This window comes from Ictidomys tridecemlineatus, chromosome 5 (genome assembly GCF_052094955.1).
Source record: "Ictidomys tridecemlineatus isolate mIctTri1 chromosome 5, mIctTri1.hap1, whole genome shotgun sequence".
Taxonomy (NCBI): domain Eukaryota; kingdom Metazoa; phylum Chordata; class Mammalia; order Rodentia; family Sciuridae; genus Ictidomys; species Ictidomys tridecemlineatus.
In genome coordinates this window covers 24,450,104-24,571,999 of record NC_135481.1, presented here as the reverse complement: position 1 = coordinate 24,571,999, position 121,896 = coordinate 24,450,104, and the positions used below count along the sequence as shown (strand labels likewise).

General features: G+C 40.4%; 2 protein-coding genes across 3 annotated transcripts in view; both read left to right on the top strand.

Annotated features, from left to right (window-relative positions):
* The first annotated feature begins 3,475 nt into the window (after nucleotides 1-3,475).
* Myzap (myocardial zonula adherens protein) lies at nucleotides 3,476-90,037 on the top strand. Of its 2 annotated transcripts, XM_078049557.1 has the most exons (13): nucleotides 3,476-3,678; nucleotides 15,984-16,070; nucleotides 29,721-29,876; nucleotides 33,423-33,515; nucleotides 35,800-35,913; nucleotides 38,901-39,053; nucleotides 40,470-40,595; nucleotides 41,567-41,695; nucleotides 45,567-45,646; nucleotides 47,229-47,334; nucleotides 68,980-69,063; nucleotides 80,380-80,480; nucleotides 89,084-90,037. In XM_078049557.1, exons 1-13 carry the CDS (start codon nucleotides 3,604-3,606, stop codon nucleotides 89,178-89,180), a joined length of 1,401 nt encoding a protein of 466 aa, XP_077905683.1. In that variant the 5' UTR covers nucleotides 3,476-3,603; the 3' UTR covers nucleotides 89,181-90,037. The 2 variants fall into 2 exon arrangements, with proteins under 2 accessions (XP_077905683.1, XP_077905684.1); XM_078049558.1 differs by lacking the exons at nucleotides 68,980-69,063; nucleotides 80,380-80,480; nucleotides 89,084-90,037 and adding an exon at nucleotides 53,158-57,256.
* A 28,594-nt stretch (nucleotides 90,038-118,631) lies between these two features.
* The window catches only part of Polr2m (RNA polymerase II subunit M), an 8,546-nt gene continuing 5,281 nt past the window's right edge, over nucleotides 118,632-121,896 (top strand). The window contains exons 1-2 of the mRNA XM_078049559.1: nucleotides 118,632-118,901; nucleotides 120,921-121,568. Coding sequence (XP_077905685.1) covers nucleotides 118,789-118,901; nucleotides 120,921-121,568 — 761 coding nt within the window. The 5' untranslated portion in view covers nucleotides 118,632-118,788. The remainder of the gene's footprint in view (nucleotides 118,902-120,920; nucleotides 121,569-121,896) is intronic.

Sequence of the window (121,896 nt, the reverse complement as noted above, 5' to 3'; positions counted from 1 at the left end):
AAAAGCTCCTCAGCTAAAGACACAGAGTTTGCACAAGAATTAGCAGAAAGCAACAGAGACAATTCAGAAAGCAGATGCCTAGAGGATATGAAATAGAATTCTAGAAACTGAGATGAGAGCAGGTATAATTCAATAACTGATTTCAAGAAAAAACTGGACATTTATACAGGTATCTGGAATTTTCTATATACCTGTATATCAGCAGAAATATTTAGGGCAGCTCTCAGGCATATGTGACTATTCCAATAGATGGTAAGGGAGAGCAGCTAAGATAGTTTTGTCACATCTCCTATTCCCTGGAGCCCAAATAGTGGCAACCCTCTACCACGAATGCTCAGGGAGGGCCTGGAGAGAACCAGATCATGTTGAGAGGGACCACAATGACCTTCCCCTCCAGAGCCCTGTCCCGCTTCTCTCACTCTGCCCTCTTTCCTACTCTATAATCTATAGACTCTAAGGACTTTTTCTTCTTCTTTTTTTTTGCACCAGGGATGACTGAACCCAGGGATACTTAACCATTGAGACACATACCTGCCCCCCTTTATATATATATATATATATATATATATATATAAAAAGGGGGGCAGGTATGTGTGTGTATATATATATAATTTAGAGACAGGGTCTGAGTTGCTTAGGGTCTTGCTGAGTTGCTTAGGCCCTTGCTGGGTTGCTGAGGCTGGCTTTGAACTTTCTACCCTCCTGCCTCAGCCTCCTGAGCCTCTGGGATTACAGGCATTCCTGGCTAATTCTAAGGACTTCTGACTTGAGCAGGAGTTTTCAGTCTTTCACTTAATCCCTCATTTGTATTATCATCTTCTCAAATTATTCATGGAAACTTGTGACTATGGCTTTATTATCGTTTCCTCTCCATTCTAGAGCTACTTTCCATTGATTTATTTTCCCTACTTTTCTTACCAGTTTCTTTCCTCTCCTTTCCCACTTCCTGGGGCTCCTTACTCTCTTCTTTCCTGCAATTCCTTGTGAACTTTGCTACCATTGAGTCTACCAGACCTAGTGTTGGCCTGGTAGGAAGGGGCTGAGGCATAAGCCAGAGCTTGGCTTTTGCCCACAATCCTTGGTGGCAGCCATTGTTGGGAAACTGCCCTCACTGGGACAATCCCAGGGCTTTTGTTGCTTCAGTTGGAAAAGTTCTTGGAGACCCTGGTCCACCCTAGGAGCTTGGTTGGCAAGGACCTTAGTTTCTGTTTCGCTCAGTGATAGGCCAGTTGCAGTTTTGCTCTGTAATATCATTTCTTCACTCATTCAACACTTAGTGAGCACTTACCATGTGCCAATGAATATGTTCCAGGTATTAAGCAGGTATCAAGCAGGCAGAGATGTAAATAAGTTCCTATGTGGCTCCCAAGATGGTAAGCAGTCTGCTACTTTTGCAATGGATTATAATGCAAAGTATTATTTATATTAACAATATGAAAGACATCAGTGGATGGAAGAAAAATGGATCCATGGACTACTCTTTCTCTCAAAGGTTGACTCCATCTTGGGTAGTCATTGGGTGACTACCATAATATAAATAAACATTGCTGATGGCAGGTTATTTTGACTTTATTCGACAAATAGCCCATTTCCATTTATCCCAGGGCAAAACAACAAAGCAACACTAATCATTAGTTACTTTCCACTGAAATGACCATGCAGATGTCTCTACTCCTGGTAGTTTTCAACAGCCATATGTTGACCACTATTTATTGAAAGGCAGACCCAGCTTTCAGTCTTATAAAACTCTACCAAGTGTAGAGGGCTGTGTTGAATGAGGATGGAAAGAAACTTCTCATGAACCTTTCTTGGAAAAGGTAGGTAGATGGGAGGATGAAGGAAGGAGTGTAGTCAAAAAGCAATAGATTTGGAGTTAGAAGAGTAGATATCTAGTCTCAGCTATGCACCAAGTGACCTAATGTGTCTGGCTTTAGTTTCCTTATCTGAAAAATGGGAATGATAACAATATCTACCTCGTGGGTCACTATGAGAACTAGATGAGAAAGTAAGTAAGTATAAAGCACTTAGAACACAGGCACATCTATGGTGAGGATAATAAAGAGCAGGCTGTGTGGCTTCAGGAAAATCACTTAAATACACTGGCCACAGCTTCCTTATCTGCAAAATAAATGAATTTTGCAAGATCATGTGAAATTCTGTTCAGTAACATTCTTTGAGCATCTTCCCTGTTGGTGCCATACTGGGCATTCAGAGAGGGTTGAGCCTGTCTCCTCCTTCAGAAGGATGGGGGGAAACATACAAATAGATGACTATGACAGAGAATATGATCCCAAAGAGTTGCTGGGTTCAGGAGTGTGAGTGTTCAAGGGCATGAGGTCCTGGAGAGCTTGGTGGGAGGCAGAGTTTGACCTGGGCTTTAAAGAATGGGTGGAGATATCATGTCTTCTTTGATTTTGAGAGTGTTTTGCCTTTTGAATAAGACTATATAAGACTTTGGACTGGAGGACCCAGGGATCTGAATAAGACTATGCAGGGCTATACTAGGCATACTGGTACTTGTTTTGGAAAGAGGATATCAAAAAGTTCTAGTGTTCTCCATATCTTTATCATTTCCAAACTGAGCTCATCATGACCTGGCCTCAGATCCCTTTTAGCTGCATCTCTACCATTTATCCATTTCGTTGTGATATTTACAGTTTTAAAAATATGCTTTCCCTTTCCTCCCTTCTATCTTGAAAATGCTCCTTCTTTTGGCCTGGAGCTGGCCCCTTTCGTGTTAGGGGGCAGCAGAGTGCACAAGCAAGACACTAGGGTCAGATTGAGAGGATTCATACCCTAGCTTTGCCCTTCAGCAGCCAGTGGGGCCCCTGTTAAGTTACTCAATCCATTGGTTAGTCAATGTCCTCATCTGCAAAATGAAGATACAGGATAATAGTGGTGCCTAACGCAAAGCGTGGTTGTAAAAATTAACTGACGTAATGCAAAGTACTTGTCAGCTGGTTGCACAGTAATCATTGAATAAATATGAGCAGTTGTGATGGACACTATGTCTGGCTTACTCCTACTTGCTTTCTAGCTTAGTCACTTCCTCTGGGAGGCTTTTCCTGGCTCCTAAGACTGGTTGGGTACTCTCATAGTTCCCCGTGTACCCTCTTCTACCTTAGCACCCACACCTGTCATCTCTTTATCTTTCTGGGGACCCCACCAGATTGCAAACTCCACGAGGTCAGTCGATTGTGCTGGCTGCTATGAGTCCTGAGGTTGAAAGTGCAGGCGGAGGTCGTCTCCTCAGAAGACAGAGAGTCTAGGCCTCCCAAATATCGAGGGCTCTTACTCCCCGGGTCAGAATAAAGCGACACGGGAAAGGACAGCGCTCAACTTTGGCAGGGTCTGAGCACTAGGGAGAAAATGCAGCAGGACCTGTTGGGCAAGCGCGCTAGGGCCCCGCCCCGCGGCCTGGCCCGGCCCCTGCCCCGCCCCTGCCCCGCCCCCAGCCCAGGCCCCGCCCCCTCCGTCTCCCGCCGAGCCGAAGCTGGAGCAGCAAGTGGCCCAGGAGCCACCCCCGCGAAGGGCGCGCCCAGCACACTTATTCTGCCCCGGAGCAGCTCGGGTGCCCAGCCCAACGCCGGCAACCGCTGCAGGATGCTGCGTTCCACGTCCACCGTCACCCTGCTCTCAGGCGGCAGCTCCAGAGCGCCCGGGACGCCCAGCAGGAGGGTGAGTAGCTGGGGAAGTGGCCCCGGTGGTCTCATTCCCCTGCCACTTCTGCGTTTGAGGTCGCACGGGAGCCAGCCCTTGGCTTTGACGCCCACCCTGGGCTCAACTTTCCCGTCAGTCCCAGCGCTGGTTGTGACCTTCCCACTTGACGCCCAAAGGATGCCTCACCAGCTGGAAAAGAGGTCTTGGGAGACTTTCTGGAATTCCCAGAGTTTTCCTCTCCTTCCTGTCTCTTCTGTCAAGCCAAACTTATTGGTGGCACCAGTTTAAAAAAGCAAGGGAGACATTTCTGTAGTATCTCTACCCTGAGGCCCACAAGTAAGATGGATGGTATTTTAAACCCAAACTTTCCTTCTTCCATTGATTAGAAGTAAGTAGGTGTCACTTGTGTTCAGTGTGACAGAATAATACTGATTCTGGAGTGGGTTTAGCCAAAGTGGGTGCCTCTTTGCAAATCAGGGGTTAGCAGCTGGCTGCCCAGGAGCCCAGTTGTATGGGAGGTTAGTTTATGCAAGCCACTTTTTTCTTTCTAGCTTAAATACTAACACAGTGGCAGCAGAGGTGGTCCTTGGTCAACATCCTCAGGGAGGGTTTTATTTAGAAGCCTGTTTCTCTGCAATCTTTTTTATATCCTTTCCCACCTCTGTAGATGCTCTTTGAAGAATGGCTAGGCATATGCATCTTTCACATTCTGCATTTCTTCCAAAATCAGGATCTCAGAGCAAATTGTTAGAGGTTTGGTTTGTGGCTTATTCTTTCATCATGATATTCATTGCTTATTACTTGACATCTCTTCACTGTGATTGAAACTTGCTGAATAATGTTTCCCCAAGTTTATCTGAATGAGTGCTTAAGTCCAAACTAGAAGCCACTTTGGTACCTCTGTTTGCTAGTCTTGTAGACATGCTTATCTACTTTTATATACCTCAACCAATTGGTGGTGGTTATATCACCTTATGAGTTGTCTTTCATTAGCTGTAGAAGATGGGTGTGTGTTACAATTGGGTTGGGCCAAGTGATGAGTTTTGAGTGTGTGTGTGTGTGTTTATGTTTGTGTTCATATAGGTTGACAGAACTCTAGTTGTCCAATCATTAACTTCAATAGTCATATTAGATCCTAAGGGGTTTCCAGCCACAGGCCTGGCCTTACTTCAAGGTAGGTATTTGCCATATTTCTTTGGAAATATTTGTCAATTTGGAACAAAATTTTGATTGGGAGAGAATAGAAATCACTGAAAAGATACTCCTGAGCCCAGCTGAGGTCCATTTCCCCTCCAGGGATAGGGACTGGTTGGGGTAGCTAAAATGATATTGTAGGTAGATACATAAATGTGATTAGTTTGTATACTGTATACCCAATGACATTTTTTCTCCAATATTTTCTTTTGAGTATCTCTTTAGTTATAAGTGCTTTGGTATCTGGTACATTGTGAACATTTTTGAGAGTGCTTTGCCTTTTGAATAAGACTGTATAAGACTTTGGACTGGAGGTCTCAGGGATCTGAATCAGACTATGCAGGGCTATACTAGGCATCCTGGTACTTGTTTTGGAAAGAGGATATCAAAAAGCTCTAGTGTTCTCCATATCTTTATCATTTCCAACTCTGCCATTGGTTTTGCAAATTTCACAAGTGCTGGGTTTGTGTGTGTGTGTGTGGGGGGGGGGAACTGTGGTACAGTGCTGATCAATGGGGTCCATTCTACCTATGGAGGCAGACTTTGTCATAAACTGCTATCATGAAATTATCAAAGCATTAATTGTGTAGTGTGGTGAAGTATTTTCAAAGTTCTGTGAAGCTAAAAGGCACAGTTCCTCCTGAGGCACCTGAGGGAGGCCTCTTACTGCAGGTGATGTCTGAGTTTAGTCTTGCTGTGTGAGTAGGAATTTGTAGGGCAACTGACAATATTGAGATACTGCATGGAGGAATGGTAGCATTTGTCTAAATGGAATATTTGACTTATGGTGTACAACAATGGCATATTGGACCTGCCTTGGGACAAAAACATTTATTTTTAATTTCTTTTTAGGGAAACAAAAACAGGATGTCTTGAAAATAAAATTGCAGGCTAAACAAATAATTATGAAAAGTATTTCCGAAGTTGAAAATTTTTGGTAAAGCCTATATCATTCTTTCATTTCACCCAATGGTACCTAAGTGATGGTCTTTGGCAGGAACATATTAGCCATTAAAATAAATCTTCTGTTTCATCCAAAGAGCTTATCGAGTTAGTGTCTGTGGGGAACCAGGCTATGTTGGTCCAGTCATTCCAGCCAACCGTGGTGACAGCTGACACTGAGCAGGAGTTCAGTTCTCTGAGTCAGCTGCCAGGGGCAGTGTGGGAGACTAGCCTGTCACCAGTTATCCTTTGTTCAGTGACTGCCACCTGCAATTGCACTTCCTTCCTAAGATCATCTCTCATGGGAGGGCGCGGGGGAAGGTGGGAAGACTAATTTCTGTTAGCTGATAAACAAAATTCTGAGAAGCATTTATGGATGCCAAACAACAGGAGTTGTGAAATTTAAAAAAAAAAAAAAAGCCTTCAAACCAGTTGTGCTCTAAAAATAGTTTTATCTATGGCAACAGCAGGGAGATAAATTGTTTGGAGAATAACCACAGCTAGAATAATGACCTTGGGGAGTGGGGGAAACATTTTTTAATATATTGACATTACTAAATGATTTTGAAAGGAATTTTGTAAATGAAAGTTAATCTTGCTGTGTGAGCCTTTGAAATGAAAGGTCAGTTGCGTGGCCAGGTTGTGAGCTTGGGGTGGAAAGTACTTGTTGTTTTATGTACCCCAGTACTTTTGGCTAAGCTATTTGGCTAGGGTGGTGTGAGATGCTAGACCTGTCAAGGGTTTTATGTGGCACTGTGTTCTGCTGATAATAAGAGACTGTTGGCTGGTTTTGCTGGTATCATGGCTCCTCAATGGCACATAAAATTCAAGCCGAAACAAACCCCAACAAGGCCATAGGAGAGGATTGTTTCCTAGCCTGCCTCTGCCTTGGCAGAGGCTTCCTAGGTTTAAAACCAGAATGGGCTGATAGTCTTTACTCCCTGGCTAATGCACTAGTCTCTAATGTCCCATTTCTGTTTGATAGCTCAAAAGGAAGAATTCCCTTGGGTCAGACAGGTGTTACCTCACTTCTTTTTCCCAGTCCACAAAAACATCTACGCATGTAAGCTCTGTATCCTTCTGTGGGCTCTGAGGAAGGAACACTGGATGTTGTGGAATCTCAGCAACTGGTGGAAGGAAGCTGTCTGCAGCATCCACAGGGAGAAGAGAGGTGGGTCCTGCTGTACAGAAAACATGCTGGCTTCTCACCCCAGACCTTCTGAGTCAGCTCCTCACAGACCAAGTTGTATAGTTTTGATAGATAGCATCCTTAGGATTATCCCCAAAGCCTTAGTCACTAAAAAAAAAAAATGATAGTTGTAGGTTCAGAAAAATAAAAAATAAAAACCAACCAACTTCTGTGCTTTTGTTTTTCCATCTTGCTGTGTTTAGTGTAGGATGAACAAATTTGAGATTCTCTCTTTTTTTTTTTTTTTTTTTTGGCGGGGTGGGGGGTACTAGGAATTGAATCAAGGACACTTATCACTGATCCTCCTGCCTCAACCTCCCAAGGCCCTGGGATTATCGGTGTGTGCCAGCCAGCATGCTAGGCCAGACTTGAAATTCTTAAGGAAACTTGATTTATAGAGATGCCACGGTTGCTCTGTAAAGATTATGGGGGATTCTGACCTGTGTTTCTTATCTCCAAAGTACTGCAGAAGGGTTGCATGTGAGGTCCCTGTTGTTTTTATACTGTGCATCCATATCTGAGCAGGGGACCTGGAGGCTGGTGTCACTACCATGCTTCTAGTCACTTGGGAAACTCTTTCAAGTCAGTAAGCCCCAACAATTGTTATCCAGTTCCATTCAAGGAGCTGCGGATCTAGGGCTGATTAGAGAAATGTATTGAAACACTTCAACCCAAATACTTCCAGTGATTAACCACATTATGATCTTAAAATGGCTGCAGTGTTTTTCCAACACAGAGTAGACTACTATATCAGGGTTTACCCCTTTTCCCACTTCAGATGAGTGGTATTTCCTAAGTGTCAATCACACTGCTACTGACTTTTGTTCATTCTTTATGGTCAGAGTAATCTTTCAAAAATTCATAATCCAGTCACCTGATTCCTCTGCTTCAAGAATCTCCTTGGTACTACCAGGGAAAAGTTTCAACTTCTTAGTGTAGCATCTGGGCCCTCCAACCTGGCCGTTGGCTGTTTTTTTCTATACTCCCATGCTTGGCCCACGTAGTCCCAGGCATTCCAGATTAATTGTCATTCTCTGAGCTTCAGTGCTGTTCCTTGCCTCTGTGTTTTTCCTCATGCTTTCCTCTGATGAGGATCATCCCCTCCAGGAAGTCTGCCCTGATTCTTCCTTCCCATGGCTTATGTACCTCACCATTGCTTATTTCCCCTGTGGTTAACTACTTGAAGACAAGTCTTAGGGACTCTCCCTCCTCAGGCCTGATGGAATAGGTGCTTATAGAGAGGAAGTCCCCAGGGTCCTAAAGAAGCCACACTTAGTGTCCAGTTGGCAAATGGAAACACAGGAAGAGAAGCCTTGGGATAAAGCCAGTCCACCTGGGCAGGAAACAGGTGACTGGGTGGATGGGAATGCTAGTCCAGGTGAGGATTTGACAGTTCTGGGAAAGCCTCCAAATATTCTAGTTGTTTCATCCTGTAGCACAGTTGGAGTTTCATTCTTTGGTTAAGTCAGTGGTTCTCAACCCTGGTTCTGTGTGGAATCACCAGGAAACTTAAGAGAGCTCTGTCCTGGCCTCACCCTAAGCCAATTCAGGGGAACCTCTGAAAGTAGAGAAGAACATTTGCATTTTTAAGGAGGTTTCCTTGAGCCTGGGATAAGACTACTTCTATAAGAATCTTTCTATTTCTATAAGAATCACTCCTCCCTGAAAGCTTTCCTGGTTCATTCTTGGGACAGTGTTCTAGAAAGGTCCCTTGGGCTTTGTAAAATGGAGGACAAGGTGATGGGGGCAGGGACAGGGAGTCAAAGCACTCCAAGACACACTGGTATTTTTTGTGTCTTTATCTCACCTGTGCTTTCTCTCTGGATTTTGACATTTTGGGTACATTGTGTGCCTGGTACAGAAGGAGCCAGAGAGAGTGGGGAGGAGAGGTTACTGTCCTCCTATTGATGAAATTTTCTCTGACATGGGAAAGAGGGGCTCTAGGACACCATACCACCTGGAAAAGTGTCCCAGGAAGTAGAAGGGGGAGATCCTCTACTGTTCTGTATGCCTCTGAATTAGGAATGGTTTTTACAGTGGCCTGAAAAACCTGAATATTTCTTATCTGGCACTTTGCAGAGAAAGTTTGCCCCACCCTGAGGCAGATAATCAAGCTACAAGTTCAGGGACACAGCAGACCTGAGAGGCCTAATCTAGATGGGGCATGCTCCAGGCCCCACACAGCTTGGCCTGCAGGTGCCAAAGATTGGATAAATTGTGCTGAGCAGAGTGTGGGGTGGGTTCCCCATCCACAGAGGCCACACCTTCTGTTGTCAGGGGAAGTTGGGCAGAGACTCAGTCAGAGTGGACCAGGCCTGAGAGAAACGCAAATGCATTTGGCTAACTTCCTTAGGGAAATCCATCTCTGTAAACTGATTAGCAAGTCCCCGTCAATTCCCTGGGTCATCTTCTCTACCCCCTCTTATTTGAGATAGATTTTTCCCCTCTTGGGTGAGCCCAGGTACCAGAGACTGAGAGCATCATGATATGGGGATCCCCAGAATACCCTTAAGTGAGGAATTTCTGCCTCCATAAAGGGCATGAGAAGAAGATTAACATTAAACAGGGATGAGAGGTGGGAGGGAAAGGAAGAGAGAAGGGAAATTGCATGGAAATGGAAGGAGACCCTCATTGTTATACAAAATTATATTCAAGAGGAAGTGAGGGGAAAGGGAAAAAAAACAAGGGGGAGAAATGAATTACAGTAGATGGGGTAGACAGAGAAGATGGGAGGGGAGGGGTGGGGAGGGGGCATAGTAGAGGATAGGAATGGCAGCAGAATACAACAGACACTAGTATGGCAATATGAAAATCAGTGGATGTGTAACTGATGTGATACTGCAATCTGTATATGGGGTAAAAATGGGAGTTCATAACCCACTTGAATCAAATGTATGAAATATATATGTCAAGAACTATGTAATGTTTTGAACAACTAATAATAAAAAATTTTAAAAAGGGGGGTGAGAAACAAGGCTCCAGGGGCCCACTGAGCTCCCTAGGTGCCTGGAGTTGTGAACAAGGGCTTGGTTGTATCTTTTCTTCTACAGGAGGCCTGGATGCTATCTGCCCCTCTCCTGCTGTCCCTCCCAGGAGAGTGGCTTGGAATTAAGTAGAAGAATCCCCAGGGAGTTTCAGGTGTAGCTAGCTTTCTTTGTTTTAGTTCAACCAAAGCAAAGCAAAGCAAAATAATAATAACAAAATCCCCCCCCCAACAAACAAAACATTCATTGAACAAACACCCATTATGTATTGATACTTTGCTAAGTACTATAGGGGCTCAAAAAACCATTATGGTACAAAGTTTGCTTGATATCTCCCCCTACATTTTCCTTTCCTTCCATTTCATAGTGCAGGGAATGTAGGAGGTACTCAGTGACTATTGGTTTAATTATTGAAATGAACCCAGATTTGAATGTTAGTTTCTTCCTCCAAAGATTTCAGTGACTCTATTGTCTTCTAACCGGGGCCTGATTGTCAGAGTTTGGCCCCTATGTATTTGTTCATTTTTCTTTCCTATCTAGCTCAGGTTGAAGGTCTCATTATCATCTTTGGAACATGCCAACAGCTATGTATATCTTCAGCCAGTCTGGAACACCTTGCCTGCCTGATAGTTGTCTCTCATGATGATGATGGATTCTTCAAACCTCACTGATCTGCAAAGTTCTTTTTGGCCTTCTATACCCAGTTCAAGTGTCATTTCTAGGCACTTTTATTTCCATAATCCTACCTCCACTTAAGATCAGGGTTGTCCTCTATTCCCATGATAATCAAGAACACTTAGAGAGCCCTTAATATGTACCAGAAACTATTCTAAGCTCTTTACCCATATTCGTTAATTTAATCTTCACAACAATCTTAAAAGAGTACAATATTGTTTATTATATTGTACAATCAGGTATCAGAAGCCCTGAAGATTAAGTAGCTTTCCAGAGGTTTTATCACTGGTAGGTGTCAGAACCCAGAAGAAACCCAGGAAGTGCAGTTTGACCATGCTTTAGCCATTAAGCTTGCAGTATTGGGCAGGACAACTGTTCTTTATTACCTTGTTGAGGGTGTTTCTAGATTATAAGCTCCTTGAGCACAGCAGTTTCTTTATCAACATGGTAACATGGTACCCTTATATCTCTTAAAAAGTATTTTACAATTAGTGGGTGCTCAGTGATTGAGTAATGAAATAGGCTGTGTCCAGTTTCCTGCTTTGATCCACTGGAATGGATGTTGGTTCCAGGGATGGTTAGTCCAATAGCAGTGGTATTCAGAATAAGTAAGAAGCAATTCTCTGCATTGTTCAGAACTCAAGGGTTGAGCCAGCTGCTGTGAGAACCTCTGCCTTTCAGGTATTGCTTAGCCTGGGTCGGCTCTGGGAGTTGTGTATCTGAGTTTCAGGAAAACATGGTAATCAGCATCATAAAATGCCCAGAGATAAGCTACAGGGCCTTGATCTTGATCAGGGGATTTTCCAGTGGGGAGATTGCTAGAGGTGAATGAGTAGAGGGAGGTGGACTGTGCCAGGTCAGCCTAGCAGGGAGGGGTTCAGGGTTCACTTTCCTTAGTGCTTCTGTTAGGCATTCAGAGTACCATCTAGACCTCTAGATTGTTATTTTTGCTGTCACTGAAACTATTCTGTGGATTTAGGGAGGATTGGTCTATCTGTCTTGGTCTCTTTGGCACATTCTCTTTCCATCTTTATTATTATTATTATTATTATTATTATATTACTACTACTACTACTGTTTAAAAACTTATAATTCAAACAGTTGTTTGAACAATACAGAAACCCCATTTTTGGAGAGATAAACAGCATCAACAGTTGGCTGTGTTTCCTTAAATATATTTTTTTCCTTTAAGTCTATACAAATCATCAGTGTATATATATATATATATAACAAAAATGAGGTTATTCTTAACATTTTGTTCTGCAGCTTTCTTTTTCCCTGTGACAATGTAGAAGGTGTGTATGTGATCCTGTTCCCAGCTGAGTTTAAATTGCTTCTGTACAGTCAGTGGGTCAGCATTTATTAAAGAATAGTTGTGCTCTTTAATGTTTCCATCAAAGCACCTCTATTGACAATAGTAACCTCCCCAGACAGGGCCCTGGGGTGCAGCTTCAAGCACCTGCTGCAACTGCCAGGTATCTTTGAAGCCAAATGTTTTATTTTACAGGTTCGTTTTGTTTTATGCATTGTGTTTTACCCTTTGGGTTTCCATACCCCAGCATACACATGGTTCAGTGTGAGAACTCAATTCACAAAAGGTACCTGCGCACTGTGTAGGAAGTATGTTGAGGAATATCAAAGCTCTGTGGTAGCAGATGAAGAATGAGCTCAACCAGGGGGAGGGGCTATCTCACTCTTGGGTGATTGGATTCATAAAGCGCCTTCCTGAAAATTATGGCCATCAGGGATTACCCCTCTAGGGTAATCAGGCAATCAAAAGGCATCACTTACAGTGCTAATGTCCCCAACCCACTGAATAAATTGTTATTTTCATGGAAAGCAGGGTAGTGAAGCCAAATGGGTCTATTTCATTTTGGAGGATATAGATTTCTAGGACAATGATAGTATTTAGATAATAATAAAAATATCTAACATTCATAGAGGTTTACTATATGCTAGCTAGTCCTAGTATATCTCATTTTACCTTTGAGATATGGAGATATAACTAACTTGTCCATAGTCACAGGACTAGTTCATGTTGGAATCTGTGTGTACTTGTTTGTACATGTATATGTGCAAGTACATATGTGTGTGCATGGGATGTGGTGCAGAGGGAAGTACCTAATTTCCTCTGCAGAATTATGCCATGGATTAGACCCAGCCTATCAGAGAAGATTGCTGAATATAGTGGATTTGGATTGCCACCCAGGGTGGGTTATACCTAATGTTTGTGCATGTGCCAGACTGGATTTAATGTGACCAAATGGCCTGGAGTGAGAGGGTTACCCTTCTCCAGAGGACCCAGATTTCCATCAGTGCCTTTGCATAGTTCTCTCAGGAAAGAGAAGGAGCTGGCGGAATGGCTTTGTTTCTTTTTGTCCATAGGTCTGGTAGTGAGCTCTGAAGGCTGGTTGCAAGGTTGGCCACATTAGAGCCATTGATAGCCCTGGTTGTCAGGCCATATCTCACCCTGAAGACATTGGGGGATGAAGAGAGTGAGGAGGAAAAGAGGTCTCAAAACCACATCTTAAAGAACTGGGGTTGTTTAGTCCATACAGAACAGGTGTCAGGGGATAGGGGAATTATCTAGAAAGGGCAACTTTGCTGTAGTTCAAGGAAAATCCCAGGCTGGTTAGGTAGAAATTCTGCAGAACATATAAACTCAGCATCAGAAATTTGAAAATGCCTGGTAGAAAGATGTGACATCTTGGAGAGAGGTTATTGGCATATGTGGAAGTACTAACTTGGGTCTCAAGCTCGGATTCTTTCACTTGCTCATGCAAAATGATTCCCACAGGCTGGGGCCCCACCTTTCAGGTACATTTCTGAATGTGGGATGCCTTCATAGGTGGGCAGGTTGGATCTGAAAGGTCTCTTGCAATCCCACCCAAACCCGAGCTTCCAGTCTGCAGGATGTTTTGCTCAGAGGCTGCCTGTTGAGCGGTGCAGATCTGTGACCCAGCTAATCAGGTTGGGCCAAGAAAGGGTAGAGGATGCTCTCCAGGGTTTCCATGAAAATCACTACAAACCCAGTGACTTAAACAGTATAAATTTTTTGTCTAACAGTCCTGGAGGCTAGAAGTCCAAAATCAGGATGCCAGTAGGGTAGATTCCTTCTGAGGGCCGTGAAGGAGTGATTTGTCCTAGGCCTATGTCCTTGGCTTGTAGATAACCATCTTAAGTTCACAAGCCATTTTCCCTGCAAGTGTATGTACCTCCACATTTCCCATTTTCATAAGGACACTAATCATTTTGATTTAGTGTAACCCTTGATCTCATTTTTTTACTTGAGTACCATTATAAAAACCCCATCTCTAAGTAGGTTCATATTCTTACATACTAGGATTAGGACTTAATGTATGAAGTTTGGGAGACACAGTTCAAACAGTATTGGGACAAGTGGCCCTCCCATGAGTTGAGCCCATGTGGCGTTTCAGGGATGTAGTAGGTGGTGAATCTGAGGACTAAGAGCACAGAAACTGCCTGGGTTCAAATCTCAGCTCTGTCATTTCCAGGCCATGAGGCCCCTCAGGGACTTGATTTCCTCACTGCAAAGTAGGGCTAGTGGGAGGACCTGTTGCCATGGGGTCATGGTGAGGATCACATGAATAAGTGGAGGGAAGACGCTTACAGGTGCTTGGCATGCAGTAAGTGGAGACTGTGGTTAGCTGTTATTATAGTTAATGCCTCATTCACACTACAGATTGTGGTTGTATATTTTCTGTCCTAGTAGGCAGAGAAATGACTTTGCTCAGTGGTTTGTCCTTATCAATAGAATATTGATAGATCACATGTGTTGTAATTTCTCTCCAGGAATGGTATAATGCTTTGTTTTATTTTAAGAGAAACAGTGCAATTTAGACTTGTTTTTTTTTTTTTCTTCAGTAATGAGGATTGAACCCAGGGCTTTGTGCATACTAAGCAAGTGATCTATCACTGAGCTACAGCCCAGCCTTAGACTTTTAAAAAATCACGTAGGAACCTTTATTCCAAGTTTCAGTGAACTCTGTTGGCAGCCTTTAATAAACTGAGAAGATGCTCAGTGATTAGGGACAAATATTCATGGTGGTATAGCCAATGAAGGAGTCAGGTGATTTATCAACTTATAATCTTATGTTTTAGTCTCCTATGCCTTTCCATCTAATGCTCTTTCTTTAGATCTGTATTCAGCAAACATGGGCAGCTTTGGTTTTATTAGTTTTTTTTTAATTGTAAAATACTCAAAGCATCACATTTGCTGTCTTAACCATTTCTAAGTGTATAGTCCAGTGACATTAAGTGCATTCGCAGTGTTGTATAAACATTACCACTATCTACCCACAGAATCCTTCTCATCTTCCCAAACTGAAACTCTACCCAATAAACACAACTCCTTAATTCCCCCATCACCTTACCACCTGGAAGATACCATGCTGCTTTCTTTTTTTTGGAGGGGTTGGGATGGGTACCAGGAATTGAACTCAGGGACACTCGACCACTGAGCCACACGTTGTGGCTCTATTTTGTATTTTATTTAGAGACAGGGTCTCACTCAGTTGCTTAGCACCTTGCTTTTGCTAATGCTGCTTTGAACTCCTGATCCTCCTGCCTCAGCCTCCCTAGCTCCTGGGATTACCGGCATGCACCGCTGTGCCCGGTATCATGCTGCTTTCTTTCTCTGTGACTTTGAACACTGAGTACTTCACATACGTAGAATCATGCAACATTTGCCCTTTTATAACTGACTTACTTACTTAGCATACTGTTGTAGCATGTGTCAGAATTTCCTTTCTTCCTAAGGCTGAATAATATTCCATTGTTTGTATGTACCTCATATTGTTTATCCATTTGATAAACAAAATCCTTTTGGCTCTTGTGAATAATACTACTATGAACATAGGTAAATAGACTTTAAAAAGATGTGATCAAGCATGTATATCTCTGTTGTAAAATAATTAAATATATAGTTGGTTAGAAAGCACCCTCCTACCCTGGTCACCTGAAATCTTCTAATTTAGAGAGAACCACTGTGTGTATTTTGTCTTCTCTTCCTCTAGCTGCATGTTGGCCTATACTTATGAACTGAGATCATTTTATACATATTGTTATGGAACCTGAGCTGTTTAAAAATGTTTGAAATTTCCGAAGACAATCAGTGGTTTCCTTGTTTTGAGCAGCAGGCTGCTGTGTGCCTGTGCCGGGCCAGACAAAGGCTGGCCTTCCCCTTTCAGTCTTCTGTGTGATTGGTACAGCAGCCCCCATTGCCAAGTGGAAACAGGCTGTGAGAAGCCCAAGGTCACCTTGCTCTTTCTGCCTCAAACGCTGGTCCCTAACTTGCCTCTCCTCTCCACCTCTTCCAGGCAAATGTCTGCAGACTGCGGTTAACCGTGCCACCCGAAAGTCCAGTTTCAGAGCAAACTGAAAAGAAGATTGAGAGAAGAGAGCAGGTGAGCCATCTTTGAGGCCAATCTTCAACAGTCCTGGACTTGTTCTGTTTAACCCACTCTCCTCCCGTCCCCAGGCATTTCTCAGAGCTGTGCATCTGCTACTCTGCTGATATAAAGTCCCCCCTTGACCTGCCCGCCTGCCTCCCAGAAGCCAGCCTGCTCTTGCTGGTGGCTCTGCCAGTGTTCTGCTCCTGCTCTGCCCCTGCTCTTGTTTCTTGGCGAACACTGTGGCCCTGTGTTGCCTTGGAACTATAGGGACACTGGCCTTAGTGACAGGTGCTGTGTCAGGGAACGTGGTTTTTCCTGAAACAGCCCAGTGCGGTTCAGTCAAAGGGTCCTTTGTGAGCTGCTGCCCAGCCAGAGACTTTCTCAGGAGCTGGGAGTAGCCAGCTGGGAACCCAATTCAGGCTCAGGCATGGAGGAAAAGCCCAGCAGGCTGCTCTGGTGGCAGAAGGGACACCTTGAGTAGATGCAGGAGGAGTCCTGCTCCAAATGGTAAACACTCACGTGCCAGCAACTCCTGTGCTAAGTGCTGGGACCGTGAAGATAAGTGTGACCTTGTCTTTGCCTTAGAGGAACTCACAGTTTCTCAGGTGAAACAGACATAAATAAACAATGATGTGATATTTCAAGTATTCAGATCCAGCAACATAGAAAGGGCTTTGGGAACACAGAGAAGGGAATAATTGAATACTTGGCAGGGACATTGAAGTGCAGGCTTAAAGACTAAATGAGAGGTTGTATTTAGCTTAGCCAGTGTTCCTGGCTGTTATAGTTCTCACGTGAGATTTCCAAAAGTTCCTGTGTTGATGTAGGAGGTGAAATGATTAGAGTATAAGTGTTTAGTAATGTAATCAGGGATTATCTCATTTGATAGATTCATAATTATATTTATTATTATACTGGGTCGTAATTGTAGTTAGGTGAGGTGTGGCTTGAAGAGGTGGGTCATTGGGAGCACCCTCTTGGGAATTATATCTTGCCCCCAGCTCTTCCCTCTGTCTCTGCTTTCCAGCCACCAGGAGGTGAGCAGCTCTCCTCTGCTTCCACCCTTCCTCCATGGTGTTCTGACAAAATTTTGAAATCTGAAATGCTCTGAAACCACGAGCCCAAAGTAAACTTTTCCTCCTTTACGTTGGTCTTGTCAGGTGTTTTGGTTGCAGCAACCAAAAGGCTGACTAACACATTGGCCAAGCTATTTTACTCATTCACAAGCAATTATGGGGCCCCTATTGAATTCCAGGCACTATTTATTCTATGCACTAGGAGTATAGTAGTAGACAGCAAAATAGACAAAAAAAAATATGTGTCATCCACAGAACTTATATACTAGTGAGACAAGAATGAAAATAAATAAATATATATAAGATATAGAGTTTATAAACTCTACATATATCTTACAGAGTTTAAGAAATAGCGAGTGCTAATGAAGACAAATAAAACAAAAGGAGGGGATAAAAGTGCCAGAGATTAGGTCGTCCTTGTGCATGTTTCATATAAATATAACAAAACAAAAATGATGTGAGTTTCCAAAATGGAATCATGAGATGGAAGCTTCTTGAAGTACAAGCCTTGCTGTGGCATTAACCAATAATGTCGTAAACCATAGAAATGAAGCTTCTCATTGATTGGTGAGTAGTTTGGTTAATAATGTCCTTAAGTTTACTGGAGGTCCCCGTATCCCCTTCCCTCCTCTGACATCCCTCTCCTCCCACTTCCTATGAAGGACAAAGTGCTTCCCATGCCAGTGCAGATGACGAAGGACTGGGAAAGGAAGTGGAGAGGAAAGAAAAGGTAGAGAAAAGTGAGAGAATATAAACTCGCTGATGTGCTCACAAAGAAGGGTCCCATTAGAAAGATCTAGAAAAATGGCTTCTCCAGGGAGAAGCAGGGAAAGGGCAAGGTAGGCCTGGGGCACCCAGTTAGAAAGCAGGGTAGCACTCAGAGATGAGTGAAGTCCTGGAAAAGGATGTAGGAGCTCTCTTGAAAGGGCCCTGTCTGATCAAATGGTAACAGATGGAGCATCACAAAGAATAATGACAGTACAGGTGGAATAGGTCTGATCTGAAAATCTGCACTCCCAAATGCTCCAAAATCTAGAACTTTTGGAACACTAACATGACAATCAAAATGCTTTGGATTTTGGAGCATTTCAGATTTCAAAATTTTGGAGTAGGGATGCTCAGCTGGTAAAGTCTTTGCAAATATCCCCAAATTTAAAAACTCCAAAATCTGAAACACTTTTGGTCCCAAGCATTTTGGATAAGGGTTATAACACAGTGAATAGATATAGTTTATAATGTATCAAAATATATAGGTACATTTTGATAATTAGAAAGAGAGAGTGTTGAGGAGAGGAAAGGGGCCTTTTTATAGAATGCTAGCTAATTAATTTAGAAAAATCTCCATTTTGTAACTAGCAGAGATGTTCATAAGTGGATGCAAAAACTAGTTGGTGAAAGATAATTGTGGAATAGGATATTCATGTGGTCTAAAAATGTTACCTTGAAAGATGACTTACTGATTCTACAGGGTCAGCGTACCTTACAGTGGAGCAACTGGGCAGTCAGCATTTCAACCGAGTGATCTAATAGGAGACAGGCCAGGTTATGTGCTTTCTGAGGAAGTACACTATTACCTGTGTACTAGTCTTGCCAAACTTGTCTAACTGAATTAAAACAAGGAAGCAAAATCCCAAATGTGAAACAGTTTACAAAACAAGTGGTTTGTGCCTCTCCATAGATTCAATGGTATTTTTTAAAAGATGAGACTTGGTAGTAGATAAGAGAGACTTAAAAGACCTAACGTGAAATGTAATTTGTGAACCTTGATTAGATCTTGGGTAAAAAAATTTATAAAAGACATATTGAGATAACTTAAATAATTTTTAATATAAATAATATCTAATATATTAGCTATCATTGAGTAAATGGTCATTTTCTTACTTGTGATAACGGTACTATGGTTATGTTGTTGAAGAATTCATTAAGCTTCTCTGAAAGTTCTTTGAACATTTACCATAAAAAACAGTTTTGGGTCACAAGGGAGGTTGGGGAGGGGAATAATAGAAATCCACTGGATTAGATAAAGGGAAACAAAGGGAAGGGATGGGGAGGGGAATAGGAAAGAATAGAATTAATCGGTCATAACTTTCCTAGCCTTGTATTTGTATACACAGCCAGGGTAACTCCACATCATGTACAACCACAAGAGTGGGATCCTAAATAGAATAAGTTATACTCTATGTATGTATAATTTGCCAAACTACGCTCTCTGTCATGTATAACTGAGAAGAACAAAAAAAAATTTTGGGATCAAAAAACTTAAAACCACAAAGAGAGTGGGAAGGGTCAGCTTGGCTACTGGTGCCTTGAGATGACCAGGATTGGATGGGACCCTCTGTTGCCGGGGGGACATTCCCTTCTGCCTCCACACTGCTCTTCTCCTTGTATGTCCCTTTTATAGCTGATGGTTTCAGGCACAATGACTGCTTAGAATACTTTTAAAAATTTTGTTTTAATCACTTATACTTGACAGTAGAATAAATTTATGCACTTTGATATATCATACATAGATGGGATATAATTTCTCATTTTTCTGAGTGTACATGATATAGAATCATATTGGTCATGCAGTCACATATATACATACAGTAATAATGTCTGTTTTGTTCTATCCTTCCTATCCCCACATCCCCTCCTCTCCCATTCCCTACCCTCTCCTTCCCTCCCTTCATTTCCTTCTATCTAATCTAAGGTAATGCTATTCTTCTCTAGTGGCCCCTGCCTTATTGTGAATTACCATCCACATATTAGAGAAAACATTTGGCTTTTGTTTTTTTGGGGACTGTATTATTTTTTTTAAATATTTACTTTTTAGGTGTAGATGAACACAACACAATGCCTTTATTTTTATGTGGTGCTGAGGATCAAACCCAGGTCTCGCCTGTGCTAGGCGAGCACTCTACCACTGAGACACAATCCCAGCCCCGGGACTGGCTTATTTTGCTTAGCATGATATTCTCCAACTCCATCTATTTACTGGCAAATGCCATAATTTTATTCTTCTTTAAAACTGAGTAATATTCCATTGAATATATATATACATATACATTTTCTTTATCCATTCATCTATTGAAGGACACCTAGCATGGTTCCATAGTTTAATATTATGAATTGAGCTTCTATCAGCATTAATATGGCTGCATTACTGTAGTATGCTAATTTTAAATCCTTTGGGTATAAACTGAGGAGTGGATAGCTGGGTCAAATGGTGTTCCATTCCCAGTTTTTGAGGAATCTCCATATTGTTGTCTGTATTTTGATGATTGCCATTCTGACAGGAGTGAGATGAAATCTTAATGTAGTTTTGATTTGCATTTCTCTAATTTGTAGAGATGTTGAACACTTTTTCATATATTTGTTGATTTATTGTATTACTTCTTCTGTGAAGTATCTGTTTAGTTCCTTAGGCCATTTATTGATGATTAGGTTATTTGTATTTTTTGGGGGGTGTTAAGTTTTTTAAGTTCTTTATATACCCTGAGATTAATGCTTTATTGGAGGTTCAAGTGATAAAGATTTTCTCCCAATCTGGAGGCTCTGTTTTCACATTATTGGTTGTTTCCTTTGCTGAAAAGAAGCTTTTTAATTTGAATCCATCTAATTTATTGATTCTTGATTTTACTTCTTGCACTTTAGGAGTCTTGTTAAGGAATTTAGATCCTAGGCCGACATGGTGAAGATTTGAGCCTACTTTTTTTTTTTTTTTTCTGTTAGGCTTAGGGTTTCTGTCCTAGTGCCTAGGTCTTTGATCCACTTTGAGTTGATTTTGTTCAGGGTGAGAGATAAAGGTTTAATTTCATTTTGCTACATATGAATTTCCAGTTTTCCCAGCACCATTTGTTGAATAGGCTATTTTTTTTCTCCAGTGAATATTTATGGCATATTTGTCTAGTATGACATAACCATATTTATATGGGTTTAAATGAGAGGCCCAAGTGGGCCGAGTGACAGGATAAGGGCCTTGGTGGCTACACCTGTATGCGTGGTAAAAGAGTTGAGAATTTGGTCTGTTGTCTTTGGACCCAAGCTGCATGCCTGGGGAGATGTTCATAAAGGGTCTCTGAGTGCTGAAACTGGGGTGGTAGATGTCCTGGAGGGGCTGTCACTACTGAAGACAAATCAGGTGATCCCAAGGAAGGAGGCATGTGTTTAGCCATGTCAAGTGGTATTGATAATCGGGCTGTGTACCCATTTGCTTATTTGTCTTGAGTAATGCTTTTTAAATTTGTTAAAGCAGTAGACTTTTTTTTAAAATAAATATGTTATATATTGAACCCTCATATATAAACCAGGCAAAAGTGGCTTTGGTGGGGGTCAGAGTCCTCCTAGTCTCCCTTCCTCTTCCGTTCCCAGATCCTACTGTGGGTGCTTAGGAGCTCCAAGGTGCAGAGGAGCTCAGGACAGAAATCACTGGGGCAGTATATGCACCACGATGCCTCTTATATTAGGGAGACCGAGTGTGCAGTCTGAGTACCTGTCACACACTGGTGACTCATTGTAGAAGAACTGGGATAGAGAGGAGGAGGGTGGGGCTGGAGGTTTCTCTAGGACTGAAGTCCTTGGGTGGTGGCAGCACCTGAAGGTTCTGTTGGGGCTGTTTTGAGTGGTTTCATCATCATGTGCTGGACAGGTTCCTGAGCTTGAATCATTGAGAGCCAGAGTCCACACACCCACAAGGGTACTCTGGAGGGGCCACTTCTTCTGATGTGGTTCTAATATGACTGCCCTTCCCTGGAACCCACAAAATTGCAAAGTACCCAAAACCCTGGATGACCCTCCCTGATCAGATAACTTGGTTCCTTTGAAAGGGGAACTGTGGTTGTCAAAGGCCAGGAGATTGGTGCTAGCTTGGATATGGAAGTGGGAAGAGGTCAGTAGCCTGATTGACTCCTAATAACCTAAAGCTTCACAAAGGATTTCCAGTGCCTGTTAGAGCTACAGCTGGCTGAGGGTGGGCTGAGCTTTATTCTTCAACACCATCCTGGAAAACACTTAGTGTATTTAGAGTAACTGGGATGCCGTGGGGTGGTTGGTCAGGCATAGATGCCACTGCCTGCTGGGTATTCTTCTGTCCCTGTTCTCCAGTCATCGGAAGAGGAATTACTCAAAATGCAGGTGTGTTGCAGATGGTACATTTTGCCCAGCTGTGTGAAGGTGTGTTCGGAGCCTGCTGGAGGCAATTACAATAGAGTCAATGCCTTTTTATGGATTTGTGGGATCATGAGATATACTGGAAGGATTCCTATCCCTAAGGCCGATGCCTGGCTGCCTGCTCCTTTCAGTCCTTCTCTTCAGAGACTTCAACTGCTGGAGCCTGCTTTCTGCTGGTCACAGGTGCACATCCACACACAGAGCTTCCTTATCTTCAGAGCAGGAGTGACAACACCTGGCTCCACAGTCAATGAGTTAATATAAGTAAAGTAGCCACCACAGTGTCTGGCTTGTAAGGTGGATTGGAGAGGCAGTGATAACATGTCAGATCTCTTCCCTTGAAGGCCAAACCCAGTGGCCTTGGCCTTTGCTGTCCTCCTTGTTACCCCCTGGAGTCATCCTCCCGCCCCCTCACCCCCATGCTGCTTCCCTGCCTCTCCTCCTTCCTTGGGGGCCATGTGGCTCATGCCTTCAGCAGGCTTGTGGCTGCATCACTGTACTCTTCATGTGGCACATGGAGTTCTCCCTGTGTACACATCTGTCCCTGTGTGTAAAATTTGCCCTTTTAGTAATGATAGCAGTAAAAATGGGTTAGGACCCACTGTAAGGACTCACTTGACTCTGTCTCCTGTTTTTTTTTTTTTTTTTTTTTTTTGCGCTGGGAATTGAACCCAGAGCCTTGAGCATATGAGGCAAGCACTCTACCAACTGAGCTATATCCCCAGCCGGACCCTGTTTCCAAATAAAGTCAAATTTTAAGGGCATTGAGCCCTAGAACATCAACTTTTCTTTTTTGAGGACTCTGTTCAACCTCTAACAAATTTCTTTGTATGATACAATTACCTTAAATTGTATGAACAGCTTAGATGAATTAGCTGTGGGCTCTTAATTGTATATTAAGAATCACTGGTCACTTTGTTCCGGCTTGCTCAAGATGGCAGCTCCCACGGCAGCAGCGTGAAAGTTGTTGTGGGCAGTCGCTGCCCGGAGGTGCTAGAATCAGAACAGAGGAACCTGGTGCCATGTTGCAACTGATTGTGAAGAACCTCCCAAATGGGGAATTAAAACTCCTGGCTACTGATGATACCTCCAGTCGAGACCTATGCCGAATGGACTGACATCATCATGGGTCTGTGATGGCAAGGAACCTTCCTTGATCTGGTTCTTGAAGTTATACCAGTCCTCTCTGCCCTCCTGGGGCGGGGGCTCCTTACTTCCCTCCTCTCTGATTCTCCGACACTACCCCATCTCAGCAGGAAACAGCCAGAATGAGTCAATGCCCACTCTCATTTAATAACAAAGAGGGGGAAATGTTGGGAGTTGCCCTGGCTCCAAAGAACTTCCCTATCCCCTAAGAAGAGCTGTCCAATAGTAAGCCCTGCTGGCTCACATGATCCTTACCCACCAATCAGACTAGCCCTGCTGGCTCACATAATCCTTACCCACCAATTAGAAAGCACCCCATGCCAACTGTCAAACCCTTCAACCTTTTAAACTGTCATATCTGTCTAACCACCCCCGGCTCTATAAATATGCAGAACTGTTCCTCAATAAACAGGCATTTTCTTCGAAAAAAAAAAAAAAAGAATCATTGGTAATGTGGGAGAAGGGATGCTAATTAGTTTGCAAGTACAAATTTCATGTTGAAAAAGTGATAAATATGGAATTATTTATAAAATTGTTGAACAATAGAATTAAAATGGATAGTAGATAATTTGAAGCTATAAAATCTATAATTTTCTAAGAAATTTGAGAATGTCTGTTTCCACATTACTATCCAGATCCATTGGCACGGTGTTTCCATGTTTGCACAGGTATCCCCATTCCCCCACCCCGCCCTCGCACACACAGACACACAGACACACACACACACACACATAATTAAATAAGAGACAGAACCTATGCCAACACAGATGTGTTGAATCAGGATCTAATGCATAGCTGAATTTCAGAGAATCTTATTTGAACTGATTGTGTACTTGTCATGAAGGCTTTTGCAAATTGATAGAATAGCTTGAAGCAGACAATATTTTAAATAGTTATTAATATCCAGCATTTAAGTGTCCTTCAGTGACCTGATGTTTTTAAAGAAGCCCTTTCCAGACCTTAGAAAACCGAATGAGGGAGAGCAGATGTGTGCATATGGACATAGAGTGGGGAATTTTGTAGCCAGTAAAATGTTTCACAGGAAGAAACCCTGGCTATCAGGTTTTATAGTCCCTTTCCTTTAAAAGCCCTGGATGAATAAGCTCTCTGGTTCTTATCCTTGGCGTGACTGTTTATACAACATCCACACTGTTGCCAGGTGAGGGAGTGTGCTGCCATGATTCAGGGCTGCAGATGGGGGCTGGGGCTGCCCTCTGTGACAGTGTGCAGGGACTCTGGTTCCTCTCAGCGATAACAGCCCTGGAGGATGGGACAAGGCCTGGGATTCTAGTCCTGGTTTCCTCACCACCACTGCAGAGCTCTGGCAGGTCATGCCATCTCTAGGGGCCTCAGTTTCCTCTGGGAGCAAATGGAAATATTAGCTGAGACTCATTGTTTTTCCAAATTATTTTAGCTGTGGAACTCTTTCTTCAAATAATATGTTTGTAAAGCCATAATGCATCCCACAAGTGCAGGGCCTTGATTTCAAATCAGATCAGGGCTATGTTGGCTGCCCCCAGTGGCCCCCACCCCCATTCAGCCTTCCACCCACACTCCCATGAACATTGAAAAGGAGCTGGGAATATTGTGTGTAAACTGTCTCGACTACACAACTCTTTTTCAATTTTTCTGAAGTTCAGAGAAGTAACTAATGTTGCACAGAGCCACCCAGCTGGTACAGAGTGAATTTGCCATCCTAAGGCAGGTCTGTAACTCTGCCATGTAGCCCTGGGAACATCAACTTGCATACTCTGTCTTATCAGGCTAAAGCTGCTTAGGAGATATATTTACATTTTATCAGTCAGGGTTACCTAAGGCATGTCCTATATACCCTTAGGTTCCAGAAAAGCAGTTCCTGATTTTTTTTTTCCCCCAGATATTCTTTCCTTTTACTCTGGGGCTGTTGATTAGAGAGTGGTCTCTATTTAATCTGTGAGACTGTCAGAAAATTAAAAAAATAATAATAACTTTTCTCGTAAGTCAAAGGCTTCCATTTCTCTGGGGATGCAGAGCTGGCAGCCTTTTCTTCCCTATTCTTGTCCAGGCTGTGGAAGGGCCTTTGGGCTCAGCTGTTACGTTCATTTTTGTTATAAGAAGGCAAAACAATGTCAAATATGAGTAATGACCTGGGATGAAAAATTTGCTAAGATGGACACACAGGTCAGACAGGCCAGTGCAGATTCCTGAAAGTACCAGCTCTGCTTACAAGATGGATAGGTTGCCCTCTGCCTCAGCACTCGGCACCCCAGGGCACCCGCTATCCTCTGGTCAGGGAAAAGAGGTCCACTGCAAGAAGTGTTGGAAGTAACTTGACTTCTACTTTTCAAATCATTCATGACATGATCCTAAGTTATATTGGCAGACTGGAAATGTGACCAGCTGCTGGTTCTGGCCTCTGGGGCCATGGCTGGCTGTGGCAGTCTACTGCCATTGGTTCCAATGAGTTAAGCTGTTTCTGTGTTATTTATTCCTCAAGATCCCTTATTGACAAAAGGATTTTCTTTCTTTCTTTTTTTTTTTTTTTTTTTTGTACAGATTGACTGTCTCTCTCTCTGATGCCAAATACCCCAGTCCCAATTTCAAAAATTTGATCTGTCTGCCTTCCTTCAACATATGCAGATTGAATATCTATCTATGCTTAGTATCGAGACACAGCTGTGAAGATGGCAGCTAAGTCCCTGCCTTTGTGAAACTTGTTGTATTGTAAGATTCAGGAGCTGGAAAATATGGTGACCTTTCACTGGCCTCACTGGCCAAACTTTTCAATGGCCAGTGAATCCCATATTGCAGCAATTTAGACTGAATACTTTCCTTTAGTTTCTCCTTTTAAGTTTCTAAAGTACTCGCTGCTAACACAGTGTGAGCCTGGAGATAAAACTTAAGCTCAAAGTACTCATTAGACATACCCTAGTGAGGGAGCTCTGCATTCTGACCACACTTGCTGTTAATTCTAATGCATTTCACTCAGGGCCAATGGAGGGCCTCTTCAGTTGGAACAACTTTCTTTTCCTTCCAGGTCGTATTAGGGCTTTTGTCTTCAAGGAGATTTTTGCCTGCTACTGTTTTACCCCAGGACGCTGGTAATAGGTCTATTTATTTATTTATTTATTTGGGTGGGAGGTTCTTTTTCTTTTCTTTTTTTTTCTTTCTTTCTTTCTTTCTTTTTTTTGTCTTTTCTTTTTTGGGACTAGGGATCCAACCTAGAACTTTGCAAGCATGAGGCAAGTGCTTTGCCGCTGAGCTACATCCCAGCCCTAGTATATCCTTTTTTAAATTTGACTTTTTAATATTCAAAAACACTATCAGGAGGCCTTAAGAAATCTTTCAATTATGGAGAAATTTATACAAAAGGGGACTGAACTGTATGATGAATCACTAACCCTTCATCCAGTTCCAGTTGCCCTCAAGCATGGCCAGTTCTCCTTGTCTATACTCCCATCCACTCCCTCTGCCCTGTGTAAAGAAATAAATATGTCATAAATATTTCAACATATTTCTCTCAAGATAGACTGTTTCTTAATATTATCACAATACTTTTATCTGCATCAGTTATTATTTGTCTTACAGAGAGATATTTTAAAGGCTGTAAGAGGAGAAACATTCAGGTATAATGTTGCCAAACATTAGCTCTTTTAATTTTTTCCTGTGTTCCCCAGTTTTTGACCACAAGCATACTGATGTTTTGTAAAACTGATGGATTGCCGTCTCTGCTTTTTTGGCACTTTTTTGGGTATACATTTTGTGATTGGGGCAAATGTCAACTATCCATCCCTCCAACTAAGAGGAACAAAAGTGTTCCCTTCAGCTGTACCGTATTTATATACTGAGGACGATTCCCCAGAACCTCTTCTATCTTTTAAAGCTTCCTACTTATTCAGAAAATATTGAAAATTGAAATAAAAATCATCAATTCAAAAATAACACTTTGATTTTTTGCCCCCCTTTCCCTACCCGCCAAAATTTGGATTACAAAAGAGTGTAAAGGAAAAGTGATGTTCTGAATTAAGAGGAAATTGTCATTGAAGGTTTGTATTGCATCTTTCTAGATGTTTTACACATAAGAGCACATATTCCTAAAACAAACAGCAGGAATGTGCCATTTACTATTTTTCGCTAAATGCGTCTTCAGTATCATTCCGCGCACACAACTTTAGATCCAGGCCCTCTCAGGCAGAGTTCCATGGATCTGTTGTTACTGGTATTGTGTTTCCTGTCTTGGTGGTGACTCCCATGTCCCCTCCTGGAAGACAGAATCCAGCTACCTGAGTTTTCCTGCATGCTGGTCCACCTCTGAGCACCTCTGCTTTGTGCGACTGTATCTCACCAAAGCCTCAGGTTCTCATGAGCTTGTTTTTCAGGAACTGGGTGGAGCCTTTGACTGAAAGAACATGTTTTTATTTCCTGGTATGTGGGGATTTTCAGTAGAGCTTTTCCTCTTCCTAATTACGTGCCTAGTACATTGGGGATCTTAATGCTGACTCGCCATCCCACGGAGAACCATTAAACAGCTGCTCACCTGAATTTATGAACAAATTTTGGGGCAGCAGCAGTACCTGCAGGATCTAGGAGCCAGGGACACGTGTGCATTTACAAGGAGCAAGGACAGAGTGTACCAGACTCTCAGATCTTCTCCTAAGAATGTGCAGAGGTTGGGAAGTAGTGAATGTGTTTTCTCTCTTTTTATAAAACTTATTGTTAAAAAAAGAGAGAGAAATTATACAAATAATATGGAAGTATATAAAGAAGAAAAAAACAAAAGTAATCCTGCTCTCCAGTGTCCCTGTCCAGCCCCACTGTCCCCTCATCAGAGGTCAATAGTATTAATAATTTGTCATGTATCTTTCTTAGGCTTTTAAAAAATTTTACAAACTTTGAATGGGATCATAAAATCCTCATTGTTCTGACACAATAAATGATATTAAGTGCAAATTTTGGTTTTGTATGTCAAAAAATACATTGTGAAGATATGGAAAGAATCTATGCAAAGGTGGTTGAGGAGCTAGTGGGAGAGTGGGGTTGCCCTGATAGGTTTCCTGCCTCTGCTGGTGGTAAGAGGATCAGCCCAGGAAAAATGAGGAGGAAGCTGTTTTTTTTTTTTTTTTTTGTACTGGGAATTGGATCCAGGGGTGCTTAACCACTGAGCCACATCCCTCCCCCCTTTTTTTTTTCTTTGAGAGACAGAGTCTAGCTAAGTTACTTAGGGCCTCACTAAGTTGCTGAGGCTGCCTTTAAACTTGTGATCCTCCTGCCTCAGCTCCTGAGTCATTGGGATTACAGGTGTGCACCACCATGCTTGGTGAGGGGGCTATCTTATCAATGTAGTCCCAGTCCTTGGTCTGGGTTTCTTTCTTGTCTCTGTCCCTTCCATGTTGTAGAGGCCCCCACTCTGTCTCTCTAGATCTAGCAAATCCTACAGTACAAAGGGATGTACTTAATGTCAGACAAGATAGGCTTGAATTTACTTTTAAAGAACATAAGTTATTTGATCTCTCTCAATACCAGTTTTCTCAGCTAGGAATAAGAGGAAAATTGCTGTGACAGAGTGCTTATGAACGTTAATCTAGCAGATGGTCGGTACTCAGCCAACCTTAATTCTCCTTTTTCTTGCTTCCTGAGTCTTCTTCCATAAAGGTGTATTAAGACTTGGACATGTTATCCTTTCTTAAAGGAATTTGCATTTCAACAGTGATCAAAACTTTAACTGAAGGAATTAAGGATCCATCAGCAGGAGTAGGAAGATTCTTTTGGACTGGAGTCACATGGCCTGTGCTTGCCTTTTCAGAAATATTTCATGAATGATCACAGCAGGTTGTGTACTAACCCCACCTTTTTTTCTCAGAAGTTGGCTCCAAGGGTAAGCCCTACCCTCGGAAGACAATTTGGCTGACTGATGACTGCTAACCTCAACCTCCTGCATTTTAGGCCATGTATTTAGTGACGCACCTAAGTCATAAAAGGAACTAGTGTCATAAGCGTGAGGTTTCAAACACTTGTTTGTGTCATGATCCGAGTTCTTCTGGCACCTTGTGAGAATTGAAAAAGGGCGCCCCCCCTCTGGGAAGGCAGGGCTGTGCAGATGCACTCTGAGGTCAGTGGACAAGGGCCTCTATAGAAGTTAGCCAAAGGAATTCTTCCTCTAGGGTAGAGGGAGGCCCAGCCCAAGCTGGGAGCCCCACCCACTCCTCCTGCCAGGCAGCCTTGTGCACAATCTGCATTATCATACAGTGGGCCCATTATTATAGCCATTTTCATGAGTTGTTATTGTTTTTTTCTGTTTTCCTACTTTTAGCCTCCTGAAGTAAGCAATGGAGAACCTACCAGAAAACTTCCTCAGGGTGTTGTTTATGGTGTGGTGCGAAGATCCGATCCGAATCAGCAGAAAGAAATGGTGGTGTATGGGTGGTCCACCAATCAGCTGAAAGAAGAGATGAACTACATCAAAGATGTGAGCCACTGAAGGCTTTTTTGTTTTTCTGGTCTATTTTCCTTTTATAACATGTAAGAGGGCATTGGAAACATTGATGTGAATATAATAAGGCATTTTTAAAAAATTCATAGTGTTATTTTGAATGGAAATGTTTCTACATATCTTTGTGGTAATGTTAAAAGCACAGATGTCATTCTGCATGGGATAGATGTTACTAAATGAGGATCCTAGGAGACCCATCCATGGCTTCCTTTTTCCATATATGGTATGAAGACTCTTAAGAGCTTTTGTTTTTTACGTTGGACATGCCTAATGTATAAGTTTGGACAACTCCATGACTTTGGGTGTTTTAGAATATAAGTAAGAGAAAAGTCAACTCAGAAAGAAAATTGATCTCACATGGCAATGAGTCTGGAAGTAGCTGGACTCCGGGCTGGGCATGGCCAGGTGCTGGTTCTCCTTTTCTGTGTTCCATTGTTGTTTTCCTCTTCAGCCTTAGGCTTGGGACATCTTCTGAAAATATGACAGTATCCGGAGAAAGGAAAGAGGCCACTCACCTGGGATACCTTTTGTATCCCCCCCACCTCTCCACCTCCAGCCATTAGATTTCCCCTTTGTCTCATTCACTAGGGCTGGTCACATGCCTGATCCCAAAGCAATCCTGGCAAATGGACTAAGAGGACGTGGTGGGTTCAGACCAGTTATTTGAGTGAAATGAATGCTGGCAAATAAAGCATGGTAGACCATTGCCCAAACCAAGACAATCAATGCCATTTCTTTGAATGCTTTATTTCTTATCTTTTTTTAAGTTACAAATTCTTTCGAGAAAATTTGGGATATATGAAAATATATGAAGAAGAAAACAAAATCACTCATAATATTGCCAATTTAACCCACATAGTTGTAACATTTTGGAGCATTCTCTCATATTTTAATGTCTATCTCTGTTTCTTTTAGCCCCACCCAGTATCCCCCTAGATTGACTCGTGCTCCTATTGCCCAAACCACACTGATCAGATGAAAGAGGAAATGAGCTGCTCTAACACTGATGGGTCCCAAGCCCTGACCTGTGTGTGGCATGGAAAGTACTTGTGAGCAGCAAGGGCAACAGAGTGCAGGGGAGGCTCCTATGCCTGTGAATTCAGAGACCCTGCTTCCAGGTGGCCCAGCACATCACCTCTGCCTCTTTAGTCTTCTGTTTTCTCATGTGAAGGTTGTGAGGCTGTCCTTATTTCATTTAGTGGGTTTGCAGATGACATGCAAAGCCACTGTTTAAAAATTTTTTTCTTTTAGTTGTAGATGAACACCATGCATTTTATTTATTTATTTATGTTTATGCAGTGCTGAGAATCAAACACAGTACCTCATACATGCTAGACAAGTGCTCTACTACTGAGCTACAACCCTCACACAAGAACATGTATTATTGAATTTAAAAAATAATAAGTGCTTAGCAGAAAATGTGAGGAAAATCTAGAAAAGCAACACACACACACACACACACACACACACACACTGTGTGTGTGTGTGTGTGTCAACCACCTGCCTCAAATTCCCAGTTATTCTACCCACCAAAGACAATTTTTAGCCATGTGGATTATTTCATTCCTATCTGTTGTTCTCCTCCTCCTCCTCCTCCTCCTCCTTTTTGTAGTGGTAGATGGACAGAATGCCTTTATTTTTTTTGTTTTTATGTGGTGCTAAGGATTGGACCCATTGCCTCACACATGTTAGGCAAGTGTTCTGCAACTGAGCTATAGCCTCTGCCCTCTTATGTGTTCTTAACATCTTGGGCATTCTAAGCCTCCTGTATTTTCCTGAAGGAAACACTTAGGTCTTTCCCATTTATATGCTCCAAATAACATACTATTGCTTTAGAGGAAAGCCTTTTAAGCAAGGTTGCAAGTCTCAAATTGCCCAAGACAAAGACAGCAGGTTCAGGCTGATCCTTACCTGTGGGTGACACGTGCCAGAGTTGCAGGGCTGGCTCTGACCTGGAATTACCAGCCTCCACTGTGATCTGCAATGTAATGTTAATTTCCAGTCTCACATTCAAATCCATCTCTGGCCTTGTCACTCCTGTGTATGTTTATGGGTTTGTTTACTCTCTCCCTGGTGAGCATGCTGGCTGTGTTGGCTTCCTCTGGTATTCTTTAGTGACAGAGACACCCAGCTCAAGATTTCACCACTCACCACAAGTGACAGTACGCAAGGCAGCTCAGGGCCACAAATGACAGTTGTTCCATCTGCCCACAGTAGAAAGTCATGCTTTTGGCCTAATTTTCCCAAATTGTTTATAGTTAATAGCAAGAAAGTAGACCCTGTTATTAGCATTCATGGGGGAAGACTTGGGGTCTTTCCTCCTTTCTGCCCCTAACTCACCACCAACCTACAGTGTAATTAAAATGCTGTGCTTCCTATTGGTTTTCTGAGGAGCTGCACACTATTCTCCATGATGCCTGTGCTAACTTACTAACTACCTTCTCCAAAACAGTGTACACTAGTCCTTTTCTCCATGTCCTGTCCAGTATTTGTTGTTGTTTTTCATAACAATCATTCTACTAGGGGGAGTCTGGCTGTGGCTCTTAGCAGAGATGGAATATTATTATACTTTCTATGTGCGTTTCCCTGGTGGTTAATGATACTGAATAATCTTTCATAGCAAATGTGCTGCTATGCAAACCCACCTTCAAAATTAAGCCTCCCAATTCTGTCCCTACACATGCACATTCTAGTGAGACCTGTTGCCTGTGAATCCTTCCTATGGTAGATATTCTAGAGTGAGCCTGGAGGAAGATCCTTGAGACTTCCTGTCCTGTTTGAGGATTCCTGAGCACTTCGTCCATCTACAGGCATCAGAAGAAAGAAGGAAGCAGTGTCTGTTTGTGAGGTTTATTGTTTTGTTTAAAAATGTTTAAGGCCCTGGAACTCTTCTGACAGTCACTACCGAGAACCTCAAATAGTGTTTCTGTGAATAGTGTTTGGGGGCCCTCTTCAACCTCTCTTAGACCTGGTGCCTCATGGATTATTGGTGATTATTGAGGAACCTACTTTGGATTTTATGGACCATTCAGCTATGTTTTCCTGTCTTCCATCTTCCATTAATTGCTTTTTGGCAATCAGAGCAGAAATAGGGAAAAATAGAGGTTCATGTTTGCCTTTTGGTTCTTTGGTCCTCTTAGCTGTACATTTACAGAATAAACTGTTGCAAAAAAACAAAAAACTTTCTACTCATAAAAATATGTATGTGATGGGAAAAGTCAGACCTTGCCCAAATGTAGTAGGTAGGTGATTGGTGAATTTCTAAAAACCATGTTTTCTTTTAGATTATTATTTGGATATTAATATTTCTTAAGCATTATGTTATATATAAAATTTGGATTATTCTCTTATTTTCTAACCAGGTTTTGGATCATCCTCTCTAATTCACTAGATGTCCTGTACTTGAAATTATTATTATTATTATTATTATTTTAAATGGAGCCCTTTATTCATTAGTGAAGTTTTGGATATCTTGCATGAAAATGTAAAAATGCTTGATGTTTAACATTTTTTGGGCTGCAGGTAAGAGCCACTTTGGAAAAAGTAAGGAAGCGGATGTATGGAGACTATGATGAGATGAAACAGAAGATTCGCCAGCTCACCCAAGAGCTATCAGTAAGTCATGGCTGTTCTAAGGGATGGTGGAGGTTTCTCTCAGCAGCTGAACCCCAAAGATACTTGAGTATACAATGTTATTGTTTTTTTTTTTAATATTTGTTTATTTTTTTGTTTTCGGCAGACACAACATCTTTGTTTGTATGTGGTGCTGAGGATCGAACCCGGGCCGCACGCATGCCAGGCGAGCGCGCTACCGTTTGAGCCACATCCCCAGCCCCATGTTATTGGTTTTTAATGGAGCCACATTCTAAACAAACTGAGGGAATTTTATCACAACTTAGATTTTATTATTTAAAGGAAACTTTTGTGGCAAGGGTAATCTTTATATTTGAAGCATTCCCATTGAAGTCTATTCCTAATATTCCTAAAAATTTATTCCACAGATAAACTCTGATATGTGTGAGAAATGACTTACGGATGAGCTTATTTATTGCAACACTGCTGTAAAAGTAAATGATTGGAAACTTAAACATTCATTAAGAAGAGGAAAGTAGGGCTGGGGGATGTGGCTCAGTGGTAAAGTGCTTGCTTGGCATGCATGAGGCCCTGGGTTTAAATCCCCAAGTGCGCGCGAAATCCCCAAGTGTGTGTGTGCGTGTGCACACACACACACACAAATATTGTATAAGAAGAGGAAAGTAATATATTATCTATCTCCAACAGAAGACATATAGCTGTAAAAGAAAAAAAGGAGTAACTAAACCCTTTGAAAAGAGATAGGGAAGGCCTTCAAGGATGAAGGGTCCATGATGAAAAATGTAGAAAAAAATCTGCATAACAAAATATCCTGTTTTATATAAAACAAGATGGAAGAATACAAACATCAAGATTGTTTTCTATATGCACAAAAGTGACTAAAAGATAATCCAGAAAGTGATTATTCACAATGGCTGCTAACTGGAGGGCAGAGGAGGGCATGGGGGTAACCTGGCAGATGTGACAGGAGTGAAAGGGGGATTTGTTTCAGTGTGTGCCTTGTATACTTTTTGTGCACCGTGCTAATCTATTACCTACTCAAAAATTTAAGAAAATAAGCTTCCTCTAGTTAAACCAAGCTAATGCTTGTGGGATATAGAGTATTTGTTATTAATAATCCCAAAGATAGGAGTCTGTGTACACATGTGACATCCCTTCTGTGAGAGTCAACATCTGCAGGAAAGAGGACAGTTGCTACAGCTGTGCCTGAGTTTAGTTCCTGGCTGGGCTGTGGGGTTTCCTGCTCACGTAGGCCCTCTGGCCTTGATTATAGTCATAGGGCTATGTAAACATACCCACTGGCCCATTTTTACTGGCCTGGAGGAGGGGATGTGTGACATTCTCACCTAATTATGGAAATTCACTCTGTCATCCCCTGACAGACACTAATGACTATCCTCAAAGCCAAAGGATTGAATTTGCAATAGTAGTGTAAACAAGACCTGCCCATTGCTTCCCATCATCATTTCTTGCACATGCTCATTTTCTCACTATAGAATTGTCCCAGGAGCCCTACCTCCCTGCCCACAGTGTCTCTCCAACTACATCCTGCAGCCAGATTAGGATTGCTAAATTATTATCATACAAGCATGCCCCTGGACAAGAGCCTACCACATGCTCAAGTCCTGGCTTCCTGTTTCAGCTGTCTCTCTCCCACCCAGCAGGGTGCACCTGCTGTGCTAGGCTGTTTCCCGTGACCCCCCACATTCATACAAGGTCCACTCCTGAGCCTTGCTGAAAATGCCTGTCCCTAGTCCTACTGCCTGCTCGCCTCTCTGCCCAGCCCTTGGTGATGTCTAACTCGAGACTGGCCTATGATGAAACTTCCTCAAACTCATTAAACACACACACACCCAACAGAGACAGCAACAAAACAACCCTTGAGAATTGGGTGAACCCAAAATGTGTTCTGTCAGTGGTGAGGGGAGAGGGCAAGATGGCCAAAGTCATCCCAATTGGGTTCTCCTAGCTATGATGCTTTTTAGCTGTTTGACTCTAAGCAACTCATTAACGCCCATCTCCCATTCTGCTTCTTCCCGTAGTAAAGGGCAGTGACTGACTCCTGCACAGTGACCATGAGGTCTCAGTGAGGCGCTGTAGGTGGACCTGTACATACCACCCTAAGGAGAAGTCCTGCATTTCTACTCTCGGGGTCACACCAATGTTGACTTTTCATCTACAGCTTTACTGTAGATAACTGTTGAAGTGGATGTGGTTACTCTCAGAAGAAAGTTCCAGCCTCACTGAAGGTGGCTGTGGGTGTGTACGGATTGGTTTTGAGTGGTTGTTTCCTCCATCTCTCCAGGTTTCCCATGCTCAGCAGGACTATCTAGAGAGTCACATCCAGACCCAGTCGTCAGCCCTGGATAGTTTTAATGCTATGAACTCGGCTTTGGCATCGGACTCCATTGGCCTGCAGGTACTCATCGGCTTCTTGCTACATGGCTCCTCCTGTCATAGGGCAGCTGAGCTTAACTCAGGAGAGGGGCCTATTCTTTTGTAGTAAAGTCACAGAAAGCCCCAAGCTCATGATTCAGAGTCCTCTAAGCACAACTACAGCAAACACTTGTGCCAAGGAGTTGCTGAAGCAAGTGGAAGGAAACTTTTCCAAGCTGAGACCCTAACCCTTTGCTTTATCCTCTGTAAAATATGGCTTTGGTTTCTGAGTCCAGTGCTAGAGCTGTCATTTGCTCCAACAGATAACTCAGTAGTCCTCAGTGTCTGTGCCAGACCCAAAACATCAATGACCTTCCTCCCATAACCCTGATGGTTCAGGAAATTCCACCCAATCATAGAGAAGACAGACTTAACCAAAAACAGTCTATACTTTCATGACCAAAAGCTCCCAAAAGCTGCTAGACACTTTTTCTTAATTTAGAAATCATTTTGCAATAGAAAGAGTCTTGTGTATCGCAAAGAATGTCTTATGTAGAGATAGAGAAAGACCCAGTATCCGATATTTGTAAAACTGTGTGTGGTCTGTTCATTTCAAGGGATCATTCTCTTGATTAATTTGATTTCTTAAGAGCCAGCCATTCACTGCTTCCCATTCTTACTCTTCTAGCCATGTAGTCCCCTACCTAACATGGGGGTTATTTTAAAGATGTTCAAAACAAAGCACTATATTCGCTTGAAATAGCTTCCCTGGGCCAACTTTCCAAAGACATAAAATATTAGTTTTTGCTCTCCTCCAGTTTCACAGGACTATTTTTATGCTCTTCTTAAAAGTTCCATAGACTATTCCAAGTATCTTACTTTATAAATAATTTAGTGGATAAGCAAACAGATTTTTATGTTGGGCCTCTCTACTTCCCCCAGGACCTAGTGTTCTCTAATAACGGCTCTATCAGCATGTGGCAGTAGTGTCAGCAGCAGCTGGCCGCTGTCCCGCTGTGGCCCTGGGTGGGTCTTGTGTTTGGGTTTGTCTGGGATGCCCATTTCTGGCGGGGCCTTTGAGTTCCCTGCTTTTCCTGGCTCTCTTTTGTATATGCCAGTTTCCCCTGGCCCCAGGCCCAGTCCCAGTCCCACTTTGGCTCTGATTTATTCAGGAGCCTTTGTTTTCCCTTCCTCTTGTCACTAAGGGGTCTTGCCAAGGCTCCCTTTCCTTCCCTCCTGGATGCCACCTCACCCAGCCCACCATCTCACCCAGCCCACCAGGAAGAGTTTAGACTTTGTTGGTAGCTGTACTTTGTTTCTATTTTTTTGTTTTGTTTTATTTTTTTTTGCCAGAAAATATTTTTTTCCAGGTGATTTTCAAATGCTTCTGATGTGCCCCTTACCAGCCTTCCAGAAATGTATCCCCAGAGGTCAGCTGTTAGGACAAGTGCAGCCTTAACCCAGGGGTCCTGACTGACCCCTAGTTATTGTCCAGTCTCTTGGTCCTGAGCATTCAGAGAATTTTATAACTAATAGATTAAACCAGTATTTGAATCCTAAGGTTATTGGTTTCTTATTTATGCAAGATCTCAGCTTGTTCCACTTGAAGGTTCTACCCACATTCATTGTTATTGACAGGGAAACCAGACCCTTGGTTTGATTTCATAGACTATCAGTGCTGGAAAGAACTCTTGAGAGGATGTCCATTCCCTTTGTTTTATGGATGAACTGAGGCCAACAGAGAGAAATTATGTGAACAAGGTGTCTAGCTAGTGGCAGAATGAGAATTAGAAGAATCCTGGTCTTCTGATCTGGACTGTGAGTTTTATATGGACACAAGAATAGTATCTGTAGAGCCAGAGGGGTTTGGAGATGGGGGTTGGACTAGGTGCCTTCTAAAGCCCTTTAAAGCTCACATGTTCTGTGAGTCCCTGCTACTAAATGGCCGCAGTATTTCCTTTAATATCTAATTACCTCCATCAACAATTCTTTTTCCTGACTCAAGTAAGATTTGGATGAGATACTTTTTATTGTCCAAAGTGGAGGCTGAGGAAACTTCAGAAGATGATTTTACAAAGAGGACAGAGGTGTTAGGAACAGTCCAGCACCAATTTCTAAATCTCCTAAAGATGTGGATGACTGGGGGAGGTGGTAGAAGGTGCCCGGAACCCAGTGTTCAATGGTGGGGATTCTAGAGTGTATGGAAGCCATTTCTCTCTAAGGAGGGTTAGCCAAGAGAAACTGAAGCAATAAATAGTCACACTATTAATTTGAACATTTTTGCCCCAGTGGGTGGCCTAAAGCAATAATCATTAGGCTCTTGACACTTGCCAGGCACTTGTCTAAGTTAGTAACCTCTGTTCCTTCCTCTGTAGTTCTTTATCACCACCCTTCTCTGCCTAAGAGAGGAAGGTGATGCACTTGGGGGAGAGGTAGAAGCTGAGGGGGGAGCGGAGTAGGGGGAGGCATCAGAGTTGTGTCAGCCACGTTGTTAACATCCCTGTGGGCAGTGATGGGAGTACTGAAGTGAGGGCGCTTTTAAGAAAGAGGGCGATTTCTTTATTCTGTAAAGCCTATATTTTGTTTTCTCATTTCATTGTGTGAATATGGAAATTACAGAAAAAAAGAAGAAAATAGATATATGTACTTCTATCACAGTGAAAATTATTATTTGAGTTTGGATTTACTAATGGGATTTTACTATACTATTTTAAAGCCTGTTTTTTTTTTTTTTTCCATGAGAAGTGAGGTATTATGGACGTTTTTCCTTGGAAAAGACTCCATTGTAATCCACTTCTATCCATCCTAGGCGGTGGCAGGTGGTGTTGGCAATAGCTGTGGGAGGTTATGGGTGAGGCTAGCTGGTCCACCAGGCCACAGGATGGCAGACCATGTTACCACTGTGGGAGGCCCTTAGTCCCTCAAACAGCAGGTCCCAGGGTGGTCCGACAAAGGGATGTGGTAGCACAAGACCCTGGCTATGTTTTCTCACACCTAGATGTGGTTTTGTTTTTATTTTCATCCAAATAGAAAACCCTTGTGGATGTTACATTGGAAAACAGCAACATTAAGGATCAAATCAGAAATTTGCAGCAGACGTATGAAGCATCGATGGACAAGCTGCGGGAAAAACAGAGGCAGTTAGAGGTGGCGCAAGTGGAGAACCAGCTGCTGAAACTGAAGGTAAAGTCCATGATCCCCCATGTCCTACTAACCTTTCCCTTCTTCTCTCGCCTCCAGTCTTCAAGTCTTCCATTTCCTTTTCTCCTTTCTCTTTTTGGTTAAAATTTCTCCCCATTGTGGGCAATCCCTCAGGGTGAGGCTTGAACTAAAAAGATTTGTTGCTGAAAAAAAAGTCTGAAATAACTGAATGAAGCCTTTTCCTGAACACAGGATCTTTATCTGCCTATTTATTCTACAAATACTGACTGAGTGTTTACTATGCATGTTTGCTCTGTGTATTCCAGTTTGCTCTGGGTGGCATGTCACCAGACATGGAGGGATATCATTAGGCCGCTTGGCAGTCTTGTTGCTTCTGGAATCCAGGCCTCCAAGTCCAGGCCTGTTTCATAGACTGATGCTTATTTTTATGCTCACAAGGGGAGTTCAAGAGGGTTCTTTCCCCTACCCTTTCTCTTATTTTATCTCTCAAATAAAAAGAAAAAATGTTACAGGAACTCAGGGTTTTTCCGCACGACCTGAATGTGGAGTGATCTGACCTCTGGGACAGAGCCCTTTCTTGCAGTACGTGTGCTGTGGACCAAGACTCTCAGATAAATGATAACCTCTGCCTGGGAGTTTCCATTTGGTGGTTTCTTGGTGCCAACACTTGCTTAGTGATGAGACAGAGAATTAAAAGGTGTCAAAAGTCACACCTTTGGAGTAAACATCACTTAACCTATGGAGGTTGAAGGACTCCTCCCTTATCCTGAGGCTATGCATGTGGCAGTCTCAGCTCTCTTGGTTGAACATTTCTTCACTTGGAAGGAGCATGGGAGCAAGTCCCCATTGGCATGAGATCCACAGCACAGAGTTCACGTGTGAGAACGATGCTCGGTCAAAAAGGAAGCCCCAGCTCTCCCAATCTCAGCCCTGCCCACCCTCAGTGCTACTGCGTTGTCTCATCTACCAAACTGTGCCCATTCAGGCCAATTAAAGTGCCCAAATTAGTATCCCCACTAGGTCAAAGTGCTTCCAAATGTAACATTTGGGAAAGGACACAGGTAGGGAAGGGAGAGTCCATATTTCTTATTTGAACTTAAATAAAGTCTGACCTACAGACTGGCTTAGCCAACATAATTAATAGGATTGTGCAGAGAAGCTAAGTTTCTACCATTTGAAAAATTCATGCATGTGGACCACCTTTGTCCTGAACATCCTAAAAAAAAAAAATCAATGTACAGTGCCACTTTGGTTTGTGCCCATCTTCCTTGTTCCTTCCCTCCCTGTCCTGAGAGTTTCTGCTGCTTCCCTCTACTGAGAGCTTTGGGTGACTTGCTCCCTAACTCTGTGTGTCCATGCACCACATACCCACAGGGAAAGCTGCTGATCGCCCTGGGACCTGCAAAAGCTGCAGTTCTGAAATGAGTCTCTTTGCAGGTGGAATCTTCTCAAGAAGCCAATGCTGAGGTGATGAGAGAGATGACCAAGAAGCTGTACAGCCAGTATGAAGAGAGGCTGCACGAGGAGCAGCGGAAGCACAGCGCCGAGAAGGAGGCGCTCCTGGTGCGTAGGGGCAGTACCCACTGGAATCTGGAACACGAGGTGTAAGGGTCAGGTTTCTTACAGGGACAGCGGGCTGGAAGTGGTAGGGATCAGGGAATTTGTTGCTCATCCACTTCCCTCTTCTCTCCACTTCCTGCCTTCATTCATCCCCTTCCCTGCTAAGAGTAGCCCAAGTCTTGGTCTCTAAATGCATGCCTTTCTCAGCTAATCATGTGGCAGCATCTCCTTTCTACCTGGAATCTCTGCCTCCCCGTCCAAGAGTCTTCTTGGGCTTCCTAAATCCCCTGTAAGTGCCACCCTCTCCATGCCTGGGTCTCTTCCATTCATGCATCTAGAAATGTCCTCAGTCCTTGGGAAGCCACTCCATCTCTGCTCTCTGCTGTGGAATTTTTTTGTACCTGTCACAGTGTTGAGCTGTGTCTCACGTCTTGCTTTCATAGGACAGCGTACATTCTTTGCAGGCAGGGACTCCATGTCTGCCTTGTCTGCATCCTTAGAGGCTTAGTAAATGTGTCAGATGACTGAGTTGGGTTGTTTTTTTTTGTTTTGTTTTTTTGTGTTTTTTTCCCCTTAAGAGTGAGTTGGTGTATTGCAGTAAGGGATAAAGATCTGGGAATTCTGCATTCCAATCCAGATCTTACCCTAATTCCTTTTATTCTGTTGGCAAATACAATGACATTCTGAGCATCTGCTCAAGGTTACTTGAACGGTCACAGGTTCTTTATGCCTTTTGTATATACGTTTTCAAGGGGAAAAGGAGAAATAGATTTGAGGCACATTAGAAAACCACATGATAAGTCTTTATTCAGAAGTGAGAACCAGAATCACAGAAGTTGAGATCATCGTTTGTCAGAGAATTAGTTCCTGAGGTTTGGCTTTTACAGGTAAATCATGGTCTACCAAGGCCAGAGCTGTTTGTAGTAGCCTAGGTAGTCCATGCCTATACTGAGGACAGGATATTTCTTTTGCAGGAAGAAACCAACAGTTTTCTGAAAGCAATTGAAGAAGCCAATAAAAAAATGCAGGCAGCAGAGATCAGCCTGGAGGAGAAAGACCAGAGGATTGGGGAGCTGGACAGACTCATTGAACGCATGGAGAAGGTACCAGACACAGTTGCCCACTTTCCCAGCCTCTGCTGCATTTCTGCAGGTGCTTTGCAGGCCTATCTGAAAATACAGAAGCCCTCAACACTGATTCCTCTCAGCCCCCCAGTTTGCAATTTAAAAAACAAAAAAAAAACTATAAAATAAAATATGAGAATGTCCGATAGAATTCAAATTTTTCCCTTAGTAACTTTGATTACTTAATTTCCATGCCTTTAAAAATATTATACATGAAATTCTTTACAAAAACTCCTTTTTTAATTTAATTTAATTTAATTTTATTTTTAGCATCCATGCTTTGCTAATACTCCAGGCAGGCATGTAGTTTACTCATTGAGTAATCCAGCCCTATTTGGATGTTCAGCCAGCCAACACCCCAATCCTGTTGTTTATGGGGCGTGCGTCTGGGGCATGTTGACTTTTCCCTGACACGCCTGGGACTAGGGACTGGGAGGAGCTGGGAAAGCCACATTCTCTGTGGGAGTGGTACACAGGCTGAGGGGTGGGGATAGGGGCCTGGGAAGTAGGAGCACAGCTGAGATAATGAAACCCTCTAGAGAAAGGGAAGAGGCTGGAAACTAGACAGGAAGTAGAAAAACGGGGAGAGGGGTAGGAGAGGGGACAGAGGACAGGAAGGAAGAGGAAGAATGGGTGACATTTAGCACCTAACACTGACTTCCTGGGGATGGCCCAGGAGTTCAGGGCCAAAGCTGTGGCTGGTTTTAAGGAAAGCCCTGGCTCGCTAGGTGCCTACCAGGTTGCAGATAGAGGTGACCTGTCAAGACAGACATTATTAGCACCCTGTAACTCACTGTGCATGCTGAGAATCTTCCAACTGATGATGGAGACGGGGAAATGACAGTGAGCAAGGTCACGGCCCAGGCTTCCTTGTTTTTTAGAGGAAAGGTCCCTTTACATCCCCCTCGGTATCTGCCACATAACCCCTTTACAGCCCTCTCACAAGGTGAGTTCTAACCAGAGGGGAAACTGCATTAAATTCAGGGCTGTGGAGCTTCTGAGTTCACTGAAGGCTCCTTTTGAGCAAATATCCTAATTTGGGAGTTATGCTCTCACCTCTACCCCTGGGAAACAGAATCCCACCTGTACTTTGTTTTCTCATTTAGGAATAATATCAGTATTGACTGGAGGTGATCACAGTAGTGAAGACGCGACAATAGGGGCACTTTCTAGAACCTGGGTGAACGTTCCCCTGATCACCATTCTCCTACAAAGCAGAATATGCTGGTTAAGTCAAACACAGTGTCTAGATGGCAGTTTCTACTGCTGCATAAAAAAGCAGGCAGTATTGGAGAGGTGGCTTCGGCAGCAAAGAATCTTCCAGAAAGAGTATATGTGTGTGGTGAGAACACAGTGTTTAAAATCAGACAGACCCAGGGTTTGGACCTTGCCTGTCTTTCTAGTTGTGTTTTCTAAAACCCAGTTTCCTCTTCTGAAAATACTGATAATATTAGTTCTTATCCTAATGGCTTTTGTGAGATATAAATGACGGGGGAAAGTCCATGCCAAATGCTAACTGAGCATAGTACCTGGCACATGATAAAGGGCTTAATAATTTATGACCTCAATTTTTATTTTGCTACAGTTTTGCCTAAGTGTCTGCCCCAGGAGCTTTCACTTCGCAGGGCCCATCTTATAGGTGGTCTTCTTGGTACCCTTGGCTTTCTCCAAGTTTCTAGTTTGCTCCCACTGATTTCCACATGTAGCCCTTATGTGAGGCAAATGGGAGGGAAGTCCAGGAAGGGGGTGAGGCTAGCCTTCTTTGCCAGCACTTCAGGGAACACAAAAGGTTCCTCAAATCCTGTTGGCTTTTTCTTTAGTGACTGAAAATTTATTATCCTTTCTCTAAATCTTCCTGTCCATTTAGACTATAGAAATGCTTCCTTTATTTAGCTAAGATTAGATATACCCACTTACGCTCTTTCCCCTTCAGGGATAAATCTTTGCAAGCAGGCATCTGGCCAGATCTCTGTCCCACTCACTGCATGTGAGCAGTGTGTCCACAGGTGGGAATGGTGGCAGTGTTTGTGTCCTGCTCTCCTCTACTTTTGGATTTTGCTGGAGGACAAACTGTGTGCTTTTGAATGGCTTCTCTACTTCATACCACATTTCTGTTTCTCTCACTGAGTGTGATGTTGGAAGCATCTTTGTTTCTATTCAGTGAAAATCTAAGGAATGTGCTCCCCCAGGGCCTCTTCAGGAAAAGATAACCTTCACAAGTGTAGGCAAATGAAAGAAACTTTTGTGCAGTGTACACTGAAGGTTGGTTATATCTCACTGTTTAAAAAATAGAATTTTTATCACGTTCTGTAGTTAGATCTTGTCCTATTGTGTGACCCTCTACTTGTGTAGTGGAGAAATACCCATTTGTGAAAGGTTTGTCACCCTTCCTTCAGAGCTGATGGCGTAGTACAAAGATAGGGTGCACATTCTGCCCAAGCCAGGCTTTATGAATATGTGTCTGCTGTGGAGTCTTGAAAACAATAACAAAGCCCCAGCAAAAGCCAGCCTTCCCTCATTTTCCCAATGTGCCCTGGCCAGGCTGGAGACTTCTGGCCCCTCCTGCTTTCCCCTTGGGAACAGGAGTGGGAGGTAAAGTTTCAAAGATTCGCTTTTAATAACTTGGTGGAAAAGGGGTTTGATATCTATAGAATTTGTAGGAGTTTATTAGAGAAAATTCCTGAACATAAAGATGAGGCACAGTAGTTCTTGGAAGAGGATTGAAAGTAAAATACTTTCCTCCCACTGAGTGAGCAGGACTCGATAAACTTCCACTTTAAGGGAATGTATCACATTGACATTTATAATGAATTTCTAGTACAATTTCAGTGATGATGAGCACCACGCTTTAACATTTTTCTACTTTCTCCAAAGAAATAATTGTCCAAATTCTTACTTTTTAAAGGTCAACTTTAAAATTTACATATATATGATGAAGGATATGTTTCTCATTATGGTTGTAACAAATTACCACAAAGTTAGTGGCGTAAAACAACACCAATTTATTCTTTTTCCGTTCTGGAGATGAGAAGTCCTCAACTCAAGATGTTGGCAGGGCTGGATTCCTGTCGGAAGCTCTAGAACATCCATTTCCTTACCTCTTCTAACTTCTAAGGGCTCCTGTATTCCTTAGCTTATGTTCCCTTCCTCTAACTTCAGAGCCAGAACTGTAGTATCTTCCAACTTTTCTGAGTCTAATTAATGCTTCCTTCTAGTAAGGGCCCAGAGATCCTTCACCACATCTAGGGAACTTTGTAAGTTCCCTTTTATGTATAAGATGACATGCTTATAGGACATGGATATCTTTGAGAGGACCATTATTCTAACCACAGTACATTTTTTAAAAGTGATATCTGTGTAAACACTGCTAGGTTAGAACATAGGACATTACCAGAATCCCAGAACTACTAACTTGGAGCATTGATTACCACTATTTAGGGCTTGGGCTGATGGAATACTCTTTAAAAAATCTTGGAGCTGGGTTGTGGCTCAGCGGCAGAGCACTCGCCTAGCACGTGTGAGACCCTGGGTTCGATCCTCGCACCACATAAAAATAAATAAATAAAATAAAGGTATTGTGTCCAACTATGACTAAAAAAATAAATATTAAAAAAATCTTGAATGTGGTTTTATCCAGGGTACTTGTCACTAAATCCATAAATACAGCTGTAAATGCACATCAACAGATCTGGCACCTTTGAACTTTGGACTCTGTGCCAGTGGTGTGGAAAGCCCCCCGGGGGGTGGGGTGGTTGTACAGACCTGGAGTCACTAGAGCTGGAAATTCTTGACATGTGCATATCTGCTGTGCAGCTCCTAATCCATTGATTACAATTTGTATTGATTTTAGGAACGGCATCAACTGCAACTCCAACTCCTGGAGCATGAAACAGAAATGTCAGGGGAAATCAGTGATTCTGACAAGGAAAGGTAAGAGGAAATGCCCTTTGTCACGTTATGAATATCAAAGGGGGGTACGCCCTGTTCTTGTGGGCTCATTTGACCCTTGCGTTTTCACTCATGTGGTTTTCACTTACTAGAAACTTATGCAAGTGTGACATTGGATTGAGAGCTTCCAGGGTGGAGCAGGTTCTTTTAGGCACTTACAGCCACCTTTCCCCTGCACTAGTTGTTGGGCACACTGGAGCCCATCAAAGATGCCGAAAGTGCAAAAGTTCAATCTATAAATGTTCTCCCGAGCCTTGAACTCTGCAGGATGCACCTTGTTGATGAGAAAGCTCATCAACTGTGACTAATACTGTTTGTCCTGGAAATTAATTTTAAAATGTTTTTTTTTTAAACTTCCAAACCTTGGATTGCCCTTTGGCTATGGGCATATAAAACCCTGGATGGAAAATACGGTAGTCGTCCACTTTCCCTCTAGATATGGAAAGGCAGAGCAGTAGCCCTCCCATGGCTGACCCTTGAAGGAAAGGAGGCTGGAATATTGGAGCACTTTGGTTGAGTTACTTAACTTCCCTAAGGCTCTTTACTAGACTGTCAAATGAGAATTCTTTTTTTAAAGACGGAAAGGGTGATAATGTTGAAAGCATGGTCCCTCTTATTGGATCACATTAGGACGGAACTTTAGGCCATACTTCCCACCACTTAGTATACGCTGAAAAAATACCTGTTTTCCTTCCTCTTTTTTAATGCTTTAGTTGTAGATGAACATAATACCTTTATTTATTTATCTTTATGTGGTGCTGAGGATCGAACCCAGTGCCCCACCCTTGCTAGATGAGTGCTCTACCACTGAGCCCCAGCCCCAGCCCCTTCCTTCCTCTTATGTAACTTCAGAGTTGTCAAGGTTATAGAAGTGTTTTGTTTTTTTTTTAACTGTAGTATTGAGGAGGGACCTGGCAGAGCTGGGAGGTGCAGACTACCAAACCCTTCCTCTAATGCTCATGCTGGGGGCCCCCAAGGCTAGAGTCATCTGGGGCTCCTTTGGTTTCTTTGAACCAAACAAAGCCAGAGAATCATTTGTGCTGTTTCAAAACAAAAGGATGAAATGCTCGGTGACCTGAGCGACTCTGTTTTGATGTGGAGAAGGTCTTTCAACATGTTCTCTGTTTATCCCAAATAAATTATGTGTAGGCTAACTCTGACTCCAGCTTTTCTAGGACTCTTGCCCTGGATTTCACATATTTTATTGTGATGCTAGACTCTCCCTCTCTGTCTTCCTAATCATGGCAACTGGATGCTCCAATCCCATTAACCCTGACTACTGTCTTTTCTGTATTTCTGGATACATCTTTCTATACTGCATGTTATATTTCCTTTTCTGCTATCATACCTGTAAGTGGAAAAAAAAATTCTCTTTCCCCTGAAGGTGTAGCAATTGGCTTTACATAGGATAAAATTTGAAAGTGGGAGCTTGGCGAGTCCTGTCTTCCTTCTAGTCATCTAGGTTGTGCACTGTAAGAAGAACCTGTCTTGGAGTTTCTTTGGCAGTATTTCTACAAAGCGGTGACCTCCTGTGGACTCAGTTGCTTTTTTCTCCCTATGATAGGTATCAACAGCTGGAGGAGGCATCAGCCAGCCTGCGAGAACGGATCAGACACCTAGATGACATGGTGCATTGCCAGCAGAAGAAAGTCAAGCAGATGGTCGAAGAGGTAAGCAGCAGCGCAAAGCCTCAGGACCAGGAGTGCTTCCTGTGGTGGGGAGACTTCAGCCCTAGAATGGATGTGGCTCTCTCAGCAGTTTCCTCTGGCTCCCACATGAACTTACCCAGGCAGGGATTTCTTCATATGTCTGGTGTGGACTGGTGATTCTCCTTCTAAAAGAGGGCTTTCTCCACACAAAGTATTGCAGTTAGAAAGCTGTGAAGGCAAGTGGGTTCATAAACGCACCCAGTCTAGGAGGACAGAGATACCCTCGGTGGTGTGAACAGAGAGGTTGACTTGAGCTCAGGGAGCTGCAGCCTCCCAGACCCGCCTGCCTCTCCCTCCCAGCCGCCACTGATGTCCTTTCTCCATGTCTGAGTGCCTCTTCCTGTGCTGCTCCTCACACTCCCTTTCCGTGTCTGGTTCTCTCTTTTCTCCCAACTCCCGGTTTTCTCTCTCACTCCTGTTCTTCATGCTTTCTTTTTTCTGTAATCCTTTCTCTTTCATAACGGTCTCTATAACATGAAATGAAGTCACATATTTATTCTTCTGGGGATGTTTTACTTTTTTTTCTAAATGAGAAAAATCAGGTAAGTTGAACACTTTCCTCTCTCTAAGAGGAAAGAAGAGATCTTTGGGCTTGGTCAGGGTTGTCCATCTCTCTCCCTCTTGTGCTGACTTGATAGAGGAGAGTCCATGCTGTCGTAAAGCCTGTCACATATTATTGTAGTTTGATAGAAAAAGAACAGTCAGTGCTAATGGGGTTATAAGAAATCCCTTGGGTTAAATTCTCTAACTTGCAAAAGAGAAGAAAAGGCATTAATTCAATTCAACATTTGTTTGTCACTGGAGAACTGAAAAAAAAATTTTTTTTTGCCTAATACTAAGCACAACCCTAAAGAGATATCTGTTTTATTAGTGAATTATTAAAATTAAAAGTTTACTTCTGATAAATAATTCATACACATGATAGACAACATTCAAAGTTTATGTGTTTTATTAACCCATAAAATGTTGGGGATGTTAGTGTGGTGGAGTTAAAGTCAGTGAATTAGAAGGATGAGGAGGGACACTCTTTTTATTGGCTATAGGATATGCACACATGTCACCCAGATAGAATTTTGTCCCAGAAGAGAAGCCCAACCATATCGTGTGAATCATGTCTTTTATGAGCTTGCACAAAAGTCTCTGGGGAGAAGTGGAATCAGTTAAGGAGAAGCTAGGCCATACCTTTGTCTGATTTCTACCCCAGGCAGTGGCCACAGGGGTGGTTCTGGCCTGCCATCAGCACCAGGTAGATCTCAGAGGTATTTCCCAAGGGGAAGCATCACTTGTTACAGTTCCATCTCAGTGAACCTTGGCTTTCAGGGCATACTTTTTCTGCATTTGAATTTCACACACTGGAAGTCTGGGGCAAAGGTGATCTCTTGTTGTCTCCCATGGGACTCCTTACCTGTGAGAGCTGCATTTCTTCCTCCTCACTGCAGGAGACTATGCTGTTCTCATGTGATGTGTTGGAAACCATAAAACAAAACTTCACACTGATTGGCTTTTGATGCAGTTAAATCCTTATCTGTAAGGGTTTTAGAGTGGTAGCAAAATTAGATAGACTTTGTTATAAAGACACTTGAAAGGAAGTATAGACTTCTCTGCTTTGTAACCTGCCAGATTAGAAGGAAGGTACCAGTTTGAATGAAGTGGGGGAACGTGCATGTGCATACACACGATTATGTCTCAGTATCTGAGACTTTTGGCTCTAGGATTCCCCAAAGATACCAAAATCCTTGAATACTCAGATCCCTTGCATACAATTTATGTGATCCTTCCATGTACTTCAGATGATCTCTAGATTACTTATAATACCTAATGCAGTGTCAAGGCTATGTAAATAGTTTATGCAGTGTTGTTTAGGGACTAATGACAAGAAAAAAATCTGTACATGTTCAGTACAGATGCAGTTTTTATTTTTTTAAATATACTCAATCTGAGGTTGGTTAAATCCACAGGTGAGGAGACAAAAAGCCAACTGTGTATTTGTGTATGTGTAGGGGAGCATGTACATATCAATGTCCATGCTGTGTTCTCTCTGCATTCAGAAAGTCCACTCATAAGGATGGTGCCTTTAGAGTTGGCGCCACCTAGGGGCTGTCTGGGTTTTAACAGTGAATGGAGAATGCTTTTTTTTCCCCCTGAATTTAAATTACCTAAATCAAATAGTAAAAATGATTGTATTTTTCTAGTATACCATTTAACTTCTACAACAAAAGAATTGTTGAAAAATCTCAGCTCTGTATACATATATGGAAATACATATTTTTTTCTTAAAGTTAGAAACATGGAAAAGCGGCATTGACAAATGAGCACTTTCAGAAGAGCAGGACCAGGTTGGAAGGAGTTGAGGGTTCTGATAATGGGGGCATTGGTTGGAGAAGTTGGGGAGGACATAACCAAGGAGCACTGTGAGAGCTGTGCTCTTAGAAAGGAGCTCTTATAGAAGAAGAAGTATATTTTTTCTGTATTATGAGGCAGAGCCAGGCCAGAACCACTGGGTGGCACTTGCAAGAAAAAAAATTTCAGTGCTTCATTCAAAATATAGAAAATGTTTCTGATATTGGGAAGGTATGTAGCCCTTCACCAAGGGTGTCTTCCTCATGAAGTAAGAAGTCGAGTGAGGAGCTCTTCAGTGTTCCAACAGAATTCTGTGTTCTGTCATCTGAAAGGCTGTGTGGAGGAACTCCAGTACCTTTATATAAAGAATTTTTTGTTGTTTACTATGATGTGCCCCTTCTTATGATCTCAGCATTATTACTTTGCATAATGAGTGAAATCAGCTAAACCATAACTAAATCCCTCCAGATCACTTGGGCCAAGTTTTGAAAAATCTAGATGACTGAATTGGTCAGTGTGAATTCTTGAATTCTGGCTTTAGAAGAGAAGTGTATTTTTATCTGTAAACACCTGCTACTGAAAGAGAAAGAGAGAGGAAAGAGGCCAATTTGGCCTAGGATAGAGCCAGCCTTCAAGCAGATATTAGGGACAGTTTTCTTTCCTTCATGCTGAATCTGAAAGCGTGTATGTACCACAGCTCCACCTTTAGCAAGGATGGGAATCCAGTTTCCATCTACCTCTAGTGTCACTTTGGTCGTAATGTCTATGAAGAAACTTATTAATTTGATTGGCTTTTTTTTTCAGCACAAAATGTCCAGGTACTACTACTGAGGCTCTTGGGAACCTTAAATATTAAACAATCTATCTTTTCCACCCCTGTAGGATATCATCTCATAATAATAGTGGTAATGATAGTAATCTAAATAAAAAGTGACTGGCCCACATTTTATAGTCCTTAGCTCAGTAATGTCATAATTTCCATTGTGTGGGACAGTCAGGACTGTACTACATCAGAAGGGTTTAGGGTGGGGAGGGGACCTTTTGCAATATAGGATGAGAACATATTTTTTTCTTTTTTTATTTTAATTTGTTACATATAACAGCAGAATGCATTAAAATTTATATTACAAATATAGAGCACAATTTTTCATATCTCTGGTTGAACACAAACTAGAGGCACACCATTTGTGTCTTCATACATGTACTTAGGGTAATGATCTCCATCTCATTCCACCATCTTTCCTATCTCCATTCCCCCTCCATTCACCTTCCTTCCCTTTGCTCTATCTAGAGTTGAGTACATATTTGAAGGGGTCAATTCATTGGAAAAAAAAAAAAGCAAAAAGAACAGTGTCTTCTGAAAAGTGTAGGGTAAGTACCTGCACTAGTCTAGGTCTTTCTACAGGATTATGTCATTTGTCATGGAGGTCAAGCTTCTTCTTCCCATCACTAGCTCTCTTAGCTGATTCTGGGTCTGACAAAAATAGTATGCAAAACAACCATGACATCAACAAAAGCCCCACCTGTGCAGACTGGGTACTGTGGGCCTTTTAGGCTGCTTTTTTACTCTACAAGTGATTCCAGACTGCAGCCAAGGTTGAGACCCATGCCCCGGATTTTCATAGCAGTGGCCTGACTCCCCCTGTTGGGTTTCATGTTTTTCATGAATTCAGCCAGCCTCCCTGGGAAGCTCCTAGGCCTGAGGGGGAAAGCTGCTGGTGAACTTGGAGTAAGAAGGTCTCCATGGAAGAAAGCCCAGGGGACTAGTCACCAGGGATTGGAGCACTAAAGTGAGAAAGCTGGTCCAAGTCTGAAACTATCCAGGTCCTGTCAGGCAAGCTTTGTTTCTTGCCAACCCCTAAATCCTGGGTCCTGGGAGGATTCTATAAAAACTTGTTCTTAATGCTTTATTGGCCTGAGGGTATGCAGATCATAACATCTTTCTATAGTCATCCAGATCAATCCTGGAGGGGTGATATTACAAAAGGGACTGAGATGTCCTTGTTAAACAGAGAATAGAGACTGAAGTTTACAGAATCCAGTCTACATCATGTCTTTGGAGGCTGGGAACCTAACACTTAAAATAGAGACTGAGTGGTTCTCCTGGATCCTTTTCCCACTGTGCACATCTGGGTGTATCTGCTCTCCTCCTGGTTTAAACAATCTTTTTCTATTTATCAGAGGACCTTACACTTGGCTGTACTGTACCTCTTTAGAAAAGAGACACACAAGCTAGACTTGATGCACACCTGTAATGCCAGGGATTTAGGAGGTTAAGGCAGGAGGATTGCAAGTTTGAGGCAGCCTGAGCAACTTATCAAGACGCTGGTCTCAAAATAAAAAGTAAAAAGGACTGGGGATGTGACTTAGTGGTAGAGTGAGCCAGGTTCAATCCTAGTACCGCCAAACAAACAAAACAAACAGAATGCCTTGGTGAAATCATATTAACAATGACCATTTCTGAAGTGGAAGACACAGCAAAATGGTTTCTCAATTTCTATCCAATGTTTTTCAAAGTATTTGCTAACCATCTCTTAGACCCTTTTCAGAGTGATGATGCCCTCATCATAATGTGATGACAGTTCCTTGGGGAAACAAACGGAATGGGGGTGGGGAAGGGGGACGGACGACGTGTGGCTCTTCAGAGAGTAGCGACTTTGAGTTTCTGGTTCTTTGGCCAGTTGGCCAAACAGGGCTTCCCCTGTCTGTTCTGTGTGGAGCCCCCGAACTTATCTCCCCAGTCCATGAGTCACAAGTACCTCTTGTGGGCGGAGATTGGAGATTGTTAGGGATGATAATAAAAAGTAACCTGAAAAGTTATTCATTTCATTGTCTATAAAATGAGTTTAATATCATTATCTAGCTGAGAGGTTTTTGGGTAAGAGTTAAATGAGATGATGTCTAATAAAGCATTGTGTTAATTGGAACACAGGGAATGCCCAATAAATACTAGCTGCTGCTATTACTATTACTGCTGGTGAATGTCTTCCTGCTGTGTACACCTACAGTAAAGGGAAGTGACTGAAAGCAAGTGTAGCTGATTAAAGTACTGGCCAATACTCAGGGCTGCTGTTTTTTCCTTTTGGAGGCCATGTAGGCCAAATCAGATCTTTTGGTACTCCACTCTCTTTCCTTCTGGGCTCTGTGCTGATCTTTAGCTTAGCCATCAGACTATTGAGTAGAATATTTATATGCAATGCAATTTTTAAAATTTAAATTCTTCCCAAGAAACTTCCATTTTAATTGGCTCAACTATTTGCTGTCACAGTTCATTTCAAAGTTGTTGTGGTGCACTGGAGTGTGCCACACAGAAACACACTTTGGCCAAATGTCCTGTTTAGAGGATTCTGTTTCCCGTCTCTGATAATCAGCCAGGTTGGGGTAGGGGAAGGAGCTGTAGTACTAAGCCCTCATCCCTAATCCGCTCAATTCAACTGTCTCCAGATCATGTCGCACGAGCTCTTCTCCAGATTTAGTCTACGGCTCTTTGGAAGATGATACAGTGGTATTCTGCTCTGTGTGGAAGCGATTTCCTCTGCTGCTCCTGATTAGAAGAACCCTTGTACGCCCTCTGCAGGAAGAGGTGGTATTTACTGTGATGAGCCAAGGAACAAAAGAGGAAGGACTTTCTATTCAAAAGAAAATCGGATCCTGTGGGGGCTCTCATTTGTGAAAACACCCACATACTGTGACCTCAACTTGTACATCATAAAACTGCAGAGTCCAGAGAAATCCGAGATCCACAGAGCACTTTTTAGACATTTAGGTTCTCAGACATCAGGAAAGAACCACAATGAAAAAGACTACTCACCATAATTCAGGAAGTGTAGATTGACCTAGGATCTTGGAACATGAATCCTTTCTTATGGAAAAGCTGCGGTGGACACCAGATATAGGGATGGGAAGAGAACTTGAAGAACTTCAGTGCCCTGAGAAGGAAGTGTGCCCCACTGGATCACACCTCACAAAAGACAAGCAGTGCATGTCCCTGTAGTGTGATTGCATTTGGGAAGTGGCCCCCAGGTGTCCTTTCCGAATGAGTATCAACACTAGTAGGCTCTCTCTCCTTGTTTGTTTAAGAAAAGTTTATCCAACCTGGGCATGTTGCCGGATTGGACAGTTCAACAAACCTCGTGGAAAGAGAAGTATGTCTGATGAAACTATTTGGCTAAAATATACTGAAGTGAAATATAGCTCACGTATACTTTATTTTTATAGAGGTCTTTCTGGACATCCACAAGTGCTGGTTTTTCATCAAAACTTAACAGTGTTGCTGGGAACTAGTTGGTCGTAGCAGCAGCAGTCTTGTGAAGGGGGTATTAGCTTCTGTAAACCAGTGGACTGGGCAAATGGAGGTAGTTCATGGGGAGGCCCACCATGCCTCTGACACTGGATAGTTCTCTCCCCTCACATCTTTGTGGAAAAGCCAGGTAGGCAGATGTTTTCTTGTCTGCATTTGCCCTTAGTCTTTCATTTTGATATTTCTATCCGGTCCTTTTCCAGTCATTCCCTACTGGCTTCAGCCACTTCTAAAATTAACTGCTACTAAGTAGCTGCAACCAGTTTACCCTGTGCCTGGTGCTCCATTTAAACATGGATCCCACACACCCTCCTGAGCATCCAGAGTTCCGCAGGACCTGGAGTAAGCTTGAAGAACAGCTCACCTGGACGCTACACTATGGCGGTGACTTATACTGTTTTCAGGAATTCCTCTACTCGTCCCATGTTTTTCTAAGTCTCTGGTGGAAAAGTCTCTGGCATTTGTTCTAGTGGAATAGATTCATTACCCACTTTCAAAAGGTGTGATAATCGGAATGAAGGGAGTGCCATGACCTTCAGAGATAGTGGAGCACCAGCTGAGTGCCCCAGGAGGTGGGCTCCCCTGTTTCTTCTCTCTTTTGGATATGGACAGTACCTGGAGGCCAGACAGGCCTTGTTTTGTGGAGCAGATAGTAGAGATCCAAGTATTTCTATTAACCTTAGAGTACCTCCTAAATATTATGGCCTAGAGCCTCATTATACCTTCCTCTCATCCTGGCCGTGGTCCTGGGCTAATTCATGATCTTCTCAAGTCTGCGTTCCTTCCTCACACAACCGGTATTCAGCTGCTCTTCTCTGTCTTTTCTGGTGTCCCCCAGTTCACCTCTTTCTTGCCTGGGGATGTGGTAGGAATTTGAATTACTGCCTAGCAGAACCCGAGTTGTGTGTTAAAACGCACCCCACCCCCAGCCTCCCTCGCCCTGCCCTTAACTGCCCTTAACTGCATCTCTTCTCCTGTCTGGATGCTCCCACCCAAAGGAGGTGCTCCTTGATAGTTTGAGGCAGAATTTATTTATAGTATATGAAAATGTTAGAGTTTTGAAGTCTAATGTTAAATATGGTATTTAGTTTCATCCTTGTTTTAAAAACCTTAATACTTTATCCAAAATGCAAAACTATTAGAAGGAGCATAATTGTGTGAACCTTTGTTCTCTACGTATTCTTGCAAGAACTATCACAGTGCACTTGATGATAGAGCTTGATTAATGTTTTCATGGCACCAGTGTCTTCCCTAGGGAGAAGGTCTTTTCTTTGTAAATGTCACTGAATCCATGTTCTCTTTATTGAACTTGTTTCTCATTTGCTTTGAACTATTCTCAGAGACCTGGCTGACCAGTTTCTGTCCCTAGGAAGTTCATGAGGCTGAGTAGTTCATGTTCCGGGTCCCTACCAGCTGTTGAGCATGTCTCTTTTTTCAAGGCTGTGTATACAGACCTCACATTCCCACATTCACCCCCTCTGAGTGGTATCCATTACTCTATTTTGTAAGTCCAGGAAACTGAGGCTTACAGTCTTAGAAAATAAGTATAGAGAAGTCTCTCAACAAATAATGGTGGTGCTGGTTCCACTCCAAGGTCTTCGACTCCAAAGCTAGCTTCTTCTCAGTTTTTTGATTGGGAAAAAAAAAATCAAGCTAAAGAAAATTAGAGATAACAATACTCCACATACCATTTTCTAGAATTAAAAAATGCTGACATTTTGACATGTTTTTGTTTTTATTTTTTTAAATAAAAGGAAACATTGCAGATAAAGAACAGGTTCTTCTTTTTTTATTATTCCATCCAATTCTATCCCTTTTCCCACTTCTACCCTTCCTTCTCCTTTAGAGGCAATTTGGTGTCTATCCAGGCCATGAATCCATACTTTTAGTACAGAGATATGTGTTTATTATTAGTATATGGCTTATTTTGTGTTGAAAATTTTTGCATAGATTTTAATCTATACTGTAGAAAATAAATCATATTATACACATTTTGCAACTTACTGTGTGTGTGTGTGTGTGTGTGTGTGTGTGTGTGTGTGTGTGTGGTACTGAGGATTGAACCCTGGGGTGCTCTTCCATTGAGCTATATCTTCAGCCCTTTTAAAAATTTTGAGACAAGTTCTCACTAAGTTGTTGAGGTTTGCCTTGAAGTTGTGATCCTCCTGCCTTAGCCACCTGAGTTGCTGAGATTACAGGTGTGTGCATGGTGCCCAGCTGCAAATTACTCTTTTTTTCTTGTTTTGTTTTTGATGTTATTACATATACATTTAAATTATTTATTTCATTGGCTGCCTAATATGTTTTTATCTGAATGTATTGTAATTTGTCTAACCTGTTGATAGACATTTATTAGTTTCCCAGGCTTATTATTCAACAAACTGCATCAAACATTCCTCCATCTTCTCTAACTGGGAAATACCCTTGCAGGAGGAATGGCCAGGGCGTGGGGTTGATGCAGCTTAGCTTTACTGGATACTGCTCATGTGCTTTCCAAAGCATTCCTACGTTACGTCATATATGAGAGGGCAGAATTCTCCAAATGCTCAGCACCACCTGGCACTGTGTAGACTATAATTTTGTCCAGTTATGAAATAGCATCTCATTGTTTTAATTTTAATTTGCGTCAGCCTGACTTCTACCCATTCCAGATCTCTTGACTGAGCGACTTTTCATAAGCTCCTTGACCATTCAGGTGTCCTCCTTCATGTATATGGGTGACAATACATCCTCTGTTCATGTTTATATTAGGTTTTTATCTTTTCTCCTGCTGGTTTGTATATACTCTCCATATTATTAATATTAATCACTTATCAAAAACATTTGGGTGACCTAGTCAATGGTGCTTGTTTGTGGTGTCTCATATTGTATGACTTTTAAATCTTGGTAAAGTTATCAGTCCTTTTGTGCTATGTTGTGCATCTTGTTTGTTGTAAAGATATTTTCTATAACTGTTTTGAAGTTTTGTTTTTCTTCTTTAGGTCTTTAAATATGCCCCATGTGCCCATCCCTTCCGTCCTTTCCCTACTCCTTTTTTTCATGTAGCACTTATTGCCTTCTAATGCACTTTGTACTTCTCCTGTCAGTTTTACTTATTTATTTTGTTGTTGTCTCATTGCTAGAATGTAAGCTCTGTGCAGGCAGGGACTTTTGTCTGTTGTGCTCATGGCTGTATCCCTGATACTTGGCATGGTCACTGCCCTGTAGTAGGTGTTCAATAAATATTTATTTGATAAAGAATAATTCATGTGGGATTTATTTTTTTGTATATGGTATGACTAAGGCATCTTTTTTTTTCACTCATGAAAGCTTATTACTCAAAACCATTTTTTTTAATGTCACCTTTGTAAAAATTATACTTCTTTGCCCTGTGCCACTGTCTTTGAATACTTCTGTCCTCCTGCCCCTCTGCTGAAGTCTAAAGGACAACCCGGGCCTTTGCTTAGTGGGAGTGGGATTGAGGCAGAGCCAGGAATAGCACACAGGGAGCTCTCCTCTGGTGGGACAGTCAGTAAACACGGAAGAAGTACCTTTTGTGAACGGAGTCCAGAAATGGACGTGAGTTCCTGCTCTCAGAGGACTTTCTGGCTGACATTTCAACTCCTCAGGTCTGAGACAGAATAAGTGATACGCCCAGTTGTGAGCTTTGTGTACTGGGAACACAGAAGCAGGACTGCATAGTGGTTAAGTTTGAAGGCCCTGAGTAAATGAAATCTGGCTTTGCATCCTGCCTCTGCTCCTGATTGGGCTTTGTATCTTGAACAAATGACTTATCCTTTCCAAGATTCTGATGCCTAATCAATAAAATAAGAATAATCATCATAGGCCTTCCTCCACGGATGATTATAAGGTGGCTGTAAGGGCCACTGAGAGCATGCATGCCAAGTGCTAATAGCATAGTGCCTATAAATCAGTACTAAATTTGGTGTGGGCGGAGAGACTTCAGGGAGGAGGTGGTGTTGGACTGGGTCTTGCAGGATAGCTTGAATTTTTCGAGGCAGGAATTGAATGAGTGGGAAGGGTTATACCAGACAAGATATAGAATAAATAAAAACAAAAACATGGAGGCCAGAAAGCATAGGGTGCGTCCAGGGAACACTGATCTAGTTTGACTGGATTAGAGGAGAGATTGCTAAATGAAGAGGCTGGAAATGTAGGTGGAGAGTAGTTGTGGTAGGTGGTCAACACCAAGCCAAGAAAAATCGTCTTTATTACTTTGCTCATAATTCCTCAGTGGCTCCCTATTTCCCAATCATATCTGAGTCTCTGATTGAGGTTTTTGGCAGTGGGTGCTGGGCAAATAGGAGGGGAAAGGGCAGGAAGGACAGCTGGGAGGGAGGCTGGGCTAGTGCTGGGGAGGGCTGATGTCCAAGGGTCCTTGAACTTCATTCATGAACATTTTTGAAAATACCATTTTTTTTAGCACCAGGTGTGAATATATGTATATATTCATCACATTATTCTGAAATAGTTCTCTCCCTGGATATTGCTATGAAGCATCTGGTATTTTGTCTCTGAAACTGCATTCATCAGAGAAAGCACAGGGATAAATCAGCTGCTTCCCCACTTCTCCATTCCACCTGCCTCCTCTAAAGTCACAGCCTGAAGAATGAGGGTCCTTGCAGGTTTTCTGTCACAGAGCTCATACCAACCTTCTTCCCATCCTCTCCTCACTTTTAGGGCAGCAAAGCGGTGCTAGTTTGTTGCCCCAGGAAGGATGGGGGCAGATAAACCTCAGACCAGCAGGAAGGTGTGAATACAAGAGCCTGGGCCTCTCCCAGTGGATAGAGACTTTCTTGAGTTGAGGTCTTGGCCCCACCAACGTCTAGGTGCTTGTTGAGGGGATGAACAAATGGTGAATCTCTTGGATCCTCGTTGAGTGGGGATAACCACCTGTGTTCGTTTCTCAGCATCGAGGGCTAACCCTGCAAAGGCCAGGTACCCAGTGCCCATCCTTCCTGCCTTCTCAGTGAAAGCACACAGATTGGGAAGCCAGTTTATCCACCCTTACTTGACATTTTTATAGCCAAGTCATTTTTAGGCACCCTGGAGAATCAGTTGCTCTCCTTAAAGAGAAGTTAGGTTATCTTTAATAAAAGATAGAAATCATACCAAATTAGATTATTTTACCTCAGAAGGCAGTTTCAATGGATTCTTTTGAATAGCATAGTTCTATTATTATATATTACTTCAAACTTAATAGAAAAAAATTGATTAAAATATGTGCCTTGTTCATATGTAGCCTGGCTGAATGCCACAAGGCACATTAATTGAAAATGAATTTCCACAAACCCAATCAAGCATCATGAAGATGAAAAATGTACCTTTTCCCCTCCGTTCCTTCATTGATTTTTCATTTTGCCCACTCAGAGCTTCATTTAGCAATTCTTCAGCTGAATTTTGTTGTGGCCTTAATTCATTCCCTTCACTCCCTCCCCACAAATGAGATAATGTTCCATTTTCCTTCCCCTTATTAAACTGTTCTTTCATGCTGCATTAAGGCAGGGCAGATTCTGATCTTGTCATATTTCTCTATGTATTATTTTTTTAATAAAAGAGTCTAAGCTTTATTATTTTTATTCTTGAATTTTGTGATGGCTTTTATCAAGGAGAATGTACTTTAAAAATACAATAGCTATGAAATTACAGCATTAAAGACTTTCAAAATAGAATTAAAGGATGCTATAGCAAAAAAAATCATTTTCAGAGAAAGAATGTAAAATATCAATTTTTTTTCTCTCTCTCCCTCTTCTCTCTCTCTCTCTTCAATGCAATATATAGGGATCAAACATGATTCCTGTTTTGTTGAGGGAAATGGAGACAACTGTCTGCCAGAGTGATCAAGAGATTGGGTTAAAACAAGGCCCTGTCAGGACAAGAGAAAACCAAGGGAGAATCTGGTAGAAGCCTGGCTGAGCTCTAGAAAGTTCTTGCCTGTCCTGTTCCATCTCTGCCTAGTCAGATCACTGGTTTACTGGATCTATAGGGGTTTTGAAAATAGGAATGGGGAATTTTGAACTATTTCCTTGGGAAATTTTAAAAATTTCAAATAACATAGCAACATAACTTTCCCCAGAAAAGGCTATTGGAACTCAAGATAAAGCATCATTTTGCTTAATTATGACCTAGAATTCATAATCCAAATGATCTCATTTTGTTTAGTAACATTAATTGGTAGTTACACATCATTAATAAAGATTTCAATGAAAAAATTAATTATTTATTTATGAATGCAGTTCAAAGTAGGAAGTCTTTGTAAATGAAGGTCCATAGGAAGGAGTAACAAAGCAGGGGTGTTGGTGACAGAGGTTGGGACACTTTGTTCATTAATGTGTGGTGGAGTTTTGTGGTGTGGGTGCACATAATATGCACAAAGCCCCCAAACCCAGAAATGAATAAATAAATGTGCCTGTGGGCCTCAACTGGTTATTCCTAAAATTAAAGTGAACACATAATAAACTTAAAAGAAAATAATAATGTCATAAATGGTCTGGATTTAAAAAATCTAGTTCTCTTTCCCTTACAGGATCTTAAACAGTTGGATTAAATGTGACTCTCAGTTTTGTCTTGTTTTGTTTTAGTTTTAAGGAGTTTATGTGAGAAATCAGCAGATCATTAACCAGGCATCACCAGATGGAAAGTGACTGGGGCTTCAACCAAGGGGTGTGAGGAAAACGTTTGATTGGTTAAAGTAGAAAGCCCCTCATTGAAGTTAGTCTGCAGTTTCTGATGGGCAAAGTTCCTAGCTACAGATTAATTGGTGGCTTCTGATAGGTAGAGTTGTTAGTCTGAGGTTAGTTATCAGTTTCTGATAGGTTAAGCGTGAGCTTCATTTTCCTAACCTATGACGATGCATTCTGGTTGCGTTTGGTTTGCTTGGTAGGCACCTCCTGGTCCTCAGTCTCTCCTTTATGAGAGTTTGACCCAAACTTGGGTGTGATGCTCTTTGTCACCATCGTGGCTAGTTTGTGTCAGTGTGAAACTTGTGTGACTATCCATTTTAATGTGCCTTCTAGTATTAGTGAAGTAAGGAGTAGAGTTGCTACCCACTCTGCACTCCTAGTGTGTAACAATCTAATGTGCACCTCCCGCATGCTGTTTCAGCTGGTTTCCTATTTTACATGAGGCATTTCCCATGTATATTACTATTTCCCACCTGTGAAACACCTAAACAACAATATCTTGACAAACAATTGTTGTCTAGTATTTAATGATTATTTGTTACTGTATTTTTTCATTAACGTCTCTTCATAGTCCCCAAGTTCAACACTGAGTTATGTTTTTTGAGTCTTAACACTGTTGGACACTGGTCACATAATTCTAACTACACAACTTTATAATTTCCAACATCTAATAGAAGTGGCCCATGTTCTACCTGCTACTAATGGGGGAAAAAAAACTTCTCAGGAAGCTGAGAAATCTTACAACTTCCAGGGTTGAGCCGAATTCAAAACAGAACCTTCCTAATTTGTATACAATTTCATTTTGGTCTTGTTGACAGAAGCTGTTTTTTTGAAATGGATTGAGAGAAATTCTTTTACTCTAGCAGTCTCTGATTCCAAAGCAGTTTATAAAAAAGTGTAGGTTGATAAGGGTGATTTCATCTCCGAGCAGTGATCTTCTGTATAAGATAATTGATTCACCATTCATTTGTTCTCTGTGGGTTTGGGTCTTTGCAAGGCAGAGATGGAAACAAGGATAACAATAACATTGACATGTCCTAATGGGTTTGTTCAGAGGGTTTAAGCATCACAGAGGAGAGACATGGAGTTGGGATGTGCTGGCCTGGGAGATGACAAGTGAGTTGATCATGACAACAGGAATTATCCACCTGAGAAGTGATGGAGGGTGGTAGGGCATTACTGATGGAGGCACCAGCTTTGTGCAGAGGCTTGCAGGCAGGAGTGTAGTATGTTAACCAAGTGCTGAGGGGGTGCAGCAGCTTCCATGTAGGTTCATTGAGGGATGAGTTGGGCATGAAATGATACTGGGACAAGAATGGGATCCCAGCAGAAGGGCCTCATGTGTTGCACTAGGGATTTGGAACACTAGGAGCTTAGGAGGGCCTTTAAGGAAGAGACTGAGATATCCAGCTTCTCTGGGGCCAGGGCCTGGGTGTTTTATCAGTTCCCCATAAGTGGGTGGCAATGCTTAAAGGTGACCACTTAGCTCAAACCCCATAGGGAGATAACTCAATTATAGTTAAAAGGAGAAAAGCCTACATCAGTTTTAAGAAGCTAGAACTTTTACTTCCCCTTTCTTTTCAAATATCAAACCAGCCAGAAGTCTTAGAGATTCAGCATCCAGCCTGGTTGCATGAGGTTGCCAGTCATATTCAGTTTGAGTTACAAAGAAACATGATAATTGAGATGAAGGATTAGAAGAAATTTTGTTAACATCATTAAAAGATTCCATCAAGACGTATTTGCCCCTTGCTCTATTAAGGGAGTCTAATAATGGATTGTTTTTGATATTTAGGTTTAGTCATTGCAACAAGATAGGTGTCCTCATAGCAATGGTTTAGGCAAAGTCTGGAGATACATACTTCTGACTTCTCAGTTTTAACACTGACTTGAGCCTGATGACCTGGGTCCTTTGCCACCACCTGGTGACAGCTAACCCTAACTGCAGCTTTGTGAGGAGTCGGTAAACCTGAAGGTCAAATTGTAGACTGAAATGGATCAAGGAGTAGGAGCAGATATAACTAATAGATTTCTTTCGCATACTGACAGCATGGTACCCTGGGTTTTGGGGTAGTCTCTGATTTGGGGGGTGCTTTGGAAACATGTGGTTAGCAAGGCCATCTTAGTTCAACAGAGTCGATTCCAGACTATTTTGACCCTGAAGTTGGATTATTTGAGGATAGACAGGTGGGTTCATTGATTTATTCATTTCTTATCAGTGAATTTAAAAATTTTTAAGATCTTTACTTTTAGAAAGTCTAGTGAAGGAGAAAAACCAGTAATCATGGAGTAGTAGCTAACTATGAAGGCTTCTCATGTACAAAAATGCTATGAGACAGTATTTTAAGATTTTTTGAAAATGGTTAGAAATAGTACCATTTTCTATACCAACATGTGATTTAGAGATTCTGAAGAAAGAACCAAGGACTTTAAGGTCAGAGATTACTACCACACTATAAAACCCAGGAGCATGTGAGTGTGCTCTTTTAGAGAATGGGGCCTCACTTGGGATAAGGTATGGGATGTGCTCCAGGGCAGATTGCAGGGGAGTCCAAGGGGGGATGCAAAGTAGGTCCCCTCTCTAGGCATGTGGGGCTTGGCCAGCCCAAGCATCCTTTTTTTCCCCTCTAATCTGAACTAGTCATCCCTGGTCACAGAATATTCTGGACAGAGGTGCTGCTGTAAGGAATGCTTAAAGATGGAAGCAAATGTGTATGAACAGCCCTCACTTAGCACAATAGCAACGTTGCTTCATGAAACATTATTTGCTGAAAATCTGGAGTTCTGTTTTCAGAAGATTCTGTATTCCAATCCTTCTCATGGCCCTTTCCTTCTTCCAGGACCAGGTAACTTATCAGTGTAGCATTGGCCCTGTTTTCTCAGAAGAGCTCCCAGAATCTTTCCTGATAGCACTCTTTCCTGATGATATCTTTGCCTTTTATTTATTTAATTTTTTTATAGCTGTCCCTCAGTAACTATGGGGCACTGGTTCTAGGACATGCCCATGAAGACCAAAATCTAAGGGTGCTCAAGTCCCTTGTGTAAAATGGCACATTGTTGGTGTATAACCTCCACATGTCCTCCCATGGACTTCAAATCATCTCTAGATTACTTATAATACCTAATAAAATATCAGTTTGGTCTGACTAATTGTTATACTGTATTGTTTAGGGATTAAGGATAAGAAAATAAAGTCTGTACATGTTCAGTACAGATACAGTTGTTTGTTTTTTTTTTAAAAAAAGTAGTTTCAATATGCTGTTGGTTTGAATTTGAGGACACAGAATACATAAGTATGCAGGACTATTTTTTAAAGTAAAATCTACAGGGTCTCTTGGGATGTGCCTATAAACTGCTCACTCCTGTGTTTTTAAACTACATCTGCTGCTTTTCTTGACTCACATACCTCTCTGAGTCCTTCAGAGACAGCAAAGTAGTATATTTGAAACCATTTTTTTTTTATGTTGTTGGGTTAAATATCACCCTTCACCTTCTTAGAAAGTTTTAGTGAATTTCAGTGCCTATTATGGCTGTCATTTAGATTTCAAAAGGCAATTTAAAAAGAAAATCTTAATACTGTAGGAAAGAATGAAAAAGGAGCATGATAAGGTTACTTTTGAAAATTATTCTGATAAAAATTGAAGAAAATTTACACAGATTTAAATTTTTTTTGATGTTGTTCATAATCCTACATCAATCCCCAAACTACATCATTTATCTAACTTCTCTTCCAGCTTTTACTTTCACCATTGTAAACTTTTTTTTCTGTCCCTTGAGGCTTTTTGTAAACACTCTTCCATTTTGCAGTGTATTTGTTTTTAGCATCTGTGTAATACACTCCATCAAATTGATATTCCATAATTTACTGCCCATTCCTTTAGTGCTAGACATTAAGGTTATTTCCATTTTCTCTCTATTATAAATAATGGGAGCAAGAACATCTCTATATATACAGCTCTTTTCCTATATTTGAATTATATCCTCAGGATAAATTCCCAGGAGCGGGATTAGTGGGTCAAAGGGTCTGAACAGCTTTATGGCTCTTAATATTTATTGCTAAATTGCCTAAAGGGTCATTCTAATTTACAGTGCCACCTGCAACACATGAGAGTGGCTGTCCCTCCCAGCCCTGCCAACACCCGCCTCTTTAGTCACTAGTTTTGAGCAAATTTAATAGGTATTAAAGGGTAACTTGTTACAGTTTTTAATTGGTAATTTCTTTCATTATTATCAACACTAGACTTTCTTTTATTGTTTTTTAAATATTTTTTTTTAGTTGTAGGTAGACCCAATACCTTTATTTGTTTGTTTTTACTGATGTTTATTTATTTATTTATTTATTTTTATGTGTTGCCCCGAGTAAACCCAGTATATCACGTGTGCTAGGCAGGTGCTCTACCACTGAGCTACAACCCCAGCCCTGAACTTTTTTTTTTCTTAAGTGTGTTTCTTATATTCTATTTTGTGTAGTTTGCTTTTTATTTTCAGAGTATTATATTTTTTAAAACTGTGTGGAATTATAATGAAAATGCCAAATGCACTTAGAACGGAGAAAAAAAATCAATGAAGCCCACTAGACTCATTATCTAGGTTCAACAGATGCTATGATTTGGCCATATTTGCTCTAATCACCTCTTTCTTCATCTTGTGTAGTATTTTAAAAGCAAGGGCTAGCATTGTAGCTCACTGGTAGAGCACTTGCATAGCATGTATGAGGCACTGGGTTTGATTCTCAGCACCGAATATAAATAAATAAATTAAATAAAGGTCCATCAATAACTAAAACAAAAATTTGAAGGAAGAAAAGATAAAAAGCAAACCCCAGACATTCTGCATATGTTTTCTTTATACTTCACCATGCATTTCTAAAACATATGAACTTTTCCTTATATAATCATAAGGCTATTGTTGTACTTAACAAAATTAGTGGTAATTTTGTGGTATCATTTAACACCAATCTGTAATAAAAATTTGCAAAGTTTATTTTTACTGATGCTTTATCCCAATCAGCACCATTATCTTCACATTTAGTTGTTACATTTCTAAGATCTGTTAACCTAGAGCATGCTGCCCCTGTCTGATCCCACCTTCTGATTTTACCCTGTTGGCTGCTTATTGCAGGAACTGAGCCAGTTGTCCTATGAAAGTTTCCACTTTCTATATTTGACTTTTCTTTCTTTATTAGCTCTGGAAACTTGATCAGATTAAGTTTTAACTTTTATTTGTAAGAAGTCAAGAATACTTTGGGGTTGGTACTATATACTTCATTTTGTGTCACTTTTGAGGCCTAGACAGGCCAGTTGTCCTACTTTGGGTAGTGTGAAGGCTAATAATGGATTCAGGTGGTGATGGGCCAAAACATAACTATACAGTTCCTCCTCAGCTTTCATCCATTCTGTTTCATTCTCTGGTGATGGTTGTATTAAGTATTTCACAGAGATTGCAAGACTGTGATTTTTCTTATTCTGTCATTCCTACCATATTGATTAAGTAAAATTCTTCAGTAAAGTGAAAACGTTTTCCTCATAAACTAAGGCTTGTTACAGTCTCAAAAAGTAGTTTGTATAAAAGAGGCAAGAGAAATGCTTGATTTTTTTCTGTTTATATTGCCACATTTTCAGGTAAGGAGTTGGTGCCTTTATCACTTCCAGCGGAGCCCAAGAAGCTGTGATTGCTTTTTTTTTTTTTTGAAGACCTATGAAGTATTCATGTGTGTGTGTACATATATGTGTATATGTACATATACACATGAATATATATCTCCCATGTATGTGTTTTACTCAATTTCATAATTCTTTTTTTTTTTGGTACTGGGATTGAACCCAGGGGCACTTAACCACTGAGTCACATCCCCCTTCCTCACAACTAACTTACTTAGTTGCCTAGGGCCTCACTAAGTTGCTGAAGCTGGCTTTGAACTTATGAGCCTCCTGCCTCAGCATACTGATCCACTGGGATTACAGGCATGCACCACCTTGCCTGGCTTCATTATTCTTTTGATGTTCAAATTGTTCTTTCCTTGGCCCACTGAGGGACTTGTCCTGTTCTTGTTTTCAGGTATAATAAAGTATCTCACATTCATCTAATTTATTTTTTTGTCCCTGGAATGGGTCGTTCCTCTAACATATCTTATGGGTTTTTTGTTTGTTTGATTTTAATGGAGAATAGTAAATAGAGACCATGATCTGAAAGTATCATGTTGTTATTGTTTTGAAGTTTTCTCAGAGGAGTAATGCATCTTTTATGAAAAACAACAAAAGATTCTGGGTTTATACTGATATTGTTATTTCAAATTTAACAAAATAAAATTTTTTGCTTCTTAATTTCATGCTTGTATTGATTTTTATTATACTAAAAATCCTGTTCCCAAACATGATTATACTACAACATATATAAAATAGTTAAAAAATAACAATACCAGTGTTGCTACTCAAAATTTTCCTAGTGAAGGTGCTATTTTTTTGCAACAGTATTTATACTTAAAATGTATTTCTCCCTCTAAAATATCAAATTACCTGTGCTAACAACATTTGAATACTTTTCACCAATTTAATATTACAGATAAAATTGCTTCATTTCAGTTAGTCATCATGTTTTAGGGTTAGTTTTTTCTTTTTGGTTAAATTTTATTTTTTGAATCTATAAAGTATGCTCTCAAAGTTATCCAAAAAGTAACAAAATATCTAAAATGTCTTTCATCCAGTCTCTCTCTATATAAGTTCTTCCCTCTTTCTATTGATAAATTATTTCTTAATAATTAGAGTTCTAGCTGGGTGTGGTGACACATGCCTAAAATCCCATTCTGATGTTTGCAACATCAGAAATGTAGCAAGGCACTAAGCAACTTAGCAAGAACCCATCTCAAAATTTAAAGAAACAATAAAAAGGGCTGAGGATGTGGTTCAGTGGTTAAGCACTCCTGGGTTCAGTCTCTGGTACCAAAAATACAAAAAAAAAATAAACAAAAAATAATTAGGGCTTTATCTTTGTAGTATTTATTATACAAATATATATGCATTTGTTTGTCCCCAGCTGTTTTACACCAAAGCTAGCATACTATACATGCTTTATGCACATCATATCAGTGTTTTAGAGGTCTTCATGTTTTGGAAGGTTACATCTATTGTTATGATACATGGTTTATTAAACCAATCACTCATCATGGAGTTTTGCTTTATGTTTTCTTAAAAAAAAATCCTCTATCTAAGTCATTCTCTGTTTAACCATTATATCTTTGAAATCTATTCCTAGAAATGGGATTGCTGGGTCAAAGGGTAAATGCATATGTACTTTTTCTATTTTGCTATATTCCCTTCCATATAAATTATAACTTTTTGGGGAGGGGTACCAGGGATTGAACCCAGGGGGGCCCAATCCCAGCCCTTTTTATATTTTATTTGAAGACAGGGTGAAGCTAAGTTCCATATTGCCTTGATAAATTGCCAAGGCTGGCTTCAAACTCATAATCCTTTTGCCTCAGTCTCCCCAGCTGCTGGGATTCCAGGCGAGCACCACTGTGGCAGGAGGAATTATGACATTTTGCACTGAGAGGAATTTTAAATTTTAAATATGATTTTGTGAATGTTTAACTTTAATACGCAAGATGGTTAGAAAGTTAATGTGCTATTTAATGAGCATACCATTTTCGATATTGTTCAAGACATAGTCTGATATAAAGTACTCCAGTTCTTGCTTTTAGGGAATCTCTGGTTTGTCTGGGAGGAGTCCAAGTTAAAGTATACTATAGAAACAAAGGCATTAGCTCAGTGCAAGTCTGTTTTAGGAAGCTAGTCCTGCTTACTCCAGACCTCAGAATCCTCAACCCTTGAAATTCCATTAACACATCAAACTTTTTGACACTTGGTTGAACAGATATGAATGTGCTAACAGGAATAACAAAACTGAATATTTTAAATGTGGGTTGCTTCATAAATTCAAGCTGAATGATTATTTCTTGTTGAGCTATATCTGCATTTCCCAAAGCACATTCCCTGGATTGTCTCTAGGCTATTATTAAGGATCACACAGCAGAACCAACATGGAGATGTTGCACTAAACAAACTTAATGAGATGTGACTCTGAAATCACAACTGTAAGCCCAAGCTTCCCTGGTCACAGACCTCCTGTGTAGAGCATCTCAGGTCAGCGCTGTTCTAGAAAACACAAAGAAATCCATGTGCTGGTTCTGTTCAAATGACAATCAAAGCCATCTGACTTTCCCGGTAGGTTAACTTATACAGTTCTATACTTTTGATTGACAGTTTTTCATTTGTTTCTTTCTAGATTGAATCATTAAAGAAAAAAGTGCAACAGAAACAGCTCTTGATATTGCAGCTTTTAGAAAAGATTTCCTTCTTGGAAGGAGAGGTAAGAAGTTATGGTTCTTTAAGTCAGTGTCTTCCCTACCATTAAATTTTATGTTGCTGATCCTGCCGCTGACACTTAATTTAAAAATATGGCTATTTCCTGGCCTTATAAAATGGATTGAAGGTTAACTGCCAGCTCTGCAAATGAGGCTCTGACAGCTCCTTTTTCTTTACCATCTCACTCTCCTCACGCCAGCTTGCTGCTCACTTTTGCTTTTGGCTATAGTTGTCTTTTTTTTTTTTTTTCACTTACATTCCTCATATGATTTTCTCAGTGACTTTAAGAAAGGCAAAATAAGAACTATTATTTCTGTGTGAACAAATGAAAACACAGAAGTATAGAGAAGATAAGTGGTGTCGCCCAGGGTCACCCAGCTTAGAGAATGCCAGAGCCAGCTGAAAAACAGACTCCTAATCCAGTGCTCTTCTGTTATATTGAGTGCGTGACCATGAGGTGACTTAATTCACCTGAAACTTTAAGATGCATAGTATTCTTGACTCTCTGACTTTTTGAAAGTCATTTGGGGATTTTTGAATAGGTTCCAGAGAAGGAAATTATGGGGTTGGAAGAACCTTGGGAGGTGAGGTATTAATATCAGGAGAAGCCAAAATCTATTTGCTCTAAAGGCTCTTTATTAAGAACTTGGCATCAAGCCTTTTCCTTTTGAGATTCCATGAAAAGCTGGTTTTCCAAGCACCTGTCCTTGTCAGTGTTCCTCATGATTGTCCTTCCCCAGTGAGACAGCACAGGAGACAATGATGAAGCAAGGGGAAAGGGAAGAAATGACATCTATCAAGTATGGAGTGTGTGTCGGACATTGCTAGTTACTTTCCAGATGCTCTGCATAATGTAAGAAATGAAGACTGGAATCAGACTTACCCAAGAGTGAGCACTGGATCTGCTTCTTATTAGCTGAGTGACCTGGGGAAATTTCTTAAAATTATACAATGGGATCATAAATGCACCTACGTATGTGTGACAGTGAAATGAGAATGCATGGTACGTGGCACATGCTCACACTCAATTTTTAATGTATTATTCTCTTTTTTATTAAAAGGGATTCCTTTCAAATTAGATTGTATTCTCCCCATTTTATAGATGGGAACCCGTGGTTCAGGGACGTTAGGAAACCTGCCCAGGTTAGTGGAGATGGGTAAGCCTGAATCAGAGCCTGAGCCTGTTTGCAGGGATCATGAGCATCATTGACTCTGGTTTTGAGGGGCTTCCTACAACAGTCATAACCAGAAGCCCCCTGTGGCCCATAGGGGTCTGGTATCAGAGTCAAGGCCCAAGAATTCCAGTCTCTGGAAGCTGAGTAAATTATTATTTTTCTCATCTCTCTTTCTGCCTACCCTTTTCCCCACCACCATGGACCCTGGGTCTAGCTTCTGCTTTAGGAATGAGCATTTCTATTTCTCAGATTTCCTTCTGAAATTACAGCTCCCTGTAAAAGGGGTCACACCTTCCCTGGGGAAAGTTAGAATGAGTGTCCTGATGGAGGTCCATGTGTCCAGAAAGAGGCTGGTTCTAGGAGAGAGGAAAGAGATGCTGACAGAAGAATCAGAAGGTCACCCAAACAATGCCTCCACCTTACCCCGGCAGTCAGTCCTGCTCTGCAAACTCAGTTTCAGTCTGAGGCCCCCCTCTCCATCCTCCGTCTCCCCCAGGAGCATTTTAGCTATTCTCTTGAGCCATGGATTTCAGGACTGCACAGAGCATCAGGAACACCTGGTGCTGTTCTGGAGCTGCTGCCTCCTACTGGCTCATGAGACATGATTCTGTGCATGTTTTCTCAATTCTACTTTCAGTGAGATATCACGTGGGTACTTTGAAATGAGCCGTGAAGGGAGTCTTTACACCATGGAGATCACAGTCACCACAAACTGGAGTTTTTTTCCTCCCTGGAGAGCCTTATGTTAAAAATTTACTAACACAAAGTGAGGTGTTTTTATTTTTTTAATATATAGTGCTGTTTGCATTCAGAGGATTCAAATATCAAAAGGAAAAATCTTCACTAAATTACCTTTGTGATAAGAGAATGTGTACAAACTAAGAAAATATATACTGTTTAGAAAGAGAAAAAAAAATTTACTAACACATCATTAATTTAACTCCATTGTCTTAGGGGTTCTTGATTTACATACTGACACCTCCACTTACAAGCTGAGCCACTCTGGTCACGTGACTTATCTTGCTGTACCTCAGTCTCAGCATTTGTAACGTGGATTTTTTTTAAGATTATATGAAATAATGTCATGTAAAACACTTAGACCTGTGCTTGACACACTGTAAAAGGTTGCCCAATGTTAATTCTTTCTTGATCACTCAGCAATTTGGAGACTTAAGATTATTTTTTGTTATTGTTTGTTAACATATTTTTGTAGTTGTAGATGGACAGCATACTTTTATTTTATTTGTTTCATTTTTTAAAAATAGATTTTTAGTTGTAGATGGACACAATATCTTTATTTATTTATTTTTATGTGGTGCTGAGGATCAAACCCAGTTTGAGAATTTCCTCAAATTGAGAATCCCTTACACATGCTTGGCAAGCTCTCTACCACTGAGCCACAGCCCCAACCCGAAACTTAGATTCTTATCCACATTCTGCTGTTATCTATGTTTAACCTCAGGGTAATCATGCCGACTGACAATCTGGGCTCAGTTACTTCATCTTTAGAAAAGCGGGGAGGAAAGAAAGAAGAAGACTTAGATCATCTCTGAGATTACTTTTATAAATGTTTTAAAACTTTGTTGAATTTTCAGGACATTAGATGAACAGTGCAGGAGAATATTCTGTACCTGATCTTGGACTGAGAGAAAGGTTCTGGCTCTTCCCTTTATCATGACTGACAATCTAGAACCCTTTTTTTCTTTGAAAATTGAGAATGTGGATTACTTTGTTTCTTGTATTCATCATCAATACTTACCTGTGTTCAAACTCATTAGATTTTTACACTTATACACCCCCTCAAAAACACACGTCAAATTTCTAAAAGCTTCTTCTTGCCTGGCCCTATCAGACTCCACCATCATCAACTGATTTAAAATCTTCCTAATAACAAAAATAGACAAATTCTTCTTCCTTTTTATTTTTTTTCCAACGATTCTGTGTTGCTCATCTTTAGGAGACAAAATATCTCAATTCCTTATTTCTGATATAAGATTTTTTCCTAAAATAAAATTCTAAGCATACATCTTCATAAGGCTTTTTTTTTTTTTTTTTTTTTGGTACCAGGGATTGAACCCAGGGTTGCTTAACCACTAAGCCATATCCCTAGCCCATTTTATTTTTTATTTTGAGGCAGAATCTTGTTAAGTTTCCAAGGCTGTCTTTGAACTTGCAATCCTCCTGCCTCAGTCTCCCAAGTCACATTACAGGCGTACACACCATACTAGGCTGAAAGGCTTTTTGAGACTTATTCCATTACATTTTTTTCTGCTGAAAAGCCTAAATTTTAAAGTCAGAAGAAAGGAGTCAAATGTCTTGGTTTTGAACATTCTGCACTTGATATGTGCTTTGTGCCTCATAAACCTCTCAATATGTCTGGTGCATTGTTGGGACTATCATTCATTTTCCCTATAATACTAGGCTGCAGTGCCTGCACTAGGACTTCCCATTCACTTTGTGTGTGTGTGTGTGTGTGTGTGTGTGTGTGTGTGTGTGTGTGGTAGTGCTGGGGATCGAATCCAGGGCCTTGTGCATGCTAGGCAAGGACTCTACTAATTAGCTATATCCCCATTTACTTTTGACTGAATGAATTTTTGTTCAGTGCATGTGCTACAGTTCCTGGTTGCTTACTCTCCTGGGTCTTAGGGGAGCTGGGAAGGAGGTGACTACCATGCATTTGTGACATACATAAGCTCCCCCAAATGCTCAAAGGTGCCACACTAGGTTTTTCCTTTCTGGGAGGCACGCAAGCCTCCAAGTCACCTGGTAGTATTCATTACACATGTAAACACAAGGTGGTAGTATTTGAAAGCAGGAAAAGGCTGCAATTTGATTCTCAGAAACAGTCTTTTATGGAGCATAGTCCAGTCAGCAGTCTGAAGCTATTCATTGTCTTACAGTCTGGTCCAGTTCTGCAAGACTGAGAGTCAGATGTTCTGTGCTTCACTGGGTCAGGTCCTGTTAATTTTACTTTTTAAATATTTCTTAAATCTGTCCCTCCTCTAACTTTCCTCAACTACCCATGTGTAGACGCTTATCATCTTTTACCTTTTCCTATCAACATTGTTGTGTATAATTTACATAAATAAATATATCCATTTAAAACGTATGAAGATTGAGAATCCCTTACTCGAAATGCTTAGGACCAGAAGTATTTGGAGTCTATCAGATTTTGGAATATTTCCAGACTTTACTGGTTGAATATCCCTAATTCAAAATTTGGAAATCCAAAATTTGGAAATCCAAAATGCTCCAAAATACAAATTTTTTGAGCACTCTGTCAGTGTGTAAAAAGTTTTAGATTTCATAATTTTGGATTAAAGATGCTCCACTTGTAATTCAGTGAGCTTTGACAGGTGCATATACCTGTGAGTGGCCACTACAGTCAAGACAAGGAACATTTCTGTCATTCCCCCAAAGACTCTCTTTTTCCCTCTGCAAACTATCCCCCCTTCACCACAGGTACCCTCTGATTTTTTGGGGTGGGAGTTCACTTTTTAATCACTTTTTATCACTGTAGATTTGTTTACATTTTATATAAGTGGAATCATACAGTATTCTCCTACCATCACTTTGAATATACCAGTTTTTCTACATCCTTACTCAGACTTAGCATTGCTGGTTTTTTTGTTTTTGTTTTTAAATTTAACTGTTCTAGAGGGTATGTAGTAGCATCTTATTGTGGCTTTAATTTGAGTTTTCTTGATAACTGGCGATGTTGAATATCTTTCCTATTTGAGCATCTTTTTGTGTCTTTACTGACAAGTTATATATCTTGGTTTCTGAAGTCTCTGTTCAAATCTTTTGCCCTTTGAATTTTGCCTGTTGAATTTTTGGTTTCTCATTGAGTTGTAAGAAGAGTTCTTTATATATTTGGGATCCAGCCCTTTGTCAGATAAATGTGCTGCAAATATTTCTCTTAATTTGCCTTCTTAACAATAAATATGAAAAGATGTTTATTTTTAGTTTTGATAAAGTTCAGTTGGACTTTTTTTCTTTTATGATTTATGCTTTTTGTGGTACTAAGAAATCTTTTCATACTGCAAGTTTTCAGAGATTTCCTCCTGTGGTTTCCCCTAAGGATTTTATAGCTTTTTCATCTAGATGATTCACTATGAGGTAATTTTTGTGTTTTATATCAAGTAAGAGTTATTCTTTTTTACCCACCTGGCTATTCAGTTCTTTCCTTTTGCTCTCTCTTTAATTCTAGATATTGGTGATCTGTACATTCTTTCTCTTCTTTAATCATCTAGCTATGGGGTTATCAATTTTGTTGATTTTCTTAGAAAAATTTAAGTAGTTTTTGGCTTTGTTGATTTTCTCTATTTCCTGTTTTACATTTTATTGAGTTTTTCTCAGGTATTCATTAATTTTTTCTTTTCAATACTTTGAGATTTCTTTACTCTTCTTTTACTAGTTTCTTGAGGCAGAACCTTAGGTCATTGATTTTAGGCTTTTTGTTTGTTTGTTTTTAATATAAGCCTTTAAAGCCATGAATGGCCTTCTAAGCTCTGCTTCAGCAGTATCCTCAATACTTGGATATGATGTGTCTTTATTACTATCCAGTTCAAAATGCTTCCTAATTTCCCTTGAGGTTTTTCTTTGGTTTATGGATTATTTAGAAGTGTGTTGTTTAACTTCTAAATCTTTGAGATTTTCCTAGATATCTTATTTTTTTAAATTTCTAACTTAATATCATTATGCCCAAGAACCTACTTTGTATGATTTTAATTCTTTTTTTTTAAATTTTTTTTTTAGTTATAGATGAATATAATACCTTTATTTATTTATTTTTATGTGGTGCTGAGGATCGAACCCAGTGCCTCACAAATGCTAGGCAAGTTCTCTACCACTGACTAAGTCACAATCCCAGCTCTAATTTTAATTCTTCTTCTTTTTTTAAAAAAATATTTTTAGTTGTAGATGGACACAATATCTTTATTTATTTTTATGTGGAGCTGAGGATTGAACTCAGGGCCTCACATGTGCAAGGTTAGGTGCTCTACCACTGAGCCACTACCCTAGCCCCCTGATTTTAATTATTTTAAATTTATTGAGGCTTGTTTTATGGCCAGCATATGGTTTCTTTTGATTAAATATTGTGAAAAATATATATTCTGTTGTTGTGTATGTCCTATAAATATCAGTTACATTTAGGTTATTGATAATATCATTTACATAACATATTTTTCCTGATTTTTAAATAGTTGTCCTGTCAGCTGCTGAGAGAGAGTTTATTAAGATCCCTTAATATCTTTTGGACTATTTCTTTAATTCTATTGGTTTTTTTAGTTTTGTGTTTTGAAGCCTCTGTTTTTAGATACGTTCACATTTTTATTTGTTACATCTTGATGATGAATTGACCTTTTCATCATGAAATATTGGTCAGTTCCTTAGTTAATACTCTTTGCCTTGAATATTTTTTAGTTCATATTAATATGGCCATATTTACCCTCTTATATTCATTATTTACATGGTATATCTTATTCCATCCACTCATTTTCAACTGGTCTGTTTTTCTGTATTTAAAGTGAATCTCTTATAGGCAATATATAGTTGAGACTTAGCTTTTTCATACATTCTAGTAGTCTCTGCCTTTAATTGCAGTGAGCCCATCAACATTTAATTATAAAGAATAATTTGATAGTAATTTTACTTATATGATTGGATTTTGGTCTACCATTTCATTTCTGCTTGTGCTCTTTTGTTTGTTTTGCTGAACTTCTTTTGTAAATGTTTGACTTTCACCAAATTCAAGAAAGTTTTCAGTCGTTATTTCTTAGACTATTTTTCTGCTTTTGTTTCCCTCCCTGTTCTTTCTGTGATTCTAGTATTCTTACTTTAGCCCTCAAAAAATTGTCCCATAGTTCCATGAAGTTCTATTTATTATTTTCATTCTTTATCTTCCTTTATTTGGATACTTTCTACTCATATATTTTCAAATTTACAGATTCCTTCCTTTGTCATTTTCTTTTTCCTTCTTTTTTTTTTTTTTGGTGGGGGAGGCAGGGTACCAGGGATTGAACTCAGGGGCACTTGACCACTGAGCCACCTCCCCAGCCTAATTTTGTATTTTATTTAGAGACAGGGTCTCACTGAGTTGCTTAGCACCTTGCAGTTGCTGAGGCTGACTTTGAACTCCTGATTCTCCTGCCTAAAGCCTCCAGAGCCATTGGGATTACAGGCATGCACCACCACACCTGGCATCGTTTTCATTCTTAAGTCTATCTAGCAAAAATATTTTTTTAAAAAATTTTAAGTATTGTACTTCTCCATTCTAAATTCCCATTTGGTCCTTTATTATATTTTCTTTCTTTCTTTTTTTTAAAACTATAGCATTACTTGTAAGCATATTTTTTCATTACTTCATTGATCATAGTTATGATAGCTGCATTAAAGTCCTTATCTGAACATTTCAACATCTGAGTCGTATCAACATTGGTGTCTGTTAATTCTTTTCCCCTTGAAAATAGATCACATTTTTTCCTGATTCTTCAGATGTCAAGAACTTTTGCATTGTAAGCTGGATGTTATAAGTGCTTTGCTATGGAGACAAGATGTTTTAGCCAGCTTTTTCATTGCTGTGACCAAAAGACCTGACAAGAACAGTATAGACAAGAGAAAGTTTATTTGGGGCTCAGGATTTCAGAGATTCAGTCCTTAGCTGGCCAACTCTATTGCTTTGGGTTCAAGGTGAGCAGAGCATCATGGTGAAAGTGTATAGAGGAGGAAAGCAGCTCAGGACTTGACAGTCAAGAAACAGGTCTGCTCGCCAGGGACAAAATATAAGCCCCAAAGTCACACCTCCTGTGACCTACTTCCTCCAATTACACCCTACCTTCCTAAAGTTGCCACTTTTGTTAATCCATATCAGTAGATTAACCCACTGATTAGGTCAAACTTCATAATCTATATCATTTCACCACTGAAAATTCTTGCATTGTCTCACATAGGAGCTTTTGGGAGACCCCTCATATCTAAACCATAAGACTTTAGTTTCTATTTCTTTGTTGTGAAGATTACTGAGGTTTTTGTCTTAAAATGAAATGAATTTTGTTGATCCCACTACACCCTGCCAAGCTCGGGATAGATGATAACTCAGGTCTGAGTTCCATTATTTAAGTATTAGCTGCAGACTCTTTTTAATTCACCCCTTTTAAACATGGTTCAAGGATCTATCAGACACTTGAGCTGAGTCTATGCACAGATTTCCAATCCCCCCACACTTTTCTTTTGACTTCTCTCTTGGCAGCCCTGACTCCTTCTCTTGGTTTCTTTTACCAGAACAATGGTCTTTATGACGAATTTTTATTTTATCTGTAGCTGCTACCACAGCATTGCTACTCTGAAGGCAAAGCTACAAATGAAAAGAAAAAATAAACAAAACAGAGAATACAAAAAGTACTTATCACTTGCTTCAAGTTTCAAGTCTCTTGCCTGTCTCTATTTAACTCTCTAGAAACCTGGTTAGCTGCCTTTTATCTCTTATCCAGTATGTATTGATATTATTTGCAGAAGGATTGTTTTTTTTTTTTTTGTACATTCTCCTCTATACCAGAAGTGTGGCTCTTACTCTTTTAGCCATATAACTGCAGTGACCCTCCAGGCTACCCTTCCTGTCTTTAGTCTGATTTCCCTCTAATGCAATTTTCACTTGGGAGCCAAGGAATTATGAAATTTTGGTGCTGACCTTGCTTTTATGGGATTGGCTTTTGACTCCTTATAATAGTATCCATAGCCCTTCATAATTAATTGCTGTTCTAATGCAACATGGTGCCTTTTCTCAACCTAGTGTGTTTCTACAGTCCTGGAGTTCTCTACTTTGCCTTTTCTTACTCTCCCTTGCCTAACTCCAGAATCACCATTCCCTGTTCCCATTTTGAATTTGCTGTCCCCTGTAAATTCTCTTAGTATTCTGTGTGACTTCCTGTAATGAAAGTTGTCACAAAGTTCTTTCTGCTCAGTTCTCTGTGCTCCTGTAGGTCTGAGCTGCTCTGGAGTTGCAAATCATGCTATATCTATTAAAAATGCTAACTAATTCTCCTCACCTAATTTCACAGGCTGCCTGATATACAGAAGATAAACCAATATTTTATTGATCGAATTGAACTTTCATGAATATAAATGTTTTATTTCTGTGCTTCTCTGGTTGCCCGATGTACATAGATAGAATTTCCATGACAGCAAAGGATTTGGGGCTACATAGCCATTATTCACTATGTAGCATTTGGGGCATATCTGCTAACTTTGTCTCTTACGCCTCCTGAGAATAGGTTCTAGACCCAGCGTTCTGTGAAATCCTTATGACTAAAGTCTTTAAACTGAGAAGGGATAAGGTCACAGGATTGCTGGATTTAGTGCAGTGGCAGGTCTCTTTTGCCTTTCTCTTTCCTTTCAAATGAGAGAGTCCAGATATTGCCAGGAAAGCTGTGTGTGTGTGTGTGTGTGTGTGTGTGTGAGAGAGAGAGAGAGAGAGAGAGAGAGAGAGAGAGAGAGAGAGAGAGAGAGAGAGGGAGGAGAGAGAATGTTGACATCCTCTTGGCAGTAAGCCAACACTATTCTTCATACTAAGGAGTGGGTGAAAGATTTGGAGCCCGTACTCCTGTCAAAGCTGGCTAGCTTCTTGGGAATCTGGAATGCATTATCTTTCTTTGCTCCCTAATTATCAGAAGGGATCCTGAGACCTTTACCTCGTGAAGAACACGGGTTTGCATGAGAGCTGCTGCTTTGCTCCTTGGTATCACCTTTTCAGAGGGAGAGCTTCAGACTCTAACCTACATATTTCTTTTCAAAACAAATAAGCTTTTCAAAAGATGTTTAAACTTCCTTGTGCTTTCAAGTATCTTAGACTAGAGCCTTAGCTTCAGCTCCAACTTGAAAATTAATGATGATGGAATGTGATGATCATTACCATCCAAAGTACATGTATGAAGACACGAATTGATGTGACTATACTATGTATACAACCAGAGATATGAAAAATTGTGCTCTATATATGTAATAAGAATTGTAATGCATTCTTCTGTCATATATAAATAAAAAATTTACATAAATAAATCAATAAATAAAAAGAAAATAAGAAAAAACAAATGCTTTAATTTTTTCTAGTTAGACAAATAACATTGTAAAAGTATTTATACATTTATTTATTTATTTGATACATTTTATCTGACATCTCCTACATGTCATGCTTCAAGGATAGAGCCAGGAAGATACATGCTGTCATTGCCTCTTGGAAATTTAGCCTAGCATTACCAAAAATATATATTAAAAAACTTCTTTAAAAGCATCTGAAAACCTCAGTACACAGAGATAACCACTTCTGATTTTTTTATGTGATTTGCCCTTTAAATTTCAGATACAACCACTTCATCTGTTTTTATTCCCATATCCTCAACTTTCTTCCACCTTTGTCCTTCATTTCCCCCATGGGACAAATTTCCAGTTCATGAACATCTAATCATCTACCTATGTAATGTTTGGCTCTGGACTAAAAAAAAAAAAAAAAAGAAAGAAAGAAAAAAAGAAACTATTCAGAATGTTAATTTTAATCCCAAGGAGCTTGTTCTATTTTATATGTTTGAGATTTTGAATTTTCCACACCTATGAAATACTAATTATTGAGTTATAGAGGTATTTCCCACTAAATTAAATTAATAGACTTACTCATTTTATAGTTTAATGGGGGAGTGTTAAAAGTTGAGCGACACCTTATTTTTAATGGCAAAAAAGTGATAAATATCTAAATGCCCATCAATAAGAGACTAGTTAAATAAACAATGAACATCTGTAGGATGGAATAATAAGAACCAATTAAAATAGTTTGCTGACAAAAAGAAAACTAGTAAACATGGAAAGATACCTATAACAAGTTGTTGACTAAAAAAAAAACCAGATTATTTTATAGACTAGGATATGTTGTTTTCATTTATGTAAAATTAGATGTACATGTATGTACACACACAGATTTATGTAAAAGGATTCAATCAATGTATTTGTTCACATTCTGTTGTATAAGAGATAACTTAGTAAATACATTGTGGTAGATGTCCACATCATAAGGGGGAAATCAAATAATGTGTATAAATGGCATATTTGTGAGAAAATATTTGGTTGACTAAAAGTACTTTCCCCCTTATTTCTAGAATAATGAGCTACAAAGCAGGTTGGACTATTTAACAGAAACCCAAACCAAAACTGAAGTGGAAACCAGAGAGATTGGAGTGGGATGTGACCTTCTACCCAGGTATTTAAGAATTTCCTGTTTTTCTGACCCAGATTCTTCTTTGACTTAAGAAAATACTTTTACTGGATGGTTATTAACAGAATTGCATTCTTTCTACCAAAAATATTTCTGCAAAACTAAGCGGTGGTTGCTGAGGGTTCAGAATGGTTTCCGTGTGAACAGAGACATTATATAAAGTGGAGGGGATAATGAAGGAAAGACATGGAAAAGCTACTTTGAAAGAGAAATTGGACATACCAGTGAGTGCAAGTATTTGTTCATTCATTCACTCCGCAACTAGATGTTGATACCTCCCCTGTGACACTGAGAGCAGTGAGATTTGGTTCATGCCACAGAGTAGAGTCTGGAAGGACAGACAGATATGTAGCAAACATTGATGACAGTATGAGAGGGTGGTGCAAGGTGCCTTGGTAATGTCAAAGAAAGAGGGTTTAAATCTTGAACCCGATGCTTCTGTTCCCCAGTGCTGTAGCAGAGTATTATCTAGCATTTGGTCTGGTTCATGTATAAACAATCTGTTTCTGTCACCAGCACATTTGTGATGTCAATAGCCTGGTTGGTTCAGGGCATGCCTGGGCCAGAACTGGCTTCTTCATTGTTAAGCTGCTCTTCATGCCCAGGCCTGTGTCCCTCCTGAATGAGATTAGAGCCTGTGCCTTAGTAGTCTGCCCTTGATAACTAACTTCCCATTTCTAGATGCTCACAACTGGGCCTGGCCTAAAGAGGACATAAAACAAATTTACAACAAGGGTACTAATGACATGTGACTTGTGATGTAGCTAGTCAAAGTCACAAAATGCCTTATATCCTGTGTGCAAAAGGGGATTCTTGCATAAGCGGGGGCATTTGTGTGTGTTGTACTAACACTGGTGGCCCAGAAAAAAATGTTGAATCCTGGACACTTGAATGGTGGGAAAGAGTGATAAGCCAGTCACCAAGCTGGGTTGAGGAGTCCTTGGTTCCGGCTTCCTAAATGCCAGCAGGAATGCTTCTGGCAGGTCATTCTTGGTTGGACCTCGGTGTCCTGGTCTCTGAAGTCAGTGGTTTGACCAGGTAACATCTCAGGTCTCTACCATCTGTAATGTTGTAAGAGAAAACCTCATTGCCCACCCTACTTTACTTTTTAAAAATTTATTAAGGATGCTTTTTTTGCTCATTAAAATAAGCCACTCATCATCCTCAAAGAAATTATCAAAAGCAGCATAAAGCTCTTTTTTTTTTTTTTGACAATGTTCTTGTTTACATTTCTTGTATTCTGGTAAAGACAAAGGCAATTTTTTCATTCTGATAAAATTAACAGAAAATGTTAAACAAATAAACATAAATAGACTGTTTCATCAATGTGTGATACAGCGTATGTGATGAAAATATAACTAAAAAGAATGATTGATTGTGTTCAGGGACTCTTTTTGAAATATAAATAATTTGGCCATTTTTGTTTTTCAAGAACCAAGTGGTTTAGTCCACTCTAATTGCCCACATAATAAATCTTGTTTGGCTAAGTCGGGTACAAAACTATGTCTGAAACCAATAAATTGTTTGTTTTCTAATTCCCACATTTTGGCTTAAAACAAGCTTTTCAATTTGTATGCCCAAGCAGAGCCCGAGGCAAACTTTTATGGCTAAGTTATGAAACCACAAAGCGGTTTTCATAATGGAAGTGCTGACAGACCCTTAACTTATGGCCACGGTGAACTTGGAAGCCGCTTCAGTATCTAAAAGCAGCTTTTCCATAAATGTAACATTTGGTTTCCCCCAGGATCCATCTTAGCACTTTAACTACCTGGGTCAGTCGGCAGAGGAAATGAAAACTACATAGCCACATTTCCGAAAAGGCAGAGTCATATTTCATGCGTTTCCTCACAATTATTTATTAAGTGCCTACTATGTGAAAGGCGCAGGGCAGTTCCTGCTGGTGAGGGTGCAGGAGTTTGGGAGATAACTCAGGGCAGTGGTTTTCCACCTGTGCTTCTTGGAACTGCCTCGCTCTGAGCCAAGGCTCCTGGAAAGGCCTCACAGCTGGGGGTGAGGGAGGGTTAGTGAGGTCCTGACCTGGGGGCCTCCCTCCCTCCCCACAACAATTTGAGTCCGTTTTGAATATTGGATTCCAAGTAAGATTTTGTTTGAATCGAGTTCTGTGGTCAGAAAGAAAATGGACTCTCCCATCCCTGTCCTAGTTGAATCCCCTTGTTTTATAGGCCACAGAACAGAACCCCACAGAAATAAAGTGACTCGCTGGAAGCTACACAGCTGGGATTAGAAGCAGGCCTGAGTCTGGGAGTACATTGTAGCTGGAAAATACTTGATAGAGTTGCTAAATTGTGCCATGTATGTTTTAACAAAATTTCTGGTTATTACTTGGACTTCAGACTTGCATCTAATTAATAAAAGAGTCCATGGTGTTTTCCAGAATATTTTTTGAACAGTCACCTCCAGAATACTTTCAATCAATCAAAGTATTGAATTAAACCTCAATTACACAAAAGTGCTTTGTTCTTACACCCTATTTTCTGACTAAGAACTGAACAGTGTGGTCTAATTGGGGAGTCTAGATGCCCTGGATTCCCTGTCCCACTAGCTGCTACTGATTGCAGCCTTGGGCAAATTATCTAACCTCTCTGAAACCTCAACTCTTTTATCCTTAAAATGGGGATGAAGAAAATAATTTCAAATCCCACTGGATTGCTATAAGAATGAATTGAAAAAGTATACACAGCATTTAGCATAATAACTGGACTGAAGTTAAGCACTTAATTAAAATTAGCTACTATTACTATTAATTAAACTGATTTCACATGCAAAACACTGTGTCAAGTAGAAATAAATTTGGGTATGCTAACACAGTTTCATTAACTTAATTTTATTGATGGCAATTAGTGGATTTATGAAATGGATTGATAGCCTGCACCCTCCAATTAAACTCTCAGCTCCTTAAGACTCTCCCTTCCTGGTCCTTTCTCTACCTTCTTGGGTTCTCTTTCTCCATCTTCTTTGATGGTGCCTCTTTCTTCTCCCAAGTGGGAGCTCCTCTTGCTTCTATCTTGCTCCCAGTAGTTCCTGAAAATATTGTATCTGTTCTCATGGCTTTACCTCTCCTCCCTGTGCCTGAGCCCTGAGTCCACAGGAGTCCCCATTTCCTCACCCACTGCTGGGCTCTCTCAGCAGGCATCCACTTGTTCTTCCTCATTTTTCTAGTTGATCTCCTCATCTCTTTCTTCAAACTCAGTCCCTCTTACAACTGGTTAAGAATGTTGGCTCAGAAGTTATACCTGGGTTTGGGTCATGGATCTGCCTCCTGCTTTATCTGTACCTTTGGGTAGAAACTCTTTGAGTTTCAGTTTCCTCACCTTAAAAAGAAAGATTTGGTGTGGTAATCTGCTCCTGACCCAGCAAGAGGACCAAGTGAGATAACAGGCAGAAATAAATGAAAGAGTACATTTTTCTCTGGATGCCGCCATTACTTCCCCAGCTCAGTGTATGGCAGTCGCTGCTGAGCTGGGGATTGTTTTGCTCCTAAGCTCACTTGCTCATCCTGACTTGCTACAGACTTTCTCACTCCTATTGCCACCTGCCTGCCTGAGACTAGTCTTCGCCTGAGTGGAATCTACTCAGTACCCTCTCCCTGCCCCTACTGTCTCCTCTTCAACTTCTGCCCCTCTGTCTAACATTACTTCTGCCCCTCTGTCTAACATTTGTGTCCTTGAATTTCTGGTGAGCAAGGATCTCTTAAGGTGAGGGGAGAGAAAAGGGTAAGGAGTGACTCACTGAAAGTTCAGGGGCTTTTAAACACCCTTTTCTATTTTTTCTTTCTTTTTTTTTTTTTAAAAAAAAACAGAGAAGTTCAGTTTAAAAAGTATGATACATGTTAATTAAAGCCATGGAGAACAATTTCAGATTGTCTAGCCTTCATCTACAGAGAAAAGTGAAAATCCAAAAGAAAAAGAGACTTTTCTTTCTTTCTTCTGCCCTTGGTGAATTGAAACATGGTTTCCAGGAAATTCATCAATGATGCCTTAATAGGTACAATTTGATAAAAAAAAATTCCCCACGATCACAAATGCACAGCACATAGAATGTATGTGCTTTAAAATGCTCACATTTTCACATTTCTGTTGTAGAGATTGGAATGCAAAGTCAACTTTTGGTCAAAGCTTTGTTTTCTGATTCTGCTAATACTGCCCCCAGATGTGGAGGAGGAGGATTGCCCTTTTGTGGATTAATAAAAGGTTAACAATAGCCTGAATGTGTTAAAGAAAGTAGGTGAATTTCAGTTCTGTGGTTGAAATTATTTGTGCTCTTGAAATCCTGTTGTTTCCTAGTGACCTGCTTTAACAAAATATGCCACTCTTTTTTTTTTTTTGGAAGGTTGGGATATGAGTGCCTGTTGTTGAAACCCAGAAAGTTCACCTTTATAAATATTTCTGCATTTTATGGGCTTTTAGAATATTGTCACCAGAGACCATTTCTGTTTTGAGGAATTTTCACAGGAGTTGGCACAAATTGCCATCTGGTTTCTGCCCCTGCCATTTGCCTACACTGCCTGGTCAGGTCTCCAGGGACTCCTGAAGTGCCAGGTCCCATGGATTTCTCTTCATGGAAGGTGACACTGGGACCACTCATTCCTCAAAACTCCCTTGGTCCATTGTCCATTGTCATCTCTACGTAAAATGACAGCTGTGTCCAGCCTGTGTGAGCTGCTGGAGTCATGAAGATGACTGAGATGTGGTTTTTCCCCTCAGAGAAATTATACCTAGCAATGGAAACAAATATATACAAGGAGTGCAACATGAGATGCTTCCTGTAGCATGGTTGAGCCTGCATGAAAGAGTCATTTTCAAGGTGTCTATGCGGGATGGAAAACATGGGAAGACATGGTGGATGTCTGGAGGGGGACATGTGAAGTTTAAGATCTGGCCACCAAGCTTCTGATACACCCTGCACCACTTTGTGAATGATTGGATGTGGGAAGTTAGGGGAAAGGTTGACTCTCATATTTCATATGCTTTTCATCATTGCTTTAGTCAGCACAAGCAACATAGCTTTGCTATGCAGTAATCCACAAATCTCAGTGGCTCAGCACTGTAAATATTAATTTTTCACATCATAGTCAAAGACAGGTTGTATTAGTCCCACTCCACAGAGTCATTCAGGAACCCAACATTTTTTTTAAAAATTTTTAAATTTCTTTTTAGTTATACATGGCAGTAGAATGTATTCTGACATATCATATTTACATGAAGTATAGTTTCCCATTTTTGTGGTTGTACATGATGTGAAGTTAAACTGGTCATGTATTCATAGATGAACATAGAAAAATTATGTCTGATTCATTCTAATGTCTTTCCCATTCCTACCTCCCCTTTTGTTCCCCCATTCCTCTCTATTCAGTCTGGTGAACCTTGACTCTCCCACCCCAACTATTGTGAATCAGCATCCATGTATCAGAGAGGACACTGGCTTTTGGTTTGGGGGGATTGGCTTATTTCACTTAGCATGATAGTCTCCAGTTCTATCCATTTACAAGCAAATGCCTATTTAAAAAATTTTTTTTTGTAGTTGTAGATGGACAGAATGCCTTTATTTTATTTGTTTTTTTTTTTATTTTTATTTTTATGTAGTGCTGAGGATCAAACTCAGTGTCTCATGCGTGCTAGGCAAGTAGTCTACTACTGAACTACAGCCCCAGCCCAGCAAATGCCTATTTTGAGTGAGCATCTGCATATCAGAGACAACATCAGGCCTTTGGTTTTTTAGAATTGGCTTATTTCATTTTTTTGTAATTGGCTTATTTATTTTCTCCGATGAATGTTTTTGGTGCCTTTGTCTAATATGAGATAACTGTATTTATGAGGGTTTGTCTCTGTGCCTTATATTCTGTACCATTCATCTTCATGTCTGTTTTGGTGCCAATACCTTGCCATTTTTATTACTGTAGCTTTGTAGTATAATTTAAGGTCTGGTATTGTGATGTCTCCTGCTTCACTTTTCTTGGTAAAGATTGCTTTGGCTATTCTGCACCTCTTACTTTCCCAAATGAACTTCATGACTGCTTTTTCTATTTCTATGAAGAATGTCATCAGAACCTTAATAGGAATTGCATTGACTTTGTATAGTATGACCATTTTTACAATATTGATTCTGTCTATCCAAGAGCATGGGAGATCTTTTTATCTTCTAAGGTCTTCTTCAATTTCTTTCTTTAGTGTTCTGTAGTTTTCATTGTAGAAGTCTCACACCTCTTTTGTTAGATTGATTCCCAAGTATTTTATTTTCTTTGAGGCTATTGTGAATGGGATAGTATTCCTAATTTCTCTTTCAGTTGATTTATCACTGATGTATAGGAACATGATTGATTTATGAGTGTTAATTTTATATCCTGCTACTTTGCTGATTTGTGTATAATGGAACCCAAGATTCTTTCATCTAGTGATCCCCTGGGCTTTTAGAGTCCTCCTGGACCCTCCATTGCATTGTCTGCATAAAAGGGAAAGGAAAGGGAGCATGGAGGAATATGTAGAAAGGCAGTAAGAGCTAAGCCTGAAGTAATGTGAATCATTTCTGCCCACTTAGTCACATGGCTCACCTAACTGTAAGAGAAGCTAGGAAATTTAATTGAGTTATATATCCAGAAGGATAAAAAACTGGGTTATGTCTCCATTTTAGTCTCATTCTCCTGTTAATTCTGCCTCCTAAATATCTCCCTGAACTTGCTATTTCACCTCTGATACTCCTATTGGAATTCTCATCTCTTTTTAACTTCCTAACCACCAATAATTTGCTAACCTTCTACCTTCTGGTCAGCTTTTCCATAGATAACTTTCAGCAATTCCAGAGAAATCTTGCTAGAATAAAAATACATCATGGTTTCCTATCCCCTCCTGAATTCCTTAGCAAGGCACTCAGGATCCTCCTCCACTTGTCTCTTTTTCTGCCTCTTTTTATTATGAACTCCTTGCTCTACTCATACCAAACATGTCTCTGTTGCTCACCCTCCTTTGCCCTGGCACATACGATCCCTTCGGCCTGAAGTTCCCATCTCCTCTTTGCCTACTTGATGATGCCAGGCATCCCTCAAGATTCACCTTCCCTGTGTAAATTCCTGGATGTGAATTTCTTGGTGATGCTAAATTATTCTGCCCTCAATTAACTCATCATGTGTTCATCTTCATTGCTCAAGGTCCTGAGAGGAAGGGAAAATTGAAGGAGTTCAAAGGTGCTATTTAGAAATGTTTGGGCAACTGTATGGGAAATAAACAAGAAATAGTGTTGTGCTCCAGAGCTGGCAATAGTGGAAGCCGTAACCACTTGTCTTAGTCTGTTTTATGTCGCTCTGGTTGCATTTCATGGTAGATGATATCACAATGTTGGGTGCACATGTGGAAAAAGAAAAAGAAGTCAGGTGGTGACACAGGAAGCAAGAGTTTGAGGACGGCCAATATTTGTTCTTTTGATAACAACCTGCTCTGAGAAACTAATCCACCCCTACTAGCCCCAGTCCACTCTCACCAGACCATAAATCCAGCATGGGGTAGAGCCTTTTTTACCTAGGCCCCATCTCTTAAAGGTGCCACTACCTTTCCATGCCACACTGAGGACCAAGCTTCTAGCACATGAACCTTTGGTGGATACACCAATCCATATCCAAACAATAGCACCACCATAGGCCTGAAGAGCCAGGGGAGAATGCTGGTAAAAGAGAGCAAGGGCAGAAATGTAGCATTGGCCTTTGAAAGAGGAATGTACTAAGCTACCCAGTGCAGCCTAGCTGGAAGAAACAAATGTCCTGACTCTCTGTCCACCCATTCTATGATTCTTTGCTGCCATCTCCAAGCTGATTAGAACAAAACGGGGAAGAAGTCCATTGATGCTGACCTTCAAGTCAGCTTCCTAGAGCATACAGCAAGTGAAGAGGGATGGAAAGTAGATATGTATGGGCAAACAGAGAATATCCAACACAGCTCTTTATGTCTCTCTTATAGTACCTAACACATTATATTAAAGTTACTTATTTGCATGTTTTTCCTGCCAAGGTATGCACTCCTTGATTGTATGTTTTATATTTTTCGGAATCACTGATGCCTGGTACACCTTTAAAATTTTCAAAAATTATGGTCTTGTCTTAATATATTTGGATTACTATTATTAAATGCCATCAACTGAGAAGCTTGAAAAACAGAAACTTGTTTCTCACTCTTCTGGAAACCTGGAAGTCCAAGACTAAAATTTGGTTTCTGGTGAAAACCCACTTTCTGGCTTATGGATGACACCTTTTCCTCATGTCCTCTTGTGGCACATGAGATGATGGGTCTGTTTTATAGAGGCACTAATCTCACTCATGGGTGTCACACCCTTAGGACCTAATCATCTGCGAAGGCCCTGCTTTCTAAAGTTATCACCTTAAAGGTTTGGATTTCAGCATGAGTTTGGAAGGACCAAAGCATTCAGTTCATTGCAGGTCTCTTTTGTAATGTTTGAGTAAAATATTAAACTGCAGTCTTTTTGTTTTTTAAATGCTGAAAAGCCATTTTAGAGAGTCGTCTCGCCATGTGAAGAATGTAGAGTTTTTTGTTTCTTCTTCCTGACCTGCCTTTTCTCATTTGCAGCCAAACAGGCCGGACTCGCGAGATTGTGATACCTTCTAGAAACTACACCCCGTACACGAGAGTCCTGGAGTTGACCATGAAGAAAACACTGACGTAGGCATGTGGGTACATGCACTTTCTACAGGTGGCAAAGCCCCTGAAACCTTGTGGCTTCAAGTCAGGAAAGGGTGACTGTTGCTTCCTCACACACACAGTGTAAACAGGAGTGGAAAATTGCTGAGCCTCTGATCTACTTCCAAGAGAGGAAGGAAAGTGAAGGCAGAGGGGACACAGAAGGAAGAGGTCTATAAGGTCATATTTCAGACACCCAACCAATGTTACCCTGCTGTACTGTATCGTCATTTGTTTCTCATGTAGACACTGAAATCCTAACAGATTTTCACAATTTATTTTGTGTTTTGCTAGAGTTTGGTTGGGAAGGGAAAGGGCATTAGTTTGAAATTTCATGTTACTCATGCCAGGGTGGGTTATTATAGCATGAAAGTTTTGTTTACCCATGAAAGTATTAGAGACAGTGTTTCTCTGGCACAAAGAAGCCTTTTCACAAGAAGCATGGGCACCTGGAAAAACTTGAACCTCGAGGAAAGGATTCCCAATGTACAATGCTCTCTCCTCTTGGTGTTGAGGTTCTGTGCAGGGTTGTAGGAGCCACCATTAGAGACTTGTGTGGGCCATACAAGCTTCATTCTGATTGCTAATCTCTTATTTTAATTTGTGCCTTATGCCTTTGTAGGATCAGCTGAAATCACCATATTTATTCAACCTGTGATTTTTTTTTTCACTTTAACTTAAAGAGAATTTTTATGTTGCAGAAATTTAATCATTTAATGTTTTCAGTATCAACTGGTGTTTTTGTTGGAAGAATGAGTAATCTGTTCAGGCATGCTGTACTTTGATATTATTACCTATATCACATATGTTTAATAAATATCATATATTTTGTTTTACTAATAATGTTGTCTCTGTGTTTACTCCATGACTATGTAGAGGGATTCAGAGCAGACCGGGCTGTGGAATGAGTGAGTGTAAAGGTCAGATCACAGTGATCTTTCCATCAATCAGTATGAATTACAGAAGCATGGAAAAGCATAAGATTTTATGTGTGTATGTATGAGTGTGTGTTTCTTTTAATTTTCAAAATATATTTAGCTAACACACCTTCTCAAAAGAGTAAGTAAGATATATTCATGATCACAAAATGCAAAAATAATTTTTTCTTATAAAAATCCCCCACCCTTTTTCCAGGGTCTCCTTACCTCCCCCAGCTTAGAAAAATAAAAAGAAAGCCCACAAAATTGAATGAGTCACCGTGAGTTGGGATAAAGAGGAAAATGTGTGTTTTGGAGTCAAATTTGTGTACAAACTCTGGCTATGGGACCTTGAGCAAGCTGTCAACACTCTCTGATTATAGTTTCATCCCCTAACAACCCAAGAAAATCATACCTACTCAGTAGGCTAATGTAAGTAGCAAATGAAGTTATGCAGAAGGGGCTGGCCCAGGCAGGGCAGGCACTTGGGCATCGACTGCTGTCACTCTGGAGGTTGTTTTAAAGCACGGCTGGAAGTGTTCTAGTAGCAAGAAACCATGCACTGTAGAAATGACCAGAAAGGAGTATACATAGAGCAAAGACTGTCATCAGGACCAGGAGATAGGGAAACTGGGCTCAGAGAGGGGCAGAGGGTCCCAGGAGCCCTGTACCCAAAGAGAAGCTGGTCTGGAAGCTATTTCTAAATGAATGCAATGACTTAAATAATGTCAGTTTAATGAGACCAAGACAGAAATAAAAACTGCTCTGTAAACATTTCTTCATTTCATCCTTTCTCTGTCTCTTAAAATGAGAAAGAAGAAAAAGGAAAGCTTTAGAGATTTTAAATTTAAAGAATGCCAGGAATCATTCTGTAGTGGGAGTCTTTGTATTTTAAATATACCTTCAACATGTGGAGAATTCTAAACATTGTGCAGACTGAAACTGGAAAAAACTGAGAATCCTTTTAGATCCAATAATGCCAATAATGCTAACCCTCAATATGAAAGAGTGACATCCATCCACTTCATGAACATGAGTGTATGGTAGAACTGAGGGAGTGAACTCTAAAATTACAGAGTAAATTTATCTCTCTGAAAGAATAGCAGCATATATAATAGGGTTTTTAAAAATAGCCTTTTATAATAATGCTTCAAATTAGTATTTTCACTCTAGGCCTTCCAGACTTTCTTAAACACACACATATATACTACTTATTATTATTATTATTTAAAAAATAACTTCAGCCCTCTACTGAGAAGCAGAATCGTGTGGCTTTTAAGAGTCTAACTGCCTCAGCTCATTGACTAGTGTGTTCATTATAAGTTATAGAACTAACTGAGCCCCTGTAAAATGGGAATAGTGACAGTTTCTTCCTAATGGAGTTGATGCAGAGAACAAATGAGTTAATCCTCATACAGTTCTTGCAATAGTGCTTAGCACAAGTAAGTGCTTCTTCAATTCTATCTATCATCATTACATATTCTCATAACCATTTCTTTTTATTATTATCATTTTTATATGTATAAACACATATAATCTATACTAGTGTGTGTGTGTATGTGTGTGTGTGTGTGTATGTGTGTGTGTGTGTGTGTGTGTGTTTGGTACCGGGGATTGAACCCAGAGACCCTCAACCCTTGAGCTACAGCCCCAGTCCTTTTGATTTTGAGACAGGGTTTCATTAAGTTGCTTAAAGCCTCACAAGTTTGCTGAGGCTGGCTTGCAACTTGCAATCTTCCTGCCTCAGCCTCTTGAGCTGCTGGGATTACAGGCATGCACCACCAGGCCTAGCTATACCATTTTTTTTTATATAGTTACTTGGATTCCATTTTATTGATGTGCCATGATTTAATCAACCTATCCCCTAATGTTGGAACTTGGGAGATTGTCTTTACTTTTTTTGAGCATGATTATCAGGGTTTGGAATGGATTCCCTTCTGATGAACCATCTTGTATACATGTCTTTGTACACTCTCCTAAATTTTTTTCCCTCAGGATAAAATCTTAGAAGAGGAATTGGCAGACCAAAAGGTATGCAAGCTTTAAGTCCTTTGTTGCACAAAGTCCCATGTGTCCTATGAAAATTTGTGTCCATTAAAACTCTCACCCACAGGATGAGCATGTGATTTCCTGACCTGTTTGCCAACATTAGGAATGAGAAACGAAGTAGGTAGATTAAAAATGGTTTTATTTGGGCAGATTTATCACCCAAATAGGCAATGAAAAAATTTCCTTCAGGATATTGCCTTTGGATACCTGAGCTCAGGAATGTGCAGGTGTGAGCTGTATTGCTGAAGGAATCCCCAGGGCCCAGAGAATGCCTAGACATCTGACACGAAACAGGATGGGCTCAGAGGAACTAGTGTCCCCCAGGATCCAGAAAGCAGAGAAGGCCTACTGAATAGTATGCCAGAGTTGAGAGCCAATCATGGAGACAGAAAAGGGTTTGACTCTCGGAGGACACTCAGAGGCCAATTCCCAGGGCCACTTTGAGAGCTAAGACTAACATTTTGGGGAGTGTTTGGAATTGGGAGATGTGTGACATGGTCCACCTATTTAGGGTGCACTAACCAAGGTTGACCCCTGAGCTGGTCCATGTGTGTACTCTGGGTACCCCCCCTTATTCCCCAGTGGATACCATCTGCCTGCTCCAGGCTCTCAAGTGTGGTCTTCAGAGTAAGGATAAGGGTGACAGGAAGCGTAGGATTCACTCCTCTTCTGGCTGAGGTGACACTGGACCATAGAGCTCCTCTTGACTCCTTGACTTGATTCTGGTTATCGGTGACGAGTCCTGCTTCCTCACATGTTGAAGTTTGAACATTAGAGAAGCACACTCAGGCAAGCATATAACGCAGGGCTTATTTAGAAAGGGGTAACATAGACTTCTCCCATGAGGGAGAGGGAGCCATAGCTGGTATCCTGGTATCCCAAGAAGCAAGGTATTCTGCCCTTTTTATATGTCCTAGGCTTCCTTTGTTCTCCTGCCCTCCTCCCCTTATCTTTCTCCTTCCAGCTATGTAACTAGGCATTTGACTAGGCCTAGAAAATGCTGGTGGGATGGCCAAAAGAAAGCAGGTGGGCTGAAGAGAGAGGAAGGATGGAGCATTAATTAACAATCTTATAGCTTCCTATAGGGAGGGGCAATTCGTGGGACAGGTTACCTTAGCAACAAGTTGGAGCAGGGGGAGGTTCTTGATAAGGGTGGAGGGAGGGCTCTGAAGGAATTAACATTTCAGTCCCTTATGGGACAGTCTCCAACTTGCCAGACTCACTCAAAATTGGCCTCCTTGATCCGAAATGACTTCATTTACCTATCTATACTGACTGCTTGTCTAATTCTGGCTTCAGACTCAGAAGTTCATTTCAGTTCAATGAGTGCATGCTAGATGCTGGAAGATAGACACATGTGCCTCCAGACTCTTGTCCTTTCCAAAATCTCTTCCAATCAGCACAGCTCCTTCTGGTCTCTCCTGTCTCCAAATCCTACTTATTTCTGGTCCTATTTTCAACCCTACACTGAATGACTAGTCTTTGTGTTTGTTTTTTGTTTCTCCAGTGATGTAAGCTGCTTGGGGACAGCTTCCCATAAAGGACACCTTAGTCATTTGAAGGGAATCCATTCCAAGCCCTGATAATCATGGAAAAGTTGACAAATTAAAAGTATTCCAGAAAGATCCCTGGCTAAGGGAAGCAAAGGTGGCCAGACATTACTGAGTGGGACAAGGTAGGTGTATACTGTGTTTTCACAGCATCCTGCTTGGGAAGACGTTATCACCACCATTTTTTGGGGGTGAGAAAACTGAAATTCAAAGACATGTGAAAATTGTCCTCAAATACCCAAGCCTATCTGATTTCACAACACAGTGGGGAAGCCTGAAGTTGGTCCCTGTCTGCCATTAAACTGCAATACCCACTTGGTCAGGTCATTGTAGCTCTCTGAAACTCTATGTCCCACTCCATAGCTTTACCTCAGAGGTAATGGAATTGCATCCCCACATATACTTACCAAGCTATCACAGAAGAGCCTGGGTAAAATTCCCAACACTGCATCAAAGACAAGCCAATAATTGATACCTACTATTATTAGCAGGCACTAATGGGAAGAAGGTACTGTACCATGAATGTTTGCAGACCTGTGGGATTCCCTCTTATAGAACACATTAATTAGAGACCTAATGAGTACTAGCGAATGAGATTGTGCAGAAGGAAAATAGGGGAACTCCTAGTCCATTTTCTGTTGCTGTAACTGATGTACTTTATAAGGAAGTTTGTTTAGTTCACAGTTTTGAAGGTTGAAAATCCAAGATCAGCTGCACCCTCTGTTTGGCCTCTAGTGGACACTGTTCTGGCTATCTCTCAACCTGGTGGGAACAAGTGTGAGAAGGAGAGATCACGTGGTGAGACAGAAGCCAGAGTGATGCAGGAGCCAGGCTTGCTCTAACAACCTGTTCTTGCAGGGCCCTATAGGAATACATTAATCCTTTCCACAGGTGGCACCCTTAATGACCTAACCACCTTCTACTAGGCCCCACCTCTTAAAGGTCTCACCTCCTCTCAACATTGCCACACTGGACATGGGACCAACACTTGTGGACCAGGCTTCCAACACATGAGCCTTTGTGAGAACAAACCATATCCAAACCATAGAAGGGAGAAAATGTGCCTGGATACATAGGAGGTTAAACAAAGTTTAATGGGAATTTGATAATAACCCATGGGGCTTTGTCAATGAAGGAAAGACCTAAAGGGAGACCAGAATATGTTTCTAGAAAGAGACCAGAAGCAAAGAAAAAAGGAGACGGCTTCTAGTTTGGAGTAATTTGTTAGGCAGGAATAATATATTTTTCTTTCTTTTTTTATATGGTTATCAGATTGATTTTAGCACCATTTGTTGAAAAATATTGCTCATTTTCCATCAAATTGCCCGATTGATCCAGCTGCTGTTGACTAGGGTAAAACAGCATCTTGACTGCAGCAGCTTTATCACAGGCTGCAGAGTCAGGTAGTTAGGTCTCCAACTTGTTCTTCTTTTTCAAAATCATTTTGGCTCTTTGTCCACTGCATTTTCATGTGAATTTTACAGTCTTGTCAGTTTCTACAAAAAGGTTGCTGGGATTCTAATGTGGTTTGTATTACATGGACAGATCACCGAAGGAAAATACATATACCTCGATGTGAGTGTGGGGTCAGCTCAAAGAAGCCACCATGGTCTATCTGGGAGTGCCAGGTTAGTTCCTGGATGTCAGACAGCTCTTCTCTTCCTTGGTTGGGAAAGTACTAGGTCAAAACTTCCACAGTGTATTTTGATAACAGTATAGTATAATCTTTGTGGAATTCCGAACAAAATATTATAAGAAACATTCATTTGTGCCCAAGGGCCATGAAACTGATGTAATTTGAATGCAATAAAATATAAACAAATGGCAAACAGTCTTGAGGGTTTTCTCTTAATTTTTCAACACATACTTTAGGGTTTTAACATAGGGCGTTTACAGCATTCACCTTCCTGAATTAGGGGTGGGAGGGGGTTTGAGAAATAATTAGTAGGCAATTTTTTGGCCCTGGGACTTTTCTTGTAAATGTTTTCTTTGGCAGCCATACTCTTGAGAACAGGAAGTTACTCTCTTGTTACAGATTTAAGACTTTTGTGAGCCAAATAACAGAAAGCTGGATTAAGTCTCAAATGAAAGGGGGAAAAAACAACTCTAGGCTCTTGCTGGAGATTAATGACATCTTGCAAATATTTTAATTCTCCCCTTTCCTCTTAACTTGCCACCTCCTAAACAAAACACACTCAGACAGAAAACAACTTAACTGGTCACTTTGTAGCCCAACCCTAAAATAAAATATCTTTATGGTACCCACAAAATTACGTAAACATTTTTGGGAAGAAGGGAAATTAGGATTGTCTCAAGATGACCTTTTTTTGTTACAAAATCTCCAATATGAATTTTTAAGTATAAAATGCAGTTGTAAAGATACTAATGTTTCCAAGGTGATCATAAAGATTCTTAATTTTCTTTGACCTTTTTAAATGGCTTTTTTTTTAAACAGATAAGAGTGTTTAATGAAACTTTGTAAATAATACCAATTATTAGGTATCATTCTTAAAGAAGTATTTGAGCTATTTGAGCTTGTTGCAAATACTACTTTAAGAATTATTCAAAATGACAGGATTGACCCAGGGCACTTAAGTGTGATTTATAAAACAAAGAAATGGCCCTAGCCCCCAAATAGACTGAATCCTTATTTATAGAGGGGCCTGATAGAGAAGGAGTGAATTAAAATTCAATTTTTACATTTTATCCAGAAAAAAAAGATTATAATCTTGACAAAGTTTATAACCTGGAAGAACATTAATTCCATGAATTGTCTGAGAACCATTTGTGAGGGTTCCTAGAACAGCCTTACAAAACTAATATTTAGAGGTAAAGACCACCTCTAAATATATAAATCTTGTACTGGTGATCTAGAAGTTTCCATGATATTAATTGTAAGAACTGGGCTAAATTTTTCATTTACACCTGCCTTTCACACCGAGACTCAAATGCCCTGGTATCCAGGAGGTTTGCATAAAGGTGGAAAGGAGGGACTATGGGAGTGAGTGGCTGGGGATAAAAGACTGGCAGAAGCAGGGAGAGTGCTCCCTTGGACTGTAAGTATATGCCCATCCTAAATCACTCAAATTTGTAATTTTGAAAAACACTGTGTTGCCAAACAAATCCATGAAGAGATTGGATGTGGCCAAAGACTCACAATTCACACCCGTTGGCTTACATTATCGAATGTTTTTCTTTCTGTGTGTTATCAAGAAATATTTATTCCTTCATACTACCTTTTCCTTGAGGCTGCTTGAAGTGGTGTCCCTCCCACATCATTTATTATAGTTTGCATGTCTTCTGCTATTTTGACAAATTCAGGGTACTTTTTAACCTTATAAACAATCTTAAAGTACTCTGAACTGTCATCTCCTAGATACAAAAATTAAATTAAGCTTGAGAATCCTAGGTGCTGGAAAACATCATCCAGTCCTGTATGACATGGCCAGCTACAGCAGCCTGGGAAGGTTGATAACCTGAAACTTCATCGAGGTTGGATGAGTATTTACTTAAAGGGAGCTACCTGCTTCCTGGTTTTACTGCATACCAAATATTTCTTCTCAACATTTATGAGTTTAAATAGATGCAGATGTGGCCAAGAATGTATTATAACATTAATCATCTTAGAATCATGTAACTTAAGTGTTAAAAGGCCTTTTGGAGTTGGTCTGGTTGAATACCCTCATTTTAACCTGGAGGAAACTGAGGCCCAGAGAACTTTACTGACTTGACACAAAGTTAATGGTTCACAAACCCTCTAGGAACATAGTTGGACATAAACAAATTTTACCACCATTGCCTTCATTCTCTCACTGCATTACCTTTACTGTCCTATATACCAGGCTTGACGGGTCTCTCCTGCAAATTTTTGTGAAGAAAATCAAGGAGGATGTTTTTCCTCCTGAGTAATTCTTCTGACTAGGCATTTCATCCATCTCCCTTACTGCTCCCTTCTTTCTCTTTACTGGATGACACTGTTGACAGTTGTGTTCTTTTTTATCAAGACAGAAAATGAAAGGTGACCAGATACTAGACTCTGTCCAGGTCCACTGAGAGGACACGGGAAGTCAGTTTTCTTCTAGTGACTGTTTTGGATTGCCAGTTTCTTTATTCCGTGGCTTCTGATGTATTTCAGACTGCAGAGAGATAGCGTGCTGGAAACCTTCTTTTTCTTTTTTTCCCCTAAAGAGACAACTCCCTCCCCAGTGAAACTTGAAGGGAACAGGTATTGTGAAATCTCACCCTAATGGTGTCTTTGTAATTACCTCCCTCCTTCCTTCTCTTTTCTCATGAATGTATGTGCAAGCTTTCCTTAGGCACAGAAGAGGTGTAAGCACAGCTTATCTGATCATATTTTACTCATTAAATAATTTTCAAAGCCTAACTTAGGATATTCAATGTATTAGGTATCTTCTGGGGAAAAAAAAATCTGATGGCCCTTTAATATAGAATACCTTGCCTTCTAGGGTGGAATTTGAATCAATTCTAATAATATACTCCTATTTCCCTTTTTGCCTACCTTACATAGTTTCTGAATCCTGGAGATGACATCCTATGGAATATTCCTGCTACCCTAAACTCACTGGTTTGTCCTCAGATTTCTCAAAATTATCTTTATTTTTTTCCCATTCCCTCCTATTAAATCCCACTGTTTTTAAGTGTACATCATTACCTTAGCTGGGATTTTATGGGAAAACCATTTGGAATGAATTTATTCTTATATGTAAATGACTGATAGACCAAAACCCTTCTAGAAGTATCTGTTGTCTCAAAGGAAAATCTTTATTAGCCAAATGATCTTTTTATTGGTGGAATTTCAGTCAATGTGTCAAGGGGAAGTAAAATAAGTCAAGTGGAGGGGAAGGCATCTTAAATCTTGTTTAAGATCATATCCTCAACTGATAGGAGGGGCTTTATCTATGAAGTCTATACAGTCTGTACCAAAGATCCATACATGAATTCTTCAAAGGACTTTTTAATTTCTGATTTATGAGCTTATTCATACAAAGAATCTTACAAAGTTTTATTATTCAGGCATGATTAATCATTTAACCAAGAATCTTCATTAAATTCGCTAATTAAAAAGTAAAATTACATGACATTTTGGAGAACCATACAAGTTCTCTCTCCTATACCATCAAGATCATAAAACACAGTGGTAGTCTGAAATAGGAGATTTGTCATTAACAACATTCAAACATGTGAGGGTTTGAAAAGAAAAGGAGGTTTTTTCCCTCCTTATTTGGCTGGGATTTTCTTACCAGAGTCTTTGTATTTTTTTCCATGGGCAACTGCCCCCTTGATTAATCCCATTTCCCCTAGTCCTAGTTTTTCCAAGCAGCTGAGCAAACAATGCAGGCGGCCATTTTAACATGCTTCCTCCAGCAGCCCCTCTGGGATGGGCCGTCTGTTCATCCTGTTCATAAACCAAGGGCCTGAATGGACTTGGAGAAAGCAGCAAGGATCTTCTGTCAGGATTAATTTTAATAGGCCACAGTCTGTCAGCCGGGACCCATAGCCCTGGCAAATGGCTTTAAATTACTATTTGCTGATAAAAAGGGAGATAGGAGCTGAAAATTCGGTTCCTCATTTCAAACAATTTGGATAACTAATGCAAGAATTTACTTTTAGTGCGGAGTGCATGCACTTTACAACCTAAGCCCTTGGGTAGCTGAGGAAAACCTTTTGCTGCTATGGGATCACAGTGAAATATACAGGGGAAATGTGACGTTTTATAGAAGTATAGGATTTTAGAGCTGGAAGGGAAATGAAGAATCGATCTGTGAATTCCTAAGGACTTATGGGGCTTTGCGTTTCTGATTTCTGTGCAGAGAAACAGTATTCCTCTTACTGCTGCTTCCACAGTTTTCTCTTTCCATGCTTCTCTACCAGTTCTTTTTCTGTTTTTCGCTGTTTTTCTCATACCCCAACTCCAGCTCCCTATTCCTTCCCTGCTTTCCCTTCTCTAACTGGCCCAGGCTCCTGTCTTTTACTTGTGAAGCTCTGTGCTGAGGGGTACACTGGCCAAGGGGTAAGATTGGCCCACAGACAGGGTTGTCAAGAGGTCCTAGTACTTGAGGCCTCTCCCCCTATATACTTGGAGAGAGTGGCTTGGGGGATTCACTGAAAGGGGAGGTTTGCAAAAAGGCTATGCACATGTCAGTCATTATGGTTCATTAATGCCTTAGGTGTACCATTGTTAATTAATTTTGTGGATTAGATATGGCTGTTGTTTTGGTGTTTTTGAAAGTTTAGCATGTTTCCTTCCTAAACTGATCCTTTAAAAACAAACGAACAAACCAACATGAAAGAAAATGGCATTTGCTCCAAACTTGTTTATGACCTTTGGATACTTTGGTCCCATCCTTTTCCTTCCTGTCCATTTTCCTCTCCACCCTCCTGGATCATATCACTTGTTCTGTACCCAGCTTTAACAATAGTTGATACTATAAGAAAAAAATGTTTGGTGCAAGTTCTGTCATTTTTCTTAAATGTCCAAGTCAGGGTACTTGGGCAAGAAGATTGGTGGCTAAATTTTTAAAATAAAACCAAACAAAAACTAAGTGATAATGAGGACATGTAACAATTGGAACTCTCAGACATTGCCTATGGAGAGAAAAAAGGGTGCAGGCACTTTGTATGAAATTTGGCAGTTACTTACAAAATTAAACATTCATTTACTGTAGGGCCAAATAACCTCACTCCCAAGACAAATGAAAGCTTATGTTCACACAAAAACCTATATATGAATGTTTGTAAGACATGATTTATAATCACTGATAACAGAAAACAACTCAAATATCCTTCAGTCACTCAATGCATAGACAAAGCCATGCAATGGAATACTACTTAGCAATAAAAAAGAACAAGCTACTGACACATGCAGTGGCACAGAATCTCAAAACCATTATGCTGAGCATGAACAAAGCCAGACCCAAAGGCTTCTGTATGGTTCCATTTACATGGCATTCTGGAAAGGGAAAAATTCTAGGGACAGAAGGCAGACTGGTCATTGCCCAGGGGTTGGGGTTGAGTGAAGACATTAACTACTTTTGGAGCCCTGTGTGCTACCACTGTACAGCAAAGCCACTTGACTGCATTTGGGAGGACAACGGAACTGCCTTGACTAGGTTGGTCATTTCAAGACTGTAAATAATTTGTCAAAACTTAGACCTTTAACCTAAAATGTGTGAGTTTTTCTACATGTGAATAACATCCCAATAATATATATATTAAAAAGGCAGTAATATAGTATTGTTTTGCATGCTATTCATTTAAAATTAAATGGTGTTAATCTGCAACTTGCTTTTTTCACTGAGTCTTAAGCTTTGAAGAGTCAACCTATAGATCTGTTTCCTTCATTTATAATTAATGCAGTTTTCCATTTTTACTAATGCTATAAACAATGCAGAAATGGCTTTTCTGACACACATCTTTCGTACGTTACAGAGGATTTTCAGAAGGCTGCTTACAGAGAGGCTGTGTGTTGTGGTTAGGTGGGCCCCTCTTCAAATTTACTAGATTTGGCCAGATTCTTTTCCAGTGTTTTTGCCAATTTGATCTTCCATCTGCAATATATAAGTTCTCATTTCTCCAATCAGAAATACATAAAAAAATTTAAGATACATACACATTATATATAGTATATATAACATAAAATGAAAATACATATTATATAATGCAAAGTAAATAAATATATGTATTTATTTCCTGGCTTTTCATTTCCTCTGACCTTTGTGTATTCCTTGCCTTTCTCCTGTTAACTGATCTTGCTTATTGGTTTGTTAAAAGATTTTTTTTTTATATTCAGGATACTGTTTTCTACTATGAAATTTTTGCCTTAATGGAATTGATTATATAAGCTATTTCCCATGGAACTTATAATGTATATTTTTAAAAATCTTTCCTCAACTTGTGATCATTAAAATATTTTTCTGTGAATATTTTCCCCCAGTTTCTAACGGTAGTTTGCTACTCATAATTAATTCTCACATGTGTTGGAAGAAGGAAACTATTTTTTCCACATAGATGACTGATTTCTCTAGTATTATTTATTAAAATTCATTCTTTCCTCACTAATTTTAAACCTCATTTTTGATGAATATCAAGTTTTCACATACACATGGGTCTATTTTGGTGTTCTCTATTATGTTCCATGAGTGTATTTGTTGTAAAAACTATATGAAACTAATAAAACATAATTAAAAGGCCCAGTACACCAGAGGGGCAAAGCAAAAGCTAGCTCCCCTCTTCCTCAACCAGCTCTCCAAACCTTAAGTCCAGTCATCAACAAAGTCTTGGTTTTCCTAACAGAATGATGCTTTGGGGCTCCCTTGTTGGTGATCATTATCCCCAGTGTCCTCTGGGTATCCTCTCCTTTCAATTCTCTCATCATACTCATCCCCACTCCAGTATCCTCAGTCATCATTCTGTGGCCCAAGATTCTGCCACTTGTTCCACTGTCACTAGGGACAAATCTGGGCACAGGAACTAGGTGTGTTTCTGCATATCCTCCTCAGTACCATCACCTCCCTCTTACTCTTCAGTCATCCCTGCAAAGGGTTAAGGTCATCTTATGTACAGAGATATGATATGCTTTCAATGTTTGCCACATTGACAATTGGTGTTTCCGCATCAATAATTCAAATGAAGGAAGTAAAATTATATTTCTTAATGAAAAAAAACCCCACCTGTTAGCAGTCTAGAGGCAAAAAGCAGCTTAGGTAAGGAGAACATTTAGGGGGTTGTTATGATAGCTCACTTAAGGGCTTGGACAAACTGGCAGCAATGATGGATATCTGGGGAGATTCTAAAAGGGGTGGAATGAGAAAAAGGAAAAGATTAGGGGAGTATATAAGTTATAGGATTTCATGACCAGCTTCAGTGAGGGTAAAATAATGCTTAGTTTCTGGCTTTGGTAACTACGTAGATGATTGGCAAAGCCAGAATCTAAGCATTTAAAAACCGGGAATTTTTTAAAAAAGAGAGTAATGCAGAAAAAGCATTTGACAAAACACAGTACCCCTTCATGCTTAAAACACTAGAAAAACTAGGGATAGTAGGAACATACTTCAATATCGTAAAAGCTATATATGCTAAACCCAAGGCCAACATCATTCTAAAATGGAGAAAAATCAAAAGAATTCCCTCTAAGAACTGGAATAAGACAAGGATGCCTCCTTTCACCACTTCTATTCAACATAGTCCTTGAAAGTCTAGGGGATCCAACATGGCGGCCGGCGAGGAAGCAGCGATTCTAATGTCTCCACTTTAACTGGATAAGAAAGACCCATCGGAACAGCGGCAGCCTACCTACGGAGGAACTTCTAGCATAATTCCCTTAAGAAGAGAGCTGCCGTGAACTGGTAGGTTTATTGGAAGTGACAGTTTGTCCCAGAGAAGTGGATCTTGGATGGCCACGCGGGCACAGAAATCTAGTCCCACAGCCATCAGCCGCTCCCGTAAGCGGCTCCCCCGGGAGGCTTAGCTCTCGCTCTGGGAGAAGCCGCATCACCCGCCCGGTTCCTAACCACGCGGCCACAGCTACCCGACTAGACAGGTGGCCCCGCGGCGGGCGCAGAAATCAACTTCTGCAAACAGCAGCCATTTTTGCAAGCGGCGGACACCCGGAGCGACTTGGCCCGCCCCGCCCGAACCAGAATTCGGCCTCCGCCATCCGGGCTCCCCTGGGAGGCCTAGTGCTCGCTCTGGGAGCAGCCGCATCACCCACCCAGTCCCTAACCACGCGGTCGCAGCTACCCAGCTCTACAGGTGGCCCCCCCGGCGGGCGCAGAGGTCCAATCCCGCAACCACCAGCAGCTTCTGAAAGCAGCGGCGGCCTGGAGCAGAGTGGCAGCCCAAACCGGCAGACGCCTCCGCCATATCGGCTCTCCCGGGAGGCCCTGCTCTCGCTCGGCGAACAGCCAAACCACCCGCCCGGATCTTAACCACGCAGACACAGCTACCCTGCTCTTCATGTGGCTCCCGGTGGCCCGACTCAGCTAGAAGGGTCCCCGCATGGCCCTGTACATGGCCATGCCCTCGGGGCTCTGCTAATAGCCCCGCCCACCTGGCGAACAACCGGGAAACTTCAAAATCTCTCTGTGGGCGTGACCGCAAGGACCAAAGGACTCTCGACACCCAACTCCCCTTACTGCCAGAGTCAGGCAGACCTGAGACCCACCAACGGAACAGGCCTAGAGGCCTGCCAGCATGGTAGATACGCCACTCCATTTGGAGTAGGGGGGCAGAGCAGAGCAGCTGCCCGCATCCGGATCAGGCCCAACGACCCGAGGGGGTGATAGTCATATCGCCACAATTGGAGGGGGGGCAGAGCAGAGCCGCCACCCGCTCCCGCAGGGTGGGCAGACCTGTGAACAACCGGCAGAGCAGGCCTAGCGGCCTGCCAGCGCAGTATTGAGATCACCCCAACTAGAGAAGGAGCACAGCCACTACCCGCCCTGCAAGGGAGATTTTTCAACTATACAAGAGCAATATAAATAATTAGGGGGAAAAACTCATAAACACAACAGTTTCACCAAGCAGAAAGAAACGTGAGCAGCATGAAAAGACAAGGAAAGAAAGGACCACAAGCAATGCAGGTCAACTCAACTTTAGAAGAGGTAATAGCTGCAACAGATGGAATGTCAGATAAAGAGTTCAGGATATATATGCTTCAGATGATCTGGAGTCTCAAGGAAGACATGAGACAGCAAAATCAGACAATGAAAGATCACATTGACAAACAAATCCAGGAAGTAAAAGATCAATTTCACAGGGAGATAGAGGTAATAAAAAACAAACAAATAGAAATCCTAGAAATGCAGGAAACAATAAACCAACTTAAAAACTCAATTGAGAATACTACCAGCAGAGTAGATCACTTAGAAGAGAGAACATCAGACAATGAAGACAAAGTATTTCAACTGGAAAAGAACATAGACAGCTCAACAAGTCTGCTAAGAAACCATGAGCAGAACATCCAAGAATTATGGGACAATATCAAAAGACCAAATTTAAGAGTCATTGGGATACAAGAAGGCACAGAGCTCCATACCAAAGGAATAAACAGTCTATTCAGTGAAATAATACGAGAAAACTTCCCAGACTTGAAGAATGAGACAGAATCCCAAATCCTAGAAGCCTACAGGACACCGAATGTGCAAAATCATAAGAGATCCACATCTAGACACATTATAATGAAGATGTCCAACATACAGAATAAGGAGAGAATTTTAAAAGCTGCAAGAGAAAGAAAGCAGATTACATTTAGGGGCAAACCAATCAGGATAACAGCTGATCTCTCAACACAGACTCTGAAAGCTAGAAGATCCTGGAATAACATATTTCAAACACTGAAAGAAAATGGGTTCCAACCAAGAATCATGTATCCGGCGAAATTAAGCTTCAGGATAGAAGATGAAATTAAAACCTTCCACGATAAACAAAAGTTAAAAGAATTCGCAGCTAGAAAATCATCTCTTCAAAAAATCCTTTGCAAAACATTACAGGAAGAGGAAATGGACAATAACATTGAAAACCAACAATGGGAGGTAGGACAGTAAAGGGGGGAAAGTAGTCAAAGAGAATAACAAATCAGGTTTAGTAACATCAATAAACAAATATGGCTAGAAGAACAAACCAGATCTCAATAATAACCTAAATGTTAATGGCTTAAACTCACCAATTAAGAGACACAGGCTAGTAGAATGGATCACAAAACAAGACCCAACAATATGCTGCCTACAGGAGACGCATCTCATAGGAAAAGATATTCATAGACTGAAAGTGAAAGGTTGGGAAAAATCATACCACTCATATGGACTGCGGAAACAAGCAGGAGTGTCCATACTCATATCTAATAAAATAGATTGCAAGCCAAAGTTAATTAAAAGGGATAAAGAAGGACACTTCATACTGCTCAAGGGAACCATACACCAACAAGACATAACAATCATAAATATATATGCCCCAAATAATGGTGCAGCTGTGTTCATCAAGCAAACTCTTCTCAAGTTCAAGAGTCTAATAGATCACCATACAATAATCATGGGAGACTTCAACACACCTCTCTCACCACTGGACAGATCTTCCAAACAAAAGTTAGATAAGGAAACTATAGAACTCAATAACACAATTAACAACCTAGACTTAATTGACATATATAGACTATACCACCCAACATCAAGTAGTTACACCTTTTTCTCAGCAGCACATGGAACCTTCTCAAAAATAGACCACATATTATGTCACAGGGAAACTCTTAGACAATATAAAGGGGTAGAGATAATACCATGCATCTTATCTGATCATAATGGAATAAAATTGAAAATCAATGATAAAAGAAGGAAGGAAACATCAAGCATCACTTGGAGAATGAACAATAGGATGCTGAATGATCAATGGGTTTTAGAAGACATCAAGGAGGAAATTAAAAACTTCCTAGAGTTAAATGAAAACACAGACAAACATATCGGAATCTATGGGACACATTGAAAGCAGTTCTAAGAGGAAAATTCATCGCTTGGAATTCATTCCTCAAAAAAAGAAAAAAACAACAAATAAATGGTCTCTTACTTCATCTCAAAATCCTAGAAAAAGAAGAGCAAAACAACAGCAAAAGAAGTAGAAGGCAAGAAATAATTAAAATCAGAGCTGAAATTAATGAAATTGAAACAAAAGAAACAATTGAAAAAATTGACAAAACCAAAAGTTGGTTCTTTGAAAAAATAAATAAAATCGACAGGCCCTTAGCCATGCTAACGAAGAGAAGAAGAGAGAGAACTCAAATTACTAACATATGGGATGAAAAAGGCAATATCACAACAGACACTTCAAAAATACAGAAGATAATCAGAAATTATTTTGAATCCTTATACTCCAATAAAATAGAAGATATTGAAGGCATAGATAAATTCCTTAAGTCTTATGATCTGCCCAGATTGAGTCAGGAGGATATAGACAACCTAAACAGACCAATAACAATAGAGGAAATAGAAGAAACCATCAAAAGATTACCAACTAAGAAAAGCCCAGGACCAGATGGGTATACAGCAGAGTTTTACAAAACCTTTAAAGAGGAACTAACACCAATACTTTTCAAGCTATTTCAGGAAATAGAAAAAGAGGGAGAACTTCCAAATTCATTCTATGAGGCCAACATCACCCTGATTCCGAAACCAGACAAAGACACTTCAAAGAAAGAAAACTACAGACCAATATCTCTAATGAACCTTGACGCAAAAATCCTCAATAAAATTCTGGCGAATCGGATTCAAATACATATCAAAAAAATTATACACCATGATCAAGTAGGATTCATCCCTGGGATGCAAGGCTGGTTCAATATACGGAAATCAATAAATGTTATTCACCACATCAATAGACTTAAAAATAAGAACCATATGATCATCTCGATAGATGCAGAAAAAGCATTCGACAAAGTTCAGCATCCCTTTATGTTCAAAACTCTAGAAAAATTAGGGATAACCGGAACATACCTCAACATTGTAAAAGCAATCTATGATAAGCCACAGGCCAGCATCATTCTGAATGGAGAAAAATTGAAGGCATTCCCTCTAAGATCTGGTACAAGACAGGGATGCCCTCTCTCACCACTTCTGTTCAACATAGTCCTTGAAACACTGGCCAGAGCAATTAGACGAAAGAAATTAAAGGCATAAAAATAGGAAAAGAAGAACTTAAATTATCACTATTTGCAGATGATATGATCCTATACCTAGCAGACCCAAAAGGGTCTACAAAGAAGCTACTAGAGCTAATAAATGAATTCAGCAAAGTGGCAGGATATAAGATCAACATGCATAAATCAAAGGCATTCCTGTATATCAGCGACAAATCCTCTGAAACGGAAATGAGGACAACTACTCCATTCACAATATCCCCCCCAAAAATAAAATACTTGGGAATCAACCTAACAAGAGAGGTGAAAGATTTATATAATGAAAATTACAGAACCCTAAAGAAAGACATAGAAGAAGACCTTAGAAGATGGAGAAATATACCCTGCTCATGGATAGGCAGAACTAACATCATCAAAATGGCGATATTACCAAAAGTTCTCTATAAGTTCAATGCAATACCAATCAAAATCCCAATGGCATTTCTTGTAGAAATAGATAAAAGAATCATGAAATTCATATGGAATAATAAAAGACCCAGAATAGCAAAAACAAGGCTAAGCAGGAAGTGTGAATCAGGTGGTATAGCGATACCAGACTTCAAACTATACTACAGAGCAATAGTAACAAAAACAGCATGGTACTGGTACCAAAACAGGCAGGTGGACCAATGGTACAGAATAGAGGATACAGTAACCAATCCACAAAACTACAACTACCTTATATTTTATAAAGGGGCTAAAAGCATGCAATGGAGGAAGGATAGCATCTTCAACAAATGGTGCTGGGAAAACTGGAAATCCATTTGCATCAAAATGAATCTGAATCCCTATCTCTCGCCATGCACAAAAGTTAACTCAAAATGGATCAAGGAGTTTGATATTAAATCAGAGACACGGCATCTGATAGAAGAAAAAGTTGGCTACGATCTACATACTGTGGGATCGGGCCCCAAATTCCTCAATAGGACACCCATAGTGCAAGAGTTAACAACTAGAATCAACAAATGGGACTTACTCAAACTAAAAAGTTTTTTCTCAGCAAAAGAAACAATAAGAGAGATAAATAGGGAGCCTACATCCTGGGAACAAATCTTTAATCCACACACTTCAGATAGAGCCCTAATAACCAGAATATACAAAGAACTCAAAAAATTAGACAATAAGATAACAAACAACCCAATCAATAAATGGGCCAAGGACCTGAATAGACACTTCTCAGAGGAGGACATACAATCAATCAATAAGTACATGAAGAAATGCTCACCATCGCTAGCAGTCAGAGAAATGCAAATCAAAACTACCCTAAGATACCATCTCACTCCAGTAAGATTGGCAGCCATTAGGAAGTCAAACAACAATAAGTGCTGGAGAGGATGCGGGGAAAAGGGCACTCTTGTTCATTGCTGGTGGGACTGCAAATTGGTGCAGCCAATTTGGAAAGCAGTATGGAGATTTCTTGGAAAGCTGGGAATGGAACCACCATTTGACCCAGCTATTCCCCTTCTCGGTCTATTCCCTAAAGACTTAAAAAGAGCATGCTACAGGGACCCTGCTGCATCGATGTCCATAGCAGCACAATTCACGATAGCAAGATTGTGGAACCAACCTAGATGCCCTTCAATAGATGAATGGATAAAAAAAATGTGGCATTTATACACAATGGAGTATTACTCTGCATTAAGGAACGACAAAATCATAGAATTTGGAGGGAAATGGATGGCATTAGAGCAGATTATGCTACGTGAAGCTAGTCAATCGTTAAAAAACAAATACCAAATGACCCCTTTGATATAAGGGGAGTAAACAAGGACAGGGTAAGGACGAAGAGCTTGAGAAGAAGATTTACATTAAACAGGGATGAGAGGTGGGAGGGAAAGGGAGTGAGAATGATATATAAGAGGAAAGGAGGGGTAAGACAAGATAATACAAATGGAAGAAATGATTTACAGTAGAAGGGGTAGAGAGAGAAAAGGGGAGGGGAGGGGAGGGGAGGGGGGATAGTAGAGAATAGGACTGACAGCAGAATACATCAGACACTAGAAAAGCAATATGTCAATCAATGGAAGGGTAACTGATGTGATACAGCAATCTGTATACGGGGTAAAGTTGGGAGTTCATAACCCACTTGAATCAAACTGTGAAAGATGATGTATTAAGAACTGTGTAATGTTTTGAACGACCAACAATAAAAAAAAAAAGAAATTAAAAAAAAAAAAGAAAGTCTAGCCAGAGCAAGGAAATTCAAGGGATACAAATAGGAAAAGAAGAACTCCAACTATCACAATTTGCAGATGATATGATTTTGTATTTAGAATATCCAAAAAAATTCCACCAGAAAACTTCTAGAACTAATAAATAAATTCAGCAAGGTAGCAGGATATATATTTATATTGCTGGGGATAGAATCCAGGGCCTTGTGCATTTGAGGCAAGCACTTTACCAACTGAGCTATATCCCCAGGCCCAAGGATATAAAATTAACATCAAAAATCAAATGCATTCCTACATATCAGCCCTGAATAAAGCTGATAAAATTTACCTCTAGCTTCCACCTCCTTTCTTTCATCCATAAGTTTCCTAAAAGTATTGTTTCTACTTCCTGACTTCATTTTTTCACCATTCTTGACAGTGCTATAAACCCCCTCTTGACTGTGAAATTCAAGGAGCACATTCTAGTCTCTTCCTTCTGACTGCATCTGACCCTACTGATCACTTCCTCCTTTGAAGTCTCTCCTACAATAAATTTCAAGGTACAATCTCTACAAGATTTCAGTCTGAGTCTTTGGGTTTGTATACTCTGGGGCTAGAACTGAAGTCAGAGGAAGAGACTACACCATCTGAATTCCAAACAGGTCCAACCTGTCAAACTGAACTTATATCACAATTCATCTTTTTAAATGGGTAGCTAGAGGTAAATTTTATCAGCTTTATTCATATCTGTAGAATGCATTTTTATATATCATACATAAATGGAGTGTAACTTCTCATTTTTTTGGTTGTACACGATGTGGAATTACACCAGTCATGTAATCATATATACACATAAGATAATGATGTCTAATCCTTCCCACTTCCATGCCCTCCCCTTCCCTTCACTCTAATCTGTCTAATCCAAAGTACCCCTATTCTTCCCTAGCCGCTTGTCTCTTGTCAATTAACATCCACATATCAGAGAAAACATTTGGCCTTTTGTTCTTTGGGATTGACTTATTTCACTTAGCATGATATTCTCCAGATCCATCCATTTACTGGCAAGTGTCATAATTTCATTCTTCTTTAAGGCTCAACAATACTCCATTGTGTATATATACCATATTTTCTTTATCCATTTTCTATCGAAGAGCATCTAGGTTGATTCCATAGTTTAGCTATTGTGAATTGAGCTGTTATAAACATTGATGTGGCTGCATCAGTGTAGCATGCTGCTTTTAAGTCCTTTGGGTATAAACCGAGGAGTGGGATAACTGTGTCAAATGGTGGTTCCATTCCAGGTTTTCTGAGGAATCTCCATACTGCTTTCCGTAGTGATTGTACCAATTTGCAGCCCCATCAGCAATGTATGAGTGTACCTTTTCCTCTATATCCTCACCAACTTTTATGCTTGTATTTTTGATAATTTACTGGACTGGAGTGAGATGGAATTTTGGCTGAAGTGAGATGAAATGTAAGTATAATTTTAATTTGCATTTCTCTAATTTCTAGAGGTGTTGAGCATTTTTTAATATTTGTTAATCGATTGTACTTCTTCTATCAAGTGTCTTTCCAGTTCCTTAGTCCATTTATTGATTGGGTTATTTGGTGTTTTTAAATTTGTTTGTTTTGTTTGGTGTTAAGTTTTTTGAGTTCTCTCTATATCTTGGAGATTAATGCTCTATCTGAGGTGCAGGTGGCAAAGATTTTCTCCCATTATATAGGTTCTCTCTCTATTGTTTCTTTTGCTATGAAAAAGCTTTTTAGTTTGATAAAATCCAACTTATTTATTCTTAATTTTACTTCTTGCAATTTAGGAATCTTGTTAAGGAAGTCAGTTCCTAAGCCGACATGATGGGAGATTTGGGCCTACTTTTTCTTCTATTAGGCAAAGAATCTCTGTTCTAGTGCCTACGTCCTTGATCCACTTTGAGTTGAGTTTTGTGCAGGTTGAGAGAGAGGGGGTTTAATATCATTTTGCTACATATGGATTTCCAGTTTTCCCAGCACCATTTGTTGAAGTGGCTATCTTTTCTCCAATGAATGTTTTTGGTACCTTTGTCTAGTATGAAATAACTGTATTTATGGTGAGTTTGTCTCTGTGTCTTATATTCTGTACCATTGGTGTTCATGTCTGTTTTGGTGCCAAAACCATGCCATTTTTGATACTGTAACTTTGTAGTATAAAATTGTGATGCCTCCTGCTTTACTTTTCTTGGTAAAGATTGCTTTGGCTATTCTGTGCCTCTTACTTTTCCAAATGAACTTTATGACTGCTTTTTCTATTTCTATGAAGAATGTCATTGGGATTTTAATAGGGTTTTCATTGAATCTGTGTAATGCTTTTGGTAGTATGGCATTTTGACAGTATTAAATCTGCCTATCCAAGAGCATGGGAGAACTTTTTATCTTCTAAGTCTTCTTCAATTTCTTTCTTTAATGTTCTGTGGAAATCTTTCACCTCTTTTGTTAGACTGAGTCCCAAATATTTTATTTTGGGGGACTTTTGTGGTTAGTTTTCCTAATTTCTCTTTCAGTGATTCATTGTAATTGATGTGTTATGCACTGAATATGTTTAAAATGTTGGGTCTGGGGATATAGCTCAGTTGGTAGAGTGCCTGCCTCATATGCACAAAGCCTTGGATTCAATCCCCAGAACCACCAAAAAATGAAACAAAACAAAAACCCACATTAAATAGAAAATGTTTAAAAAATTAAGTTAAAAACTAATTTTTAAGTTATCAAGGAATACACCCAAATAACATCACCACAATCAGGGTAATAAGGACATATCCATGACTCAATGTGTTTCATCCTGCTTGTTCATCATCCTTCCTCCCAGCTTCTTCTGGTCACCTATATTATCAGGTAATCACTGATCTACTTTCTTCACTATAGGTTAGTTTTTTATAATTTTATTTATTTTATTTTATTTTTTGAGGGTTGAACCCAGCAGTTCTTTACCACTGAACTTTTTCTTTTAATTTTGAAATAGGGTCTCAATAAGTTACTTAAGGCCTCATTAAGTTGCTGAGGTTGGCCTCACACTTGCAATCTTCCTGCCTCCTGAGTTAGTGGAACTACAGGCATATATCACTGCACTTGGCAATTTTTACAATTTTATATAAATGAATCATATATTATATACTGTTTCTCTGGCTTCCTTCTCAATATAAGGGAAATTCACAGAGATGGTACATGGTATTCAATTCCATAGAGATATAGCAATTTGTTAATCCATTCACCCTTTTATGGATATAGCATTGTTCCCAGTTTTGGGCTATTTAAATTTACACACACACACACACACACACACACACACACACACACACACACACTTTCATTTCTATTAGGCAAATACATAGCAAAGGAATTTCTGGGTATGGGAGGTTTTAGGAAATTGCCAATTTTCTGTTTCCAAAGTGTTTTACTATTTTGCATCCCTGTTAGCAGTTCAAATTGCTCCTCTCACCCTTTTTAACACTTTACATGGTCAATCTTTTTAGTTTCAGACATGTTGAGAGGTATGTAATAGTATCTCATTGTTTTTAGTGTGCATTTTTTCATGACTAATAACATTAGTCACTCTTAATGTGATTATTTTTTCATCTCTACATCTTTTGTGAAATGTCTGTTCAAATAACCTAATATTAGAAGTGACATTCCAACACTTTTGACACATTCCATTTATTAGAAGTGAGTCAGAAAGTCCAGTTCTCATTCAACCCGAGGGGCCTGCACTGGGGGCCATCCTACAGGCTGCCCATCATGAATGACTTCTCATTTCTCTCAGAATAAAATTCAAACTCCATTTCCTGATCTTCAAAGCCCTGTAAGATTTACTCCTCAATGTTCTACACTGGACTTTTTGTTATCTGAACATGCTGATCTCATTTTTTTAGGGTCTTACTATTTTTCTATTCCTTCCATGTGAGATGTTTTTCTATCAGATTGTACCATAGTTGATTGCTTCTTGTCACTTAGGTCTCAGCTTGTAAATTATCTCCTGAGAAAAACCAGCCTCAATCACCAATCAATCAAATATATATCACCCTATATTAATTCTCTGTGTGGTACTTAGCAGTCTGACAGGATATAAGTTTAAACATGGAAGGAAACTTGTTTGTCTCATTCATTGTTATATCTTCTAAAGCCTGTAATACTGTTTTGCATGTGATAGACACTCAGTAAATATTTACTGAATGAATGAATAAGATGAGATCTCCAAAAAGGCTAGAACATGTTGGACCCAGAGCATGGCTGGGCAGATTAACACTGGATAATGTTCCTGTTACAGCTGTTTAATAAACCACCTCAAACCTAAACATATAAGACAAAAAAATTATATTATGCCCCAAATTCTGTAGGTCAGGAATTCAGTAAAGGCATAGTGAAGATGTCTTTGCCGCATAATATCTGGGGCCTCACTTGGAAGTCTTGAAGGCTGGAAGTGACACTGGGGCTGGAGACTGGAATTATTAAAAGGGCTGCTTACTTCAATGTCTGGTGGTGGATGTTTGTTCAGCTTCGGCTGATAGTCAAAATACCTACACAAAGTTAAACTTCTTTGTGGCTTAATGGCTAAATTAAGCACATGTTCCCCTTGAAAATTCAGCAGAAGTTATATCACCATTTATCATCTAGACTGGAGAAATCATTTTTTCTCTAGTCATAAGTATGCCCAGATTCAAGAAAATAGAAGAACTACTCTATTTCTTGGTAGGAGGAGTGCTAAACTCAAATAATAGGAAGAACCTATAGACTGATGTACTGGTACATTTTCTGTTACTTTAACAAAATGCCTGTGTCTGTACAGTAATGTGAAAAGAAAAGAGATTCTTTTAGCTCATCGTTATGGAGATTCAAGGGCATGGTGCTGGCATCAGCTGGACTCTAGTGAAGATGGCATCATAATGTTGTGAGTGCATGTGAGAAAGAGAAGTCATATAGTGAGACAGGAAATCAGAGAGAGATTCAGGAGACAGGCTCCATTTTTGACAGCAACCACTGATGAAAACTAACCATGGTCCCACAAGATCTACATCAATTCCTTCTAAGGGCAGTGCCCTCAGTGACCTATTTACTTCTCCTTAGGCCCCATCTCTTAAAGGTTCTATACTGCTCACAACACTAGCATACTGGGGATCAAGCTCCCAACACATGACCCTGGGGGTATATTCAATTCATATCTTAACTATAGCAGATGGAAAACATGGATGCCATTTTTTGTTGCCTCCACATGTATCATGGCCAGTCTTGTGGCCATTCATGCCCAATTCTGACAACTAATGTGAGAAAACAGAAGAAACCTGGAAAGAATACTAAAAATTCATGTTTATCAATTTTAGGATTGATTTCCAACTTTTATCTTCAACTTTGTAGGGACAAATAATCCCAGTTTATTTATTTATTTATTTACTTATTTATATTGATTTTAAAAAAATAAATGACAGTAGAGTGCATTACAATTCTTATTACACATATATATCACAATTTTTCATATCTCTGTTGGTATATAAAGTATTTTGACATCCAATTCATGTCTTCATACATGTACTTTGGATAATGATGTCTATCACATTCCGCCATCCTTGCTAATCCCCTGTCTCCATCCTTTCCTTCCCATTCCACTCCCTATCTAGAGTTCATCTATTCTTCCCATGTTTCCCTTCCATACCCCACTATGAGTCAGCCTCCTTATATCAGAGAAAACATTAGGCATTTGTTTTTTTGGGACTGGCTAATTTCACTTAGCATTATCTTCTCCAATGCCATCCATTTACCTGCAAATGCCATGATTTTATTCTCTTTTATTGCTGAGTAAAATTCCATTGTGTATATATGCCACATTTTTTTATCCATTCCTCCACTGAAGGGCATCTAGGTTGGCTCCATTGTTATGAAGACAAACAGCAATAAGTGTTAGCAAGGATGTGGGGGAAAAGGCACACTCATACACTGCTGGTGGGACTGCAAATTGGTGCAGCCAATATGGAAAGCAGTGTGGAGATTCCTTGGAAACCTGGGAATGGAACCACCATTTGACCCAGCTATCCCTCTCCTCGGACTATACCCAAAGGAGTTAAAACAGCATACTACAGGGACACAGCCATATCAATGCTTATACTAGTACAATTCATTATAGCTAAACTGTGGAGCCAACCTTGTTTTTATTTTTAATAATGTTCAAACAATGTTCTTGCACAGTTTGGTGGCAATGGGATGGCTATAAATCATCCTGATAGTATTTCACATGACTGACAAGATCCATCCTTCCCTTCCTTTCCCTCCTGCTTTCCCTTTCTTTCTTTCTTTCCCTGGGAATGAACTCAGGGGCACTTAACAGCTAAGCCACATCCCCAGCCCCTTTTAAAAAATATTTTATTTAAAGACAGGGTCTTTCCAAGTTGCTTAGGGCCTTGCTAAATTGCTGAGGCTGGCTTTGAACTTGTGATCCTTCTGCCTTAGCCTCTGGAGCTGCTGGGATTACAGGCATGTGCCACCATGCTTGACAAATTCTTCCTTCCTGTAAATTTTTGTTTAGAACTTTTTCTTACTTTATAATACAGTTAAGTTCATTAGTTTACACTGAAGGTAACACTCAGGATATTATCCAAGTACTATTGAAAAAGGGATTTATATTTCTATTTTTTTGAAATAGTGTCCTGCCGCCCAGGCAGGTCTCTATAATATGAGCTCAAGCGATCCCCCACTTGAGCATCCCAAGTAGCTGGGACTACAGCCAGAATGCCCAGCCTAAATTATTTTTAAAATGAGCATTATAGAGCAAGAACAAACAAACCCCAAAACACTTGTCCAGATTCATTTTTATAACAAATGTGTTAATATGCACTAGAATTCTTTAGTAGAGATCAGCTGCCTGTGGTTTGTGGGCTTTACTTCTTTTCAAGGGGTTGCTGGTTCAGCTGCAAGTGGAAAAACCCATGCCCTTCATTGTTTCTTGCTTTGCTCTTTCTCCATTTCTAATTTTATCTATTTTATAAAATTTTCCAGAGACATCGATGTGAAAATTTGTGTTCCAGATCTGATTTTCTGTTTATTTCATAGGTTATGAGTGAAAACTTTGCCTACTTTCACTTTGAATTGCAAGCGCTTCAGATAAATTTTATTGCAGATAGATTTTTCTCTTCTCAAACCTCTTGGTTACTGACTAAAGAACTAGATGTTTGCACATGGGTATTCGTAAGAGCTCAGATTTGTATTATGACATTTCAAATCTCTGAGCTATGTTGTGTAAAGCATTCTAGCCTACGCCACTGAAAATATTTTCACAGTAATTATAGTTACTATTACTGCAAAAGCTTAGGATTTGTATATACAAAAGAAATGTTTTATTTATAGATAGAAATCTCGGGGACCAGTGAAGAGAAAAATTATGAAAGGAGATTCTACCAGTTAGTACTTGCTATATGTGTTTGGGGAGACAGAAAAGCATAATCATAGCTCTCTGATGGAAAAGACTTTAAAAATTTTATTACAAAAGAAAAATATAAAAATCATTATATTTAACACAATTAGATAAGTTTTGTCTTGAGTACTGTGTGCCCAGGACCAAAAGATGGAAGTTCACTACTGAGGAGGAAACAAAAGCTGCCAGCTGAGGCCCAAGGGGAAGATGAAGGAGTCTTAGGGTGGAGGTTGCTAAGGACAACCACTTGTCTTAAGGGTCTTATTTCTTATTCAGTTGGGGTTGGTAAAGTCATTTGCAAAGCTTATACTGAACACATTTATTTTGATGTATTAACCTGATTAGAATGAACTAGATTGTGTGTGTGTGTAAAGAAATGGCTGCCATTTCACTCTTTGGAGTAGTTTTGGATTTCATCTGAAGTTTCTGTTCCTTGGGAGGAGCATGCTTGCATTTATATAGAATATTACTCAGGATTGAGAAAAACTTCAATTTTCTAAACCAAGAATCGTAGGTGGGAGTTAGAAGTTATGGGTGCAATATATGCTGACTTAGCATGTTTCCTATTCTTTCCTTCAGAACACAGCTTTCTTAGCTGACCTAAAAGTTGAGTCTTTTACTTACTATAGTCTTTCTCTTTGGGGTGGGAAAATCTTTTTGATTTTGTACATTTGGAAATAGATGTAAAGTGAAGAAGGGGTTTCTAATTGGTGCAGTGGAGTAATCCACTGGGCATTATGGTTTGAAATCTGCTGCTTTCATTTTTATTTTTGCTTTGGCAATATTTACTTTAGTTTTTGTGCCAGTTTGTCTACAGATAAAAAGAAATTATGGAAGATTCTCTGCTGTTTGTACAGCACCCCCTCCCATCCCTTATCACCTCTCTGTGGGCCTTTGGAAAAGGGGGAGATGGAGTGTTTTGGATTTTTAAAATGATTTGGGATTGTCATAGCAACTGGTGGGCAGAAACCAGAGATACTGAAAGTCTTGCCATGCCCCAGGCAGTGCTGCAAAGTCAAGTCCTGTTCCAACGACCAATGAGCCCCATTAAGGTATGCGGATGATCTCTAAGAAATCTTCCAACTCTAACATTTCAGGGCTTCACTAAACTAGGCTAGGAGGCACCACATCATAGGCTGTGGTCTCCCAAATCCTGTTCTCTCCCCTATCTCACTAATGGCTAGCTCATCATTGGGGTTTCTCTAATCTCATTTCTCATAGATATCTTTTTAAAAAATATGTTTATTAGTTATTATGGACCTTTTATTTATTTGTTTTTTTAATATGTGGTGCTGAGAATCGAACCAGTGACTCACACATGCTAGGGCAGGGCTCTACCACACAGCCACAATCCCAGCCCCGCTCATAGATATCTTAACAAACGCCTATTTCAACTTTACTTTATGTTGTTCTCTCTCTACCACTCTAAATTTCATAACAACGGGGGCCGTGGCTCTTTTGTTCACTTCCATATACTGCTTGGTAAGGTCACAAAGGTGCTCAGTACTTTTTGAATAAACAAATGTATAGATGATGAGCAGAAGAAGACACACTGAATACCGCCAACCTAGGTGCCTGAGTCGTCTTACGTAACTTCCGCCCCTTCGCGCTCCTCCGGACGCCCCCTTTTCCCGGTCTATGTTTGTTTCCGGCGTTTCAATAAAGCTCGATTCGGCTCGAAGAAGACCCGTTCTTCCGGGAAAATGGCGACTCCCGCTCGTGCCCCGGAGTCGCCGCCGTCCGCGGATCCAGCGCCAGCTGAGGGGCCCGCTGAGGAAGCCGACTGCCCCGCGCCGCGCCAGCCTCAGCCCCCGCAGAATGTTCTCGTTGCCCCGCGGCTTCGAGCCCCAAGCTCCAGAGGACTTGGGGCAGCGGAGTTCGGCGGAGCTGGGGGAGATGTTGAAGCGCCAGGAGAGACTTTTGCGCAACGAGTAAGCTGGGGTCTCGCGGCGGCAGCGCCGTGCTCCTAGGGCTCGGGCTCTTTAGGATGCCCCCATTATCTTCCCGCGTTCTCTTAGGGCAAAGGTGACCTTGTCTCAGTTAGATCCATTTCAGTTCCAAGGACGAGTGGGTAGCCTGCGGCCGCAAGGCCACGCCATGACTCCTCCTGGCCAAGCACGTACCGCCTGCGAGGATGGCCCGTGTACTGAACGGCTGCTTGGCGTTTCAGCCAGCCAGCAGCTGTGCCTTGGTTTAATGTGCCCAGCTACTGTTTTGGCTCCATGAAAGGAGTGTCTGTATCACAAATCCCTTTGCCCTCCTCCCCACACCGTGACCCAGACGTGTTATCAGTTTCATCTTTAGATCTTACTCTTGCAGGATGGGAAGAGAAGGTTAAAAGTGGTTTATTAGGGCCGCGAAAGTTGTACTCATTCAGCTGGCAGACGGCGCATTTTAGCAGGGGAGCTATGTGATGGGGTGACTTTTTACAGGAAGCTTTTTTTAGTAGCTTGGTGCATGATGGTTTGAAGGATTAAGAGGCAGGGGACATCAGGAGAGTCTTTTCAGAAAGAGGTTTTCAACAAGGGGGTTGTAAGAAAGTGTATGAGGAAGATAGTTAAGCAGGATTGGGAAAACTTCAAGTGTGGAATAATTTAAATATGTAATTGATAGAGATAAATGAAGTTTCTGTTCTGTATAGGGAGCCACTAACAAAAACATGAAAATTGAGGGAAAGGAATGGATTCAAGCAAGGTTCATTTTACTCAGGGTGTGCTGAGTTGAGGAGAGAGCATAACAGACATTTGATTAATTAAAAGGTGGAGAAGTGGTTATAACACTTAGGAGAAGGTTGGGAAAGCAGGACTCTCAGTTGCACAAAGGTGTTAATTTATACAGTTGAAATTGTGGGAATGTCATATCAGAGAAGGAGCAGCGAGAGTGTTAAAGATATAACATTCTGACCACATGACTAAAGACAGAGTCAGAAGAGGAATTCAGCAAAAAGGACAAATAATCATTTGGGTTGAGGGCTTACCAGTAGAGACAGATATTTTGCCTTTTTGAGAAGGAGTTTTTAATGTATAGCAGTGAATTAGCTTTTTGATCCCTTTTGAACTCTTGAAAAAGTTATTGGGCATCCTAAAGAGCTCTTGTGTATGTGTATTATATCTACTGATACTTACTGATTTTTCAGAAATAATGGGGAGCTCCTTATGATACGTATACATAAAAACAAGTTCAATTCACACCATATACCCTCTGGAAAACTGCACTGTACTTGTGTGAGAAAGTTAGAGAAAGTATTATGAAAATAGTTTTGACCTTCCAGAGCAGTTCCCCTGCCCTTTGTTTTGGAAATCACACTTTAAGAACCGCTGATTTTTGGAATGTCTTAAATGATTTTTGCACAGGTATCGATCGGATCCATTATCCTAAATGGGTGGGATCAGAAGTGTTTTGAATTTCAGATTTTTTTAGGTTTTGGAATATTTTATATATAAATAATGAGATATCTTTGGAATGGGACCAAGTCTGAGCATGAAATCCATGTTTCATACATGGTTTGTACAAATAACCTGAAGGTAATTTTATATAATATTTTTTATGCACCTGTGTTTTCACATGTGCATGAAAACCCATCATAACCCATCACATGTGATCAGGTTTTGGAATTTTCTACTGGTGGCATCATGTTATCAGTGCTCAGACAGTTTCAGATTTTGGAGCATTTTGGATTTTCAGGATAGGAATGAGTAATGTATATTCTTAAAATGCTTTTGTTGAAATTCTAATGAGATGAGACAAATGAGTCATATTCTGGCTGCATTTCCTTTTTTTGGGGTTAATTGTCTTCTTTGTTTAATTCCCATTTGGGGCCAGTTAGAAATCAGATTTTTTACTTAAAAGTTAGTTTTTTTCCCTTCGAGGTTAATGTTTTGCCTTTTAAATGAAAAATCACAAGTTTAAAAACAATACTCTAACGTATACTTTTTTTTTGTATTTGACAGAAAATTCATTTGCAGATTGCCCGACAAAGGTAAAAAGATCTTAGACACTGTTGCCAAACTGAAAGCTGCCATTGCAGAGCGTGAAGAGGTTAGAGGAAAACGTGAACTGTTTCATTCTGCTAGTTTAGACTGTAAGCTAAGGCAAAAAGTAATTGCAGGAGTTGATGTGGATAGAGAAAAGGCCCAGAGTTCTGACCGAATACTTGATACTTCATCACCAGTTCATGCCTGTTCCTTTGTAGATAACATCAAATCATCTAACACAACCTCAGAAAAACAGGGACTTGTACATCCTACTCAAAAAGGTGATGAAGAGATTCCAGAGGCTGAGTACACAGTGAACAAGTGCCCAGCTTCCCACAATAGATTCAGGGGATCTTCCTCACTTGAAGCGAGAGAGCATCTCCCTCAGCATTGTGTTTCAAGTCAAGCAGAAGATACTTCCAGCAGTTTTGACAACCAGTTTATTGATAAGTTCCAAAGGATCACAGTTGCAGACCAAGGTATACATCACTCGGAAGAAAACACAAGTGCTGAAAACTTGATGGGCCTTCGTGATAGGACTCCTAAGAAGCCCCATTACATGGAAGTGTTAGAAATGCGAGCCAAAAATCCAGTGCCCCCACCACATAAATTTAAAACTAATGTGTAAGTATCATTGGAAATAGGCATATCATGGGAATGTAATATGTGTGAAATTCAAAAAGTTGGAAGAATGCTTTTAAGTTCAGTGGGCTTTATGTGAGTGCTCCTTTTAGGTAGGAATGAGTATATTTGTGGAAACAGTGAGACCAGCCTGGCTGGAGTGGAGGATTCCTGTTGAACCATACTTTAGTTTTGAAGCCAAATAATTGAAAGGGTTTTAAGTAGCAGATGGAGACTATTATGTTTCAGAATTCTTAGCCAATATTTCATAATAAAACAGAATTGAAGAGAGGATTTAGTATGGCTTTTATTTTCGGTACCATTTTTTAGT

Coding starts and splice junctions, on each gene's coding strand:
- Myzap (XM_078049557.1), top strand. CDS start 3,604: ATGCTGCGTTCCACGTCCACCGTCACCCTGCTCTCAGGCGGCAGCTCC. Junction 29,877..33,422: donor AGATGAACTACATCAAAGAT/GTGAGCCACTGA, acceptor TTTGGGCTGCAG/GTAAGAGCCACTTTGGAAAA. Junction 80,481..89,083: donor GGATGTGACCTTCTACCCAG/GTATTTAAGAAT, acceptor TCTCATTTGCAG/CCAAACAGGCCGGACTCGCG.